The sequence below is a fragment of the Piliocolobus tephrosceles genome, chromosome 1 (assembly GCF_002776525.5).
Source record: "Piliocolobus tephrosceles isolate RC106 chromosome 1, ASM277652v3, whole genome shotgun sequence".
NCBI classification, from domain to species: domain Eukaryota; kingdom Metazoa; phylum Chordata; class Mammalia; order Primates; family Cercopithecidae; genus Piliocolobus; species Piliocolobus tephrosceles.
In genome coordinates this window covers 87,281,194-87,405,476 of record NC_045434.1, presented here as the reverse complement: position 1 = coordinate 87,405,476, position 124,283 = coordinate 87,281,194, and the positions used below count along the sequence as shown (strand labels likewise).

The window sequence follows — 124,283 nt, the reverse complement described above, 5'->3', positions numbered from 1 at the left end:
CACCTCAGCCTCCCAAGTAGCTCAGACTACAGGTGCGTGCACCACCACGTCCAGCTAATTTTTATAGTTTTTGTAGAGACAGGGTTTCACCATGTTGTCAGGCTGGTCTCCAACTCCCAACAAACTTGCCCCCCTCGGGCTCCCAAACTGCTGGAATTACAAGCATGGGCCACTACACCATGGCTGTTGGTTATTTCTAGTCTTTAAATTACCATAAATCCTGCATCAACATCTTACTTCTTTGATATTAGTAGTGTTGAATAGTGACTAAAGGGAGACTCTGGAGTTGAAACCTGGTTTGGCACTGACTGTGTGACTCAGAGAAAGTTTCTTAACCTCTCCGTGATTCCTCCATGTCCCAATCTGTAAATGGACATACTTATACTACCTACTTGATAGGGTTTTGTGAGGATAAAATGAGTTATACATGTAAAGTGTTTAAAACTTTGTTGGCACCAAGAAAAAGTATGTAAGTGTTAGAAAAAATATACATATATAGGCCGGGCGTGGTGGCTCACGCCTGTAATCCTGGCACTTTGTGAGGCGAGGCGGGTGGATTGCCTGAGCTCAGGAGTTTGAGACCAGCCTGGGCAACATCGTGAAACCTTATGTCTACTAAAATACAAAAAATTAGCCAGGCATTGCAGTGTGCACCTGTGACACCCCAGCGTTGGCAACAGATATCTTCTCCCTTGGCTGCTTCAGGCAGAGAAGTAACACTCTTGCCCTTTTCTGACTTTTTAGTAATTCTTGCAGAATGTATCACATTATTTTACATCTTTTTTTTTTTTTTTTTTTTGAGACGGAGTCTGGTACTGTTACCCAGGCTGGAGTGCAGTGGCGCGATCTGGGCTCACTTCAAGCTCCACCTCCCGGGTTCACGCCATTCTCCTGCCTTAGCCTCCCAAGTAGCTGGGACTACAGGCACCTGCCACCACGCCCGGCTAATTGTTTTTCTTTTATATTTTTAGTAGAGACGGGATTTCACCGTGTTAGCCAGGATGGTCTCGATTTTCTGACCTCGTAATCCGCCTGCCTCGGCCTCCCAAATTGCTGGGATTACAGGGGTGAGCCACCCCACCCGGCCTGTTTTATATCTCTTTACATCTCAGTACTTCTTCGTCTTGGCTGTTTGTTCCTTACTGGCAGTGATTTTTTGCAGGTGGCGAGGTGCGGGGTACGGATTCTCGCTCTGTGGTCCAGGCTGGAGTGCAGTGGCACGATGTCAGCTCACGGCAACCTCTGCCTCTTGGGTTCAAGTGATCTTGTCTCAGCCTCCGGAGTAGCTGGGATGAAAGGCGGGGCCCACCACCCCACCGCTGTTTAGCATATAATCAAGAAATCACCATAAAAATGGGCAACCAGCAGCCCTCAGGGTTGTTCTCTCTATGGAGTAGCATTCTTTTATTCCTTTACTTTCCTAATAAACTTGCTTTCACTTTATGGACTGGTCCTAAATTCCTTCTTGCCGAATATCAAATAACCCTCTCTAGGGGTCTAGATCGGGACCCCTTTCCTGTAACACATATTCCAGTGGAATATGTTAGATAATAAAGGCAGAAATTGTAAAAAAATTGAGCTGTAGAGTACAGGTAGTAAGTATTTGGGACCAGTAGAAAGGAGAAGGGTGCTGTGCCAAGTTTTATCAAATGAGCAGTATATTTAAGGAATGCGTTTAACTTATAATGGGGTAAGGAAAAAAGTTGACACTCTCAAGGCTTCTTCAGCTTGGTCCAGGGCTGCAGACCATTCAAGAGAAAATCAAATCAGGCACAGGGCCTCACCAACCCACAAACCAACAATTCAGCTGGTCTCAGCTTATGATACTTATAACCCTGAGGGTACTTGAAGGCAAAAATGAAACATAAACTATCTTATTGGAACATCTATCTTAACTTAGTCCGTTACTTTTATATTAAAAGTAAACACATGTACATACAAAATATTATGTGCCTAATAATTCATTTATTAATATTTTCTTTTGCCTGTTTATTTCTTGTTAGGTAAATTTTAATCTTCTCTTGTCTATCCCCCCATGCTATCTAATGAAATTTCAGTTCTCAGTATTCAAGCTGCACACCCTTATAATTTCTGCTGAAGGACAGTTCAAAAGTTTTAGGAGGAATATTCCCTCTATGTTACAACTCCAGAAAAGCAGAGCTTCTTTTGCACCATAAAGCTGCTTCTGATATAGTGGTGGATTGAGACCTTTCACAGAAATGTCACTCTGGTGTCCAATGTGTGGACTAGGTGAAATTGAACTAACAATTGATCTGAATTCTGTTCTTAAAGATGACTTCTAAGGCAACTATACATCTGATTGTTTTATTCTGAGAAATGATACCTATAGCCATTAGAAGTTTACTCTTCTGAGTGAATGCCCTTTTCTTATTTAAATGAACACATCTATACATTATGGTCAAGAGTGCATACATCATAGAGAAAGTATATTGCAAAGAAATGGGATGCTTGGGTGGGCTGCTTTGGGCTATCATCCAGATTCCATGGGGTAGTGTTCCCTTCTGATGGGAATAGTTGGATGTAGATGTTTGAGAAATACTAGATGGTGTGATTGCATGATGGGAAAACGCTTTTGTGCTTTAAAAATATACTGGCTGGGTACGTGGGGCTCACGCCTGTAACCCAAGCACTTTGGGAGGCTGAGGAGGGTGGATCACCTGAGGTCAGGAGTTTGAGACCAGCCTGACCAATATGGTGAAACCCTGTCTCTACTAAAAATATAAGTAAGCAAGTAAGTAAGTAAGTAAATAAATAAATAAATAAATAAATAAATAAGCAAGCTGGGGGTGTTGGTGTGCGCCTCTAGTCCCAGTTATTCAGGAGGCTGAGACAGGAGAATTGCTTGAACCCAGAAGGCGGAGGTTGCAGTGAGCAGAGATCCCACCACTGCACTCCAGCCTGGGTGACAGAGTGAGACTTTGTCTCAAAAGAAAAAAAAAAAAAAGGTATTCTCTAAGTCTAATGAAATAGAAAGTTTCATCATTACGGTTTCATTCTTTCGCTTTAGAATATTACACAGGCTTTGTTACTTACCCAGGACAAGCCATAATTTCTCTGAGACTCAGTTTTCTTATCTGTAAAGTGAGAAAAGTAATATCTATTTCACAGAGTAGGGATTAAATGATAAAGTGTATGTAGAAGAACTTTAAACACTGAGTAGTACCTGCTGTCTGTAAGGCATTATTACAAAACCACCACAGAGAGCAATAACATTTGTTCACATCAGTTACACTTTTGTACATTTTAGATCTCTCTAGAGGAGGATGCTTTTGCCCATGAGAGACTCTTGAAGATATTAATTAAGCTAACAGATTTCTACATTGTGTTTAGTGTTCAGGAAGTCCCCTTAAAATCACTATTACTTTACTTTTACTTCAGTAGGAAGATAGTTCATAATGACATCATCAAAGTAAGTTTTAAGCTTTTCGGGCCTGCTTTTCTTAGGTTTGAGTTTTTATAGCTTGTAATGGTTTCTAAGTAAAATAAGGATATGATTAAAAGTTTTATATTAACTACTACAACTTTTAACTATCAGTTACTTCTATATAACCATTATGATATTTACTGTTCTGAACAATACATACTTCAAAGCACATGAAATTGAAAAAGCAAAGCATCTTTACTCTCTTCATAGAGAACAGAAAAAAATATTAAACTTTTAAGCATTATAAAACACTTTACTGAATAAAATGTTTGCAAGTCAGCAATTGATGAATAATTTGCTTTGAAACTTTAACTTGTAATCTGGCTAATAAGCACTTATTTACAAACTATTCTACATTGTAAAGGAGAAATGAATATTTCTGGTGTTGTCCTTCTTTGATTTAGAAGTTTATCATCTGCAAGACCTAACTGGTCATTGATGTGAGGATGAGGAAGAGGGAAGCACATCGCAGGCAGAACAGACTAAAGGAAGGCAGAGACTCTAATATCAGGTCAATATAGGTCAGCACACTACCCAGATGAAGTGGCTTTGGCTGGGTTGCGAGGTCAAATAAATACGTTCAATTTTTTCATTCCTTCAATTACATATTTTTTTTGCTAAGCGTTGGTCATCCATGGTACATAATGCATCTAACTTGCTAAGCAAAATGCCAGATGTGAAATAAATGTTAGCTATGGTAGAAGAGCTACAGTAACAGGTAACCTGAAACATAGGCTGATAGCTCATAGAAGGCCATACTTGAATTCTGAGAAAAAAAAATCTGTTAAAATGGGATGCAAAACGCTTTATACATTGCTTTTACAAAAGTTACACCAATTCAAAGGAAACGTTTCAAAAACGACCTGTGAACGATAAAATTACAGAAAAGAATCGGGAAAGGGGGAAATAATAAGGAAAGAAAGATTAGCAGAACAATCTTCCACCCGGTAAATAGGATTGAATTTTAACCAATGAGATAACAAGTTTGAAAATTTCCTTTTCAGGCCCAATCAAGACGAAGCTATGTCTATAAATAAGACTGCCTGGCCTCTCTAGTAACAATGATACAGCATGGCCCGTACAAAGCAGACTGCCCGCAAGTCGACCGGCGGCAAGGCCCCGAGGAAGCAGCTGGCCACCAAAGCTGCCCGCAAGAGCGCGCCGGCCACGGGCGGGGTGAAGAAGCCGCACCGCTACCGGCCCGGCACCGTGGCTCTGCGGGAGATCCGGCGCTACCAGAAGTCTACGGAGTTACTGATTCGCAAGCTGCCCTTCCAGCGGCTGGTACGCGAGATCGCGCAGGACTTTAAGACGGACCTGCGCTTCCAGAGTTCTGCCGTGATGGCGCTGCAGGAGGCCAGCGAGGCCTACCTGGTGGGGCTGTTTGAAGACACGAACCTATGCGCCATCCATGCCAAGCGCGTGACCATCATGCCCAAGGACATCCAGTTGGCCCGCCGCATCCGCGGGGAGCGGGCCTAAGGCATATTTTTAAGTGGTCGATCTAAAGGCTCTTTTCAGAGCCACTGCCGTTTTCATCAAGAGCAGCTGTACCGGCTCTCCATCTGGCGTGCGTCTGCCTTGCGCACCGGTCAGGGGCCAGGGGCACTCGTAGTGGTGGGTGACGTTACAGAGCCCAAAACCCAGCCGCGAGTTGGCTGGCGGTAGACAAAGCCACAGAGGCATGGTCCTTGTGGTTCCGGCCGAGCCTTCCTTTTCACTCTGGTTTAAAGCCAGAGCTCTGGCTCCCAATTCTGTGGGTAAAGTTTTGCATGGCGGCAAGAGACAATGGGAGTTTCGAGATGTGGAAGATCGTGAGTGTAAGGGTGGGGCGAGTCCCTTAAAAATTATAAACCCGTTTCCTGGTTTATTTAAGAAGTGTATACGTTTAATTAAAGCTCAGCATCTTCCTCATTGCATACTACAGGCGGTGCCCAAGCCGGAATAGTAATTTAAGCGGGCGGGAGTAAATACCTGGCGATTTTTAAAAATGTGTGGGCTGAGGTATTTCAAGGAAGAGAACAAAATTTCCACAAAGTATAGAATAAAAATGCAAAAACAAGGGAAGAGTTAACTTGTCTAGCTGGCGTTAAGATTTCTTCCGTATGCAAGTCTGTGATGGAAAGTGAAAACCAAGAAAAAACCCCTAGCCGTTGAAACTATCGCTTCAGCTAGCTTAAAACTGGCTAGTGTGAAATGGACCATTCTGATTGGATAACAAGACTTTTGTTCCAGTGACCACTAAGGAAGCACGACCAGAATCTATTATTTACATAGACTCCACCCCCTCTGACGACACCATTGTAAGTTAACCAATAAAAACGCAGCACTTTGTGAGTCCTCATTTGCATACAAGCTCTATAAGTAGCGCGTAACCAGCCCGTTTTGTGGTAGTCGGGCATTACTTCTTTTAGTCTCTGTTGCATTTTTCGCGCAAAAATGCCGGATCCAGCAAAATCCGCTCCTGCTCCCAAGAAGGGCTCCAAGAAGGCTGTTACGAAAGTGCAGAAGAAGGACGGCAAGAAGCGCAAGCGCAGCCGCAAGGAGAGCTACTCCGTTTACGTGTACAAGGTGCTGAAGCAGGTCCACCCCGACACCGGCATCTCGTCCAAGGCCATGGGCATCATGAACTCCTTCGTCAACGACATCTTCGAGCGCATCGCGGGAGAGGCGTCCCGCCTGGCGCACTACAACAAGCGCTCCACCATCACGTCCCGCGAGATCCAGACGGCCGTGCGCCTGCTGCTGCCCGGCGAGCTGGCCAAGCACGCCGTGTCCGAGGGCACCAAGGCTGTCACCAAGTACACCAGCTCGAAGTAAGGGTGTGCAAGGAAGGGACGCAATAGATCAACCACCTTACCCCAAAGGCTCTTTTCAGAGCCACTTCAGTAATCGAGATAGCAGCTGTAAACACTTGTCAGCGCGTTGGATAGCTTTTGGTCTGATAGGGATTGTGACCATGGTCACGGATGCATTCGGGTTTAGGACTAAGGAGTTTCCTGTAATCCTGTAATGAGTTGGCCCTCAGTCATCCCCGCCTAGTCTTACTGAGTTGCTAGTTACCTGTACTAAGAGATTAGAAAGGTTTGACTATCCTTCTGGGATGTTTTAGAGGGAGGGAGAGAGAGGGACAGAGGGAGGCAGGCGCAGGGTGGTTTCCCACCCCTTCAACCTTTAGCCTGTATCTCCAAAGTAGTTTTCCTTTCCTTTTCTGAAAGTAATGAACGAGATGAGATTTCCCATACAGATGAGAAACCCTCAGTCCAACCTCTTTCTATTTCTTAGTGTTTTAATCTGTTTTCCTTAACCATATACCTACAGGCGTCTGTCACAAACTTTGTCTAATATAGCCATGTGCTTTCGTCCCTTAGCCTTTTTGCAAGTCCTGACTTAGCCATCCTCCCCTAACTTCCATTCCAGTGACTTCAACCAGGGAGATATATTGCCACGGTCCCCACCCCCTGTGGAGTATTTGGCAATATCTATAGATGTTTTGGGTTGTCAGGTGGGGTGCTACAAGTGTCCAATGGGCAGAGGCCGGGAGTGCTAAGCATAAGGCACAGGACAGTCTCGGGGGACAAAGCTACCTAACCTATAATGTCGATCTTTGGCGATTGAGAGACCCCAGCGCCCAAAGACATCCCTAATCTTCAGGATTTAATCCTCATATCAATCAAACTTTTCCTTAACCCTACCAGTCCATGTTTTTGTTCTTGGTGAAAGCTGAGCACTTCACAGGCTGTTTACAGGTCCATCTCCACAGGAAAATACCTCCTCCAGGGCAAGGACCGTGTCTTGGTTCTGTAACAAACTTTCCCAATTATAAGAATCACCTTTGCGCTTGTTAAACCCGCTTCCAGGTGCTTATCCTGAGGTTTTCTGATTCAGCTAGACTGGAGGTGGGATCTGACGAGGTGGTTGGTTTTTAGTGTTCTCAGGAGTGTGGATGTTTTAATAGGTGTTGGGTACTCATGTTAATCGACCTGTGGGTGTGTCACAGTCTTTGTGTCACAGGTGTTCTGAGAAAGGAAACAATTTGAGGATGAGTGGAGGGGAATTTGTGGTGTAGAGAAGGCTGCAGTTAATATGTGGGATGAATTTCTGAAGACCTCTCAGTTCAAAACTTGTATAACTCAAGACTCATCCTGACAAAAGCCAGTGGATGCTTCTTTTGCCAAATAAAATATACCCTTGGTGCAACTGGAAAATCTTAGTTTATAATTAACTTGACAGCCTTTGAAATTAAGCCATTCTTGATAAATCTTGGGGGAATTAACAACTTTGTGCTTAAAATGAAGTTTACTAATAATTTTTATGATGTTGGAGTTCAAATTTACACCCAATTAAAAGTTATATAAAATGTGGTATACATTATTTTTTTCCACTAGAAAATTAAGATTCCCAGTTTAGTCATCTTTTTCTGATCACCAGACAAGAGGTCAGGGAAAGATAACTGAGAATCCAAAATTTCCATTGAAAGAAAAGAAATAATATATAGCACATTTTCTGGTAGGAAAGGTTACTCAATAAGTGAGATGGCCGAAGTGGTCTATTTTCTATACAGTTGGGCCATAAGAGAGTCTATCCAATCTCCTCCTACCTTAGGGTCCTAAAGTCAGGAGTTCATTTTTTCCTATGGATTAGGACCATGCCTTTCAGGGCCTTTTGAAGTTGTTAAAGCATTGTCAACTGGCTCAACTACACAAATACCATCATTTATTACCCATTGACCAAAAGATTAACTTCCAAATCCTCATCCTGAAACTAAAGGCCACCTATTATCTAGCCAAAACTTACCTTCTTCACTTGTTCTCCCAAGTCCTCCAGTTTAGCCTAGATGTTCTACTGTCATGTAAAACATCCTAACTTTCTCTTTTGTGCTTTTGTTACATTGTTCTGAGTTTTAGTACTCAGTCCTCTAGACTACCTGAAACTTATTATCAGTCTGTCAGTTCTTTAAACTCTTGTTCAAATCTCACTCTGAGAAACCTTTTCATCTCATTGTAGTTCACAGGGAAGTCTTTTCTTAAGGCCTCACTCCTTGCACAATGAACAATTGTGTAGCTTTGTAAACTGTAGCCTTATTCCTCAATTTCTTTTTCTTGTTTTTACATTTTCTTGTTTGTCTTCTGTTAGAGACATATGCTTCTTGGTAGTCCACAAAGGCTATCCCAATGCCTACTCTAAAATAGCTTCTCAGTGAAAGTTTGTTGACTGGTTGCCCGGTCAACAGAACACTAGAAAATTGATCTGAGAGTGGTGGGTTCAAATACTCCAGTAAATATTTTTCTCTACCTGTTTTCTAACTTTTTTTCTTCTTTAGCATGGATACTTTTTTTTTTTTTTTTTTTTGAGATGGAGTCTCACTCTGTCGCCCCAGCTGGAGTGCAGCACAGTGGATGATCTCAGCTCACTGCAAGCTCTGCCTCCTGGGTTCACGCCATTCTCCCGCCTCAGCCTCCCGAGTATCTGGGACTACAGGTGCCCACCACCATGCCCGGCTAATTTTGTTTTTGTATTTTTAGTAGAGACGGGGTTTCACCGTGTTAGCCAGGATGGTCTTGATCTCCTGACCACGGTTGTGATCTGCCCACCTCATCCTCCCAAAGTGCTGGGATTACAGGCGTGAGCCACTGCGCCCAGCCAGCATGGATACTCTTGATTATTGCCCTTCATAATTATTGGCCCAGTTGACACAACTGTTACAGATTCAAAAATCTTCAGAATGGTAGAGTACTACACTTGGCATCTTCCCTTGAGCCAATGTATCTACGTAGCCAAAATGATGAGATTCGAGTGGAGGTTTCTCATCATGGTTTGAGGTGCTGGAGAAATGGTCTGCGTTTCCAGTGCCTTGAAAAAGGATGAGAAGAGAGGCGCATTCCAGAAGACAAAAAAGGGATGTAGTATCAGGATAAGGGGCTTTAAATATCAGATCCAGAGAACACTGCACATGTAGAAATGGGCTTGGCCTGGGTCAGGGCATTGAGATTGGTTACATAATCTTTTCAAGGATTGGTGAATGAGTTGGAGTATGTGTAGAAACCTACAAAGATGACAGTTTAATCTTTTGTCATAATTTGTAGACAAATAATGTATTTTAAAACTAGGCACAGTTTCTAAAGCTGTTCTAAAAGTCAATGCAACTGAATTTGGAATTTAAGCATAGGACAACATATGGGAAATAAGTACATGACCTCTGTGGGATAAAGTTAGTTATCAAAGAATGTCAGTGTTCAACAAGGAAGGAACAAGCTTGTTTTGGAGAATTACTAGATATTATGGAAGTTTTTTTTTTTTTTTTTCTACATTTGGTTAACTCTAGCTGAACTGTAACAGATCATATGACTTGGCAAAAATAGAAAACTTGATAAAAATCTTCTAGGTCCCACAATATCAACATGAACAAACTTTCGAAAGTAAAAGTAGGCCGTGTTTTCTCAGCATGTATTATCAAATATACGTTGAACATATAATTTTTGCCCCTCAGCCAGGTTGTAATATTTTCTTTTACTTTACCTCTTTAATAATTTTTTATTTGAATCCATTTTATTTTGAAAAAATAATGAGCTAGAGGATACAAAGATGTAAATAAATCTAAAAGAGAGAATTAAACTGGCATAAAGATAAATACAATTAAAGCAAGATGTGTTATTCCCAAAAGAGGAGTAAGAAGGAAATGTTATATGAATTGAGAGTGAAAGGTTGCCTCTGGTTGGAGAGTTTAGGAAAATTCTGTGAGAACTTACATGGTACCAGCTATTGTGCTAAGTGATGGAGACACAAAGGTATCCATTCCTCAAGTCCATAAGATTCAACTGGAATTTTCTTTGTGACGAGTATATCACATATCCTCTGGAATTTTTTTTTTTTTTAGATTTAGTTTTACCCAATTTTTACTGTAACCTCTTTCACCTTTTTAGTTGTCTGATTTGGGTAGATGGAATTCTCAATCATTCCATTTTTATTCTGTGATTAGAGGTTATTAGTTACCCCTCATCCAGGTTGTAACATTTCCATTTACTTTAATATATCTCTTAAGAAAATTTTTATTTTACTTCAATCGAGATTTTATTTTTTAATATTATATTGAACAGCTTTGGCTATCCCACCCTCCTACCTGCAGAGTGCAAAACAATTTATGCCCATCATATTCAGCTTACAGCATCACAAAACCCTTGGAGCGTTGTTCACCATGGTCGTAGCTTGATTTTCTTGAGGTTGTCTTTTCTTGGGGTGTGATTATTCTTTCATTTCTCTCTCTCTCCCTCTTCTTTTTTTTGAGATGGAGTCTCATTCTGTCACCCAGGCTGGAGTGCAGTGGCACAATCTTGGCTCACTGCATCCTTTGTCTCTCAGGTTCAAGTGATTCTCCTGCCTCAGCCCCCCCGAGTAGCTGGGATTACACATGGCAGCCATCATGCCTAGCTAATTATTATATTTTTGGAGAAGTGGGGTTTCACATTTTGGCCAGGCTGGTTTCGAACTCCCAGTCTCAGGTGATCTGCCTGCCTCTGCCTCCCAAAGTGCTGGGATTATAGGTGTGAACCACCATGCCCGCCCTTTTTTTTTTTTTTCTTCCAGACAGGGTCTTGCTCTGTCACCCAGTCTGGAGTGCAGTGGCATGATTACAGTTCATTGCAGCCTTTACCTCCCAGGCACAGGTGATCATTCCACCTCAGCTTCCTGAGTAGCTGGGACTACAGGTGCATGCCACCATGACTGGCTAATTTTTAGAGTTTTTTGGTAGAGATGGGGTCTCATTATGTTGCCCAGGTTGGTCTTGAACTCCTGGGCTCAAGTGATCCACCTGCCTTGGCTTCCCAAAGTGCTGAGATTATAGACTGGTGTGACTATTAGATGGTGAGTGAATAAGCTTTTTCTTATTTTCCAAATGCAATTTATCAGAAAATCCTCTTGACTCAAAATATGTCCAGCATCTAACCACATCTCACCACCTTCACCACTGTTTCCCTGCTCTAAGCTTCCACATCTCGGATATTTGCAATGGCTTTTTAAATGGCCTCCTTGATTCTGCTCTCTCCCTCCTGTATTTCCCACAAAGCAGCTAGAGTACACTTTTTGAAACGTAAGTCAGATCATATCATTCCCTTACTCCTCCCCAACAGAAAACCCTCCAATGGCTTCAGCATCAAGGCCCATATTCACTTCTCTGACCTCTCTTACCACTCCCTAGTTTGCTCCATTTCATCATAATTTTCTCCTTGTACTTCCTTGAATACATCAAGGCCCTTCTATCTCAGGATGTTTGCACTTGCTATTTCCTCTTCTCAAAAGGCTCTTCCCTAGATACTTGCATGACTGGCTTCCTAATTTATTGTAAGCTTCTGCTGAGAAGTTACCTTACCAACTATCATTGAGGTCTTCCCTGAACATCTTAGGTAAGATAACAAGCCTCCTCCTCTTCTTTCCTCACTTCTTGGTATTTCTTATCTCATAATTTTTTTTTTTTTTTTTTCTGAGATGGAGTCTCACTCTGTTGCCCAGGCTGGAGTGCAGTGGTGCAATCTCAGCTCACTGCAACCTCCACTCCCGAGTAGCTGGGACTACAGGTGTTTGCCACCAGACCTGGATAATTTTTTGTATTTTTAGTAGAGATAGGGTTTCACTGTGTTAGTCAGGATGGTCTCGATCTCCTGACTGTGTGATCCACCCCCCCTTGGCCTCCCAAAGTGCTGGGATTATAGGTGTGAGCCACTGTGCCCGGCCTCTCATAACTTTCTTAATTTTTCTCCATATACCATCTGAATACTAATGTATTTATTTACTTGTTTATTTCTGAATGAGACTGATATCCATAAAAATGATCTTTCCTTGTATACTTTAACTCCCTGCTTTCTGGGTGCATGGCTTCTCAATTAAAGGCTAATTTACCAGCTTCTCTTGCATCTGGGTTTGTCCAAAGTTTGGGGCCAGTGAGATGTGAATGGAAGTTGTATATATTACTTCTAGTTTGTGCCCTAAAAAAGAATATGTATGTGTTGCCCTTGCCCTCTTACCCTCTGCACTGGCTGGGGTGCAGATGTGATGGCAGGAATTGGGGCAACTACTTTGGACCCAGAGGCAGAAGTCCTGTGATGAGGATGGCAGAACTGCTTTGTTAGCCCTGGACTGTTACATTAGAGATAAATAAACTTGTATCTTATTCAAGCCACTGTTTTTAAAGACTTATTTGTTATAATACCTTAGACTATATCTGAGTAATACATCATCTGTCTCCCCTCCTGCCTCCTCAGAATAAGTCCTTTGAAGGTACTTTGTTTCATACACTGCTCTATCCCTATTATGTAGAACTATGTCTGGAATACATTAGGCACTAAATATCTGGGATGAATGATGGATTCAAGAAACAGAAGGAATTGAGTACATGGGAAATGGGGTTGTGTTTATGACAGGTGGAGCTCCAAGAGTTGAATTTAACAAGAAACAATTGAGTTTGTAATCTTTTGCCCTCTAAATTAGGGACAGCACAACACAGAATGAGGATTTGGGTGAAGTTGCAACCACCAAGGTCCACATACCAGTTTAGAAGCCTCAGAGTATAAGTCATTGGGTATTTAAGGACCTTACCTAAGCTAACTCAGAAGCAATATGAAGGGTAGTATTGACATTAACTGCCAGAAATCTCCTAAAACAGTCAAGGGGTTATACATGAGTCACAATTAGAAGGAACCTTGAAGATGGACAATTATAGACCTTTCACTTTATGGAAGACTTGAGACCCAAATAAGAGAGATCCCAGTGGTCCATGAATGTAGCTCTGGTAAGTTGCTGATAATTATTTAAATTATTTCAGGTTCAACATCACTGATTGCTATTACCATTTTCAAGGCTAATATAATCTAATCTGCCTTGGTTCTGCTAAGATCTCCCTGTTTTTTTGTCTTAGTTCTTTTCTGTTTTTTTTTTTTTTTTTTTTTTTTCCCTAGAGGAAAAAAACAATCTACCTATCTGGATGCAGAAGAGGTAGTAAAAATAATACACATAACATAGCTTTCACATGATCACATATCATGCTGAAGGCATCTCAGGCAACTGAGGGTGGAGATCATTTTAGGGTCATAAGTTCAGAGCTGTATCTGCAACATCAACAACAGATATTCTGGCTCTTACCACCTTGCCCATTTCTCCTCTTAGCACTGTAAGAGTAGTTCTTGCTGAGAAGGCACTATCCTGTAGTGGTGATGAACATCAGCTTTGAGTATAGCTTCCCCACATAAGGACTGTATGACCTTGGAAAAGTTTCTTTACTTGTTGTGATCAATAAACTTCCTTACAGCAAATTGATCCTCAAGTTATTCCCCTGTAAAGTGGGAAAAATAGTGGAAACTATCTTCTAGGCTTGATATGAAGATTAAATGAGGTAATATACCCAAAGCACTTAGTACAGTGGCTGAAACATGGTAAATATTTGATCAGTGTTGCTCTTATTATTGTTATGGTGAGGAAGGCACTTGCAAGAGCACTGTTGTGCTTCCAAAGCACATTCCATTTTCCAGCAAGTGGTGCTTTAGTAGATTTCTGGTGACTTGAGAGTGACTTCCCTAAGCATCTTGCATTAAAGAAATAAGACCTGTATTCTAGAAACACCATCCAATAAGGCATTTTCACAATTTACTTGTAGGACCTTTGTTACGTAGAACCTTCAGTGTCTGCTATGTGGCCTATTAGGAAAAGAATAAATTAGGAAACAAAAGACTTTGTGTTACTAGTGTCTGTTACTAGTGCTCTATAAAGGCCGATATAATATTTGGCAAGTACCTTCTTTTTCTATCAGATGATGCTTTTAATACTTCACGTCAATACTTTCAGAAAAAAGTGAAATCATTTCATTAAACACTTCTTTCCTATTTCTGATTTTTGAGCTGAAAGCTCTTAATTTTGAGGATTTAACATAAGAACAAGTCAAGGGAATAGAAATTATCTAGAAAACTATTAGCTAGCATAGAGAAAATAATGTCTTACAGCCAAAAGAAGAATGTGCAAATAATTTGGGAAATGTTTAAACAGAAATTTAAAAGGGGGTTGGTGGAGTTATGTCGATGATTTCTGAGTTAATCATTTCTGCTTGTTAAATTGTTTCCAGCATTTTCTTTCTTTTTTTTGAGACGGAGTCTCGCTCTGTTGCCCGGGCTGGAGTGCAGTGGCCGGATCTCAGCTCACTGCAAGCTCCGCCTCCCGGGTTCACGCCATTCTCCTGCCTCAGCCTCCCGAGTAGCTGGGACTACAGGCGCCCGCCACCTCGCCTGGCTAGTTTTTTGTATTTTTTTTAGTTGAGACGGGGTTTCAGCGGGTTAGCCAGGATGGTCTCGATTTCCTGACCTCATGATCCGCCCGTCTCGGCCTCCCAAAGTGCTGGGATTACAAGCGTGAGCCACCGCGCCTGGCCTGTTTCCAGCATTTTCTAACTGAAGTTACTGTTCTTGCCAACTACTCAGCATCCAACATTTTCGCAAGAAAACAAGGAAGATTTTTTTCTCTTCAAATTACAATCCAAAGAGTGGCAAACAAGGAAGATGAGAGAGTCCGAAGACCTTCAAATTTCTTTTCTTTGGTCAAGAACACAATGGATGACACATTTTAGGTGGTCCTACTAAAAAGAGACACAAGGCTGGGCGCAGTGGCTCAAGCCTGTAATCCTAGCACTTTGGGAGGCCGAGACGGGCGGATCACGAGGTCAGGAAATCGAGAGCATCCTGGCTAATACGGTGAAACCCCGTCTCTACTAAAAAATACAAAAAAAAAAAAGCTAGCCGGGCGACGAGGCGGGCGCCTGTAGTCCCAGCTACTCGGGAGGCTGAGACAGGAGAATGGCGTGAACCCGGGAGGCGGAGCTTGCAGTGAGCTGAGATCCGGCCACTGTACTCCAGCCTGGGCGGCAGAGCAAGACTCCGTCTCAAAAAAAAAAAAAAAAAAAAAAAAAAAAAAAAAAAAAAAAGGGACACAAGAATCTAGAGAGTATCTCACTGTCAACCAATCCAAGGAACTTTGCTTTAGATGGCCAAAGCCAAAAACAGCAAAGTAGAAGAACTACTAGAGCTTTAAGCAGTTCCTTAGTATTTTTCCTTGGCTTATCCAAGCCTGGATACTGGTCCACTTTCCCAAAGATGGTAAAGATGTAATACAGCTTGGGATTGGTTGGATATTGAGAGACAGAGAGAGAGAGAGAGAGATCAATCTAGGTACTGGAGCAGCACTCGGCACTCAGAAGAAGGAACACTTGGAGCAAAAAATGAAAGATACAGATTAGTGACGTGAAGTCAGGAGCAAATGATCTCAGTTGCTTTACATGATCAAAGGGCAATAACTGCAAATTACCAGAGGGTAGGTGGAGATCCATACCACTTTTTAATATTAGTGTTTTTAACACCTAAGAATAGAATATATCTAAAGATAAAGGCTTGATTTCCTCACACCCGCCTTCTCAATGATGTTTTGATTTTGCAAAAGTCTTGGTTTCTAGTTTGTGGGATTAACATTTTTCAATGCATTGAAGGAAAATTCTTTAGGCCAGGAGGGAGTCTAAAACAGACTTCAGCCACAGCACAGATACAACCCTAGGCAAGGGTCATTCAATGTTCTCAAGAAAATTCTAAATTCTAGGATGTGATGGTTAATATTAGGTATAAATTTGATAGGACTAAAGGATACCTAGATAGCTAAGTATTGTTTCTGGGTGTGTCTGTGAGGGTGTTGCCAGAGGAGATTAATATTTGAGTCAGTGGACTGGGAAAGGAAGACTCACCCTCAATGTGGGTTGGCACCATTCAGTTGGCTGCCAGGGTGGCTAGAACAAAGCAGGAGAAAGAAGCGGGCTAAGCTGGCTTGCAGAGTCTTCTGGCTTTCATTTCTCTCCTGTGCTGGATGCCTCCATCCATTCCTCTTGCCTTTGGACATGAGACTCCAGGTTCTTTGGACTCTTGGACTTAACACCAGTGGCTTGCCTGAGGCCACAGACTGAAGTTTGCACTGTGGGCTTCCCCACTCTTGAGGCTTTTGGACTCAGACTGAGCCACTACTGGCTTCTTCCTCAGCTTGCAGAAGGCCCACTGTAGGACTTTGCCTTGTAATCATGTGAGCCAATTCTCCTTAATAAACTCCCTTTAATATATCTATATCTAATCTATTATCATCTATAGATATAGGTATATGTCTCCCCTATTAGTTTTGTCCCTCTGGAGAACTCTAATACAAAGGGTTAAGTCTTAAACTACTTATACTTTCTCTCTGGAACTATATTTCATCTAGTTTGGAATGTTTAGTTACTTAAGACCCATATTATATATGTAGAATAATGAGCAGGAGAAAGGTATGCTGATTAACTTACATATATATATATCAGCCATAGGATTAGTTCCAGCAAAGGAACATACTTGCTTTTTTTGGTATCTTCAATCTTCTCCCTGTTGCATAATGAAAATTTAATGATTTTGCTTATTTAAGTGTCTTTGTAGGAGATTTTTCCTGGATCTTTTTAAGTGTTTGACCTCTGATTTTTATAATTTTTTCACATTAGTATCAAAGAATTAGGTAATGGAAATTATTCTTAAATAACTCCCACCTGCCCCCCTGAAACAGCAAGCATCTATAGAGAAGAAGACAGCTTTAGGATTAGCTGGAGAGTTGACCAAGTAAAACTTGAATTCTGATCCTTAGCCTGGAGAAAAAAGGTAAGAAAATTTTTCATTTGTCTAAGAGAAGTTTATTTCATGGTGTTTATGATTGTGGAGATGTGTCTGTGGGGGAAAGTGGCATATTAGATAAATCTTTCTAGACTGTTATATGCAAATCATTTATAGTGGGGAGGGGGGAATTTGAGTCTCAAAGATAAAAGAGTAGCACAACAGAACTGTGACTATTCTTCCTGGCATGAGGAAATAACATATGAATTACAAGCAGGCATGAGTAATGTAGATTGAGTTGATGGATAGAAATGTGGCCCCTTACAGCACAGAGATGACAAAGTAAATATATTTGGCCCTCCTGGCAGGGTAGAAGTATAATGTGTTCCCAAAATCATCCGGATATGCCATCGTATAGTGTATTAGTAAAGAGTGCAGGCTCCTGAGACGGACCACGTGGTGTGTAACCTGGCTCTGCTCTTTAGGGTGTTTTTAATCTGTGTTTTCTCACCTTAAAACTGGGAATATAGTAATGCTTACTTCATGTTTTTATGAAGGATGATTGCTTAATGTTTCCTACTAATAAACAATTCAATAAATATTAGTTGATGGTTGTAGGGAAGTCCTGTGGAGTGCTCTGCAACTTTCCCGTCTCTAATGCACAGGTGAAAAATAGCTACTGATTCAAGATTGTGTACTGAAGATATGTTGCTTTCTTCTCATATTCTACCCCAAATTCCTAGAAATGATAAAAAACGGACAAAGATGGCAGATGGGGTAACAGTGAAGAGTGCCAAGGAGGACTTCTGCAGAAGACAGGAGTGGACCAAAAAATGATCCACATGTTTTGGAACCAGGAGACAAAAGTTGGTCTTGGGGCAGCTGACAGGATGACAGTTCAGGTACTACAGTAGGAGTATCCACCCGTCTCCTACCTTGGCAACTGAAGTCTTTTTATTTGTTTTCTAGAGACCGGGTTTCGTTCTATTGCCCACGCTGGAGTGCAGTGGCACGATCTCAGCTTACTGCAGCCCCAACCTCCTGGGCTCAAGCTCTCCTCCCACCTCAGCCTCCTGAGTAGTTGGGACCACAGGCATGCACCACCACAACCAGCTAATTTTTGTATTTTTTGTAGAGACAGGGTTTCACCATTTTGCCCAGGCTAGTCTCAAACTCTTGGGCTCAAGGGATCCACCCACCTTGGCCTCCCAAAGTGCTGGGATTACAGGTGTGAATCCGTGCCTGGCTGGTGACTGACATCTTTGATCCCAGCAGTGAGTGCGGTCATTTGGTTCAAGGAGGCAGGAAAATATACCAAGTAACTGGGCGCTCCCACGCCTTGAAAATTTAAAATTTCATTATTGATGTAAAAATTCAACAAGGGATAAATCCAGAACAGGATAGATATAGCCAGGAGAACATAAATAAGCTGAAAGATTGTGCTATTATGAAATATATATTTAGTCTTCAACCCCATTTCCTGACATACAACTCCTAAAATCCTTAGAAACACTAAAGTGATGTCTTTTTGTTTATTAATGAGTTGACTGATGTCTGGCAGCCCCTGGGTAGCTTCAGGATGGGGATTGGTGACCAGAAAGAACAAGGGAGGATTAGAGAGTTTGGACTTTCAGCTCACCTCCAACTTCCTGGAAGGGGAGAGGGGCTGAAGGTTAAGCTGATCACCAATGGCCAATGGTTTAATCAGAGATGCCTATGTAACGGAGCCTCCGTAAAGACCCAAAGGGACAGGGCTTGGAGAGCTTCTGGATAATTGAACATGTAGAGGTTCCTGAAGGGCGGCGCACCCAGTGGGGGTGCATGGAAGCTCCATGCTACTTCCCCCATGTGGGTCACACATATAATCCTGGCACTTTGGGAGGCTGAGCCCTTATGCATCTTTTCATTTGTATTTTTTGTTATAAACTAGTAAACACAAGTGTTTCTCTGAGTTCCAGGAGCTGCTCTAGCAAATTAATCCAATGCAAAGGAGGAAGCCATGGGAATCCCAACCTGGAAATAGTTGGTCAGAAGTTCTGGAGGCCCAGACTTGCAACTGGCATTTGAAGTGGGGGCAGTCTGGTAGACTCAGCCCTCAACCAGTGGGATCTCCTGACAAATAGTGTAAAAATTGAATTGGAGTTATACTCAGCTGGTGTCCACTGCAGAACCGGCTGCTTGCTTGCTGTGTGGAGACCCTTTCCCCACCCACGCCCCTGTCACATTTGGTCAGTCTTCTGTGTTGAGTGTTGTGGTGTGAAAGCACAGGAAACACGTAGTTTGAGTTTCTCCCCCCTCACGATGATCAAGATAAGCCAGAAATTCCTCCACAAAGCCATATAAAAAGATGCATGCAGAAATGAAAGAAAAGTTAAATGATATGAAAAATAGATCAGGATGTTCTAAACTCATCTAGTAGGATGAGGGGTTAGTAGACGAGGGGAGAATTCAGAACATGTAAGAAATAAAATATAGATCTACCAAATAAGATTTGCTGATTGTACACTGCACAATTTCAGGGGATGCCATTTGAATAATAAGATTTGTCAATGTGTAGTGTACAACTTACTATTGTGTAGTATGCAGCCACAGTCATGAGAAAATAAAGGAATAAAAGGAGGATATTTCACAGGATCTAAATGCATATATACATCCTTAGACTGCAAGGTCCTATTAAATTCTGAGCATACAGGGTAAGAAGGACCCTCACCTAGATTCACAGTGACAAAATTTGAGAACAAAGAGAACTTTCTAAACATATTCAGGGAAAATGCTTATGAAGAAATGGAAGTTAAATTTACATCCAACTTCTCATTTGGGCTCCACTGGATATAAGAAGACATGAAGCATTATTTTTTAAAATCTAGGGAAAAGAATTTTGAATTCAATTAAACTATCACTTAAGTGTGGGTGACTTTTCAGAATTCTATTCCAGCAATAATTTTAAAAAGATCATAAGGGAAGATGTGAGATAACAGAAGCAACGGTGGCAATGTATTTGGTAAAAGATATTGCTAAACAAAGTGAATTTAGATTCTAGAGAATTAAAAAGAAAACCTGGAATTCCAATTCCAGGTGATATAGGAGGGAGGTAGGGAGAGCAAGAGTGAAGAGAAAACAAGCTAAGTAAGATTTATGTTATAAATAAATAGGATATAGATACTATTACTGTAGAAGTTAGAAAAATATGGGCTTACGTGGTGGGTCACACATGTAATCCTGGCACTTTGGGAGGCTGAGGCAGGAGGATCACTTGAAGCCAAGAGTTTGAGATCAGCCTGGGCAACAAAACAAGACCCTTGTCTCTATAAAAGTAAAAATATTAGCCAGGCATGGTTACATGCACCTGTAGTCCCAGCTACTTAGGAGGCTGAAGGAGGAGGATTGCTTGAGCCTAGGAAATCGAGGCTGCAATTAGCTATGATTGCACCTTTGCACTCTGGCCTGGGTGACAGAGCAAGTTCCTGTCTCAAAAAAAAAAAAAAAAAAAAAAAAAAGTAAGTTTAAAAATACATTTATATATGGCACTAAAAGGGTATCTCATATTCATAAAGGTAGTGCTCCATTAAGGAATGACCATGAATTATTTGCATTTAACAAGGATACACACACATATGTGCATATAAGTCAACAATCACAGTGATAAGTTTAATACACCTTTCTTAGGAATTGACAGATCCAGTTGACTGAAACTTATTGAGGATATGGAGAATTTGAAGAACATGGTTAATAAGATTAATCATAACTATAATTATGCCTATACTATCTTATATTCAAAATGGGAAAGTTACATTATTTTCAGATTCACATGGAATATTGACAAAAATTGACCATAAGTGAGATGGCAAATTAAATCTCAGGTGTTGAAAAGCTGAAACCATATGGGACCAGGGCATAGTTAACTGATTATAAAACAATAAAATAATCAAACATGCCCTCCTTAAGTTGTGCTCTTAGGAAAAAGCACATGGGTTAAAGTGGATATCAGAATAAAAATTATACACTCTTTAGAAACAACAAGAGCACTATAATTCAACCATACCCTGAGACTTCACAAGCTTTGGTCCCAGTAAGCTAGAATTCAAATCTTAGCCCTATCTTTAAATAACTCATTGAATTGCCATTTCTTATTCCAATTATCTGTCATTCCACTGTGGAATATATTTCATGGCAAATAATATTAAAACCTATGCGAAGCAGTCAGGAGAAAATTCGTAGCTTTAAAATGCATTTAAGAGAAAATAATTGGTGGGCAGATCGCCTTGGACTCCCAATTATTGCCTCAGGAGTTGGAGACCAGCCTGGACAACATGGCAGGACCCTGTGTCTCCAACAGATATAAAAATTAGCTGAATGTGCTGGTGCATGCCTATAGTCCCAGCTACTAGGGAGGCTGAGACAGGAGGATCGTTGAGCCTGGGAGGCGGAGGTTACAGTGAGTTGAGATCATGCCACTGCACTCCAGCCTGAGCAACAGAGAGAGCATTAAGTTTTTAACTCAAACACTAATAAAGGAACACAACAAAAACCTGTGGAAGGTAGAAGGAATAAACTAAGATGAACGCATAGTCAATGAAACAGATCATACCTTCCTATTCCACCAAAATGGAATTTATAAAACCAAAGGCTGTTCTCTGAAAAGAAAATTAGAGTTAATCCTTCCATAAGCTTACTATTGAAAAAGCACATAAGTAATATTAGATATAGAAGATACTAAAGTGATGTGTATTTTTGACATATTTGCAATTGTAGACAAAATGGTGACTTTTCCATAGACATTACCAAAGTTGAGCTAAGAAAAGCAAAATACCTGAATAAAGAATAACTATAAGATAAACAGAAAAAAAATCAGATATACATATCCTTAAAAATAGTACCAAGGCCGGGTGTGGCAGCTCACACCTGTAATCCCAGCACTTTGGGAGAGCAAGGTGGGTGGATCACTTGAGATCAGGAGTTTGAGACCAGCCTAGCCAACATGGTGAAACCTCGTCTCTACTAAAAATACAAAAATTAGTCGGGTGTGGTGGCGTGTGCCTATAATCCCAGCTACTTGGGAGTCTGAGGCAGGAGAATCACTTGAACCCAGGAGGCAGAGGTTGCAGTGAGCTGAGATTGCGCCACTGTACTCCAGCCTGGGTGACACAACAAGACTCTGTCTCTAAAAACAAACAAAAGCAAGCCCAGACAGCGTTACCAAACACTGAGGAGAGAACATTTATATTAAACAAATTGATCAAAATAATAGAATAGTATTAAAAGTCACCTACTGAGTGTGAGGCAATGGCAACAACAGATATTATGAAGGCTAAATGAAATAACCTATGAAAGGTAAATAAGCATTCGGTAAATTAAAATAATAAAGTTGACCATTATGTGCCATGATATAGATTTCACAGTAGAATGAAAGGATAAAATAATTGGGATAATAAATTGCAATTCAAAGAGCTATTTAAGTGCAGGACCAAGATTTCAATTCAGTCATGTCCCGAAATTTTACAATCTTTCATCACAATAAACTAGAATTCAAGGTAGAAAATGATTATTTTCTAAAATAAAGATGGTACTTATAAACCTACGTAAATGCCCATTTCTCCTCTTTGAGGTCTTTTTCTGACCTTCCAGAAGTGGGCCTTGAAGTCACAGCCAGGCTCCAGATGACCGCTGTTTCATGATAGCATACCAGTTCTTCTTCAAAATTAAATTATATTCTCAGAGAACACCACATTTGGGGAATTTAGTTTACTTCTCGAGAATCCCTAACCCAATTATTTCTAGTCTTCCTTAGAGATTTTCTTTCTCCATTAACTCCCATTTTATGTCTGGGAATCTTTTACTTTCACATATGCTCCCTCTCTACAATTTATTCTTTTTTTACCTTCTCTGAGTGTTAAGGAGTAGTATGTACCTAGTGCGATAGGGAGACGAAGGGGAAAGGCAGAAAAATTAGCTTCTTACCCTTTGGAAGTTTTGACCCCACATTTAGAAACAAAACAAGAAGTGGAGAATAGAGGGAGAAGGACAGCAAACAATTTTATTGGTTCCCATTTTCCTGCCAATGTGCATTAACAAAGAAGTCTAAACCTAAAAGACCTTATGCAAGACCAGATTTTCACATTACTAGCTTTGTGTGTGTGTGACATCCTGCTTTCCATTGCCAAGCTTAAGATATATGTGTCTTAAGGTCTTTCAGTTTTTATATTTGGTCTTTCAGTTTTTAGATTTGCATCTAAAAAGCTGAGCATTGGACAAAGACAGAGTGGGGTTTTTAGAAGCGGCCTTACAGAAGCAAAACAAAAGCAGTTAATCATACAGTGACAGGTCATGTAATCTATAGCATAACATAACTTGGGACCTTGCATAGCTGGTGACCCTGTAGTTGCATTGAAAGAAAAAGAAAAACTGGCTAAATACAGACATTTGTAAATAATAATGTTTAAGAAGCCTGGGGAAAGAGTAAGAGTAAAAGAATCTGTCCCTTTTTTTTCCTTCAACCTTGCTCTGGAAGGGAGGGGTGTCTGGAGCCTATTCCTTTGGCCTTGGCTATTGGGACAGCGTTATCTTATCATTGTCCTTGAAGTGAGCTTGCTAGGCAGAGGAAAACTTGTTCTCTTCTTTTAACCCTTGACTTGCCACATTCTGGGCCTTAGCTTTTACTTTCCTTGGAGTGAATAAACGCAGTACTTACTTATTTTTAAAAAAAAATTTCTACCTCAGCTATGAGACTGGTAATAATTAATTTTTTATTATTACTATTTTTTTGAGACAGGGTTTCCCTCTGCCACCCAGGCTGAAGTGCAGTGGTGCGATCTTGGCTTACTGCAGCCTCCACCTCCTGGGCTCAGTTGATCCTCCTACCTCAGCCTCCCAAGTAGCTGGGATTACAGGCATGTGCCACTGGCTAATTTTTGTATTTTTTGTAGAGATAGGGTTTGCCATGTTGCCCAGGCTGGTCTCCAAGCGTCTGCCTGCCTCGGCCTCCCAAAGTTCTAGGATTACAGGCATGAACTACCGCATGTGGCCAATAATTACTTCTGAAGATTCTAACAATACCATTTACAATAACACAAAAATGAAGGACCTAAGAATACATCTAACACATCTAGAGAGAATATTATAATATTGTTGTGAGACATTAACAGTGACATAAATAAATAAATGGAGAGTTCATGGATTGGAAAGTCAATGTTGGAATGATATCAATCCTCCCTAACCCTCTCCCTCCTGCCCCCCACCCCCAAAAGATCTACAGATTTAGTGCAGTTCCACTCCAAATCCAATAGTTTTCTCAGGAGAATTTGACATAGTTGATCTCTCTTTCTTGAGCCATTTTCTTCTCTGTTTTTTCCTCCTACCTCACTGACTACTCCTTATCAGTATCCTCTGCTGTCACCTCTTCTATGCAACCTCTAAAATGTGGCATGTTTCACAGTTCAGGCTTAGACCTTTTTCTATCTGTACTTCCCCCTCACATTGTCCTTTCTAGTCCTCTGACTCTAAATACCACATCTATATGGTGATTGGCAAATTTGTATCTCTAGTCCAGGATTCTTCATCTATCCATTGCTTTTTCAACAGTTACACTTAAATGTCAAATAGGAATCTTAACATGTCCAATATGAAACTTTTGCTTCTTGCTACCATGTTCCCCTGCTCCAACTTGCTTTCTCAATTCTGTCAATGGACTATTTATTGCTTTGGCCCAAAATCTAGGTGTTTTCCCTCCCATTCTTCTCTTTCTCACATTCCCTACATCTAATCAATAAGAAACTTTGTTGACACTTCCTACAAAATATCTTCCAAATGTGACCACTCTCAATAGCTCCACTGTTACCATGTTAGTCCAGGCTGCCACTGCCTCTCACCTAGATTCCTAACTGGTCTCCTTGCTTCTGTTGTCTTCTCTACAGCTTGGGGGATCTGTCTCAACTAAGCCTGGTGGCAGTGAGGACCTCCCAGCCAGCTGTCAGCTATGCCTCCATTCTGTCTGGTTCTCAGGGCTGGAATCGATGGGCAGGTCTAGCTAATCCTTGGCCCTCCTGGGAAAAGATTCCTAAATCCTGAAGGCATTTAGCTAGGAAAGATCCAGAATGGACCAAGCTATTCCTGTTTTACCCCAAACCGGGTTGGTCTGCTTTGGGGATTACTTCTCAAGTTAGGAACCTCTCAGTGTTCTGAAATGGCCCAGACTCTTACAGAAGCTCTTGTGGTCCTAGAATGAATTTAGAGGTCTCCATACCGAGCCTGGAAGGTGAGCAACGACCCCTAACGACCCACAACGACCCACCCTCCCAACCTAAGGCCGGTTCTACTCCGCCTGTCCACTCTGGGGAATTGTGCTTTGACTTGGAAGCCCTCGGATTGAAGGATGGGCCCAAGACCCTCACAGGTGAAGCCTCGGTAGGTCCCAGGGAGAAGAAGGACATTCTTCCACCCCGCGATCCCCCAGAAGTCTGACCCACCCTCCTCCCCGCCAGATGTATCAGATCCCTCCAGGGCCTCATTGTCAGTCCTGTAATCTTTTCATCCGTGATAGGATGGGCCGTGGACCCTTGTGGGTGAAGCTCGGCGGTTTCCCAGTCCATGTGGGTTGGCCCCTGCGGAGCCTGGAGCCTTCTTGCCTGCGGGCTTGCTGATCCCGCCGAGCCAGCTAGCTCCCTTCCTGCTTCTGACGGCGAGGGAACCAGCTGGGAGGTCCTCCGAGCTGGGCGGGGAGGCGGGCGGCCTCTCGCACACCTCACCAGCTCCCTCCCTGCCGCCGCCGCCTCTGGCTGCTCTAGCGCCAGGCCGAGAAGCTGGGACGGCTGCTGGGAACCCAGGGCCGTCCTCCCGCTTCCTGTGATCTATCAGTCCCCCTCTCCGCGGAGGCTCGGCCTGGCGCACCTCAGGCCCGCAGCAGCACCAAGGCTTGGCTGCAGCTGCAACCTCCACAGACGGCAGCTGCAACCTCCACAGACGGCCGCCAGGTGGCGCCGTGCCGGGGCCCGAGAGCAGGCAGGCCAGGGGCGGGGTGGGAGGGACTCAGCTACGCGCCTGGGGAGGCCGCGGGCCCTCGCGACTGCGGAACTTCCATCCTGTCGCCGGATTTTCACATCTGCCGGCCCAGAGGAAACAATGACGTTGGGATTTTGGGAGACTGCCCCTTGACTCGGGCGAATCAGACACGAACGGCCGACCCCTTGCTCTCTTCCATCCGCCTGCCGCCGCTCCTACCCACCGATTCCTAGAGCTCATTTGTCGCTCCTGCAGCCTCCAGGGAATGCAAATAATTTCTCACTGGGTTTTGGTGAGGGCGGAGCTGCGGAGAAGCGCGCGCCCAACAGCTTTCGGCGCAGCTGGGTTCCCGGGCGCCGGCGGCTGCGGCCCTCAGATGGGGGCGGAGGGTGCAATATGCACAGGCGGCCACAGTGTGGCGCAAGCGCCCTGCGGTGAGACACGCTCGGAGCGCGACGCTCCAACCCATCATTTACGGGTTCAAACCAAATAATCTAGAATCAAGTTGCTACATGTGTCATACTCCTCCTGTTTTTTCCCCTAAACTTTTAGTAGAGTCATTTACATAGTTCAGTTTTTATCTCAGCTATGTTACAGAGTGGCAGGAAAATACTTTGTCTCCAAATTACAGCCCAAGTGTGAGCAGCATATCCTGAAGCTGGTTAGTAATCAACCAGAAAATCAGGAAGGTAAAGCAAACCTCTGGAGGCAAGGTCTGGACTCTGATATCGCCGCTTCTACCTACTTGAAGTTTCTCCTTGCAGTGCCGCACTTGGAGATTTGGACTTAATTGTTAAACAAAAAGAACAGTTACATTCTGCCTTCCTACAGGGCAAGGGCCTGGGACTGGCAGCATTTCTGTTGTCTCTAGAAATACAGGGGTTATGAGAAAGCCTCAAAAGAGAGGGCAAGAATAATATATCCATCTGTCATCATAAATTACCCCCTTGTATGCCTAGAACATACATGGGGACATTCTCTTTTAGTAAAGTCAAAGAGAAAAGCCATGAACTAAGTGTCCTGAACACAGAGGCGTGAGCCCTCTCAGTCTCACAGTCCCGTAGGAGTCATTTGTAAGTTTTATTTCCCTCCTTATCGTCTATACTATTCCCTCTTGTCTCCCAGAAATCTGCCCACTCCTGGCTGTGTGTGTGTCTCTTCGTCTCCCTCTCTCTCATTCTGTCTCTTTCTCTATCTTAATCTTCTGTCCATATGCACCCACTCACCTTTTTACCTTGTTCTGAGAAATGAAATACTATTTTTCAAACTATGTAATAGGATTATCAGGCTAGGCTTGATTTGTAAGTTTTTCAAGATTTCTTTAGAGTAGGCCTCACTTAAAGTCATCTCTGATGACCAAATTTCCAAATGTATCCCAGTTGAAGTCAGTTCATTTATTTGCTTTATTTAAGAGTTATATGCCATGAGACACACAGTTCTGGTGTTGTTGAACGTTTGGATGTTTGTGTGCAGTGCTCACCTGGAGGAAGTGGGCAGGGGACGGTCCAGATCGATGGCCACCCACTGAGCTGCTGCTACTTGGCCTCCTCAGGCTCCTTCCAGTGCACGCCTTCCTGCAGCTGTTCTTATTCTTGTTCCTGACACTCCAGCTCTTCTTCTAAATGTCTGTCTTCTTGAAGGCTGGAAGTTGCCTTCTTCTCATGACCAGAATCCAAAGAGATTTCTAAATTCCACTTTTTCTTTCTTTTCAGTTCTTTACGTATTGTCACCCAGAGAACAGTGTTCACTAAAAACATTATTCCCACTACCAGATAGAAAAGGACATGAAGCCAGACAGGAGTTGGTAACTGGAGGCCTGAAACAGAAAAAGACAAAGAGAAGAGATACTATTTAGAGACCAGAGGGGTCTGGCTGAGTTATGTTTGGAGGGGAAGGTTGACTGAGACCTGATGTTGCCTGTCCTCAAGGAGGCACTGGTCATTTTAGGGAGCAGGAAGGAACTGGCAGTAGCTCTAACTGGCTATATGATGTATAGACGGGGACAGGCTCCTTGGAAGAGCTTAATTGCTGGGCCCTGTCAGTGGACTTACTCCCTAGTTCCAGAAACAACTGGTATGTCTATGCCATTTAATACCTGAAATGAATTTGGGTTGAAGATTAACTTTTTTCACCCCCAAGGAGCCTTTGTTCTGGAGCTCGCAATCCCTCTGCCTCAGTTACATAGAGACACTTGGGAAGGTGGTGATTTGCAGTTTACAAAATCAGTGTCTGATAAATCCACCTTGTGAGTTCCTTGAAGCAAAAACTATGCTCAAACGTTTTTATGTCCCCAGACCTATGAAAATAGATAGGAGGAACTTGATAAATTGTTGGTGAGATTGTTGGTGAGGGGGAGGGAGGCAGGGAAGCAGGAAGAGAGAGTGAGAAGGGGGGTTATGGGGTGGAGGGAAGAGTGGGAGGGAGGGGAAAATAAAATAGAGAAGGAGAAGAAAAGGACAGAGGAGAAAACGAAGGAAAGAAATGGAGGACGGAAAGGCAAAGGAAAAAGAAAAAGAAAGGAAAGGAAATTTAATAAAGTTTGCGAGGAGAAGAGTGATGTTCTGAATCAAGGATGGAAAGGTCTGCTCGTGAGCTTTTCCTGAAGAGACTTACCCCTCCTCTTTGGGCCATGAAACCCTTGAACAAACCTCAGTCCCATGGGAGATAAGGGAGTCCCTTCTCCTGTGCTAGTGGCTTCTCATCATTCGCACTCACCAAGCACTTGAAGCTCCAACTCAGGGCTGCGCTTAAGGACATTTCCGTCTTCTGTGGTGGCCTCGCACCAGTATAACCCAGAGTCTTCTCTTCTAGCAGTTAGTATTTGGTATTCAGAGGATGTGTTCCTGCCTCGCAGGGTCTTGCTGCCCATGTAGAAGGAGAAGTAAAGCTGCAAACCAGGCCTCTGCAGAAGCAACTTTGTTTCACAGCTCAGGGTGACCGGATTCCCCTCCAGGAGCGGGGTTGTCACAGATGCGTTCAGCACTGGAGCTGGAAATAGCTCTAAGGAGAAAGTTGATGGGGGACAGGGTTGCCTGTTGAGCATCCAGGTCCTTTTCACAAAAGACACATGCTTTACCCCCTTGGGAAACCTGGCCCTAGAAAATGCGTCCGTAAGGCATTAACCCTTCTTACTTCCAGCAGAGAGCCATTCTTGGGGTGTCCTAATAGACATAATTAGGGTTGCCAGCTTGCTCAGTCCTACCGAGGATGCCTCTAAACCAGTGGTCCCCAACCTTTTTGGCACTAGGGCTGGGTTTTGTGGAAGGCAATTTTTCCACAGCTGGGGGTGGGGTGGGGATGGTTTTGGAAGGAAACTGTTCCACCTCAGATCATCAGGCATGCGCAGTTCACAATAGGGTTCGTGTTTCTATGAGAATCTAATGCCACCACTGATTGGACAGGAGGAGGAGCTCAGGCTGTACTGCTGACCCATGAGGAAGCTCATCTCCTGCTGTGCAGCCCAGTTCCTAACAGGCCACAGACCAGTAAGGGTTGGGAACCCCTGCTCTACATGGTCCATCCTTCCCTGAATGGCTATGTCATCTGGTAGATAACCATGCCCTTCTGGCAGTGGTCAACTAGGAGTGAACCCTGACTCACACATTTGCCATTTCAGTGACTCGTTACTTGTGTTCCTGACTTAGAAAGATAATCTGGAACAATAATTTCTTTCCCACAGGAGTGAACTTCTTTTTTTTCAGACAGAGAAAATTGTTAGTGATTGTATTAGGAGGAAAGGCTGTGAAAGGGTCAGAACAAGGCCATATGCAAACTGCTTAGCTTGCAGAGGCTCAGGAAGAAGTGGCGCCACAGAGGCCGCTTTGTCCCTGAGAGGCAGATGGACAGTATAACCTGTTCCTCATGTTTTCCAGGTTTCTCTTTCTATGGAGCTTTCATGAGATTCCATGGCATTATTTTCTAACTCTCCTGGCTACCTAGAGTGAGTCTCTATTCCTTACAACTAAAATAAGATGGATGAAATGGACCACCATTATGCCCTGACATTGACATCAGCTCTTGTGATTATTGATGGGGGCTGCGGTACACTGGAAAGAGTAATGGACTGGGACCCAGAGACCTCAGTTCTGGTTCCAGCTACTGGTCATGGTGTGGCCTTTAGTAAGGCAGTTGACTTCTCTGGAGCCCAGTTTCTTCGCTTGTAAATGAAAGTGAGGAGTTTAGATTGTTTATGATGGTCCCTCAGGGGGAGGGACTATCAGTTCTATGACTATTCCGATACGATACCTTTCACAGTGACAGACACTCCTGCTGATGTGTAGCGATGCTTTCCCATGCCTGAGCAGTGGTAGGTGCCGCTGTGACTTATGTTGGTTTTCAGAATGGTGAGGTTAGAATTCCGGTAGAAAAACTTAAAGCCTTTGCCATTTTGATAGTAAAGCACATTGTACACCAGCTTATCCTTCCATGCATGACACCTCAAGGCCAGAGGTTCTCCTTCTGTGAAGACTCTGCCGGATACCTGCAGTAGTAGCCAGCCTGAAAAAAGTGAACCCAAAATGTATGTATACAGTGGAGGAGGTACAAGGAGGCCCAAGCTTGGCCCTGTGGGCTTTCTGTTTTTCCTCCTTGCAACATCCAGCCTCACAGCTCTGCTAAATCTCAGGCCTATATCCAGTTCCTCAAATATCTTTAGCTTCGGTGGAAAGAAAAGCAATCTTTACTGGCAACTGTGCACACGGCCCTTTCTTATCTTCCCTTTCCAGATCTCAGAAGTTGATTGAAACAGAAACAGTTCATACCGCATGGTAGACAGAATTCCAAAATGATCCCAATGACTCACTCCCCTGTATAATCCCCTTGAGTGTGGGTGGAACGTATGACTTGCTTCTAGCCAACAGAATATGACAAGGGTGATAAAACGTCACTCTGGGGATTCCTACATTATGTAAGACTCTATCTTAGCAGTCTGGATGGAGAAAGTCTCCTGCTGAACTTGAAGAAGTAAGCTGCCATGCCAAGAGAGGGCCTACGAGAGCATCACAAGTCAAAGGCCTCTAGGAGCTGAGAGTGGCCCCCCACTGACGGGCAGCAAGAAAGTAGAACCTCAGTCCTAGAACCACAAAGAACTGAATTCTGCCAGTGACCTTGTGAGCCTAGAAGAGCTGAAAAAAGAAACACAGCAAAGTCAACACCCTGACTGCAGCCTTGGAAGACCCTCAGCAGAGCACTCAGCTAAGCTGTGATGGGAGTCCTGACCCATGGAAACAGGAAGATCATAAATGTATATTGTTGCAAGCTGCTGAACTTGTTACACAGCAATATAAAACAAATACACTCCAACTCTTGAAAAATTTGTTAATAGGACCACACATCCTAAGACAAACACACAGAAGGGCAAATATCCAGCTATAAACATCCTACTACATTGATATGAATACTCACATATGTAAGATCAATGATACCACTAGCAAAACAAGCTCCAAGTCAATGAGTTCTTCCTTTTGACGTACACCTCTACACATAACCAAAAACGTTTCAACTATTTTTCTTTTCTCCAGAGGCAGTTGGTTTGGCTAAATAAAAATGGGGTTCTTAGGAGACCAAGAAGGAGAAGAGACAATAGTGCTTTTCCCCCCTCCAGAACTTATCTAAGAATGGAAGGCAGGTGTTTCTATGCCATACGTAGCATGAATTTTACAGTCATGGTTACGGATATAATGCTTCCAAATATAATTAATTATCTTCCCTCCCTTATTCCCACCCACAGCCAGGAGGTGCTGAAAGATTGCACTGCCCGAACACTGCCATCTTTGCTTTATATATCCAAAAGAGTAGGAAATGGTATCACATCTCCATCAGAAACTGCCAAACACTAGTAATGGTAGAAAATATTTGAATGACACAATTAATAGGCTTGATTTTGTGGGATGCTCTACTTTAGAAAGAAAATTCATATGCTTTCCAAACACACATGCAATGTTAGAAAAATTAAGTGTGAATTAGGCCACAAAGCAATTTTCAACAAATACTAATGAACTGATACCATATTTAACACAAATTCTTCTTTTTTTTTTTTTTGAGATGGAGTCTAGCTCTGTCGCCCAGGCTGGAGTACAGTGGCCGGATCTCAGCTCACTGCAAGCTCCGCCTCCCGGGTTTACGCCATTCTCCTGCCTCAGCCTCTGGAGTAGCTGGGACTACAGGCACCCGCCACCTCGCCCGGCTAGTTTTTTGTATTTTTTAGTAGAGACGGGGTTTCACCAGGTTAGCCAGGATGGTCTCGATCTCCTGACCTCGTGATCCGCCCATCTCGGCTTCCCAAAGTGCTGGGATTACAGGCTTGAGCCACCGCGCCCGGCCATTTAACACAAATTCTAACCGAAGTGCCATAACATGAGAAATCAATAACAAAAAACCACCCTCCAAAAAACATCTAAATAATTCATGAATAAAATAATGTATAATGGAAATTTATAAATTTTTAAACTTAAATGGTAGTGGGAGTATTGTATATCAAAATTCACGAGATGCAGCTTTTCGCAGACATTACTAATTTCCTACTCAACAATCATTCCCCCATCTTCATGACTTTGGAGTCAGCCATATGATTAGGACTCGGGTCCACCAACCAGCTTCATTTTCTTGGTCTTAGCATATAGTGATTAAATTGAAATGACTCAGAGTCAATGAACTGCAAATGAATTCCCCATGGCTGACTGTGGCAAAACATTTTAAAATAGGGCATAGACAGCACCAACCAAAAATTTTGGTGTATTGTACTGTAGTAAAATTAACAAGTCTCGTTCATTGAAAACAAACAAAACTATAATATGATAGTGAAAAAAAAAGCCACAGAGTGGGAGAAGATATTTAAGACACTTGAAAAAGGACTTATATCCAGAATATATAAATAACTCCTATAAGTCAGTAAGAAAAAGACAGACAATAGAAACATTGTCAAAAAGACCTTACAAAAAAGGATACCCAAATAGGTAATAAACATGTGAAAAATGGTCAATATCATAGTCATTAAGGAAATGCTTAATTTGCATTTGTATATCCAAGAGCGGGAAATTGTAACATACCTCCATCAGAAACTGTCAAACACTAGTAATGGTAGAAAATATTTGAATCATCTTTGAAAAATGTCCACAGCATCACTATTTGTAAGAGGTGAAAACCAGAAACAGCCTGAGTCCCTCAGCAGAACGGGAAAATATGATATATACAGTAATAAGAACAAATGAACTTCAATTTATAACATGTATACAGTTCACAATCATAATGTTGAGAAAAATAAACCAGACACAAAAGAGTACATCCTGTCCCATACAGTAGCCCTTTATATGAAGTTCAAAAATAGGCAAAAAACCTATGGTGCTGGAAGTCAGTGTCAGGGGGTGGACTAGAAATGGGCAAGAAGGAGTTTCTGAGGTGTTGGAAATGTCTAAAATAGATCGGGATGCTGTTTACTTTGCAAAAATTTACCGTGGTGTACATTTATGGCTTGCTGTACATAAGTTACATTTCAATGAAAATTCACATTAAAATGTGATGTAAAAAAGATATGATTTTCAATAAGTCATTGATGTGGGTGTCCTAGAGTCTATGTAGAGGTGAAGAAAACAGTCTCTTCCCCGCCCTAGTCCTTTAGTTGTCACTTGAACCATGAAACACTTCTGCTTGAACTATCCAAAGTGTCTTATTGAAACAGCTCTGTCAGAGGTTGCAGTGAACCAAGATCGCACCACTGCATTCCAGCCTGGGCGACAGTGTGAGACTCTGTCTCAAAAAAAAAAAGGAAACAGCTCTGTCAGCTTCCCTCACCTCTCCATCCTAAGAACTTATTTACAGAGACCTAAGGGACACACAAGAAACATCAAGTCTTCCCTCAGACATTCTCCACATTTCCTTGGCTAAAACACATTTCCTCTAACAGCAACCATGTCTGCATAAAGGTAATTTTGCCTCTAGTGTGGATTAACTTTTGCATTATCACTTTCAAAGAAGTTTAAACTCATTACTTCTGAATAACTAAATAATACATTTGGTTATTTTGTCTTGCATATTGAATGAAGCATTTTTCCCTGAAGATTGCAGTCTCCATCTCTTGATGAATAGAATCTCCTTACAGGTTTAATTGGGTGGTGGGCTTTTCTGCTTCCATTTATTAAAATGTGACAATAAGTCCATGTCCAGATTATCTTACAGATATACTATGAAATGTGCCCCAGGAATGTATGTATAAAGATGATTATTGCAGCAGTGCTTATAAAATCAAAAGAGTGGAAACATCTTAAAAATTTGCTAATAGGCAGAATGGTTAAATTAATTCTGCTACAGCTGTGCAGCAGACATTTTAAAGCAGATTTCGATTAAGTGATAAAAGTAAGATGTAGGACAATACTTAAAAAGTGCTCTACCAACCACAGCTTTAAGACTATGTATATGCGTGTATATATATAGTTTATATATAATAATGCTAATATATATGCATAATATGTATATATATGCATAATATGTGTGTGTATATGTGTGTGTGTATATATATATGCAGTTTTGTTTCTGTGGAAGGTGACTGCAGATGTTCATTATTGCCCATTTGTTTGGATTATTATCATTTACTATGTGCAGGCATACATTTGGAATAATGATACAATCTTAGGGCCTAAGTCTCACTCTAAGCATTCTGCTTACAGCTGGCCCAGCTGAGGCACTGTTGGTACATAGTTTAAGGACCCTGCTATGATGTTTTGAGTATATTGATTTAGTTTCACCTGGTAGGTACCTAGTGCTGAGACCTGCATCAGATAAATTGACACACACACATCTGGTGTCCAGAAAGGAGAGAATGCAGAGGAAGACCTTGCGGTTTCCAGCCCTCCTGGTCCAAGTCATAATTACCTCTGTGGATTTCCAGCTGTATGGGGTCACTTCGCCCTGAGGGACCTCTCTGGCATCTGTATTCACCACTGTCCTTGACACTGGCAGACGTGATTCTGTAGCTGGGGGTCGAGGTCTGAGTGGCTGTGCCATTGAGAAGCCACTGTGTGGAGTTGCTCCCAGGCAGACGGGGCACCTCACACTGTAAGGTTATGGTTTCCTCTAGGAACACGCTGACCCATGGAGGCTGCAACGTGATCGCTGCCTTTGTGGTATCTACTTGGAGGTTACAAGAAGAAAAAGAAAAAGATCAAGTGGAGTAAAGGGGAGGGCTCTGCGTGACTGGTAAGGCTTTTGTGGATAGCACAAGGAAAAAGTACATATTTAGATTTACTTGAAAAATAAGCAAGTGGAAACCTACAAAAGCCAGCCTTTACGAGTGTCCAACTCCTGCTGCAGACACCTCTGTTCATGTTATGAAATCCTCATCTGGGTGTTGGGAATTTGGGGCTGCTGAGGATTAAATTGCTGATGTAGGTTTTCCGGTTGGGAGCAATGAAGCAGGGTTTTAGACTTGGGCAAGCCGAACGGAGCTGTGTTCCTTGTCCTCTGAGCTACACTGTCTCTGAGAGTACAGAGCGGGGCTTCCGCAGCTTGTGCGTTGGAAACAGAGGTTCAAACTCCTCTCTTTGAAGCTTTCAGTATTTGCCTGGCTCTTTCTGAGGAGAAAAACCCACTCTGCTTTCTTGTAAAGGGGACTGGTTTAGGGGATGTTGGGAAACCCAGCAGACTTCTTCAGTGTTTGTGCAATTCTGGCTCTTTCCTGCTGTTATAGATGCATTTAGGCATTTCGTTCAGAGGGAAGAGCTCATTCAGGAAACCCTAGAAAGAAAGCTTACAAAACATGGTTTTTATGAAAATCATGCTCTGAATATGGGAGATTTTACATAATTTATGAATCCTTCTTCTTTCTCTGCTTTCCCTATATGCTCTTCTTCAGGTAAATAGGATCCAACCTTTGGAAGTAGGAAAGTGGCATAGGAGGAGAAGCTGAGTTAGAGGTCACTCACCCACTTGCCCATCAACTGGAACTGCAAGAGATCAGAGAATAAAGATATCAGTTGGTCCAGGGAAAATGATGAGGAAGAGAGAACTGGGGAGACATAATTAATGTAGACTCTGAGGGATCAACTCAGGTCTCTGAGTTTCTATTTCTCTCTTTCAAAATCCAGTACTAACAGAACTGAACAAGCTACAGGTGGTTATCAATGAAACTTTACTGTGGTGTTTCCAGGCTTACTGCTACCTCAGGGTCCCCCTTCCCATCCTTTTGATAAAATAAACTCTAATAAACCATGGAAGCACAGATACAAGTTGTCTCCACACTCATGAGTTCTACCCAAAGTTACCACAGGAAGACAAAACTTTTGACTCCCCACAGCCACAGCCTGTACCCTAACTATCCCCTCTGAGTCCAACTTACCCCAAAGGAGCAGAGCTGTCAAGAACCACATGTTGTCTCCAAGCTGGTGGGAGCAGCGAAATCTGTAACATGCAAGATATTGAAGAGGTTCTGCTGGGGCTCCAGAGCCAAATTAGAAAAGAGGAAGGAAATTGCCTTTTCTGACTGTTCCTTTTCTGGGAAATACATCTTGAATTTTGAAACATGCTTTCCTCATGCTCATACTTCCTAGCGCATCTCTCCCACTTTTGAAGTTCTAATTTTTAGGTTATGAACTCTCAGAATCCAGGGAAAAGGCTAAAGTTGTATTGATATTCCATTCTGATTATTTTTTCCCTCTACCGTTTCTGTTTCTTAGGGTTAGAATATGGCAAAACCTCACTCTTATCATTGGTTCAATGCCTGGCTAATGCCTCCAAACGATCCTTTGGATCCAGAAGTTTCTATATCAGCCTCTATGAGGCCATGGGAAAAGTCACGCATCTACAAGAGCTGCCCTAATGCAAACCAGCCTCTGCTCCTCTGGGGACACAGACAGGATCAATCTCCCATTTTGGTTAAAAAAGTAAACAAACTCTCTTCCTGAAAGACATCATAAATTTGAAGTGTTTATTTTGGCTAAATCCAAGGTAATTAAATGTTTAATGTGGAAGCTATGGAGACGAAAAATAACTCATGACCATGGATAGGAATGTCTTCAAGAAAAGAGTTTTAGAGTACCAGTGGTGAGCTCTGTGCCACCAAACTGAGGTGGCTCCTGAGACAGAGTTGTAACCCTACAAAAAGATTTTTAGGTATTGTGGTAAGAGAGAAAGAGAGCTAAACAGAAACTAGGATGAATTCAATGAGTGCAGAGAGACTGGCAATCTCACTGGCAGAGAATGAAAAATGACAAATCATGCTGTAGATTGACGTACTGGCCCCAGCTTTTCACCACTCCCTGAATCTACACTCTCTCCACAGCCTCCTGAGGGTACCTCTCTGACTCTTGACTGTGGCTCATCATGCAACTTTCACTGGCCAGCGAAATGTGAATGGAAACGACATGGTGCTAATTTCAAACTTAGCACTTAGGAAGCTTCACACATTATCTCTCATCCTCTTGTTCTCCTGTGACTGCTGACACAAGAACCTTTTTTAGCTAGTCAACCACAGTGCAAAACAGAGCTGTCCTAAACATTGTGGTTTGAGGCGGAACTGCCTCACCTGCCTTGCAACAGTGAGAACTAAACGCTTACCATTATATGCCACTGAGATTTTAAGATTGCTATACGAGCAAGAGCTGACTGACACAAATGAAAAGCAAGGAAGAAAGGCCAGGAAGAACTCAGGGTGTTCTGAAGAGATGAGAGAAGTCTCAGTTTGTCAAAATTTATATTCAAAGCCTATATTTATAACTATTTTACTATTTTGTCTCCAAAGTTTCCACTGTATGCATGTCCCATAATTTATTTCACCAACTTCTCTTCATGAACATGTAGGTTATTTCTAATTTTTTACTGTATGACCAGTAAAAAATATTGCTTACTACCGTAAGTAGTCTTGTGCCTACCTTTAAACATTTGACTTATTGTTTCCTTAGGACACATTCCTAGAATCAGTAGCGCTTACTCAAAGGAAATGTGCATTTTTTCCTTTGGGTAAGATGCTGTCAGATTGTCTATGATCATTATCCTCATCACTGCATAAATTTTAGAGTGCTTATTACATGCCAGATAAATATGCTTGATACATATTTTTTTATTTAAGCCTCACAGTAATCTATGAGTAGACGTTATTATCTCCATTTTATAAATAATGAATCTAGTGAAAGAGGAGATCGGTAATTTGTCCAAGGTTGTAAAAAGTAGAAGCAGGATTCAAAATTAGACAGTTTGATTTCCCTTACATACTGACTGATGGAGTATGACAGTGCTCACCCCATGCCTTGCGATTTCTGCTTTGTAGTAAAATAGCTACTTCTTTGAAAAATAAGTGAAATCATTTCATTGATTAGGATAACATGAGGGAATTAGGATTGTTATATAAGAGAATGTAAGATCTATAGCCAGGAAGGATAAAATACTTTCTTTCTAATAAGTATCTGTTGTTTCCAAATGTTGAGGAAATAGCCATTGATGTAGGTTTAAATTCATGTAAGAACAGCTAGAAAAATGGGGCAAACATAGTAACAAACGCAGACAGAGTAGTCTTCTAGTATTTGATAGACAATGAAAATCATGATGCTCTGTTCTCACTTATAAGTGGGAGCTGAACGATGAGAAGACATGGACACATGGTGGGGGAAAAACACACACTGCGGCCAGTCAGGTGGGGTTGGGGGAAGGAGAGTGTCAGGAAGAACGGCTAATAAATACTGGGCTTAATACCTAGGTGATGGGTTGATCTGTGCAGCAAATCACTATGGCACACGTTTATCTATGTAATAAACCTGCACATCCTGCACATGTACCCCGGAACTTAAAATAAAAATTCATGGAAAAAAATCATGATGCTCAGGAGAACCATTAGGAGAATGTACATCTATATATGACATTTGTATTTCCATATATTAATACTTTTGTTTTTTTTGAGGCGGAATCTCGCTCTGTCACCCAGGCTGGAGTGCAGTGGCACGATCTTGGCTCACTGCAACCTCCACCCCCCAGGTTCAAGCGATTCTCCTGCCTCAGCCTCCCCAGTAGATGGGACCACAGGTGCATGCCACCACGCCCAGCTAATTTTTATATTTTCAGTAGAGACAGGATTTTACCATGTTGGCCAGGATAGTCTCAATCTCTTGACTTTGTGATCTCCCTGCCTCAGCCTCCCAAAGTGCTGGGATTACAGGCATGAGCCCCTGTGCCTGGCCACTGATACTTTTATAATACCATTATACTCATAGACTTCATTCTTTTAAAATCACTTTACAAATACAATTTTCTCAAAGGTAGATGCAAAATCTTATTTGCCAATTTTAAGAAAAATTGCTCTCTTGTCTACTACAGAAAATGATTTATGAACAATTATTTGATATGTTTTTTAAAAGATAGGATGGACTGGGTGCAGTGGCTCACGCCTGTAATCCCAACATTTTGGGAGGCCAAGGTGTGTGGATTGCTTGAGCCCAGGAATTTGAAACTGACTTGGGTAATATAGTGAGATCCCGTCTCTACTAAAAATAAAAAGAATTAGCTGGGCATGGTAGTTCATGCCTATGGTCCCAGCTACTTGGGAGGCTGAGGCAGGAGGATTGCTTGAGTCTGGGAAGTTAAGGCTGCAGTGCACTGTGATTGTGTCACTGCACTCTAGCCTGAGTGACAGAGCAAGACCCTGTCTCAAAAGCAAACAAATAAATGCTAAGATAATTTAAATCTCATAAATAATTGACCAATAATTTATTTTATTTTCATCTCTTTATGAGTAAAAAACAGTAATGCTTTATTTCCTACTCAATTCCTTCTCTGATGATCATGTGTTTTAGAAACTATTCAAATGTATCTGCTAAATTTTAAGTAAAGAATTGCTTCTAAGTAATTGTCTATAGCACAATTTTGCTTAATATGTTTTGTATACTGTTGTAACAGCTCTCGGACAGGTGAAATATATAACTTTTATGTAGTTGCTAATGCTTGAGGTGTTTTTCAAAGATTCACATAAAGTTTACTCGATGTTTTTCTTCAACTGCCATTCATTATAAACAGTCCCCCAGTGGTTCAATTTTAAGTTTCCATTAGGAACTCATTAATTTTTTATTCTTAGTTATTCTTACTACTCAATCTTTTATTTTCAAAAATTCTCATCTGTGATTTTATAGGGACGTTTACAGTTAATTTCTGGAGATATTAAAATTTATCTTTTATAAGTTGTTTCAATTTGGGATGACCTTGTCCATTTCCTCTTCCCCTGATTCACCTTTTTGTGTTGTCATGAATATGTCTAACATTCATGAATATGTCTATTTTCCTATGTGCCCTTGAGATTCTTTCCTAAGCTTTTAAGGGATCAACTCGTTATAAATCTCAGTCTGTTTGCTTTTGCATATGCAGTTTTCATCTTTCCCCAGATAGCAAGGTCACTCCATTTTGATTTTGTTCCCGTATCACAGCAGCAAGCGGAGAAGGATGGGAAAAGGGTTAAAACATTTATGTAGCTTGTGTTCCTAAAAATAGCTATCATCTGAAATGGAAAAACTCTTCACATGCGCTCCTTCCCCAGCTTTTAACTGCCTGATAATGTGAGTCAGGTGCAGACACTGCAGCGCTATTCTGAAAGACCGTCATTTAGTACATAAGTGTGACAGACTACAGTGGCTTGTTAGATCATAAAGTATGAAAGCTCATGATCTTCCCTGTCCCCTAACCCAGCACCACTTTTCCTTGACCATCTTGGCGTGTCCGAAAAGCATCTTCAGAGTCATGGTGACAGGGACAGGGGGGAATTGGCGGAGATGGAGCGCTCTAGGTAGAAGAGATAGAAGTGTCAGAAAGGTACATGAGGTAAGAGGTTGGCCACAGACTCTTCCTACTTCTTTGCCCTTGTCCTGCCCCAGGGCTCTTCACTTTCTTTTAGAACTTAAAAAAGTCGACTAATATTTTACGCAAATGAAAAAATGTGTAATATATATGTGTATATGGTTAATGATGCAAAATAAGAAAATGAACATTTATCAACCCACAACCCAAACTAACAACTAGAATATTATTAATGACATACCAGATTTCCAGCCAAGATGGAGTAGCAGAGACTGGATTTATCTTCTCACCTGAAACAAAATTAAACTAAACAAAAGAACAAAGTACATGAAACAATGTTTTTTTGAAACTGTGGACATCAGGCAACAAAAGACAGTCATCTCTGAGAGATAGGGAAGAAAAAAGATGAACCCTGCAATTGCCTCACCTACTGAATTGAGAGGGTCTCCAGGCTGTGGTACAGGGAGGGGAACTCAGGCAGATCCCAGTGGAGTCCCAGAATTGAGGAGACAGAGCTGAGTCTGGAGAGACCAAGGTGGCTAGAGAGCTCGTGGATCAAAGAAATGGAAATGAAAAAGCTACACACAGAGAGAATTCCAGAGATCTGCTGAGGGTCCCCACCAAGTACTCAGCAGAGTAGTAATCAGTGTGTTGATCTAGAAGGAAGAGGCTGAAGCACAAGATATAATTTAAAGAGTTTACTTGAGCCAAAGTGAAGACAGTTGCCCAGGACACACTTCCAAGTTAACTCAGGGAGTGCTCAGTCAGCCTTTGCTACAAGCAGGTTTTTAAAGGCAAAGATAAGAAGGAGTGGGTGGATACAAAGTTCTTTGATAGAAATTTTCATTGGCTTACAGAGATGACATTGATTAGTTATTGGCTATACATTGTTGAACTGTAGGGTATGAGTTATGGTGTCCAGCATATGGCATTTTATGGCTGCTTGGCATCAGTTAGTCTGGAGCCCATATAGCAAGTGGCTTTGTGAGATAATTATTTAGCTCAAGGGGGAGTGATGTGACTGCAGTTTCATTCCAATGCCTCTCTGAGCCTGATAATTTAAAGGAGCTCACATTCCTCAGTTAAAAGGTTTCTTCCTCTTCTTCTTTTTTTTTTTTTTTTTTTTATTTCACAAGTGCATGTATGTGAAAAAACTACCCCAGGAAAGAACCACTTGAAAGTATTAGCTAGAACAGTACCCTACACTCACACAGGGCTGGAAATAGTGCCAGTTCCCCAAAAAGGAGAGCACAATTCACAAGACATGTGATAGAGAACCCAGAAGGGACTTACCTCAGTAAAGACAGGGAAAATAGAAAAAGACTAAAATCCGGCCAGGCGCGGTGGCTCAAGCCTGTAATCCCAGCACTTTGGGAGGCCGAGACGGGTGGATCACGAGGTCAGGAGATCAAGACCATCCTGATCTACACGGTGAAACCCCGTCTCTACTAAAAAATACAAAAAACTAGCCGGGCGAGATGGCGGGCGCCTGTAGTCCCAGCTACTCAGGAGGCTGAGGCAGGAGAATGGCGTGAACCCGGGAGGCGGAGCTTACAGCTTACAGTGAGCCGAGATCGCGCCACTGCACTCCAGCCTGGGCGACAGAGCTAGACTCCGTCTCAAAAAAAAAAAAAAAAAAGAAAAGAAAAGAAAAGAAAAGAAAAAGACTAAAATGCAACTTCTAGAGATGAAAACCGGTATGCTGGATGGGATTAAGAGCACATTAGATCACAGAAAAAAAGATTAATGAATGCAAAGACAGAGCAATAAAAACAATCCAAAATGAAACAGAGGGTTAAAAAGAAAATGAGAAGAGCATGGGTGAGGTGTGGGACAACTTCAAGTGGCCTAATACATGTGTAATTGTGAAAGGAGGGGCCAGCTGGGCTTCCTGGGTCAAATAGGGGCTCAGAAAGCTGTACAACTCACTCATTTCCTGCATCAGAACTTACTTTCGTCCTGAATGAATAATATTAAAGAATATACGCTTAAAATATTCCTAACACCAGGATTTGTGCATGTGTTTTCTTCCCCAAAAAAGCTATAAACAGCAAAAATTTTGCTGTAAGCTTCCCCGTGTCCTCTCTGCCTCTCTCCCTTCCCCCTCCCCCAAAACTCAAAGGAATATTAAATGCCCATTTTTCTATGACCAGCGAACCTTATCTATGCTCCCAATTCCAATTCCTCGTAAACATACTTTATAAAGTCCTGTAAGATCCTGTTTCCTTTGCCATGCCGCTGCAAGGTCATAAAATAAATAAAACCTAAGTTACAATTCTGGTTTTCCTCAAAATCTAAGACATGTCACAAAATGATTTACTGCCTTTGTTTCTCGCTCTGGTAACATCTTCCCTCTACACGTATTTCCCGCCTTAAAGAGTTTAAAAAGCAACTGCGTAATCGAACTCTGACTACCTGCTCGAAATCCCTTCCACGCTGTAAAAGTTTTGTACTGTCACTCCGCTCAATAAAGCCTACACCTTTTCTTCTCTTGGTCTGTGTCTCCATCGCCACGGGCAGCCGCCACACCAATTCTTTGACGTGGCTAAGGCAAAAACCTTTAGCGTTACAATTGGAGTCCTTGAAAAAAGAGGAAGGTGGATATGTCAGAGGCGTTTGAACCAGAGCAACTCCACCTTGAATAGGGGCTGGGTGAAATAAGGCTGAGACCTACTGGGCCGCATTCCCAGGAAGTTAAGGCATTCTTAGTCACAGGATGAGATAGGAGGTCAGCATAAGGAACAGGTCACAAAGACCTTGCTGATAAAAGGATATGATAAAGAAGTTGGCCAAAACCCATTAAAACCAAGATGGTGATGAAAGTGACCTTTGATCGTCCTTACTGCTCATTTTATGCTAATTATAATCCATTAGCATGTTAAAAGACACTCCCACCAGCACCATGACAGTTTACAAATTCCATGGCAACATCAGGAAATTACACTGTATGGTCTAAAAAGGGGAGGAACTGTCAGTTCCTGGAATTGCCCACCCTTTCCTGGAAAGGAATAATAATCCACCCCTTGTTTAGCATATAATCAAGAAATAACCACAAAAATAGCCAACCAGTAACCCTTGGGGCTGCTCTGCCTATGAAGTAGTCATTCTTTATTTCTTTACTTTCTTAAATAAACTTGCTTTCACTTTACTCTATGGACTCACTCCAAATTCTTCCTTGCATGAGATCCAAGAACCCTCTCATGGAGTCTGAATTGGGACCCCTTTCTGGTAACAGATAGAAAAAATATTTGAACAAAGAATGACCAAAAAATTTTCAAACTTGGTGAAAACTTATAGGAGACAGGAATGTGCCACCCTAAAATATGACTTTTTGGCATAAGGATTATTTTGAGCTGATTATTTTGAGAAACAGCAGACACAGGAGAATTCTAAAAACACAGAAGTTACCTTTCTGTAAGAGAAATTTACATTTTTAAAAGAAATCTCCGTTTGTTAGGCTGTCTCCCTCTCTGTGCTGGGAAAAGAAGGAGGACTAAATCACAAAAGGCTCTTATCCATGGAGAAGCACCAATTTAAATCTGCATAATAAACCTTACTCTTATTTGATTTTCCTGAACACTTTCCCATAGCTTGCTTTCCCAACACCCTTCTTTCTTTCTTTTAGTTGAAGGTGCTACATAAGCCAAAATTCTAGGTCACCTCTTTGGGAGTTACTCATTTTTCCCTGATTATCTGTTTTTCTCTTGTTAATCTGTCTTTTGTTATAAAAGTCCCAGCTGAGAACTCAGAAGGGTAGAATAAAAATTATTTTTTCTCCCCACACCCTAAATTTATAAATCCAAGATTCTCAATGAACCCCAAGCACAAAAACAAATAAAAATACCCCCCAAACAACAAAAACTGAAGAAAACAGCATAAGGATTTAATAATCAAATTACTGAAAATTAATGATGAAGAGAAAATCTCAAAAGTGATCAGAGATGAAAAGACATGCTACACACAGAGGAACAAATGAAACATAGATTTCTTGTTGGAAATAATGCAGGTAAGAAGACAATGTAGCAACAACATCTTTAAAAGGTACTGAAAGAAAAAGAAGGTGTTATAAATGTATAAATTTTTAATTTTATAAGATAATGCCATGTTAATTTCTATATGGCTATACTACTTTGCCCTGCCATTAATAGGATATAAGGATTTCTATGTCACTAAATCCCTTGTCAACACTTAGTATTTGTCAACAAAAAAGTCAAACTCTGTAAAATATTTGAAGAGATTTATCTTGAGCCAAATATGAGTGACCAATGGCCTGTGACACAGCCCTCAGGAGATCCTGAGTACATGTACTCAAGGTGGTCAGGATGCAGCTTGGTTTTATACATTTTACAGAGACATAAGGCATCAGTCAATGCATGTAAAATGTACATTGGTTCAGTTTGGAAAGGCAGGACAACTGGAAGTAGCAGGCAGGGGTGGGGTGGCTTCCAAGTCATAGGCAGATTCAAAGATTTTCTGATTGGCAATTGGTTATTATCAATAGAAAGGAATGTCTGGCTTGTGATGAGGGGTTGTGGAGACCAAGGTTTTATCATTCAGATGAAGCCTCCAGGTATCCAGGCAGCAGACTTCCGAGAGAACAGATTGTAAATTTTTTTAATCAGATTTAAAGAATCTGTTCTATCAGGAACTCCAAAAGGGAGGAGGGTATGATGAGGCATGTTCAGCTCCCTCTTCCCATTATGGCCTGAACTAGCTTTTCAGGTTAACTTTGGAATGCCCTTGGCCAAGAGGAGGGGTCCATTCAGATGCTTGGGGGACCTTAAAATTTTATTTTTGGTTTATATGTTGTAAGAAGACATCTTAGTCCCCATCTCCATTTTTGTAGTTATAAAATAGTACTCTATGGTAGTCTTAATTTGGATTTCCCTGATTACTAATGAGATTGAGTCCTTTTTCATCTGTTACCATTTACGTAGTCTCTTCCATGAAATATCTGTTTGTGGCTTTTATTTTGTTCATTGTGTGTACTTTTGTCTATTTCTTATTGGTTTATAAATGTTTAAAAATTTAGCCTGATACAAACCCTCATGGCTTACTTCTGTTGAAATTATTTTTTTCCTGATTGGCAGCTCATCTCCTGACTTTCTTTATGTTGTCTTTTCATGTACAAAAGTTCTTAATTTTGATGTGGTTTACTTTGTCAGTATTTTATTTTACTATTAATATTTTTGTCTTGCTTATGAAATCTTTGCCGATTCCAAAGTATTTTCTTCTAGAGGTATTAAAGTTTTGCCTTTTACATTTAAGCCTTAAATCCATGTCTGTAGGTGATGTGAGGCAAGTATCTAATTTCTTTTTTTTCCCCATATGTATAACCAGTTGTCTCAGTACCATTTAAAAAACCTAATCATCCTCTTTTTGATATGAACTGACAATTCTGTCACAAAGTTACATATATATATGTGTTTCTCTTTCTAGAGCTTAGGCTATTTCACCAGCAATTTGCTTATCTTTGTCTCAATACCACATTGTCTTAATACTATAGCTTTATAATACATCCTTATATATGGTAGTGCACATCTCCTTATTCATCTCAGGATTTTCATAGTTATTCTTGGATTTTTGCTCATTAATGTATACATTGAATCAAGTTGTCAGATTTCTTAGTATTTGTTGGGATTTAGATCAGATTTACATTGAATATGTTTATTTTTGACATAATGGAAATGCAGCTGATTAAGGGAGCATTGATTTTTATATCCAGATACCTTACTTAAGTAGCTATTTAGTAAGATAGCTATTTGCATGAAAATCTTACACTTTGGGGGATCAGGAGGAGCATGTGCAGTGGTCCTATTCCTTGAAAAAATATTTTTTTTGAGATAGGGTCTTGCTTTGTCTCTCAGGCTGGAGTGCAGTGGCATGATCATGGCTCACTGCAGCCTTGACCTCCCATGCTCAAGTGATCGTCCCACCTTAGCCTCCTGAGTGGCTGGAACTACATGCATGCAAGACCACGCTCGGGTAATTTTTATATTTTTTGTAGAGTCAAGGGTAATTTTTATATTTTTTGTAGAGTCAAGGTCTTCTTATATTGCCCAGGCTGGCATTGAACTCTTGAGCTCAAATGATCCTCTTGCCTTGGCCTCCCAAAGTGCTGGGATTACAGGTATGAGCCACCAAGCCTGGCCTGAAAGGTTTTGCACAATGATTTTGTTTCTTAGGGTTTTATCCAGTCTGTAAGGATAAGACTGATCCTTACTCATAGTCTTGTTCTTTGTCACCACAACTTAGTTTCTCTTCCTCCAGTCACCTCTAGGTTGATTCTTAGCAGGAAGTGAAAACAAGACTTATTGGAAAGACAGAGTAACAAAGAGAAAGAGAGAGACAGAGAGAGAATGTGTGTGTGTGTGTGTGTGTTTTCCATCCATCTCAACAAGCCTGGAACACTCCAACATTTCAACATTTTATTTAGATGATAACATCTTACCGTTGTCTCAATTTTGTACATCAGATATAGCTACAAGAGGTCAAGTTACTTCCTCAGGGTCAAAAAATTAGTAAATGGTACAGTGAGACACAAACTAGCTCCATGTCTAGTTCTGTACAGTAGTGATATAAGAATTATAAGGTTTAACAGAAACAGAATTATTGCTAATTGTCGCTGAATATGCTTCCCTCTACCCTGTAACTCAGCAATCTTCTCTTAGGCAATTAACAGCTTTATCATGTGAAAGAGGAAGAGGCTAAAATTCAGTCAAAATCAGGTCCTCTTTGCGGAAAAGTATTCCTGTGCAGTAGGTATGTAGAAAGAGAGTCAAGAAATAAAGCATTGTTGACTGGGCGCAGTGGTTCACGCCTGTAATCTCAGCACTTTGGGAGGCCGAGGTGGGTGGATCAGGAGGTCAGAAGTTCAAGACCAGCCAATAAGGTGAAACTCCGTCTCTACTAAAAGAAATACAAAAATTAGCCAGGCGTGGTGGTGTGTGCCTGTAGTCCTAGCTACTCAGTAGGCTGAGGCAGGAGAATTGCTTGAACCCGGGAGGCAGAGGTTACAGTGAGCTGAGATTGTGCCACTGCACTGTAGCCTGGGCAGCAGAGCAAGACTCTGTCTCACATATGCACAAAAAGAAATAAAGCATTGCTGGGCCTGGTGGCTCATGCCTATGATCCCAGCTACTTGGGAGGCTGAGGCAGGAGGACCACTTGTGCCCAGGAGTTTGAGGCTATAGTGAGCCATGATTGCACCAATGCATTCCAGCCCGGTGACAGAGTGAGACTCTGTTTCTAAATAAATAAGTAAATAAATAAATAAAAATAAAGCATTATATCCTCACAGTGGCTTAGCATTTGGTAGGAGTAGCAGATGTTGTACATCTTCTGACTTTTCAGAGGGTGAGTACAGGCTTCTTGTAGTCAAAAGGGACAAGGGGAGACCATTCTCCTTACAACTGTAATTTACAATACTAGGGTAGATAAAGACAATAAAGACCCTGTTCAAGATACTGTTAGCATTCCAGACTGGATCCTCTGGCCTCCCTTCTTCTCACCTGACTCTATGAAGATGTTGTAATATAGGGTTAATGCACAGTTTGTGTCAAGGTTTTCTTTTGAACATTATCCTAGAAAAAGGGGGATAGCGATGTTTGTGCCCACTGCTGAGTCACAGAGGCTTGAATCGAATCCCTTAGCAGCAGCCTAAGTAAACGATGGCAAATGCTACCCCAGGAAGGACTGAGGTGCTTTCTAAGTTACAACTAGATTCTTTCCCATTCTACTACTCCTAGATCCAAGTCTTGGCTCTTTCACTTTAGAGACATCCTGTTTCCTATATGGCAGTCTTCAGTGCTGTCTCTGCCGTTTCAGGAACCATATATGACCTTTGATGCTGCTGGGGCTCAGAAAACAATATCCTAAAATATGGCACTTTAACATGCTGAACTAAAGAAGCAGCCTCAAAGTATCTCTCTCTGACCTCTCCCCATCCTTACCCACACCTCACCACCATCCTCTTACTTTCCTGAAGCACCAGCAGGGACTCTCTATGGAACTTCCTTACCTGACTAAGAAAGATTCTTTCCAAAAGAATTGCTGGGCACAGTGGCTAATGTCTGTAATCCTAGCACTTTGGGAGGCTGAGGCACTTGAGACCAGGAGTTCGAGACCAGCCTAGCCAACATGGTGAAATCCCATCTCTATTAGAAATACAAAAAATTAGCTGATTGTGATGGCATGCATCTGTACTCCCAGCTACTCAGGAGGCTGAGGCAGGAGAATTGCTTAAACATGGGAGGTGGAGGTTGCAGTGAGCTGAGATCATGCCACTGCACTCCAGCCTGGGTGACACAGCAAGACTCCATCTCAAAAAATAAAATAAAATAAAATAAAAATGAAATTAAATGAAATAAAATAAAATAAAAATGCAATTGTCTTAAAACTCTCTCCCTGGGAATCTTATCAAATAACCACAAAAGATGAACTACAAAGGAAGAAACTAGGAATCCTTACCTTGCCCTGACAGACTTTTCATGTATTCCTCCAAGTGCAGCTCAGAGAGAGTATCTGAGAGGCTTTATCTGCATAATAAAACAACCTTTGTTCACAGTAAAGTTCTGTTCTTCACCTTCTGGCCACTGACCCCAGAGCTCAGAGGAACTTCGTCCCAGATCACTATTCTTTAGGTTCATTCATTCCCCCTGAAAACTACTTACTGCTGCACCCTTCATCTCCTCTTTCTCTGTGAGGAAGGGTATATAACCATTTAGACCTTGCTGGGTTGTTGGGTAATCATCCTCCTTTAATTTCCCTGAGCTATACATGTTAAATACATTTTGTATGGCTTTTTCTCCTATTAATTTGACTATAGTCCATTTTCAAAAAACTTTCAGAGAGTAGAAGGGAAAGCTTTTTCTTGGTCCCTACAATGACAAATTCAACAGATGAGACTAGAAGTCTGGGAGTGCAAGGACTTCCTGGGATCATATCATTGTTTTCCCTGCTTTGATTGGGAATACTGTCTTACTAGTGCAGATCGATGGCAGTTGGTTCAGTTCAGAAAGTCACATGTGGAAAGGCAATTTCCTGTGTGTCAGATTTGTGGGACCTTCACCTCCCCAAACCAGGGAGTTTAAGGGTGATTTCTCTTTCATTCGCATATATAAGTCATACTCTCTAAAACATCTCCTTTCTCATTTTAGTGATTTCCAAGCTATCTCTTTAGTCAAATGGACTTATTTCTGTTAAATTACAAATAATTGCTGCTAGGATGAATCCTGACTGAAAGAGTAATCAGTAATTCTCTTCCTGTCCATCCTCCATCAGATTTAGATAAAAATTCAATGATGATTTTAAATCTCTGTGGGTTGGTTAGGAAAGGTGGGAGAAGATGACAGAGAGATGATGGAAAGGGAATTTAGGTAATGTTGCTTTATTTACTCATGTATTTCCTTATTCCCTTAGTCAACTCAGTTTCATAAATTACTTCAGGATCTTGTTCAGGAAGACCTTTTGATTTGTTTTCAGCCTACTCTAATTACTCCTTGTCTATGTTACTGTTCCTGTTTGTACAGGGCTCATACTACCTTATCACGTGTTCCTGCTTTTTCATTTCTTTCTTTGTATTTTTTTTTTTTTTTTTTTTTTTTTTGAGATAGAGTCTTACTCTGTCACCCAGGCTGGAGTGCAGTGGTGTGATCTCAGTTCATGGCAACCTCCACCTCCCAGGTTCAGGGGATCCTCTGCCTCAGCCTCCCAAGTAGCTGTGATTACAGGCCTGTGCCACCACACTGGGCTAATTTTCATATTTTTAATAGAGATGGGGTTTCATCACATTGACCAGGCTAGTCTCAAACTCCTGACCTCAAGTGATCCGTCTGCTTTGGCCTCTCAAAGTTCTGGATTACAGGTATGAGCCATCAAACCTAGCCCATGTGTTCTTTTTTATAGTCTATTCATTATATACATGATATATTTACTTCCCCAATTGTGGTGTAAGCATTTTTAGAGGATGCTTACACCACAATTGGAGAAGTAAATATATCACGTTCCTATTCTATTTGTATATTTCCTTACAAAGACATTCAGATAATATATGCTTGATAATGAATACATAAATAAACATATAACTGATTAGCATCTTCTCTTCCCTCAGTCTTTGTGTATCCTGAAGACAGCTTATATGCAAAATTAGAAGTATGGAAGTTACTAGAGTCTTTCCTGGCAGTTTCTGGATCTGTGTGTCTTGTACACAAACATTTGCTTAATGACTTTAATTTATGTTTGAAAATCTTACAACTAACTGAATATATGTGAAGTGAAGAAAAAGTTTTTCTTATTCTAAAGAGAAAAATTAACCCAAGATACCCAATAGATAGAAAACATATAGATTAAACAAACTAAATTTATGTAAATGATAAATAAAAATAAATACAGTTTTCACATATGAATTTTTACTGTATTCATCAAAGGAGGAAGAGAAGACTTGGTTGTAGGTGATGGTCAATGGAAGAGGACTGGGAAGGGATTATTCTTTCAGAGTCAGTGAAGATTCAGTGCCAGACCAGCATTCAATATCAAATTTTATGTGATTAATAATTTCCTTTACCTTAAGGCTTTGACCAAATAAAAGTTAAACACCAAAAGGCTTTATAGAACATTGAAATGGTGAACATGTACAGCAGATTGAACAATCATAGAAGATGCAACCCTCTCATTCACTTTGCATGGCAAGTGTATGAAAAACAGTATTTTGGGTTCATCTTAATATGTCATTGATTTGGTTTGGCTGTGTCCTCACCCAAATCACATCTTGAATTATAGCTTCCATAATCCCCACGTGTCATGGGGAGGGACCCACTGGGAAGCAGTTGAATCATGGGGCCAGTTACCTTCATGCTGTTCTCATGACAGTGAGTTCTCACAAGGTCTGATGATATTATAAGGGACTTTACCCCTACTTCACTCTGTACTTCTTCTTGCTGCTGCCATGTGAAGAAGGATGTGTTTGCTTCCCATTCCACCATGACTGTAAGTTTCCTGGGGTGTCCCCACCCATGCAGAACTGTGAGTCAATTAAACCTCTTTCCTTTATAAATTACCCAGTCTCAGGTATGCCTTTATTAGCACTGTGAGAATGGACTAATAAAGTAAATTGGCAGTGGGTAGTGGGGCACTGCTGTAAACATACCTGAAAATGTCGAAGCAACTTTGGAACTGGGTAACAGGCAGAGGTTGAAACAGTTTGGAGGGCTCAGAAAAAGACAGGAGGATGTGGGAATCTTTGGAACTTCCTAGAGACTTGTTGAATGGCTTTGACCAAAATGCTGATAGTGATATGGACAATAAAGTCCAGGCTGAGGTGGTCTCAGATGGAAATGGTAATTAGTTGGGAACTGGAGGAAAGATCTCTTGTTATGCTTTAGCAAAGAGACTGGCAGCATTTTATCCCTGCTCTAGAGATCTGTGGAATTCTGAACTTGAGAGAGATGATTTAGGGTATCTGGTAGAAGAAATTTCTAAGCAGCAAAGTGTTCAAGAGGTGACAGAGCTCACTATCATGAGAACAGCATGGGGGAACCACCCCCAAGATTCAATTACTTCCCACTGGGTCCCTCCCATTATGTGGGGTTTATGGGAACTACAATTCAAAGCATGATTTGGGTGGGGACACAGCAAAACCATATCATTCTGCCCCAGCCCCTCCCAAATCTCATGTCCTCACATTTCAAAACAAATTTTCCATAAAAGTTTGGAAAATTTGCAGCCTATGTGGTAGAAAAGAAAAACCCGTTTTCTGGGGAGACATTCAAGCTGGCTGCAGAAATTTGCATAAGTAATGAGGAACCAAATGTTAATCGCCAAGACAATGGGAAAAAGGTCTTCAGGGCATGTCAGAGACTTCCCTGCTGTGTACAGCCTAGGAACTTGGTGCCCTGTGTCCCAGCCACTCCAACCATGCTACAAGGGACCAAGGTACAGCTTGAGTCATGACTTCAGAAGGTGCAAGCCCCAAGCCTTGGCAGCTTTCACATGGTGTTGGTCCTGCAGGTGTGCAGAGGACAAGAACTGAGGTTTGGGAACCTCCACCTAGATTTCAGAGAATGTGCGGAAATGCCTGGATGTCCAGGCAGAGGTGTGCTGCAAGGACAGAGCCCTCATGAAGAACCTCTGCTAGGGCAGTGCAGAAGGGATATGTGGGGTTGGAGCCCCCACACAGAGTCCCCATGGGACACTTCCTAGTAAAACTATGAGAAGAGGGCCACCATCCTCTAGACCCCAAGGTAGTAGAACCACTGACAGCTTGCACCATGCACCTGGAAAAGACTCAGACACTCATTGCCAGCTGTGAAAGCTGCTAGGAAGGGGGCTGTACCTTGCAAAGTCACAGGGGCGGAGCTGCCCAACATCATGGGAGCCCACCTCTTGCATCAGTGTGATCTGGATTTGAGACATGGAGTCAAAGGATATTATTTTGGAGCTTAAAGATTTAATTACTGCCCTATTGCGCTTCGTACTTGCCTGGGGCCTGTAACTCCTTTATTTTTGCCAATGTATCCCATTTAAAATGGCTTTATTTACCCAATGCCTGTACCCTCATTGTATCTAGGAAGTGACTAACTTGGGATTTTACAAGCTTATAGACAGAAGGGACTCGCCTTTGGATGAGATTTTGGACTTGGACTTTTGAGTTAATGATGGAATGAGTTAAAACTTGGGGGGACTGTTGGGAAGATATGACTGTGTTTTGAAATGTGAGGACATGAGATTTGGGAGGGGCTGGGGCAGAATGATATGGTTTTGCTGTGTCCCCACCCAAATCATGCTTTGAATTGTAGTTCCCATAAACCCTACATAATGGGAAGGACTCAGTGGGAGGTAATTGAATCTTGGGGGTGGTTCCCCCATGCTGTTCTCATGATAGTGAGTTCTCATGAGATCTGACGGTTTTATAAGGGGCTTTTCCCCGCTTTTGCTCTCTACTTCTCCTTGCTGCTGCCATGTGAAGAGGGATGTGTTTGCATCTCCTTCTGTCACTATTGTAAGTTTCCTGAGGGCTCCCCAGCCACGCTGAACTGTGAGTTAATTAAGTCTCTTTTCTTTATAAATTACCTAGTCTCAGGTATGTCTTTATTAGCAGTGTGAGAACAGACTAATACAGTCATGCAATTCGAAGTTGTTTCACACAATATTCTCTGACTACAAATGGTCATTGGTGATTAGTACTGTGTGTCATTCATGGTCTAAAAGGAAAATGGCCTGGGCATGGTGGCTCATGCCTGTAATCTCAACACTTTGAGATGCCAAAATGGGAGGATCACTTGAATCTAGTAATTTAAGATTAGCCTGGGAAAAACAGTGAGACACTGTGTCTAAAAAAAATAAACATTAGCTGGGCATGGTGGCACACTTACTTGAGCCCAGGAGTTTAAGGCTTCAGTGAGCTATGATTGCACCACTGCACTTGAGTCTGGGTGACAGAACAAGACCCTGTCTCAAAAAAATTAAAATAAATAAAATTAAATTAAATTAACAGTATACCAGAGGGAATTTAATACAAGGAATGAAACAGGTATTGGAGGTCTAAGAAGCCAAAATGGGGAGCTGATATAACACAGAGATAGTAAGTGTAGAAAGCAAAGCAGTGATCAACCCTAGGGTTGTAGAAACAAAGGTAAAAGGGTTGGGATGTTAGAACTCAGTAAGTTGGATGAAGGATCACACATAACTGGGAGACTGGCTTCTGAGAAGGAGGTTGCTGGTGCCCCTAGAACTCAGAGGAAGTACCTAGTGTAGCGGGGACTCAGACCTCTGAATAAAAGGTGTCCACTGGGTGATTGATGCTCATGCCTTTGAAAGGGGGCCACGAGACTGGCTCTGAGATTGTAAAAAAAGAAAAGAAATGAAACTGGAAACAACAACCACTCTCAGAGTAAAAAATTATGGCTGGGATGATGCTAATAGAAACAAGACACAAAATAGGAAGCAGCAAGACCTATATCCCTCCTCCAGCCTTTCAGTCTCCTTTTAACACCCCTTATTGACAGAAACCAATAAATCCAGCAAGCCAAAAAAGATGTGGTTTGCAGAGTCCTCACCTTAGCATCAAAAAGCAGATTACAGAGGATGGGCGCCTCTTTGGCCACTTCCCTACACACTCATTCATACACATCCTTCTGTATAATGTCTGCTTGAAACTATGATGTCAAAATATAATTTCTTATAGCATGTTTATTTATTTTGGGGTGACAAATCATTACAATAAAAAAAGGAGTTGTCCAAATAGTGACATAACTTTTTAATAGCCATTATGGCAAAAAGTTATTAATTGAACAGTCATTACGTGAGGTTATCAGGAACTACAAATCGACACTCATTATGATCATAATGTAAAGAAACTTCACAGGAAATCATATCTATCCACCATTCATGAATAGAGGAAGTCTGAGACCTAACAACAGGAACTGGTCCAAAGGGGTAATCTGGAGCTGTATCTTTTTAAAGACGAAACACCCTTCTCCAGGCTTAACAGAGCTTGAAGTGTGAGAACCAGGAAAAGAGGAGTCAATCTCTGGGACCTTAGCTAATATCTACTTTCATGGACACCCCTACAGTCTAACTTTCATTCATCCATTTAACTATTATATATTGAGTACATAAAATATTCTAGGCACTAGAGATACAGTGGTGAATGAGATTTAATCCATGCTCTGATGGAACTGACTCTTTTTCTTTTTCCTCGCCCAGGTTGGAGTGCAGTGGTGCGATCTTGGCTTATTGCAACCTCTGCCTCCCGGGTTAAGCGATTATTGTGTCTCAGTCTCCTCCATAGCTGGGATCACAGGTGTGCATTACCATGCCCAGCTGAGTTTTTTATTTCTAGTAGGGATGGGGTTTCACCATGTTGGCCAGGCTGGTCTCAAACTCCTGGCCTCAAGTGATCCATTCACCTGGGCCTTCCAAAGTGCTGGGATTATAGGCGTGAGCTACTGTGCCCAGCCAGTATTAACTCGTTAGTGGGTGATTACAACAATTAACAGGTAAAAAGTAAATATATAAAGCTTAAATAAAGATATCAAGAAGTAGTAGGTACTACAAAAGAAAATAAACAGAAAAATGAACAGAGAATAGAAATTTAAACTAACCAGTGATAAGGGAGATGCAAGTCAAGACAATTAAAAGTCTTTTTCACTTCCCAAATTGGGAAAAGTATAAATTATTGATAATAGCACCTTGTAAAGAATGAAATAAAATGGATATTTTCATACATTGTCAATAGGAGTAAACTGGCAAAGCATTTCAGGGGGACATTACTTAGTAGTATAGAAACAAATTTGAATTTTGCACATTAGGTTAATATATTAAGTTGAATCATATGGAATTGCCAATATTTGACAAACTTTGGCCTAAAACATGAACTTGAAAATAGATCAAATGAAATTATCCACACTGAAACACTAAAAGAAAAAAGTAAAATGTTTTCAAAATTTCAAGAATAGGGAAGAGGGAACTGAACTAAACCACAGTTTATTTTTCTTTCTGGTAGCTCCAAAATGAAAGAGGCTGTCTGTTATCTACTGGTTAGATAAAGTAAGAATTTCCCTTCTACATAGATGATGAGGGGATGTGTCAAATAATTTCAGTTGCTCCTTTTATCTGGTTTTCTATCTCCTGAGAGAGCATCCTTCCTTTTCTGATTCTCAACCCATGTACATAACTCATCTGAGGGATCTTTACAAGCTTGTAAGTCATAGACTTGACTGTTTCTTTTCAATGTTCAAGTATTTTATTTTGTGTGATATCTCTGGAGTTTACTTGCCACCTAAAAATTGAGAATGTGGTCCCAAGCCATCATTTCTGGATATCATTTGAAGAAGGAAATGTGACAACCATTCAAATAGGAAACAATGACAATGACCATTCCCAGAGTCAACATCAGATAATGCATGCACCTGTTGCATGGGCTTTATGACGGTCAGGGGTAACAGAAATCAGGCTTCTTGGGTCCCCTCAGTCTAAGATGTCATTCCAGTTGGAAAGGATCCCCAAATCATTACACTGTAGAGTCACAACCACAAAGACATCTCTAGGATAAAAAGTGGTGGAGAATTTCTCTACACTTCCTTAAAGTCCTGAGTAAGTCTCATCCTGTCCTTTTGAGTTTGAGTCACTTTGGCAGCAGAGTCACTTTCCTGTGCTCACTCAGATTCTTTTATTTAAATCCATATTCCTTTCACTTGAAGGTTCTTGATGGAAACTGAAGCCCTTTGTTTATTAATTCCGTATGACCTGTTCTTTCATGGGTAGTTAAAAATTTCAAGGACACTGAAAAATACCAGAATACCAAAGAGTGTGCTGTCAGTTGTAGAGGAAAGTAGGCTATGCCAGCTGATTCAGATAGTTAAAGTTGGCTTTGACAGTTCTATGGTAACATTCTTGATTTCCATTTGTGAAAATTTTAGCCCAATTTCTGGCCAATATACACAAATGTATTTCTCTATTAGACTATGAAGAAAAATAATAAATGTTTAATTTTATATGATGTGGCTTGATTCTCTTTTACAAAGTAAAATCTGAGCATGTATGAGATTACCAGCTGGGGGTTGTTAGATTTTGAGACTGGAGTTTTTGATCTTGTGGCTTAGAACCAATTGGTCACTGGATGACTTAAGAGGGAAAAGAAAAATTCTGCATTGCTAATAAAATACGTATTTGTAGTGACCTGACAGTTTCACAGTGGGGAGACTGATTTGTGCTCCAGCTCATGGCCTCATCAACTTAGTTTCAGTCAGAGCCATAGCAGTAAAATATGACTTTATTTTTTTTTAAGCATTTAGTATATTTTAAAAGTTGATCGGCCGGGCGCGGTGGCTCACGCCTATGATCCCAGCACTTTGGGAGGCCGAGGCGGGCGGATCATGAGGTCAGGAGATGGAGATCATCCTCGCTAAGACGGTGAAACCCCGTCTCCACTAAAAATACAAAAAATTAGCCGGGCGTGGTGGCGGGCGCCTGTAGTCCCAGGTACTTGGGAGGCTGAGGCAGGAGAATGGCGTGAACCTGGGAGGAAGAGCTTGCAGTGAGCCGAGATTGTGCCACTGCACTCCAGCCTGGGTGACAGAGCGAGACTCCATCTCAAAAAAAAAAAAAAAAAAAAAAAGTTGATAACACATTTCTGGTAACAGTAACTGAGCTATTTAGATAAAATATAGAAAACAAATATTCCTAAAAGCATCAAGATGATGATTAACACTGAAGAATTATGAGGCCTGAAGTAAAGGAAAAACTGGAACCCAGAGCCATAAGCAAGCAGATAAATAATTTTTTAGCTAAGGGCATTTCTTGACCTGCATATTAGGTTTTGACAGCCTTCTGTGACTAATGGGACAGACCAGAGTCTTCCCAAGTTGGGGAGTTTACCAGGAGAATAATCCTACAGTGAGATAGGATCTTAAATTTCTATAATCTTGGGATGAAAATGAGCTACAAAAGAAACATCCCTTATGTTACGCAGTTTAAGTTCAGAGCATCTTTCACATCTTTTACTTGATTAAAGGTGGTTCTGGGCTGGAAGTGCCCCCAGGTGCTGGGCAAGAAAGCTTTTGTCGTAGATTTCAAATTATTCCAAAAATATTTTTCCAAATACAAGATGTGGCACATACTCAAAAATAATAATGAACACAAAGAAACTAAACCAGGTGTGAAAACCAGCAGACACATCAGGCAGTTGAAATCAAGCCCCCAAATATTAGATATATTAGAAAGACTGCAAAACAATGATGCCTGCATTATTCATGAAACAAAAATTTGGAAGAATTCTGCCCACTCGGATGTTTTCTTAGCTTCAGCTTAACATTCAGGCTCACAAGAATCTCAGAGGCCATACTTGGCACCAGTCTAATCAGAAAGACATAGGATAAGAACTATAGCTTGCTAGCAGGACTGCATCAGGCATGATATTTCTATAGGAGCAGTCTCTGCAGCAGCAGTCCACACAGTAACTAGGAGATAGTCTCTTGGCTCTCCACCCCTCACTCTCTACTTGGGCACAGCCAAGGTGCATGTGGCACCATCCTGGAGCCATTATCTCTTGTAATAATTTAATGGAGCAGTTTCCAATGCCCATGCCAGGTGTATGCAAGTTATAGGAGTCACTGCATTCAGAGAAGCTCGAAGCCTGGCTTCTTCCAGATACTTAGTTTTCCCAGTCCAAGCGTAGTCCATCATTTAGGAGTCTTTTTTATGATATGCAGTGTTTGCTTAGTAAAATAGTTGACATTTTGTCATTAGAAGGCTCTAGGTGGTCAGAGCTAGAAAGTTAATTAAAGGTCAAATTATCATGCAGAAGTAGAAAAGGGTTTTGTTAACAATTTACACACCAATTGGAAACAAAAAAAAAAATGACAGAATAGATTTAGAGAGAGACAAATGAAATTCAGAAAAAAAAAACATTAAGAGCTCAATGGAAGAGTTTAACAGGAGAGCAGTCATGGGTGAAAAGAGAACTAGTAAAGTGGGAGATGGGGAAGAAGAAAAAAATTCAGAATATATAACAAGGAGAAAAAATAATATTTAATACACAAACACAAAAATATAACAAATAGAGTGAGAAGGTATTTTATTTTTAGTTAGAGGCTCAAAAGTAGAAGAGAGAGAAAATAGAGGCAATAACTGAATAGGTAATATTTGAGAGTTTTCCAGACAAAGTGAAACTCAAAAGTCAACAGATTCTAGAAGGTCTAACAATCAAACAAGATAAATAAAGGGAACTCCGTACCTAAAGACAGAATGGTAAAACTGCAGACAATAAAAAAAAAACAAAGACAAAAATAGTAAAGACAAAAAACAGGAAAGAAAGGAAGATTATGTTCAAATAAGCAGCAGCTAGATAATTGCCTGCCTTCTGAAAAGCAATAATCAAATGCAAATATCTTTAATATGCTGAAAGAAAATAACTGCCTCCTGAATTACATACTTAGTAAAAATAATCTCTAATAATTAAAGCAAAACAAAGACACGTTCAAAGAAAAATAGCTGAAACAGTTTTTCACAAGCAGACCAACACAAAAGGAAATTCTAAAGGATGTTTCTCAAGTAGAAGGACCATGATTACATATGGAAATTCAGAGACATGGCAGAAATAAAGAGCAAGATAGCAGCACATATGTTGTAAATCTAAATTAACATTAACTACATAAAATATGTCTAGTCTTCTGGGGTTTAAAAATATTAATACTTAGACCTAATAAATGAGAACAGCATATATATAGAGTGAGATTAAACGAAATAAAAGTATTCCAACATCCATATATTGTCCGGGATGAGGATAAGGGTATCAACTATTACTATGTTTAATAAATTAAGGATTAGCTGGACATGGTGGCTCACAACTGTAATCCCAGCACTTTGGGAGGCCGAGGTGGGTGGATCATGAGGTCAAGAGATGGAGACCATCCTGGCCAACACAGTGAAACCCCATCTCTACTAAAAAAATACAAAAATTAGCTATGCCTGTAGTCCCAGCTACTCTGTAGGCTGAGGCAGGAGAATCGCTTGAACCCAAGAGGCAGAGGTTGCTGTGAGCCAAGATGGAGGTACTGCACTCCAGCTTGGAGACAGAGTGAAGCTCTGTCTCAAAAAAAAAAAAAAATAAGGATTAAGATTGTAATTTTTAAAGTAACTGCAAAAGAATAGAAGCAACTTAAATACAATTAAAAATATATAAGGAAAAAAGTGAAGCAAAGTATATAAAAAAGTAAAAAGATATACTGTTATAATAGTTAAAAATAACCAATCCAAAACAGACAAGAAAAGAAATAGAAACAGAATAAGGAGAATAAATAGAAAAAGATAAAGATGGTAGATGTAAAATTAATATATATCAACAATTACATTAAATGTAAGTGGACCAAATTATCCAGTAAAAAAAATCCTGAATTATTGCTAGACTGGATTTTAAAATTAACTATATGCTGTATTTAGGAGTTGTATCTAAACCAGAAAGTGAGAGAAATGTTGGAAATGAAAGGTGAGAAAAGGAGCTTGATTGAAAACATTAACAAAAAGGTGGCTACCCTAAGGCAAAAAAGCATGACATCAGAATATACCTCTTAGAGAATATAGCCATTCCTTTCTAAATACTTCTTGTGCTGACTGGTTATCATAGGTAACAATATATGTTAATCTCTCTGCATTTGTCTAAATGCTAATGGAGTTAGTTCTTTGCAGTTGTAAAAGAGTAATGATCAGTCTTGTAATCATTATAATACTATTATTTGTCTGTTTAGACAAAGAGCTTTGGTATTTTCTTCTTTACTCTCCAACTATAAAGCTATGATAAACTAATAAATCTTTAAATATTACTTATCTTTAAAAGTTTTGCATAAGTGATTACTGTCATGTTATTTAGTGCAGTGATTTATTTTCATCCTTACTTCCTAATCTCCAAGCATTGCCAGGTACTTGAGCTTTTCCAATGTACATACATCAAAGCCAGCACAAGTCCAGAATCCACTGCCTCTGAGAGCTGATCCATGGGAATTCTTTTCCTAACATCCCCTTGGTCTCTAGGACTCTAATGACCAAAGGAAAGGGGATTGCTGTTGCTTGGCTACTATGTTGGTAGATATGATTTAAGGCTACAGTTATGTCCAGATTTACACTGTAGAAAGGTGACTCTGGATACAGTGTGGCAAATGGGTCGGAATAGACAAGACTGGCTGTAGAGAGGCCAGTTTTTGATCTGCTTATGTTAATGGAGGTGATGGATGGACCAGCGTAGTAGCAAAGTGGGAATGAGTCTGTAGAGAGTCCAATAAATTTAAATACTGCTATTCTTTGGAAATAAATTGTTGTGTTGGGAGACTGGGAGTGTTTAAAGAAGATGTCAACATCTGATTTGAGCAGCAGGATGCATAGCAGCGAGGGTAAGTGTCTAGGCAGGGGTAGAAGCAGGTTTTAGTGATCTGTTGAAACACCCAGGACAGTACACTACTCTTTGGGAGATGCTGGCTTGGGGCTGATCACTGAGTTTTGAGATAGAGGGGGGTACATGATGCTGACAGGGAACTCACTGGTGTGTTGAGTTTTAGCATCTGTGACTCTGAGATGCATATGAGGCCTCTTGTAAATTTTGGAGTTGAGAGTAGAAAGTACAGGTCTGTATTTTAGAAAAAGATTTGGGAATAAATGTAGCTCTGGTTGACATAGACAATATGTGAAGGTTTGTTGGCAAGAGCTAGTATGTGTCTTGGGTGTTGGGCAGAGAACAGATAGAACCAAAGCTCTTCCAGGTCAGTGTGAAGGGTGATTTCCTTGTTGGGTTCAAGTTTATGATTCAATCTGGACCTAGCTTGGCTTCTCAACTAGAGAAGAAGCATGATTCCATGTCACATACAACTCCTGTCTTTGAAAAAGTCATAATGACTCCCAGACCCAACATGTGGGGCAAACTCTCCAGATTTTTCTCTCTCTCTTTTTTTTTTTTTTTCCATTTAACATCTTTATGAGCAGATTTTTCTCTTCAGTTTAATCTTTCTAGGGAAAATTGGGGAAAGAAATATCTCTATTATTTGAACTTCATCAAAAGATCAATATGTTAATATTTCAGCCATTGCTATGTCTTTAAACCAGCTATTACACGAAAGTGTATTAACTGAGGAAACTGAATTCTCCCAAACAATGAAACATTGACTGCAAGCATTATTAATCTTTTGATATCATATATTCCTTCAAATATTTTATATATTTTAGAAAGCAGACAAATAATAGTATTATAATGATTACAAGACTGATCATTACTCTTTTACAACTGCAAAGAACTAACTCCATTAGCATTACCTTGATTCTGGCCTTTCATTTCCTCTTTCTTCATCTTCTTTTTTTGCCTGATATTCTGGTATAACATATTTCCTCTTTCTTCTAATTCTAATTCTGATTCTGCTTCTTATTTCTTCCCTAGATTAAAATTTTACTTACCTATGCTACCAGTTAGTGCTCCCTTCTCAGAGTCACTGAAGCAACAGTTTGAGGTTGAGGTCCTAAATTGAAGATTTAGGATCAGAAACAAGGAACCTGGATGAATTTCTGATTCATTTTTATATAGGAGTCTGTTATGCAGTTGGAAAGAGCTTTTTGTGGAATTAGAGTTTGAGCAGACAAATTCTGTTTGTCTATTTTAATATTTATAATTTTGTCTGGTAAAAGTCTTCTATAAAAACCTTGGTTCTGGATGTCTTTGTTAGCTTTTAGTCAATATTGTAAAAAGCTTCTTTTGGAACAATTTCTGTCTTTTTCAGTATTGTATTTCAATTGTTCCTCCAGGACCACACATAGGAGCTGGATTGGTGGTCCAGTGGTAGACTTCTCACCAGGAGACCCTGGTTCAATTCCTGGCCAATGCAACAAGTTTTGTTCTTCACTTCTCTATATTCTTTATACTTCTGCCCTACACAGGCTATCCCATGTTTAAGGGCCTTGGTTGTAGAGGCTTTTGACTGATGACAATGGTAACCCAAGTGATGGCCAATGGCTGAAGCATAAGATGTTCAGGAAATGATCTAATGATCTAGTGACCTTGCAATTAGAGTCAAAAGCCATTCCTGTAATCCCAGCACTTTGGGAGGTCAAGGCAGGTGGATCACCTGAAGTCAGGAGTTCAAGACCGGCCTGGCCAACATGATGAAACCCAGTCTCTACTAAAAATACAAAAATTTACCAGGCATAGTGGTGCACACCTGGAACTACTTAGCATAGTTTATCTTTGACAGTGGCAAGTGTTTCTGGCAGTTCGATACAGTTTTGAATATTGGTATGTAAAACTTTTATTACTTTCATCTATTCTCCAGTCAGATCCCTGGAATCCCGAAGAACCATCACATCCCTGATTCGCATGCTAGACCTTGGGCTGACTACTGGGTCATGCCTCACTATGGAGCAAGGGTCAAGAAGTGAAGTCCTGGAAGGAGAGAAGCTGTGGGGAGGAGCAGTCACCTTGGTGGTGTCAGGTGTCAGCAGCCCAAGAAAAGGGGAGGCATGTGGGGAGGAATCCGTGTGGAGATGAGGGGAGTGGCGGAGTCGTGGCTTTGGGCATAGGTGGCAAGTGGACCCTCAGGCCTGTACCCTGGACACCATGAACAGAATTAGTTAACGTTGTCACCTACCATGGCCTCCACGTGTTCTGTGAGCCCATTCGCTTTCCAAAGGGATTCCTAGCAATGTGTGTCAACAGGTGTTGACCTGACTTTTTTTTTTTTTTTTTTTTTCTTTTGAGATGGAGCAGTGCAACAGTGGCTTGGTCTCAACTCACTTCAACTTCCACCTCTCAGGTTCAAATCCTTACTTGGCAATACTGTGTTGAGGCCATTGAAACTGTCCCTATAAACTTTATAAAATTAATCAGGGAAGAAGGGAAGTGGAGAAACAAAAATAAATAAGCTTGCTGCACATTTGCATTACTCTGGAGGGCAGCCTGCTCTTGGACCTGCTTCCTCACAGTTCTTTGGTGCTCGTAGTGCTAGAATCAGGCAAGCCCTAGATTATAGTTCTCCTGAACTGTTCTATAGATAACAACCTGAACATTATGAAATGTTAAGTTTTCCGTTAGAGATATTCTTTCAGATCCTGTGTACCAGTGAAACTACTGATGTCAGCTGGTCTGAAGGACCCCACTGAGGAACTGACTCAGAATGCAGTTTCCACATCCTAATGATTTCATCCCCCTTCCCCTGACCAATCAACAACCTTAATATTCCAACCCCTCACCCTCCACAATCCCCTTAAAAGCCCTAAGGCAGAAGTTCTTGAGGAGATGGATTTGAGAGTCTACTTGTATCTCTCCCCTTGGCTGCCCTGTGATCATTAAATTCTTTGTTGCAAACTGCTCTCTCAGCATATTGGTCTATTACCGCACAGTGGGCATATGAATCTACTGCTTCTATAACACCAGAGTTGTTTTCTACTTTAACTATTTTGGGAATCTCTGTATTTGTTGAATAAATATTGTAATGCGATATACAATTTCTTGTTTTTGTTTTTTGCTTTTTGTTTTCTGTTCTCTAAAGAGGAATCAGGCTTTCAGGCAAACGATCTAGGAGACTTGATTTATAAAAATGAAAATGACAGATTACTTACATGATGAGGCACATTGAAAGGTCCCATCAAGTGGCAGCAAAAATTAAACCAGGATGATCAACTTCAAGACAATATCCTAGTAAAATTATTAGATTTTAAAGATAAAACATACTCGGGTCTCCAGGCATCACTGTGGAATAAATTACAAAAGCAACTGAATTAGATGGGCACTAACATACAAGGCAAGGTAACAGTGAAGCATCAATTTCAAAAAACATATATATAGAAAGCGCAGTGTGGCTGGGCTGCCCCAACCCCCAGCAGTGGGGTAGGATGGCACTAAAGTGAATCCAGAATGAATTAACCAACTTGCAGAGGGATCCTCCTGCCCAGTGCTCCACGGGGCCTCTGGCTGATAATTAATGACAGTCCTTGCCAAGGAGGTGTTTTCTTCCTGACCATCCACTTTCCTATGGATTACCTGTTCAAGCCCCCAAAGGTTGCTTTCACAATCAAAATTTATCACCCCAGTATCAATAGCAATGGCAGCATCTGCTTCGACATCCTATGGTCTCAGTGGTCTCTAGCATTGACTGTGTCAAAATTTCTCTTGTCCATCTGCTCACTGCCCTGCATCCCCAACCTCAATGACCCTCTAGTTCTAGAGATAGCCCACACCTACAAGGCCGACAGAGAGAAGTACAACAGACTAGCAAGACAGTGGACAGAAAAATATGCTATGTAAGTGCCTAGGCGGTTTTATGGAAGACATCATCCAAGAGAGGCTAGCAGACAGGTCTTCCCTTGAAATTCTGGGCTGTAGGCTGGGCCATTCAAAGCGTTGTCTGTTCTTCAAACAAATTGATATAGGAGTTAAAAAGAAATTATTTAGGCACTAGGGTAAGGAAGTCCTCGGTAAGGTTTCCCTTTTAATGAAAAGGAGCCCCCAAATAATTTCTTTTCTAACAAAGAGCAGCCTGTAAAATCGAGCTGCAGACATAGATAAGCAAGCTGGAAGCTTGCACAGGTGAATACTGGCAGCCGTGCCAATAGGACAAGGCTACCTGGGGGCTAGGCATGTTCAACATGGTGGCTCCATCTTCCCTTTTCCTTTGTAACCACGTGTACAGTAAGGAGCAAACAACATGGCACAGGTCAAGTAGAAAACACATTTGCATAATAAGAAGATTAGGGCAGGGTGGCCAGCTTCTTCCAGCACTAAGTAAATGTCACATCTGGTCCAACCAATCTTTGGGTCCTATGTAAATCAGACACTGCCTCCTCAAGCCAGCCTATAAAACCCTGCGCACTTCACCACAAAACCAGAAGTTCCAGTCTGGCAACCCTCTCTCTCAGGAGAGACAGCTATTTTCCTTTCTCTTTCTTTTGCCTATTAAACCTCCACTCCTAAACCCACTTCTTGTGTGTCCACATCCTCAATTCCCTTGGTATGAGGCAATGAACCTTGGATATTTACCCCAGACAATGATGCCACTTCAAAATGTTGGTCACCCACTCTCTGCAGCTGCAGCATGTTGGTGCCATTCTCAACAATTATGGCTTTGACTATGCCACATTTTTGATGCCAAATCAGCACCCATAGTTGTTATGATCTGCAGCCTTCCTGGTGACACTGGAATCTCTCTCTCTGCCCCAGTTTATCTGCTGGTCTTTTGGGGAGCTAGGCCCTGCACCTCTCTCCAACCCAGCCTCAAATGGTGCCACTGCTCACAAAAGTACCACACCAGGTCTTCAGCCTGGTCCCTCACCACATACCCTTTGCCTTTTAGAACTCAGTGCCATCCTGGGTAACCAGGGCAAAGCAGGATTTCCTCACACCCTGTCTGCTGCACAACAACAGCCTGAGGAAGCTCAGCTCATGCTGGAGGGAGTTGGGAACAGTGTCACTGGAAGTAAAGGCCTTGACCTGCAGCTTCCACCAGTCTTATTCTCCATTTGCCACATGCTGGCATTTCCCCCCTAAAACAAAGAAGCAGCAAGTGGAAAATGTTAAGATATAAAGCACATAACACCCCATAAGACATGACTATGTTTTTAGAAGCAAGAGGAAAATTATGAAACCTCTAGAGGTTTGGGTTATATTTTTCCATATGATGAGGATTTTCACCACCCCTGCTCCTCCCACTAGGAGCCTACACTAAGTTCAAGTGTGAACCATTCACAGATTAGAACACAAGGAGGGAGAGAGACTCCTTGGGAGGATCATGAGGTCAGGAGATCAAGACATCCTGGCTAACATGGTGAAACCCCATCTCTACTGAAAATACAAAAATTTAGCCAGGGGTGGTAGTGGGTGCCTGTAGTCCCAGCTACTTGGGAGGCTGAGGCAGGAGAATGGCATGGACCTGGGAGGCGGAGCTTGCAGTGAGCCGAGATCGTGCCACTGCACTCCAGCCTGGGTGACAGAGCGAGACTCTGTCTCAAAAAATGAAATAAAATAAAATAAAATGCAATTTACTCATTAAAAACAAGAAAGTGAAAATTAAGTATATTATATCCAACGAAGCTCTCTTCAAGGTTCAAGGTACAAGTTACAAGGAATAGCTTTGCTTAAACTTCTCATAGGCAAGGCTCAACCAAACTATGACTCAAACCTTGACCAAATGCCCTCCTGGGCCATGGGAAGATAGGTAGTCTTCTGAGGCATTATCGTAAGACTCTTTCTGACTCATCTCTTGTGGGGGCCTCCTTGTCTTGCAACAGGCTACCAGCAGGCAGTTTCTCACCCGTTTCTGATAAGGCATGGAAATTTCCATCTTGCCTCAATTCCCTCAGTGGTACAACTACAGACTATAACTGCCTAGCTGCAATATAAAATTGGCCCCTTCTTGACAGAGCAACCCACCACTTGGGTTGTCATCTAGTAACCCCAGTTTGGTGTCATGCTGTGGAATTATGGATATGGGGAGCTGACAACATACTAATCTTTCTTATGCATAGATATCCCCTATTACTTATGCTGTGTGTGTAAGTCCATGTGTGAGCCATTCACAGATTTGATGCCCAACATGGGACCAGTAAGGTCACAATGCCTTCTAGGAGAAAAAACAGAAAGAACTGCCTGGGGCCAGGTTAGCAGGCTTGAGAAGGGCATCCAGGATTTGATAGCAGATATTCTCTCTCAAGTAGTAGGTGTGAGAGGAGAGGAACAGTCCTCCTACTGTCTTATGTGTTAGTGAATATTTGGAGGCTGAGCATTGACAAGGAGGACTTGAAACCAGCCACCCAAATGGCGTTTTTTGTTGTTTAAAATTCATTGAAACTGAATGGACAGGCTGGGCATGGTGGCTCATGTCTGTAATCCCAGCACTTTGGGAGGCCGAGGCAGGCGGATCACCTGAGGTCAGGAGTTCGAGACCAGCTTGGCCAACATGGTTAAACCTCGTCTCTACTAAAAATAGAAAAATTAGCCAGGCATGGTGGTAGGAGCCTATAATCTCAGTTACTCAGGAGGCTGAGGCAGGAGAATCGCTTGAACCCAGAAAGTGGAGGTTGTAGTGAGCTGAGATCGCACCACTGCACTGCAGCCTGGGCAACTCCATCTCAGAAAAAGGAAAAAACAAACAAACAAACAAAAACCCAAAAACCTGAATGGACAGCCTCTTAAAACCATAAGCAATTGCAGAGTTGTGCTTCCTGTTGTGTGCCTGCTCTCTTTGTGCTCCTAATTCTTCTCTTCCCCTCAACCTGACTCAGGTACTTTAAGGAAAGAAGTCTTTCTACTGCTTCTTGATGGCTGGTCACACCTCCCTGCACTCCTTGAGCTCTCAGTCAAGGCAGTAAGATGTTCTCCTGGCAGGTGCTGTTGTAACTAAAGCGCATGTGTTAAACTTCTTGGTATATGTTCCTGCAGAGTGTGAGTTCAACTGACAGAGTTTGGGTAAAACTTTCAGTAAAGGGGGAAAAAAAAGTTAAAGTTATGAGTGAAGCCTCTGAGCCAATTCAATGTATAGTTGTGAAAATGTGTCCTTGAGATTGATGAGTTATATGCTTCTACAATGAATGGTCTTAAACTGTTAGAGGAGATTCTTCTGTTCAGAGTACCATCGTGAGTAAAAAAGGGCTAATGGGGCAAAAATCCCTTAACATTTGCCACCAATGAATGGGTCAGAATTTAGCCTGAGTGCCTGTAGCCTCTGATGTCTAAGTTTCACCGTATAAATAATGTCCTGTTGGTTGGCAAGCCAAAATTTTAAAACTCAACTTCTCTGACTGCAGTGTTATCACATCTCTGCTAGTAGGAGTGACTGATAAACCCCACCAAAATCAATAGCTTGCTTGCCAAGTAAAGGTTCTTGGGACTATGCCAGTGAATTCACAATGTTCAGTTCCTCTGGCGGCCAAAAGGAAGACAAAAAACTAAAAGCTACTGCCTCTCACAAAGTAAAAGACTCGATTTCTGATACAGAAGCCACGATTGCATGTCAGATTTGTAACTCCTGCCAAAGTTTGGCCTGTTTGTTTTGGAGAAAGTATTATTGCTTCACTGCTTTCTGGCTTCCATACTTTTTGATAAGAAACCTATGTTATGGTTAGAATTAGAAAATTACAGAAATAATACTCAATAATAACCTTCATTTCCTTTAACTTGAACTCTCCAAAATAAACAGTACTTATAATTTGTTGTATATAATTTCAAAAATGGTGGAATCAGAGTACTAACTGACAGTGTCTGGCCAGAGGACCAAAGAATTGCCAAATCTCATTCTGCCAATAACCTAGGTTCTCTGGTGGATGTGGGGACTACTATAAAAGATATATACATAGATAAAACTGACAAGGTATAGATAATCACAATTTACGGCAGGGCTTGTGCCACAGTGGAGGGAATTCCAGTAAACCGTATCAGAGGATAAGGCTCAGCTCAAGGCCTTAGGGCTTTTTCTTCTGTCTAAGCATAAAATAACCTTTATCAAACTTCTCCAAATGAATCTGATGACTGCAAGTTCTGAGAAGAGAGAACCAGAAAGAAGTCACATGGAGTGGGAATTGAAGGTTAGAAGCTCCCCTTAACACCAGCCAAGTTACCAGTTTTGATGCTCTGGTAGAAAAGGGGCAGTAATAGCCACACCCCTTTGTACAATATACTAAGTCCACAAATAGTAACAAACGAGCTCAGTACCTGTCCTGGTACGTGAAGAATAAGAAGAGAAAACCTAACCTGAGTCTAGGTTTCCTCTTTGTTATTAAGGATTGGGGGAGAAAGAGAGGAGAGAATTTGCCTGCCTTTTTTACATAATTATTTCATTCCAATTTTCTGATGTCACTCCAAGTAATGCTAAGGGAGAAGTTTATTAGGCAAGTCCTTCAAAAGGCTATTTGCTTCCCATTTTCACTCCTTTCATGTATCATGCTGGCCCAGGAAATGGACAAGTTAGTTGGCCAATGAAATGCCATTTTAATATTACAGCATAGATATCTGAAGTATGTGACACCACACCATAAATTCAGTTATCCTAGTGCTACACTATCTGAGAGGTTACCAATGCCTTCCCATTATCTTTAATTTACCTTTTGAAATCACATATGGTTATATACATATATACACACACACACACGTATACGTATACACATGTATACGTGTGTGTATATATAGTAACATGTATTACCACACAGTTGAATGTAACTCTTCAGGTAGTGTTATACAGTGGGCAACATATTGACAGCATAAGCCAACTAAATCAAATGTGAATAATGTAAGATGTGAAACATTATTTTATTATAATTTATTATTAAATTATTATTAAATTTTTTTGAGACAAAGATTTATAGGGAAATTGATGATCCAATAAAGAGACTTTCCTCCACTAGTGTCTTTTTCAAAGTAAAGTGGCCATCAAAATGAAATTAAGTTATGAAAATTTAAATCAAATTTAAATTTCATCAAAATAAAAATTAAATTATTAAATTATGAACACAAGCCCTCTCTGGTTTTGAAAAATCTGCTTTGGTTTCAACCAGCCTTAGGTCTTTAGGCGCCCTTGCCTTTATTACTGGTGACTATTTGCTCTGCCAGCACACCCAAAGATGGGTTTTGGGACCCTTCTCTGCACCAGGTGTCCCAAGGGCCTAAAGTCTCAAGCATACCCATGAGACTATCCAAGGAACAGCACCACATTCACAAAATTTAGACCCAGTGAGAACACTGAGTAAAAAGTCCAGGCTTACATTTTTATTACATTTATTAAATTATTTTTCTATTGTGTCCAATCTTACCTGGAAGAAAAGGATAGATGCCAAAACAGGAGAGAACAGAGAGACTATTGAATTCAAGTTTGCTGAAATTCTGGGAAGTTCTTCCAGCTTTGCCATCTCTTGCAGATTTATAGTCTAAGGGGAAACTGACTATGAAGAAATCCTTTGATGATAAATATAGCTTAACATTATGTCTAAAAGATTGATACTTTCTAGCGTTGGTTTTAAATGCTGGGGAAAAGATACAGTGTCACACACTTTGGGGCATGTAATTGGTGCTTATATGTTGGTGGACTGTATACATCGGAATCTTAAATTCACACTAAATTTCACTTAGCAGTTCCACTATTTGGAGTTTATCCTAGATAAATAGCTTAGATTTTAGGATCGAAATTAACTCCATTTCTCCAGTAGCCTTGGAATAATTGAGCCACAGCGGTGGTACATGGCAAACACAGGAAAGAACAATACCACACAGTGAGGCCAAGACCCCGTACCCTGATTCGGAATCAACTCGTCTCGGCGGTGAAAGCGTCAAACTTTAGCCAGTAGACTACCAGGAAACTACAACGCACGTGTTTTTTTTTTTTTTTTTTTCCTCTCCTTCAATTGTTTCAGCAGAAATTATGCTGACATTGACCTCTAGAAAGCTCCATCTACCCTTCCTGGCGCCATCTGCCCATCCAAGGAATAGTCCCAAAAGGCCGTCCTCTCCCTGCTTTCTCCAAATTGCGAGCCCACACGCGACGTGTCCAGCCAGTGGCGCTCTCCTTCCCGTCCAGCCAGTGGCGCTCTCCTTTCCGTTCAGCCAGTGGCGCTCTCAGAAGACCTGCCAGGTCTACAAGTCCTGGAGCGAGTTGCGACCTGGAGCGAGTTGCAGCGTCGCGGCCGCACGGCAGTGCGTGGAGAGACGGTCGCGGGTTGTCGGGGCCGGAGCGCACGAGGTTCCCGGGAGGAGGGTGGAGCGGGGAGGCGCCCGGGGTGAGACCGTGGCACCCTCAATATCATAAAGGAGTCAGACTCCTGCATTCCCGACATCATAAACGACTCAGACGGATGCGGAAACCGAGACGGCCTGGATGGAAACCTCTTTCAAGGAAGACCCCAGAGCCCTGAACGGAATTCCGGATATTTTCTCTACAACGTACTACACATGCCTTTTCCCACGTTAGTTAATGGCAACTCCACCCTCCACACGTTCAGGCCAAAAACTCGACGAAGGTCTTTCTCTCATGACCCACATCCGATTAGTTAGGAAATCATGTTTCTTTTTTTGGTTGATTTTTTCATCTTACTTCCCTCCCTCCATTCCTTCTTTCCTTCCTTCTTCCTTTTTTCCTAAACAAGCTAACATAAGATCATGTTTCTTTTCAGGTTAATTGCAGATTTTGATCCCCACAACTATTCTCTTTCTTGGTCTCTGAATTTTGGCAAACGACAAGCAAGGCACAGAGATAGCTTCAATTCGCTACCAGACGTTAGGGTTTTAGGCTGCCGTTAGAGTGTGGCCCTGCAGGTCCAAATCGGCCTCTCTAGGACTGTCTTCTCGGAGACCAGCGGCAGGACCCGGCCCCTCTCCGCTCGGCTTCTCTCGCCGGGTCCGCAACCCTGCACCTCTTTCCTGTAACCTACAGGAAGCTCGGCGGGGGACCAGGCATTCAATTGGCCAGGAGTTCTCGAGGCGCAGGTGCGGGTGTGCGGGGACGCGCGTGGTGAGTTTGCAGTTCCTGCCGGCTCCAGCAACGTCTCGGGTCAGTTCGAACTCCGAAGGCGCCAAGGCAGAGAGAGACCGGTAGGCGAAGGGCAGCCGCACTCTTGCGCCCTGTTTCAGCCCTCTAGTCTCTGTTGAGTGGAGTTTCCATCTCTAGTCTCAGCCAAAGCAGGCACGGCGGACAACCTTGGCCTGGCAATCAGTGAGTATGCAGTCCCTTCTCCGTCCCGTCGGGCACTTGAACTTGTGCCGTTGGATTGTTTCTCCCCAAGTTTTCTATGAATTCCAAGGATGCAACTGATAACTATTTAAAAACTGCCCTTATTTGAAGAAAGAATACTTTAAAGTCTTAGCAAAGGAAATGTTCTAGATGGGTTTTAAGTCGAGGACTTTCAAGGGTGAGAAGAAAACAAAAATCACTAAATCAGGGAACACAAATACTGTTGAGAATGTCTCACACACACACCAACTACACACTTCAAGCAGGTAGGTTGTACACTTAGGTTGGGCCCATCCTATTTTAAGTGGATTGTTGGTGGACTTTAACCTGAGTCTAGAATGAATATTTTAATTTTGTTTTTAATTTAAATACACATTCCAAAGAATATGCAGAAAGCGTATAAAGCCCACCTTATACCATTTTAACAAAAACGGCAAAAGAGATAATATGTGAATGACAGCCTCATAAAATGATCTTTAAGTACTGTTTGTTTCCACTAAAGTTTTTCTTCCTACACAGAACAGAAATTGCAAACCAAACGTTGAACTTCATGCTACTAAGTAACAGGAAAAAAAAAATTCTGTGGCAAAAAACAAAACAAAACAAAACAAAAAAAAACACCTTGAAAATGAACTTTTTTTTCAAGGAAAATCTAAATTCATTGCTGAATGTTGCAGACATTTTACCTCTAGATCACCTCTAGATCAACTCTTAAGGTAACTGGAGATTTATTTTCTCTTTCAACAGAGGATCTTTGGCTAAGGGGTCAACCATTATTTATGAGTGCATGTGTCCTCTAGTGAAATGAGGGATATTAAGTGACAGCATGTCTTGATTTTCATGGTGGCACCACAGGATGTACACATTTCAGGTTTATTGAGTTGTCAAACCTGGAAGACTTACTATTAAGCTATTTATTACTATAAACAAAACAGTGTGAACATGGCGTATATTGATAAATGAAACTGAAGTGAGACACCTAAAACAGATCCTTGTTATATGCCCAGATGATTTTTTTTTTTCAAAAAGGCGCTAAAGCAGTACAATGGGGAAGAAGAGTCATTTGAGCAAATAGTGCTGGACCAACTAGATATCTCCTAGTGAGGAAAAAAATCTCAATCCCTACCTCACAACATACACAAAAGCTAATTTGAGTTTGATCACAGAACAAACCATGCAATCTATAAAGTTTTAAAAGAAAATGCATGAAAATGCTATTATGACTTGGCAGAAAGCAAAGATTTTCTAAATATTACACAGAGAAATAAGTAAAACAGAAAAATGATAAATTAGACTTTATGGATATGAAATGTCTTTTCATCCAAAGACACCATTAAGTAAATGAAAAGGCAAGCCATGGACTAGGAGAAAATATTCACAAAGCATATTTAACCAAGAACCCATATCCAGAGTATATAATTAGCTCTGGCAATTCAGTATTAGAAATGGAAACACTCATTTTAAAAAATGGGCAAAAGCTTAAACAGACATTTCAGACAGGAAAATATACTAGTGGCCAGGCAGTTCATAAAAAGGGAACTCAAGATCATTAGTTGTGAGAGAAGTAAACTTAAACAAGATTGAGATACCACTCTACCATTTTAGCATGGCAAAATTATAAAGCCAGAAAACACCAAATCTTGGTGAAGATGTGGAAAACCTAGAACTCATACATTTTTAGAGGGAATGTAACATGTTATAATCACTTTGGTTTGACAGTCTCCTATAAATTTAAACATAAACATCTTTTTTTCCCTAGCAATTCTTCATCTAGATATTCTTCAAAGAGGCTTTAAAACATATGTACACACACACACACACACACACACACACACACAAATTATAACAGGAACGTTCATAGCAGCTTTATTCACAATACCCAAAACTACAAACAACCTAAATGTCTATTATCAGGACACTGGTAAATAAACTGTGGTATATTCATTCAATGGAATACTATTCAGCAATAAAAAGGAATGAACATCTGATATACTCAACAATGTGAATAAAACTCAGAGACATTATCAAGAAAGAAAGAACTGGACATAACAGTGGGCATTCTCCATGAATCCATCTACAGGAATTCTTAGAAGCAAAACTAATTTAAGATGCAAAACATCAGCACAGTGGCTTTCAAAAATAATGCAGAGGAAAATGACAATGAGGAAGATCATTCTGCTTGATTATTAATTAATCGTCAACCATATCCAGACACAGCTAACACTGGCAAAATGAAGTAGACTACTTTTTTCTTTTCTTTCTTTTCTTTTTTTTTTTTTTGAGATGGAGTTTTGCTTTGTTGCCCAGGCTGGAGTGCAGTGGTGCAATCTCACCTCATTACAACCTCCAACTCCTGGGTTCAAGCAATTCTCCTGCCTCAGCTTCCTGAGTAGCTGAGATTACAGGTGCCTGCCACCATGCCCAGCTAATTTTGGTATTTTTAGTAGAGATGGGATTTCACCGTGTTGGCCAGGCTGATCTTGAACTCCTGACCTCAAGTGATCTGCCTGCTTTGGCCTCCCAAAGTGCTGGGATTATAGGCATGAGTCACCACGCCTGGCCTAAGACTACTCTTATTAGCCCCATTTTACAGAAGAAAGAATGGAGGCACATAAAGTTTAAGTTATTTATCCAAGGCCACACAGGGGCAGAACTAGATGTACAAACCAGAATACAGGTGTGGTTTGAGCACAGATCAGACCCAGTCTTTCTTCTTCTTGTGCTCTAATATCTTGAGCACAGATTAGACCAGGTCTTTCTTCTCCTCAGTTTTAGGTCGTTCTGGTTTTCTCACCTTGTAGGGGAGAGAAAGGAGAGAGAAGAAGGGAGAAGGCAAGAGAGGGAGGGAGTGAGGGGTGGAAGCACAAGGATCTATGGCCGTCAAAGAGCACAGCAGGAAACTACTGTAAATGTTGTTACATCAAGGGTTATACAAGTTTCTGGGAGACTGAACTGTTGGTCTGCAAGTTGTGGATTTTATAGTGGTTAAGCATTGTGCTGAGATCAGAAAATGAAATTAAGAAGAATTATAGATTTAAAAATAAAAATAAAAACACGTTTCTGGAAGAAAATGCAGGAAAATATATGCACAATTGTAGGGTAGGAAAGGTGTCTTAGAGGTCACAAAAAAATAAGAAAATTGGATTTCATCAAAATTAAAAACTGCTACTCATCAAAAAATTACCACAAGAAAGAAGGCAAGCCTTCTTAAGACTGGGAGAAGATATTTGCAGTATGCTTATTTGAAAAATAACTCAGATATTGAATATTTAGAGAGAACTTTTAGACATTAATAATAAAAGCCAAGCTATTTAAAAATGAGCAAAATACATGAATAGACTTTCTTCACACATACAAAATTTCTAAATGGCCAAAAGACATAAGAAAAAATGTTCAAAATCATTACTCATTAGGGAAACACAAATTAAAACTTCAGTGATGAGCTACCTTTATGCACTGCTATGGTCTGAATGTTTGTGTGTCTGCATCCCCCCACCAAATTTATTTGTGGAACTCCTAATCCCCAAGTTGGTGGTAATAGGAGGTTTAGGCCCTTGGAAGCTGATCAGATCATGAGGACTCTGCCTTCATGCATAGGATTAGTATCTTTATAAAAGAGGCTGAAGGGAGCTTTTTTGCCCTTCCACCATGTGAGGACACATGGAGAAGGCACAGCCTATGAATCAGAGAGTGAGCCCTCATCAGACACAAAATCTGCTGGCACCTTGAACTTGGACTTATTTCCCAGCCTCCAGAACTGTGAGTAATAAATTTCTGTTGTTTGTAAGCTATTCAGTTTAAGGTATTTTAACAGCTTGAATGGAAGAATCTTGAAAGACAAGAAGTACTGACAAGAATGTGGCGTAACTATACTCTCATTGCTGATGAGAAGGTAAAATAGCACAACCATTTTGGACAACTGTTTGGCAGTTTATAATAGAGTTAAATTTAGACCTACTCCATGACCTAGCCACTCCACTTCAAAGTATAAAGAAACTCAAGAAAAATGAGTGCACATGTCTACAAAAAGAATCATACTAGAATATGGCAGCTTTGCTCATGAGAACCAGAATAGGAAATAACCCAGTCAACCACACAGAAATAATTGTCATTAATAACACCAAAATAATATACTGAAAACATGGATGCATATCAAAAACATTATGCCGCATGAAATTAGAAGTCAGACACAAAAATATATATTCATTTATGTGAATTTCAGAAACAGTCAACATTCATCTGTGAAGATAGAAATCAGAATGGTTTGCCTAAGTGAAAGGAAGGTAGGTGGGAATCTAAAGGAGGTTATTGACCTTTCTGGGCTGATGGAAATTTTCTATAACTTGATCTAGGTGATGGTTACATTTCTATGTCCTTAAGATTTGTGCATTTTACTCTATGTGAATTATACTTCAATAATGTACTATTAGCTCCCCTCTCCCCACCAAAAAATGGGGTGGGGGAGGTGGAGGATGGCATCTAGTTTAGGTTCTATTACATTTATTGGGTTTTACATTATCAGATTTTATTGTAAAATACCCTTTTGAATGAGAACGCATACAGAGCTCATTGTCATTGCATCTAATAAGGCCTTACTGACCTTTGAAATATCTCAGCCAGAAAAATGGTTACCACACCATTACATCAGTTGAAGCTACAGACAAGGCTCCTGGAGAGTCAGGGCTCTTTACCTTTTGAGATGGTTCCTGCACATGCTCAGACACACGGACCCTTCTAACCTTCCCCAAAGACTCTGCCCTAGGTCAGTGCACTGTGGGGGTTTCCTTCTCTTGTCCTGACTGCATTGCAGGGAGACACTACCCTACTCTCTGACCACAGCTACTGGGTGCAGTTGGTAAGGGGATTTAAAAAGTGAAACTGTAACACATACCAAATCTTGCCAAGAAGGAAGCCAGATGCTACTGTGGCTCCAATTCCAGCCAAGGTTGCATCAGCCACAACGAAGACTGCTAACTGTTATACCATCATGGTGCATCATAAACCTGGGGTTGCCAGTGTGCTGTTTTAATATTTTTGATGCAAACATATCCACAATATTTCCTGTTTTGTTCTTGGATAGCTACAAGTTCTTGTGTTTTTTTCTCTTTCATGTCCTTTTTCTATTTCTTCCCATTCAAATACATGACAAAAACAATTCTCATCTCTCAGGACCCAGCCTTTGCCTCTGCACAAGTCTCCTGGGAGGTCTCATTGTCCCTGCTGTTTCCCTCTTCATGTCTCCTTTGGTCCCTGCCCCTTTCCTGATCTTGCCCACTGACCCACAGACCCCTTAGATCTCAGTTCTGTTGAGAGCCAGGAGCTGCAGCAGCACAGATGGTGCACTCTAGGCCCCTTTGTGGCCTACCCCATGGGACACTGCATACTTGGAAATCTGTTGACCAGAACAAAGCCTTTAAAAAAAACTCCCCACTTTGAAAAAAACCTTTCATTTATTTTCCACTCTCAGAATTCTTCAAAGGACTAAAAGCTTAAAGATGACAAAGTGTGAAAATGAAGGCCAGTCAAATGAAAAAAGCAATGGTTATTTATTCTGACACTAGGGCATCAGCTAACGGCACTTGCATTTTGGCAGAGCTTAGAAGGCAGGCAGAGCAGTGGGACAGCTTTATAGCTGAGGAAAGGGAAGGCTTCAGGTGTGCCCTGAGTGGAGGCTGTTGGTGTGGGGAAGCTGCCAGGGGGCTACCTAGAAGGGGGACATCCTGTGTGCTTGGTTAGGGGTGCATATTTGGCTTTCCCTGGTTTGTCCTAAGTTGCAAGTGGGAAGATAAATTAGGGAAAGTGTCAGTTACTAACCAAGCTCCGGCCATTTGGAGCCGATTGTTATGGAAGTTATTGTTTGTTACTCCAGATAACTGCCTGGCTCCCTGTGAGTCTGACTTATATAAATAGCAGGCTGGCTTCACCTGTTGTTTATTTGTAGACAAGGAAGTTGATTTCCTGGACAGGTGGCCCCAGGTAGTGGATCAGAGTTCTATTTTTATGTATAGTCCGGCCACTGTCAGATTGTATATTCAGTCTCTCAAACGTATTATTAATTCAACTAGTTTTAATTGAGCACCCTGGGCATTTCAACTTCCCTGGGGCCCAAGTCGCTCTAACAGGAGTGGTGGTCCTGACGTCTCCGGAGGCGCTGGCTTCTGAGTTAGGTGAGGGGACAAGGCGGGGCGCAGGGCGTTTCGGAATCACCCAGCGCACAGGTTTCAAACTTGACAAACAAGTGGATTCGTCGCTCTGACTGCTCCGGCTTTCTGAGGCTTTGGAGATTACCCAGTCATTTTGCAAAAGGCACATGGTGTTAGCTAGCGTTTAGTGACAGCTTACCCTCTTTTAGAATGAAAGCAGAAGCTTATTCGTGTCTCTGTGGCGCAATTGGTTAGCGCGTTTGGCTGTTAACCAAAAGGTTGGTGGTTCGACCCCACCCAGAGGCGTCTGCAACCTTTTATAACTCCCAAGGTGGTCTGCTCCCTTGAAGACTACATACCTCACTTCCTCTCCTGTCATCTAGTGGCTGCTTCTCATCCTCCAAGAAGGTCTCTGCCTGGGAAGAAATGTAATTGGAGGGTACAGAAGTTCCTTGGACCAGGGAACAAGAGAAACTGTGTGTGATCTGTTCAGGGGTTCTGGGTGAAATCTTGTTTCTCTTTGTCTGTGCCCTTGGGCTGTTGATAAGCTATTTGTACCTCAATATTTTTTCAACTGTAATATGAGGATGGTAATAATACCTCATTTGCAGGATGTGCCTAGATTTAATAATTGCTCGATCAATAATGTTATCAGTAGAACCAAGATTATTATTGCCGTGTGCATTATTTTTGATGAAGGCATTTCTTCTTTTGTTTATTCCATCATCTAATCCTTCACATGTTGTTTTTGAAAATAAGTTGGTTCCATGATTTTCCTGTAATCTTATCTACTCAGGAGGCTGAGGCACAAGAATCACTTGAACCTGGGAAGCAGGGTTGCAGTGAGCCAAGATCACGCCACTGTACTCCAGCCTGGGCCACAGAGCGAGACTCCATCTAACACGCACATACATACATGTGCGTAAAATCTATTGCTATTTGCACACAGATTTCTATAGGGTAGAGTCCTGAAAGTGCAATTGCTGTATCATAGTGGTTATAGCACACATTTTTTATTTTAATTAATAAGCCCTGTAAATTTGCCTTCTGTAGAAGTGGTACCAATTTATATTCCAATTTATTTTTTCAACTCAGAGAATCCTTTTCTTCAAACTCTTGGTAGCACAATAAACTTTTCTATACATCTGTCTGATAAATAAAGGGGCCCGGCGCTGTGGCTCACACCTGTAATCCCAGCACTTTGGGAGGCCAAGGTGGGCGGATCACCTGAGGTCAGGAGTTCCAGACCAGCCTGGCCAACATAGCAAAGCCCCATCTCTACTAAAAACACAAAAAGTAGCCGGGTGTGGTGGCCTGTGCCTGTAATCTTATCTACTCAGGAGGCTGAGGCACAAGAATCACTTGAACCTGGGAAGCAGGGTTGCAGTGAGCCAAGATCATGCCACTGTACTCCAGCCTGGGCCACAGAGCAAGACTCCATCTCATACGCACAGACATACAAAATAAAATAAAAAATTAAAGGAGTGTTGCCCTCCTGACTTAACTAAGGGGAGGTACAACAGGTGACATGACGGATATTGAGCAGTAGGGTATCTCCCCATCTCTTCAGCTAAACATTCAAGATATTTTGTATAGCTATAATTTGTTTCTGTGGTGACCGGTCTGGAGAAGACCAGGCTAGAGGCACTTTTTTTTTTTTTTTTTTTTTTGAGACGGAGTCTCGCTGTCTCCCAGGCTGGAGTGCAGTGGCCGGATCTCAGCTCACTGCAAGCTCCGCCTCCTGGGTTTACGCCATTCTCCCGCCTCAGCCTCCCGAGAAGCTGGGACTATAGGCGCCCTCCACTTCACCCTGCTAATTTTTTGTATTTTTAAGTAGAGACAGGGTTTCACCGGGTTAGCCAGGAAGGTCTCGATCTCCTGACCTCGTGATTCGCCCGTCTCGGCCTCCCAAAGTGCTGGGATTACAGGCTTGAGCCACCGCGGCCGTAATAGCTTTGTGCCAAGCAGCTTTCACAAGGGAAGAAAAACGTTATTGGTTTCTGATATTTATTACTCCACTCTTTTCCTCTGTAAATGGCAAGGGTGAATTAGTATGCTATCTATATTAGTCAAAGTTCTCCAGAGAAACAGAATCATCTATTATCTATTTTTGTTGATTTATTTTAAGGAATTTGGTCACATGATTGTGAAAGTTCAAGGCAGGCAGGCTGGAGACCCAGGGAAGAGTTGTTATGTGAGTCCTAAGATATTCTGTTGGTAGAATTTTCTCTTCTTCCAGGAAGGTCAATCTCATTCCATTCAGGCCTTCACCTGATTGGATGAGGTCCACCCACATGACATAGGGCAACCTGCTCTACTCAAAGTCTACTAATGTAAATGTTACTCTCATTCAAAAGACCCTTTCTCAGAAACCTCTGAAATCATATTTGACCACATACCTGGGCACTGTGGTCTAGTCAAGTTAACACATAAAATTAACCATCACACTGTCTCTATATTATTCCTTGACAGTTTTTCTTTTTTCCTGCTATTTCCACAAAGATTTGCCCACGTGAGACATATCATCACAGCTAATAGAATCCTGCACCTTACGAGCATTCCATGCAGACCTGTAATCTCAGAGTTATTGGCATATGTTCCCTCAGTTCATCTGTTGAATCTTATGAGCAGAAATTGAGCTATTTGACTTTTAGACACTAAATGTAATTCTTAGACAAGTATTTTTTCTCTCTCCCATTTGTACATTGTCAACTATTTTTCCCATCAGTGATCAATATGGAATTCTGTTTTTGATTTTATGAAATGAACACCTGGGGATAGTGGTTAACAGGAATACATTTTCTGTTAGGTGGTAGCTGACAGCTTATCTAGTCTGTGAGTCTTTTTGGATTGGCTATTTGTTTGTCTTGAGGTTCTTAGTATTTCCTAGTATTTGAGTCTGCAGTGTTGGGAAGTGGTTCACATCTTATCTATCTAATACTAGATAAAATCCTGTGAGTCCAACAGGTGTCAATATCTGCAAAAGTGGAACATCTTTTGATCTACTATTGAGTCACATTTGATCCACAGGATGATCTCCATATACAATAATTTTCCCTTAGGAATTCTGACTTCAATATATTGCTCTAGCTAAAGGGGATCTTGGAACAGAAAGAAAACTGAATTTCTGGCATCCAATATTCTACTTTCTTAGACTAAAGTTCCTAAACCCTATACCCATTAATTTCCCATTCTTCCCTCCCTAGCCCCTGGCACAACCACCATTCTATTTCCTGTCTCTAATGAATTTAACTACTCTAGGTACTTCATATAAGTAGAATTATATGGTATTTTTCCTTTTGTGACTGGTTTATTTCACTTAGCATAATGTCTTCAAGTTCATCTATGTTGTAGCATGTGTCCGAATTTCTTTTCTTTTTTAAGGCTGAATAATATTCCATTGCATGTATTTGCCACATTTTGTTTATTCATTTACCTGTTGTTGGACACTGGGGTTGTTTCCATTCTTTAGCTATTGTAATACTGCTATTAATGTAGGTGAACAAATATCTCTTTGAGTCCTTGCTTTCAGTTCTTTTGAGTAAATATTCAGAAGTAAAATTGTTGGATCATGTGATATTATTTTTAATATTTTGAGGAACCACCATATGGTTTTCCACAGTAGCTGTATCATTTTAGTAGGTTGGTGCAAAACTAATTGCGATTTTTGCCATTAAAAGTAATGACAAAAACCACAGTTACTTTTGCACCAACCTAATACATTCCCAACAACAGTGCACAGGGGTTTCAATTTTTCCACATCTTCACCAACACTGGTAATTTTCTTTCCTTCTTTTTAAAATAATAGCCATCTTGTAGGTCTTACTTTCAATTTCCATTTTCTCCTCGAAATCTTGCATACTGAGCAAGAAGGAGGGAATGTGTATCTTAGTGAGATCTTCTTAGTTCCCACCAAGCCTAATGGCTCAGAGCAAGGGTCTGGATGAGTCCTGGCTCTCACTCTCATAGAGATGATGGGACCCTTGGAAAGGTAAGCTCAGTCTTTCAGTGCAATGTTCTCATCTGCAACAAGGGGTTATAATAATCAACACTATCAACTGGGCGCGGTGGCTCAGCCTGTAATCCCAGCACTTTGGGAGGCCAAGGTAGGCAGATCACCTGAGATCAGGAGTTTGAGACCAGCCTGGCCGACATGGTCAAATCCTGTCTCTACTAAAAATACAATAATTAGCTGGGCAGGGTGGTGGGGCCTGTGATCCAGCTGTTCGGGAGGCTGAGGTAGGAGAATCGCTTGAACCCGGGAGGCAGAGATTGCAGTGAGCCGAGATCATGCCACTACACTCCAGCCTGGGTGACAGAGAGAGACTCCATCTCAAACAACAGCAACAACAACAACAACAACAACAACCAAACAAAAAAATCAACACTATCTTGTAGGGTTGTTACGTGGACTAAATAAGTTACTATACAGTAAAGCACTTAGGAACCATGCCAGTCATATGATAATGCTCTTGAAACAGTTATTATTATTATGTCTTTGTTTTCATTTCTAACTGCACCAGTGAGAACTTTCAACATTCCCTAAAATAAATTAGAAATGTTCAATGGTTTAGTTGACCTCTTCTCCCCACGTTAATGGCCAGGTGTGTCTGAAAAACTGGTTACTTGAAGGATCTACTCAAAGTGCAGACATAGAATTCTATAGGAGGATTCTATCCCCTACAGGATCTCTGTTAGTGCACCAGGGGACTGGATTCAACCTTATCAAATTCTTGGACCTTGGGCAGGCATGATTGTTTAGTTCATGGTAGACAATCTTTTGCACTTGATTCTAGCAAGAGCCTTTAATACCCATTCAGACTTACCTAAGTATTACAAGAAAAATGCAAGTATGTACCTACCAGTGGCCTCTTCTCTCTCTCTTTTTTTTTGTTTTCTTCAGAAATCAAGGTAGGAAAATTTGATTTACCTGGAATTTGTAGAAGATTTCCTCTTTCAGTTACGATAGAGTTTTGTAGCAAACCAGCACCCCCTTTGAAAAGAAGTAGATAAAATCTTGTTTAAAGGAATATTGTTTGAAGTCTTTGAAAAGCTAGGACCCACAGGGCCAGCTACAGAAAGGGGGTGGAGAGAGAGAGAGAGAGAGAGAAGATCACTGGAATTAAACAATTTTTTCCCCTCAGGCCATTTGCTAGTTCTTGGCAAGGGACAAGAGGTTGAGAAGCTGGGGAGAAGGCAGTGGTTAAGAATTAGAGAAAACAGCAGCACTTTAAGTAACCTCATGGGGGTGGGGAATGGGTAGACATGTGGAGCTGTCCTGGTATTCTGACTTGAAAAGCCAAGATTCTAGAGTGAATTGAGATGTGAACTGAACATTTGGTAAAGGTTTTCCCCTCAAGGTATTTGTGAATTCAGCTCTGTGCTGGTGAGAGGCTAGCAGAGAGTGGCTGAAAGCAGTTTTCATTGGTAAGGATGCAAAGGAGACAGAAATTAAAATTCAGTACCTTCCAAAAAAATGGTGCCTCTCAGATTGGAAGCCCTAGAAGTCTATAGCCTAGGAATGTGGGCAAACCAGATATAGACTAAGCCTTCCCATGAGTGCAAGCAAAGGTGGGTGGGATGGGAGTCTGGAAGGTAAAAATTGACCTCATATTAAATGAAACCCCTACACATTGCTACTGCAAGGGAAAAGAAGCAAGTATCGCATTCAGATATATTATTTATTATGTATTAAAAGGTAATACAACACGATGCTAAATTTATTAGTCATACTTAGACGATCATTCTCCAGTTGTAGTCACTATACTCTTGAAAGAATGTAGGAAGTGAAAACCTGGAGAGTTCCTAAAAAGGAACAGTAAGAATCAGTAGAAGTTAAAAAAAATTTATTAAGGAAAAGCCACAAGAATTGTTTTTATTGAAATTGTCTGCTGAGAAAATGTTTTGATGTTTTCAAGGAGAGGTATACTTAGGTTATTTTGCTGTGGTTAGAAATTGGTTGACAATATAAGCAAAAGGGTACACAAACATTAGAGCCGGCTGTTGAGGGGTGGCCTCCACTGATATAGAGACCTCCAGGGTGAAACAGGCAGCCTTGCATTGAGTGTGGCTATCAGAAGGCAGGGCTTCCTTGGGTTCTGTAGCTACTTCCACATTCTAATTCTGTGATTGTGACTCAAGAGCTGGCAACCTGAGTCTTCTCCATAGCATTATTGTTGTTGTCCCAGTGACATGGGATTTGAGCTCTGGCATCTCAAAATGTATTCCTGCCTTTATGACTCTCAAAACTTGTGGAAGCAAAAATGCTTCCTGACCTCTGAAGGGATATTCCCTGGGAACTTTATAAGAACCTTATCTCAACTATAAGAAACAAAAATACTTATCCCTTAGCTCAGTTTAAACCCCATTTGTTATCATTCATTTATTTCATCATTTGCCTGTTTTTTCTAAACACTTGTGGGACCTCCACATCCTCCTCATAACAGCACACCCCCCCTGCCCCCACTCCCCGCACTTGCTGCATCTTTCCTTTACCCAGTGGATTGTTGGGTCCTCATGGCTGAGGAAGTTGTAGACTTCAGTCTTTACTTCCTGATAGGCTCTGCTTTTGAGATTCTATCTTCCTACAGGATCTTCACTAATAATCCAACCTCTGTAAGCCATAATTTTGTTTCAATTCTTTAGGTAGCTTTGGAGAAAAGCCTGGCCATTGTGGAGACGTAGACATCTTTCTTCTCTGTCCTTCCTTTGAAAGACGGCTGTAAGAGAACTCTTCATGAGAAAATGTCCCAGCTGAAGGCTCAGCCCTCAGAGAAGAAGGGACCTGCTGAGAAGGAAGTGAATGAGCAGAAGCCTCAGCCTGAGGAAGCAGAATTCTCCTCTGTATCCTGCAGTGGGTAAGAGACTTCCCACTATCAGCATTAAGTCATAGATCGTCAGAGTAGCTTTCAGGGCCTGCAGCCAGCCTCCATATCTTAATTGTAGGACTTTCTCTTAACTCCTTCCTGGAAATTTCTTTAGAGAAAAATCTATTAAAGTTTTATTAGTAATGACTTTATATTATTCAGAGAAATTTGGTTTTATTCTAACTAACATTGCATGTATTCAACAAATATATGGTCTTCATGGTTACCTGAGCTGGAAATCTTCCAGTCACATGAGTGGTCTCTCTTCTGGATCCCCAGGAGCATGTAGGAATCTCCTGTTTCTTCATATGTTACTCTGGTGAATGCTGAACCATCCCAGTTCCCGAGGAGGTAGATTTATACAGTGGCCCCTCCATTCTACTCCATCCTCTATGGAAGCTCAGGTCCTGGCTTCTGGAATGGCAATTTTGATAAGCTCAATTTTAAAAATAAGCTTGCAGAATTGTCAAATAGAGGCCCGTTGGCTAGATTTGTCAGTTAGTTTTTAATGGCCATTTTCCTATAGTTTTTTGAAAGCATTTAAATAATATGGGGTTAATCCATTACGCCTTTGCCTGTGAGCACCAGTTACTGAAACACTAAGTTACTGAAACCACTAATTTGCCTAAGTGGTTGGTGCACAGCTTTGGAAGTGATTCAAATCCTGCTTCATGCTCCATTAGGTCACTGCCCAATATATTCCACTTAAATTTCACTGACCCAGAGAATAATGTTAGTTAGAGGTAAAATAACTCTAGGCCAGGCGCAGTGGCTCACGCCTGTAATCTCAGTGCTTTGGGAGGCTGAGGTGGGTGGATCACTTGAGGTCAGGAGTTGGAGACAGCCTGGCCAATATGGTGAAATCCCGTCTCTACTAAAAATACAAAAATTAGCTGGGCATGGTGGTGGGCTCCTGTAATCCCAGCTACTCAGAAGGCTGAGGCAGAAGAATTGCTTGAACCCGAGAGGCGGAGATTGCAGTGAGCCAAGATCGCACCACTGCACTCCAGCCTGGATGACAGGGCGAGATTCCATCTCAAACAAAACAAAACAAAACACCCAAAAAACTCTAGAGTCAGTTAGTCTCATTTCATCATTTTAGAATGAGAACACTTAGGCCCTAAGAGATAGTCATTTGATCAAAGTTGCATAATAGCCTCTGGCAGAGATAACATTAGAATCCTGTGCTCTCGCAAAGCCTACACTACACCTACTTTATCAAATATATTTTTAAAAATTATACTTCTGTGATCATTCTTTTTTTAATAGACTTTTTAAGAACAGTTTTAAGTTCACAGCAAAATTGAGTGGAAAGTAACAGAGAGTTTCCATATGCCCCCTACCCATGCACAGACACAGCCTCCCTCACTATCAACATCTTGCCCCTGAGTGATAACATTTGTTACAATGGATGAACCTGTGTTAACTCATCATCACCCAAAGTCCACAGTTTACAGTGGGGTTCATTCTTGGTGGTGTATATTCTATAGGTTTTGACACAAGTATAAATGTATAATGGCACGTATCCACTATTATAATGAATGACTACTCTCTGCTCTAAAAATCCTCCGTGCTCTGCCTATTCGTTCTCCTTTTCGCCCTAACACCTGGCAACCACTGATCTTTTTACTGTCTCCACTGTTTTACCTATTCCATAGTGTCATATAGTCAGAGTCATACAGTATGTAGCTTTTTTAGATTGGCTTCTTTCACTTAGTAATACACACTTAAGGTTCTTTCATGTCTTTTCATGGCTTCATAACTCATTTCCTTTTAGTACCAAATAATATTCCATTGACTGCATGTAACAAAATGAATCCGTTCACCTACTGAAGGACATCTTGGTTGCTTCCAAGTTTTTGCAGTTATGAATAAAGCTGCTATAAACATCATGTGCAGGTTTTCGTGTGAAGTTAAGTTTTTCACCTCATTTGGGTAAATACTAAGGAGCAGATTGCTAGGTCATTTGGTAAGAGTGTGTTTAGTTTCACAAGAAAATGCCAAACTGTCTTCCAAAGTGGCTGTACTATTTTGCCTTCCCATCAGAAATGAATGAAAATACCTGTTGTTCCACATCCTTACCAGCATTTGGTGTTATCAGTGTTCTGGATTTTGCCATTCTAATAGGTGTAGAGTGGTATCTCGTTATTTTAATTTGCATTTCCCTAATGACATATGATGTTGAGCATCCTTTCATATTCTTATTTACCGTCATCTTTGGTGAGGTGTCTGTTCAGGGTTTTTTGCTCATTTTTAATGGTGTTGTTCATTTTCTTATTGTTGAGTTTAAGAGTTCTTTGTGTATTTGGGATAACAGTCCTTTACCAGGTATGTCTTTTGCAAATATTTTCTCCCAGTGTGTTGTCTTCTCATTCTCTTGATGTGTCTTTTGCAGAGCAGAAGTTTTTAATTTTAATGAAGTCCAGATTATCAATTATTTCTTTTATGGATCATGCCTTTTGTGTTATATCTGAAAAGTAATCACATAACTGGGCTCAGTGGCTCACACCTATAATCACAGGCTTTGGAAGGCTGAAGCAAGAGGATCACTTGAGCCCAAGAGTTTGGCTGCAGTGAGCCATAATCACACCATGATCACACCATGGTGTGATTATGCTGCAGTGAGCCATGATCATGCCTTCCAACAAATAAATAAAATAATGTATTTATTTAGAGACTGTCTCTAAATTAAAATTGTATTGCATTGAATCTTTAGATCAATAAATAAAATAAATAAAAAGTCATTACCAAACACAAGGTCATCTAGATTTTCTGCTGTTGTTATCTTTTAGGGGTTTTTAATCATTTTGTGTTTTACATTTAAGCCTATGATCCATTTTGAGTAAGTTTTCATGAAGAATGTGAAGTCTGTGTCTAGATTCACTTTTTTTGCATGTGGATGTCCAGTTGTTCCAGCACGATTTGTTGAAAATACCATCTTTTGTCCATTGTATGGCCCTTGTCCCTTTGTCAAAGATCAATCTGCTATATTTTGGAGCCTTCTGGAATCTCTGTTCTGTTCCACTGACTTATTTGTCTATTCTTTCACAAATCTCATACAGTCCTGATTACTGTAGTTTTACAGTAAGTCTTGAAGCCAGGTCAAATCAGCCCTCTGTTCCTTTTCAATATTGTGTTGGCCATTCTGGGTCTTTTGCCTCTCTATCTAAACCTTAGCATCTATTAGTTGATATTCATAAAATTTATTTGCTGAGATTTTGATTGGTATTGCATTGAATCTTTAGATCAAGTTGGGAAGAACTGACGTCTTGACAATATTTAGTCTTCCTGTTCATGAACACGGAATATCTCTCTGTGTATTTGGTGCTTCTTTGATCTTAATAGAGTTTTGTAGTTTTCCTCATACAGATCTTGTACATGTTTTGTTAGATTTTACCATGACATAATCACTTACTAGTTTCAGGAGATTTTTGTTGACAACTCTTTCATATTTTCTTTCTTTTCTTTCTTTTTTTTTTTGAATCAGTGTCTCACTTTGTCGCTCAGGGTGGAGTGCAGAGTGGCATGATCTCAGCTCACTGCAACCTCCGCTTCCTGGGTTCAAGCACTTCTCCTGCCTCAGCCTCCCAAGTAGCTGGATTACAAGCGCATGCCACCACCCCCAGCTAATTTTTGTATTTTTAGTAAAGATAGGGTTTCACCATGTTGGAGATTTTGTATAATATATAGATAACTGCATCATGTGTGAACAAAGACAGTTTTAGTTCATCTTTTCTAATCTATATACCATTTATTTCCTTTGCTTATCTTACTGCATTAGCTAGGATTTCCAGTATGACGTTGAAAAGGAGTGGTAAGAGGGGAAATCCTTGCCTTATTGTTGATGTTAGTGAGAAAGCTTCTAGTTTCTAGTATGACATTAGTGTAGAGTTTCTATAGATGTTCTTTATCAAATTGAGGAAGTTCTCCTCTATCCCCACTTTGTTGAGAGTTTTTATGATGAATGAGTGTTGAATTTTGTCAAATGTTTTTTCTTCATCTATGAATATGATCATGTGATTTTTCTTTTTTAGCAAGTGGCAGGGAAAATGACAATCTTAGAAGGGATCTTTCACATAAAGATTGTTTTCATTTTCTTCATTCCTTTTACCATATTCAGGACACTAAACATATGCTAGAATTCAGTGTGTGGCCTCCTTTGGTGATACTCTCAAGTCCCTTCTCCTAAATTGCTATAACCTATCAGTTATTCCTATCCAACTTTACTTCTTTTTTTCTACTTTAGGAAGTATCATTCCTTGATTCAGGATCAGGCTCGAGAGTTAACCCATCTACGGCAGAAGATGAAGCTTGGGAGAGTAGCCTCTGCGCTTCTCACCCAGCATGTCAAGAACACAGTAAAGGCCTTTGAGGAGCTACTCCACAGCAATAACATTGACCACTATATGGAGCAGCACTTCCGCGAGCAGCTGGCCAAAGGAAGCCAGCTGGCAGAGACCCTTGCCAGAAAATTCAGCACTGGTAAGTTGGCTGCAGAGCTTAGGAAGATTTTCAGTCTTTCCCAAGGTCCTAAGTTCACAGGATCCCACCCCCATTCACAAGTCACTTTTCAACTGGTGTCCTGCTTTGTAATTACCACCTTAAGACCATGACAGAGTCAGGACTGGCTGGTGAGGAGCTCCAAGAAGAAGAGTTGAGGATGCCATGATGACCACCAGCACCTGCATCCCTCATGGAATATGACTGTGAGGGCGGGAGGCATCCCCGGGGATGATGGTATTTATCTGAAACAAATTGGCAGAAAGACAGAAGGAACAAGGGCAGCTGAACTGTGAAGGGCCCTGAACTGGGAATCCAAAGACCCTACCTCTAGCTTATATGTGTTCCTTACTAGCTCTGGACAGGTTAATATTTATTTTGATTTCTGTTTCTCTACCTAAAAAAATTAAGTCAAATAATACCAGTTCTTGAATGTTGCATGATTGTTCTAGGGATTAAATAAGTAACATTAATCAGCGCACTTCAAAAAAATGATAAAGAATCATGTTGACTTTGGCATGGTTTAGGCGCTGTGTGTACTAGTACAAGGTGTTGAGATAATTAGCTGTTTCAGGAGCTTTTTACATGAAATTTCTCCCTGAGGACCCAAGGGCACATAGTAGCAGAAGGCGAGTTCACTGTGCTGTCTCCTCATGGTAGGTGGGACAGGGATGTCTATCATCTTGGAGAAGGGAGAAGGTTCTGCATGAAATCTATGGTGGAACACACAACCAGGCATTTGGGTGCTGGCCTTGTGCCAGAACTTGGAGGCTTTGACAGGAGTGGTCCAAAGGGCAGCTGGATACGTGTCCCATGATCTGTGGGAATAAAGACATTTTTAGCTTTTTGCTGTGACTCAGGGCAAAGCAAGTGGAGATGATGACCTTCATGGTGGGCTCAGGAAAGCCTGCCAGGCAAGCTCTCTAAAAACTCAACCCAAGATCTGGGAAAATTCAGACTATCCTGGAATCAAGGCAAGCATCAGGTAGTTAGGTCTCTGGTCCCAGATAGAACTCCATGTTTTTTTGCAGTGTGGGAAATGAGACCCGCTTAAAGCATGACTGGTCCTTTTGAATTTTGTTCTCAGATGACTGTACAAGTAAGAAGAATCAAGTAGGACAGGTGCCTTCGACTCTCAGGTAACTCCAAATTTTCAGGGGCTAACGAAGATGTAATCTGGTGAAAGATCTAGAAGCAAGAGCCAGAAGTTCAAAGAAATAGTAGCATACATGGCCAGTAAAAAACAAATAGCTTATTTATTCATTAAACCATTATGTATCCTTAGTGATAAGGCAGTCTCATTTTTAAAATTTTTTAAAAAATGTATTATTCTTTTATTTTCACCAATTAATTCACCAGTTTAGTAATATAGAGCTGCTCTAACCTATCTGGGTCTTAGGAGTCTTCTGAACCTCCAGGGATCACCTCTGGTTTCCCTTATTTAAAGACCAGAGTAAGATTATATCTGATTTCTTCAAGGGTGACCCAAGGAGTGCTGGAAGATGTTAAACAGCTACAAATTTTCCTTGCAAACAAAAGTTTATACTGTGTCTCTATACTTAAGGAAGGCGATCTAGAAACTGCAAGACACCAGTGAGGCTACATTGCCCGGGGAATCCGTTTTAAACGGCCTACAGCAAATATTATTTAAAAAATTGTGTTCACAGAGTGAGTTGAACTTTTTTTTCTTTTTACATTTTTAAAACTTTATTTTTGAGATGAGGTCTTGCTCTGTTGCTCAGGCTGGAATGCAGTGGCACAGTCACTGCTCACTGCATCCTTGACCTCCTGGGCTCAAGTGATCCTCCTCAGCCTCCTGAGTAGCTGGGACTACAGGTGCACACCACTACACCCAGTTCATTTTTTATTTTTATTTTTTGTAGAGAGAGGGTCTCTACTATGTTTCTCAATTTGGTCTTGAATTCCTGGGCTCAAGCAATTCTCCTGCCTTGGCCTCCCAGATTGCTGGGATTACAGGCATGCGCCACCATGCTCATACCTGGAGTTGAACTCTTATGGGCCTCTGGGTGTCTTGTGAAGGAAGCATGAGTGTTATTTAAAGGGCCCGTTAAGGCTTCTCTTTTCCTCAGGATGTTTGCAGCCAATGCACTGGACAACTGCTGCTCTCCCTGCCCCCTGCCTTCTCTCCATACTCTATCCCTAAACAGAGATGAATTGTTTGGCTTCTCTGCAGGAATGATCCTCTTGACCTCCCCTTTACTTCTCTTGTGAGCCTCCAGGTTAGTACAGCTGTGGCATTAGGTGGCCTTTATTTTTTCTTCCTTCTTACCCCACTAGTATCTTGAGGAAGATGCATAATATGAGTAAAGTGACAGAAGTCCTAGAGACCAAGCAGGATGCCCGGTCCCAGACTCAGCCCCAGATCTGGCGCAACAACCACACCCGGTCTGCCCCACATCACTCCCTGAGCAGCACGTCTCCACAGCTTGACAAGCAGGAAGTGCGTCCTTCAGTGACTGTAGTCAGTGAGTACCCACATGGCTCCAGTTTTTTGGTGCTCACACATTATCTAGGCCAAGAGGTGGCATCTTTGCAGCCGGGCCCTGTAGATCCACCACAATGTACCTAGTCGGACATAGCTCTGGGACTCAGTGCTGAGCATAAGCCCCAAGGGTTTCAGATAGCTTTTCTCCATTCCCAGTCTCACAAGTCATCAGTCACTAGATCCTCTCTGGCACATACATGGTGTTGGACTTGGGGGGCATGAGTTGGGAAGGGGAGAAAGGGGGCAAATAGTTCCTCTTCACTGCACACAATTATGTCATCTTTCAAACTAGCGACATGAGTGTTGCTAACATTGTGTACCTGATCCTGGAATCCTTGGGGTAAACAGGCACAGTTCCTATTTTTTGTTTACCACTAAAATCACCTTTATCATTTGTGAATTTACAGATCCCATCCATCATCCTAATAAGTTTGCTATAACACCCTCTAAACCATCAGTAAATGGGGACATGCTGAGAGGTTCAAGCTGAGTATATCACCAACCAGCCTAGCATGTCCCTCCTGAGAATTTCCCTGAAAGGGTCCTTGGGGTAGCCTTGGTAGAGATGGGAAGAGGAGATTAAGTTTTTTTCTCCTGCTCAGTTTTCCCTTTAATTTTCCTCCTGAGAAAAGTGTTTGAAGTTTTAGGCCAGTATGAATCAAATCCTAATATGGACAATACCAGGAAATTATTTTTAGTCCCTGGCTGTAGCTGATGTTTTTTCTAAAGTGACTATTTTAGGTAATGAATGAGCCATAATGGTTTTTTGTTGTTATTGTTGTTGTTGTTGTTTTTGAGACAGAGTTTTGCTGTTGTCGCCCAGGCTAGAGTGCAGTGGCGCGATCTCAGGTCACTGCAACCTCTGCCTCCTGCGTTCAAGTGGTTCTCCGGCCTCAGCCTCCCAAGTAGCTGGGATAACAGGTGCTTGATACCACACCCAGTTAATTTTTATATTTTTAGTAGAGACGGGGGTTTGACCATGTTGGCCGGGCTGGTCTTGAACTCCTGACCTCAGGTGATCCAACTGCCTCAGCCCCCCAAAGTGCTGGGCTTACAGGCATGAGCCACCATGCCCAGGCCGTAATGGGTTTTGATCTGGTACTATTCCCGTTTCTCATTTCACAATGAGGAGCAAAGCAGCAAAGTGTTTCCTCTAAGATTATAGCAGCCAAGGAAAGACAGGAACTTCTCATTGATTGAGCACCTATTATGCTCACAATATTGACCACTATACATATATTGCCTCATTTAATTGACACAGTGATCCCCTCAAGTAGGTAGTGGTGTTCTGCTTTTCTAGTGGAGGACACTGCGGCTCAGCAAAGTTAAGGAACTTACTGAAGACAAAGCAGCTTGGGGTAACGTACACTTTGAGACTACCTGACTCGAAGCTCAGGTTCTGAGTATTTCACTCTGCAGCCTGAGAAGTCAAGGGCTGCATACAGAGGGTGCTCACTCCTCAGCACCTCTTTTGCTAGGCTTCTGGAGCCAGTATTTTTCTCATTTCACTTTTTCTGCTCTGTGTACCCAGCACAGAGTTCTGGCCTCTGAAGATGGGACAAGACTTTATACATATTACACTTCTATCTAAGAATTTGTAAATAGATGAGCCCCCCCGATGTGTACATCACCTATTCCAAGGGGCCAATGGGACCTTTACGTGCATCCTTGATTCAGTTGCCCAGAGGCACTTGTTTCAACCTCAGCACTGCCCCGAGAGGTGGCAGAAGGGCAAGCCCACGTTTCCCTTACCTGCAGTCCCTGCCACCACCTGGAGTGAGGTGTGGCCTCTGGAGTGATGCATCTAGAGAGCACCAGCCTTACTTTTTGCTGCGAATATCTTTCCTGAGGGAGATTGAAGCCCTTCTCTTTCCCATTTGAAGTCACTGTCCTTTCAGAGGGGCAATTGTTTATCACCACTTCCTCTTTGCTTTTTGAACCAGAATTTCTAGAACAGTCAACCTGTGGTGCACTGACATGACAACCACACTGTGAGGCTAAATTTCCCTCACAAAAGTCTAGTCTCTGTTGCTTTCCATCTGCAGTGTAGAGCATGTTCCCCGCGTGGTATGGCCGGGGAATGTGAAAACACTGATCACTGTTACTGATAAAACTTAGAACTTCCTATGGCCATGGGTGAGAGTAAACTGATTTTCTGAGATAAAGGAGGTTTGAAAGGGGGTGGGAATCACATTTTGATTGAGTTCCTACTTTAAGTCAGGCATTGTATTAAAGACTTAACATAGTTGTCCTTACTCTTTATTTCACAGTGATTCTAATTAGTATCTGATATTTTATCAACTGGAGAAGGAGAGACCTACTGGATACTGATTTAAATTTACAGTTCCTAAAAGAACATGATGTTTTGAGGGCAAACAGAAACCTCACTCCCACCTGCTCAGAGGAGCAACTTGTCTATTCTTTAGCCCTTGATAATAATCCTTGAAAGGGGAAAGACTCAAACTTTTCTCTGAATTATGGCCCTGCCACCCCAGCTGGGTTTTTTCTCTCAAAGGGAGACAGTAATGAAGGCCTCAGAGGATCTGGCCATGTGGTCATGGCATCACTGAGCTGTAAGATGCCATGTGTTTTCTGATTCTACAGTCCCCTATGCAACAGTACACTAGCTGTTCTTTGGATAGGAGCCAGACAATGTGAGCTCTACATAAGAATTATTTTTGCAGTGTCAAAAGCCATTCTAGGTAGAATCCAAATCACCACTTGCCTTAGACAGACACCCACTCAGCTTCACTACAGGTCCAGAGTCAGCCGAGGCCAGAATGAGAACCACCAGGAGTGGAAGCAACACTGTCTAGGTTCTCTGCACATTGTCCAGAAGTGGAGGCCGTTTTCCCCTCCTCCTCCAACAGCCTCAATGTAAAACAATCCCAGGAAGGAGTAGCTGGTGTGTTTCTGGCAAGGGCATAGAATGTTGAATAAATAGTCACCGGTTTACAGACCAACAAAATGCTTCACCCCTCACTGTCTGAACTCCTAGAACTGGGTGTGAGTCCTGCTATTAGAAGAAACATTTCTGAAGTACCTCCCCAGGATCATTCTAGCGTTGGGAATCATAAAGGGAGCTAGGAGAGGGGCCCTACATTTTTCCTGTGTGTGCGCTGTGATGCTCAGATATCACATCTAACCACTACTGCTTATGTCATAGGCTGAGAAATACCAGTGACTTTAGAGTGAAATGGGGAGTCCTTGGAAAATCAATCTGATGACATCTGCCTTAGCCTTCATTCCATGGATTGCTTTATTAGTTTCCGAGGGCTTCCAACACAAAGAAACACAAACTGGGCATCTTAAAACAAATGTATTCTTTCACAGTTCTGGAGGTGAAAACGTCTGAAATCAGGGTGTCAGCAGGGCCATGCTCCTTCTGAAGGCTCCAGGGAAGGATCCTTCCTTGCCTCTTCCTAGCTTCTGGTGGTTTCTGGGAGTGTTCCCCTGGCTTGTAGACACATCACCCCAATCTCTGCCTCTGTTGTTACATGGTCTTCTTCTCTATGTGTCTCTTTATCTCTGTGTCTCCTCTCTTCTCATAAGGACATCAGTCATGTTGGATTTAAGACATACCCCCAATTCAGTATCATCTCATCTTAGCTTATTACATGTGCAAAAACCCCATTTACAAATAAGATCACATTTGGAAGTTCCAAGTGAACTGAATAAATTCATTCACTGAATTTTTGGAAGACGCTATTCAGCTCACTATAATTACCTTTAAAACACTCATTTATGACTTCCCTGTTGGTTTCTCACTCACATTCCTTTCTGGACAGATGCCAGCGCTGCCACTTCTGCTGATTCAGCTGCTTTGCCCAGCAACCAAGGAGCCAGGTCTGCTCAGCCCTTCCATCCTTCGAGTGGCACTGGCCAGCTGAGCAGGACACTAGAACACGGTAGCAGTGGCCCATGGGAAGAGATGAGGCCTCAAAAAATGAATGCATCTGGAGACCTAGCCTCCTTCTCCTGTTTGTACCAGCCCAACTCCGAAACCTCTGGTAAAACACAAACGTGCACTTGGTGAAATCAAGCCCATTGATGGGAATGACACATTCCTTTCCTGGCCAGAGGATTTTTTGATTCCTCTGTTAGAACTTGGCTCATAAAAAATGATGGGACAATATGTGGATAAGCCAGACAGTGAGAACCAGCTCAGTGCTGGTTCTTTGTAAGTGCCTTCTCCTAGTCATCCTACCTAGGAACTCACTTTGGGCTGGAGAGTAGGAGAAGTCAGGGACATTGTGAGGTCCTCTACAAGGAGCATAAGTTACCTCACATTTAAATGCTGCCTTCTCTCTGTACTACAACCTTCTTAAGCCTAGATTAAGACTGCCCTGGAATGCTAAGCTCAGATTCCATGGGGAAGGTCTTCCTTAGGTCAAGAGCTACTGTAGGATGGAAAACTATTTCTACAGAGTCACCCACCCCTACACACTCTTTCTACTCTCTCACACACACCATGCATACAACCACGAGCCAATCCTGCCCCCATAAACATTGCTTTTGGATTTGGAGCCAAGCATCCTGGCACCCAGCAGCTAGGAGTACAGTTATTTAGAGGAATGGCTTGAAGTAGCTCCATTTCTGTGTCCCGGGTAATATAACAATAAGACATTTTAAATTCTCAGAGAAGGCCGGGAGCGGTGGCTCACGCCTGTAATCCTAGCACTTTGGGAGGCCGAGGCGGGCGGATCACGAGGTCAGGAGATGGAGACCATCCTGGCGAACACGGTGAAACCCCGTCTCTACTGAAAATACAAAAAAATTAGCCGGGCGTGGTGGCGGGCGCCTGTAGCTAATGATGACCCTTATTCCCACACTCTTCTAGGGAGGCTGAGGCAGGAGAATGGCGTGAACCCGGGAGGCGGTGGAGCTTGCCGTGAGCAGAGATCGCGCCACTGCACTCCAGCCTGGGCGACAGAGCGAGACTCTGTCTCAAAAAAAATAAAAAAATAAAAGATAAATAAATTCTCAGAGAAAAACTTGACCCTACGCAAAATCTCCCAGTGGGTGAAGCCTATTCTCAGCCTCCTCCCTCTGTGCATCTTTTTCCTTCCTTGGAGATTGTTCCCTTCTCTCCTGTTCCCCCTTCAGATCCTGACACCTCCCCAGGCTCTTTCATGTTCCTTTTTGCCAAAACTGGTTAAAGGAGAACATTCACTATTACTCATTATTCACAGCCTGGTTTAATTTCATATGCACTTACCTTGGTCTTTCTCTCTGTGAGTGAGTGAATCTCAAAGGCTGTTGAGTCGGGATCAACATGGGGGAGAGGGATGAGATGGAGAGGGAGATTCTCTGGATTGTTATCCATGCCCAGGAGGTAGATAGCCTTTTCCATTACTAGGCCAGTTCTGCCTAGAGACCTTTAGTAGTTTCTCACCCTGTGTCCATCTCCCTTAGATGTACTTGGTGGTCTCTGTCTGGGAGGAGGCCTGTGGTGTTTCTTCACAGGGGCCACCTTGTGATTGAAAGCCCAGGAGCTTTAACTAAAGTTGCCTGATGCTTCCCGAATACCAAGGAGAGAGGAAGAAGCTGACAGAAGGATAGAGATAGGTAGGGATCTTGCAGACAGATGCCAGGCAGGCCCCACAGCTGCCCAGGGATGATCACGCTTCCCCACCTCCTACCTCTCCTATGTCTTGGTGGTTTGCAGTAGCGGCTGACCTGCTGGAAAAGGATCTTGCTGAGATCCAGAAACTGCGCCAACGCCTGGAGGAGTCCGTCAGCCTCAATGACCGCCTGAGGGAGAGGCTGGAGCATGTGCTCAGCAATGGTGACCAACGAAAAGGTAGAAAGGCAGAAAGTTTATGTTTCTGTCCACATCTAGGGAGTCTCAAAAGGGCATACAGCTTCTTGGGGCAGAGTTTTACAGGTGTAAAGCACATTGGTGTGCATGATTTCACTTGTTCACTGTACAATCAGCCCAGATAGGGAAGCAGGAAGGGTGCTATTGCTCCCAGCGAGTGGTTTGCCCCAAACAGGGCTAGGTCTCATTCTCAGGACTATCTGAAGTGATGTCATTCTTATATGTCCTTATACTGCCTGGTGCTGTTCTTGGGCTTGTGGCTCGACTGGCGACTGGTAGCACCAAGGTTTCCATGGTGCCAACTTCAGCAGAATGAGAGCAACATTCCACCTTTATGCCATTACTACATGCCTTGGATATCACCTGCCTCTTCTCTTGTGCTAATGACCCTTATTCCCACACTCTTCAGCCTGGATGCTCTCACTTGGAGACCAATTCTTCCACACCCCTTCTTCTCTCATATTAAGGCCAGAAGAATGATGACCTACAACGTCATAACCAAAGCCAATTAGGGAGAAAGACCCTGGTCCATACCTGAAGCCCTTGCATGTGAGAGTGTGTGGCCTACTGTGGTGTGCCCAGCAAAACCTGAGCCTGAGCCATCCTGCACTGTTATCCCAGTGCGTGAGGACACCAGGTTTTCTGATTGGCTGAGACTAAAATTTTAATGGGTGCAGGAAAGTACATCTTTGAAAGTATCTGCTACCTAAAGTTGCGACTTGTCTGGGTTGTTTTTATTCCCTGTGAAGTATCTACCTCCATCTTCCATGGGTAGGACCTGTAGTCCACACCCTAGTTCTGCAACAGAAAAAGGGCTCAGGGAAGCAAACTGGAGTTTTCAGGCTTCCAAAAGGAAAAAAATCAAAGATGAAGTCATTTCCATATTTCTTCTTTTCTGCAGCAATGCCCAGTTGTAGAAGCAGAGATAAGTGGGCAGCACAAAAATTGACCAGATCCACACAGCCTAAAACTATCATAGCTTATTCCCAATCTAGATAAGGCTGCTTCTTACAAGATCCCACCTACATGTTCACAGACTCCTGGCTCCAGGAGTAAATAGTTCTGGAAAATCTACATGTCACGTTTAAGTTCCTTTCCCAATCTTTGCAGATAATCAGAGAGTCACTAGCTGTCAACTAGAAAGCAGCTTGGTGTCTCTCTTCCTGTCTTTCCCACTTTCACCTGGGTATGGAATAGGAGAGAAGAAATATAAGTTTTTGTTTGGTACAATCAGTGAATTCCCTAATCCCTCCAGACTTCATTGCAGCCCTGCCTCTCCCTCCCTAGGTACTGCACAGTCCACTGTAGCCCCTCGTTCATATACTCAGAGTCACTCTTCCAGCTGTGGCGAGGACATCCTGTGACATGATGCCTAGAGGGTCTAGAAGAATGTTCTCCAGAACTTTTCCAGCCCTGTCCAACAGAATTCTTGGGTGGGAACTTGGAGGCATTGGATATTATCATTAAATGAAGAGATCAAATTAATAAATTATTTTTTAAAGTAGTGTTTATATTTTATTTATTGAACACCTATAAAGAGTAAAATTTGTTTAGAAAAGAATAAAACCAGAATGGTCTGAAATTTGTGGAAAAGGTTAAAGGAGAAATGAGTTTTCTTTATTAGCTATCTCTGTTTCAGAAGACTAGAACGGGAATTTCACTGCTGTGGGAAGGTAAGAAATATTAATAGATTGTGAGGATGTAGAATTCCTTGACTTCCATTACATGCTTAGAAAGAACAGAAAAACTGTCACATGTGAAAGGATTGCAGGATAAAATCTGAATGTTTTAAAATGAGGACAACTTACCATACCAGGTGAGCTTCATTCAAGAGAATGACAGAACCTGCTTCTCAATATGAATAAACATTAAGAAGTCGTGAAGAGCACAGTTGCCTTATGCCTGGAATATAGCCATTCTGACTACTGTGAGATATCTCACTGTAGTTTTAATTTGCATTTCTCTGATCATTAGTGATGTTGTGCATTTTTTCATATGTTTGTTGACTGCTTGTATGTCTTTTTTTGATAAGTGTCTACCCATGTCCTTTGCCCATTTTTAAAATAGGGTTATTTGGTTTTCTCTTGTTGATTTAAGTTCCTTATAGAGTCTGGATATTAGTCCTTTGTCAGATGCATAGTTTTCAAATATTTTCTCCCATTCTGTAGGTTGACTGTTTACTCTGTTGATTATTTCTTTTGCAGTGCAGAAGCATTTTACATTTAAGTCCCATTTGTCAATTTTCATTTTTGTTGCATTTGCTTTTGAGGTCTTAGTCATAGGCCAATGTCGAGAAGAGATTTTCCTAGGTTTTCTTCTAGCATTTTTATGGTTTGACATCCTATATTTAAGTCTGTAAACCATCTTGAATTAATTTTTGTATATGGTGGGAGATGAGGGTCCAGTTTTATTCTTGTGCATTTGGCTAGCCAGTTTTCCCAGCAACATTTATTGAATAGAGTATCATTTTCCCCATTGTTTATTTTTGTCAACTTAGTTAAAGATCAGTTGGCTGTAGGTGTGTGACTTTATTTCTTGGTTCTCTATTCTTATCCAGTGATTCATGTGTCTATTTTTGTACCAGTACCATGCTGTTTTTGTTGCTATAGCCTTGTAGTATAGTTTGAAGTTAGGTAATGTGATGCCTCTGGATTTGTTTTTTTTTTTTTTTTTTTTTTTTTTGGTTTCCTTAACCTTTCGGGCTCTTTTTTGGTTCCCTGGGGGATTTTTTTTTTTTTTTTTTTTTGAGACAGGGTCTCACTCTGCCACCCAGGCTAGAGTGTAGTGGCATAAGCTTGGCTCACTGCAACCTCTGCCTCTGGGTTCAAGTGATTGTCCCACCTCAGTCTCTTGAAGTAGCTGGGCCTATAGGTGTGTGCCAGGACGCCTGCCGATTTTTGTGTGTTTTGGTAGAGACGAGGTTTCACCATATTGGCCAGGCTGCCCTCAAACTCCTGACCTCAAGTGATCCTCTTGCCTCAGCCTCCCAAAGTGCTGGGATTACAGGTGTGAGCCACCATGTCCAGCCACATAAGAATTTTATAATGTTTTTTCTAATTCTGTAAAAAATGACATTGGTAACTTGATAGGAATTGCGTTGAATCTTTAGATTGCTTTGCACAGAATGCTCATTTTAACGATATTGATTCTTCCAGTCCACAAGCATGGAATGTTTTCCCATTTGTTTGTGTTGTCTATTATTTCTTTCATCAGTGTTTTGTAGTTCTCTCAGTACAGATCTTTGACCTCCTTGGTTAAATATATTCCTACGTCTTTTGTTTATTGTGTGTGTGTGTGTGTGTGTGTGGCTATTGTAAATGGGATTAAGTTCTTGATTTGGCTCTCAGCTCGAGCATTTTTAGTGTATAGAAATGCTACTGATTTTTGTATGCTGATGTTGTAACCTGAAACTTTACTGAACTTGTTTATCAAGTCTAGGAGTATTTTGGAGGAATCTTTAGCAGTTTCTAGATACAGGATCATGTCTTTGGTGAACAGAGATAATTTGACTTCCCCTTTTCCTATTTGGATGGCTTTTATTTCTCCTGACTGATTGCTGTGGCCAGGATTTCCAGCACTGTGTTGAATAGGAATGGTGAGAGTGGACATCTTTGTCTTGTTCCAGTTATTAGGGGCAATGCTTCCAACTTTTGCCTATTCAGTATGATGCTGGCTATGGGTTTGTCATAGATGGCTCTTATTATTTGGAGTTATGTTCCTTTGATGCCTGGTGTGTTGAAGGTGTGTATCATGCAAGGGATGTAAGATTTTACTGAATGCTTTTTATGCATCTATTGGGATAATCATATGGTTTTTTAAAAATTCTGTTTATGCAGTGAATAGCATCTTTTTTTTTTTTTTGCATCTGTTGAACCATCTTTGCATCCTAGGCATAAAGCCCACTTGATCATGATGAATTATCTTTTTGATGTGTTGCTGGATTCAGTTTGCTAGTATTTTGTTGAGAATTTTTGCATCTATGTTCATCAGGGATATTGGCCTGTAGTTTTCTTTTTTTATTGTGCCCCTGCCAGATTTTTGTATCAGGATGATAGTGGTTTCATAGAATGAGTTAGGAATCCCTCATCCTCAATTTTTTGGAACAGTTTTAGTAAGATTGGTACCAGCTCTTCTTTGTGTGTCTGGTAGAATTCGGTTGTAAAATTCTGTCTGGTCCAGGGCTCTTTCAGATTAGTAGAACTTTCATTACTGATTCAATTACATAACTCATTATTGGTCTGTTCAGGATTTCAGTTTCTTCCTGGTTCAATCTTAAGAAGTTGTGTGCTTCCAGGAATTTAACTATTTCTTCTAGGTTTTGTAGTTTGTGTATATAGAGATGCTCATAGTAGTCGCTGAGGATCTTTTGTATTTCTGTGGTATGAGTTATAATGTCACCTTTGTAATTTCTGATTGCGCTTATTTGGATCTTTTTCTTTTCTGGTTAATCTAGCTAGTGGTCTATCAATCATTCAAATAACCAACTTTTCATTTCATTGATCCTTTGTGGTTTTTTTTTTTTTGGTCTCTGTTTCATTTCGTTCTGCTCTGATCTTAGTTATTTCTTTCCTTCTCCTAGCTTTGGATTTTGTTTCTTCTTCTTTTTCTAGTTCTGTAGGTGTGGTATTATGTTGTTAATTTGAGATCTTTCTAGCTTTTCAAGGTAGGTATTGAGTGCTATAAACTTTCCTCTTAACACTGCTTTTGCTGTATTCCAGAGTTTTTGACACATTGTGTCTCTACTTTCATTTGTTTCAATTTTTTTTATTTCTGCCTTAATTTTATTGTTTACCCAAAAATGATTCTGTTGTTTAGTTTCCATGTATTTGTGTGGTTTTGAGAGTTCCTCTTGGCATTGATTTCTCTTTTTATTTACTGTTGTCTGAGAAGATACTTGATATAATTTCATTTAAAAAAATTTATTGAGACTTGCTTTATGACTATGTGGTCAATCTTAGAGAATGTTCTGTGCACAGAAGAGAAGAATGTATATTCTGTGGTTGTTGGATAGAGTATTCTGTAGACATCTATTAGGTTCATTTGGTCAAGAGTCCAATTTAAGTCCAAAGTTTCTTTATTAGGTGATCTGTCTAGTGCTGTCAGTGGGATGTTGAAGTCCTCCACTATTATAGTATGGCTATTTATTTGCTTAGGTGTAGTAGTATTTGTTTTATAAATTTGGGTGCTTCAGTGTTAGGTGCATATATATTTAGGATAGTTAAATCTTCTTGTTGAATTGAATGCTTTCTGATTACATAATGCCCTTCTTTGTCTTTTTTTTTTTGTTTTTAACTGTTGTTGGTTTAGTCTGTTTTACTAAATACAAGAATAGCAACTCCTGATCTTTTTTGTTTTCCATTTGCATAGCAGATCTCTCTCCATCCCTTTACTTTGAGCCTCTGGGTGCTATAACATGTAAGATAGGTCTCTCTTAAAGGCCACAGAAAGTTTGATTTTTTTTTTTCCAATTTGCCACCTTATGCCTTTTTTTTTTTTTTTAATGGAGTCTCACTCTGTCACCTAGGCTGAGTTCAGTGGTGCGATCTTGGCTCACTGCAGCCTCTGCTTCCTGGGTTCAAGTGATTCTCCTGCCTCAGCTTCCCAAGTAGCTGGCATTACAGGCACCCACCACCACGCCCAGCTAATTTTTGTATTTTAGTGGAGATGAAGTTTCACCATGTTGGCCAGGCTGGTTTCGAACTCCTGACCTCAAGTGATCTGCCCGCCTTGGCCTCCCAAAGTGCTGAGATTACAGGTGTGAGCCATCATGCCTGGACTACTCTATGCCTGTTAAGTGGAGCTTTTAGGCCATCTACATTCAAGGTTAATATTCATGTGTGAGGTGTTATTTTTGTCATAGTGTTAAGCTAGTTGCTTTGTAGACCCAATTATGTACTGTTTTATAGGGTCTATGAGCTTTGTAATTACATGTGCTTTTATGGTAGCAAGTACCATCCATGTTTAGAACTCCTTTGAACATTTATTACAGAGCCTGTCTGGTGTTAATGAATTCCCTTAGCATTTCTCTGTCTGGGAAAAACTATTTCTCCTTCATTTATGAAGCTTAGTTTGGCAGAGTATGAAACTTTGACAGGCACTTTTTTTTTCTTTTAGGTGGCTAAAAATAGGCCCCAGTCTCTTCTGACTTGTAAGATTTTGGTTGAGAAGTTTGCTGTTAGTTTGATGGGATTTCCTTTAGAGATAATTTGGTCCTTTTCTTCAGCTGCCTTTAAGATTTTTTTCTTTCACATTGATCTTGGAAAGCCTGATGACTGCATGCTTTGCAATGGTTATCTTGTGTAGTATGTTGCAGAAGTTGTCTGAATCTTGTATCTGAGTATCAATCTCTCTAGTAAGACTAGGAAAATTCTTTCCTGAATTATTCCTTCAAATATGTTTTCCAGGTTGCTTACTTTTTCTTCTTCTCTCTCCGGAATGCCAATAAGTCATAGGTTTGATCGCTTTACATAACCTCATAATTCTCAAAAGCTTTGTTCATTTTTAAAAACTATTTTTTCTTTATTTTTGTCTGACTAGGTGAATTTGAAAGACCAAACTTCAAGCTCTGAAATTCATTCTTCTGCTTGTGTAGTCTATTGTTAAAGCTTTCAATGTGTTTTGAAATTCCTTTAGTGAATTTTTCAATTATAGAAGCTGTATTTGTTTTTTTCTTAATATAGTTTTCTTGTCTTTCATATTCTGTATTGTTTTTCTGGTTTCTTTGCATTGGACTTCAACTTTTTCTTGGATCTCATTAAGTTTCCTTGCAATACGTATTTGGAATTCTTATCTGTCATTTCTGACATTTCAGTCTGGCTAGGATCCATTGCTAGGAACTAGTACAATCCTTTGGAAGTGTGTAAATACTCTGGGTACACTGGAGTTCTTGCACTGATTCCTTCTCATCTGAGGAAGCTGTTGCTTCTTATTTTTGAATTTGGTATTGTTTGGATGAAGATTTTTAATTTTTTTTATTCTTTTTTTTTTTTTCCTTGATGCTATGACTGTGGTATGTGTTGTGTATGACTGGCTTCATTTCTGGGTGCTTTCGGGGGGCCCTATCTCTGTATGTGTTTCTTGGTTGTAGGTAGCTTCTGAGCAGTAGCTTTCTCAGATGCTGCTTGTTGTGGTGATATACTGGAAGTAAAAGCTAACACACTAACCCCTGTTGGGGGCTGAGGGTAGGGAATTCTCAGGAAGCTTATCTCATGGACTAGCACTAAGCCCTTCGGGTAGCAGGGTTTTTTTATTCAGTGGTCCAGTTTAGGATGCAGTCCAGTAGATGGTGCTTAAGAGTAAGGGCGGGTAGGTAGGCTGGTGTCCAATGGAAAAACTTGCCCTGACAGGATGGTGGCAAGAGATCATGTTGGGGTGTGCTGAGGCCTCAGGGGAAGGGGCAGAGGTGCACTAGCTCCTCCTCCTGAGTAGGCAAGAATGTGATCAGCTTCCCTATCATGCCCCTGTCACAGAACTCATAACCTCCATTTTATAAAGACTTTGTCCTTTGGTTCCTGGCTGTGGTGCAGCTGAAGTCTATGGATATGCCACTCTGACAGCTACCACTAAAATGGGGTTTAGGGCAGAGTCTCCTTCCCGAGTCCAGGGCAGGCAACTCCATGATCTGTCCTCCATTGCCAGGGCACTGCAGCTTTGTATAGGGAGGGAGAATTGGGCCCATCCTTCCTGAAAGCCCAAGCAGCACAGGCTCACTTTCAGCCTGGGTGGTGCCACCATGAATAACATAAATAGTGTTCTGTCCTAGTGCACACTCACTGGGTCCTGGAGAAAAGAACCACCGCTAGCTACATCTGCAGCCATACAGGGGATAGGGGAGAGATGATCCCTGCTTTTCCACGCCCGTTCCTGGATGTCAATGCTGCCCGCTTCTGCGATTGGTGCCATGCCAGTGTTTTCTTTGTCCCTTGGAGGGCTTTGGGACAGTGAGCAAACAACTGTTCTGATAAACGCAATTTAACCCGCGACCCTTAGCTCGCTCAGGTCGTGGGGTTGGGCCGCCTTTGCGCTTTTCCTTTGAATCTGCCCTTCTTCTGGGTTTGTTCTCTCGAGCCAGGGGAAGGACTGAGTCACCTCTCTTTGGCTCTTCTTGCCTTATCAGAAACCTCACACTCCGTCCTTTTCCAGAGAAGCTTCAGAGAGTGCTTTGCTGGGTTTGCTGGCGCCCGGCAGGGTGCAAGTATGTGGGGATGCGCTCTGTGAGTCTGTGTTTCCTCCGCTGTGACGGCGCTTCCCGCTCCTGTAGGAAAAGGCAATGCCCCTTTTGTCTTGTCCATGTGGTGGTCCAAAGGGTCCAGACGCGACAGAAAGGCGGCGAATCCTTTCAGAGTGGGCAGGGGAGGAGATGGAATATGGGAATGGGGCGGTAGAGGGGTGGGATTTCATGAAATTTCCTGATTTAAGGCTATCATGAAGTAGGCCTCTTTGGGAGCTCGGCTCTCCAGTCGCTGGTAAGGGTAACATCCCACCAGTCTCTGGTGATGTTCAGTCGCGTCCCCCGACTGCATTTGGAGCCAAAGGCAGAACGAGGCCGGCGCTGCGGCCTGGCGTCCAGTGACCTAGCGGTCTGCATATTCCTCAGGGTGGAAGCACTTGGACTTCAGATGTGAAGGCAATGCGGTCACTACTGCAGTAAGAAAAGCAACTAGGGGAAATGGCACCTTCTTCTCCAAACTTTTTTTGAGACACTCTCGCTCTGTCGTCCAGGCTGGAGTGCAGTGGCGCGATCTCGGATTCGTAAACTATAGTAGAAATAGCAGATCTAAGATTTTCATGATTACATTTTGCCTCTTTTTGCACGTGGGTGGTTTCCGTAGTGTAGTGGTTATCACGTTCGCCTCACACGCGAAAGGTCCCCGGTTCGAAACCGGGCGGAAACAGGTTTCTTTTTGCCTTTAAATTTAGTGAGTTTACTCGAGGTTGGAAAACAGAAAAGTTGTTGAACCTATGACTTACATTTTAGACCTCATCAATCTAGACAGATTGTCGACCAGGCTACAATTTCCACTGATCCGCCAGTAAGAGTACATTACAGCAGGCCTACTTAATGTTAGCTTTGGTTCCAGAAATTCCTTAGGGTTCTCTTCACTCCCTTCTATCGCCTGAATTTTCACAGGCTGACACTGAAACTGGATGACATCTTAGTGCATTTCCTAAGGGTCCTGCTTGGCTTCGCTTTACTCTGATTCAGTTGCAGATCTGGCTGATTTGAGAGACAACGAAACAAAACATTTTTTAAAAAGTTTCTAAATCTGCATCTGGAACTCGTAGAGTCAATATTCCGAAATCACACGAATTATGTATATACATTTGCATGCATACCCCTTCCCCAAATAATCCTCAGCAAACCGGTAAGTGTCCAAACTACTCTCCGGAGGCTTAGGTAATCAGCAATTTAGTAAATATAATTCCTAATGTGTAGTGTACACATCCTGTATTGCCCACCTTTCTATATTGCTTTGTCTCCGAGCGCCCTCAATTTTGCCTAAATGGGTTCCAGGGCATAGCCACCGACTCTCGCTTTGCCTTCTGGCCTCGAGGCAGTGCGCTTCAGCACCATTGCGCCAGGTCAGGCTGCTGAGAACAGCTAAGTGGCCAGCACTAGTGCAGCTGGAGGCCAAGGCCCAGAATCTTCAGGAGTCTGCACTTTACCCAGGCGAAAAGCCCAAGGGCTCTCCTCACAGCTTCCCAACATCCCTCTACAAATTTTTTAAAATATTAGATTTATTAACCTGTAGAGGTGGAGAGAATCAAAGAAATCACAAGATATCTCTGAGGGAAAAAGGAGAGCACCAGGAGTAAATCACTTAAGAGTATTGAATCAGCAAACCAAGGATAGGAAAATGGAATGGATAGGATGACTGCAGGGGATGGTACTGAAGTGGATGCTAACCACTACTTACTATTAATCGGTTGAGCCAAGCACACTAATAGGGACATAACCAAAATACTTAATAGGGCACTCTTTTACCCACCATGTGTTTTATAGTATAATTGCTAAATGATGTATTACCCTACTGGTTCTATGAAGCTTCCGGAGCCAAGGAGCCAGAGCATGAGAGCATAAAAATCCTGTCAATTGAAGCCTTGGGCTCTGCACTGCTAAGGCTGGCCCAGAGGCTGGATTGCAAATGCAAGTGCTAGTGTAATGGAATGGATGTTTGTGTTCCCTTCAAATTATATATTGAAGTCTTAACTCCCAATGTGAAAGTATTTTGGAGGTAGGGCCTTTGGGAAGTAATCAGGCTTAGATGAGGTCATGACCATAGGATCTCCATGATGAGATCAGTGTCATTATAAGAAACAGAAGAAAGACCAAAGTGCTCTCTCTCTCTCCACCATGAGAGGACAGAAGGAGAAGGTAGCAGTCTGCAAGCCAGGGAGAGAGCCCTCACCAGGGAACCAAATCAGCTGGCAGTTTGATCTTGGACTTCTCAGCCTCTCAAACTGTGAGAAAGAAATTCCTCATGTTTAAGCCATCCAGTCTGTGGTATTTTGTTATGGAAGCCTGAGTTAAGATAGCTGGTTCACCGGGGAATCCACTGGCATGAACCTGTGAAAAGTTTATGACATGTCAAGTAGTTTGCTGCTCCTGGATTTGAGTATTGGCAAGAACTATTAGGATGATGAGCACAGAGGGAAGAAGCGTACAGAGAATAAGGTATTAATCATTGTATCATTGTACTGAAGAAATAAAGGGACATTACATGGTTTTAGGCTGAAGTTATGTGCAGATTTAAGCTGTGGAAGGGTCACTTAGCATACAGTGTGGCAAATGAGTGGTGCGTACTACACTGGCTGTAGGGAGTCCAGTTTTGTTTGTTTGTTTTTGTTTCTGTTTTTTGAGACGGAGTCTTGCTCTTTCATCAGGCTGGAGTGCAATGGTGTGATCTTGGTTCACTGCAACCTTTGCCTCCCAGGTTCTGGTAATTCTTCTGCCTCAGCCTCCCAAGTAGCTGTGAATACAGGTGGGTGCCCCCACGCCCAGCTAATTTTCGTGTTTTTTTTTTTTTTTTTTTAGTTTTAGTAGAGATGAGGTTTCACTGTGTTAGTCAGGATGGTCTCAATCTCCTGACCTCGTGATCTGCCTGCCTTGGCCTCCCAAAGTGCTGGGGTTATAAGCGTGAGCCATTGCACCTGGCCAGGAGTCCAGTTTTTTTGTCTGCTTATGTTAATGGATGCAAGAGCTGATAGATGGAAAAGTGTGGTAATAAAGTGGCAGTAAGCTTGTGGAGTATCCAATAAACCTAAACACTATTTTTTTGAATTGGACTGAAGTTGTTGTGTTGTGAAAACGAGAGTTTATCCAAAGAAAGATCTGGCTTGGCAAATAAGATGGATGGTGGCGAGGATAAGTGTGCTAGGCAGGGCTAGAAACAGGTTTTAGTGATCATTGAAACACCCAGGACAGTGCACTACTCTTTGGGAGATGCTGTACTTGGGTCTGATCATTGAGTTTTGAGATAGAAGGTGGTACATGATGCTGACAGGGAACTCACTGGTGTGTTGAGTTTTAGCATCTGTGACTCTGAGATGCATATGAGGCCTTTGTAAATTTAGAAGTTGAGAGTAGACAGTACAGGTTTGTATTTTAGAAGGAGATTTGGGAATACATGTAGCTCTGGTTGATATAGATAATATGTTAAGGTTTGTTGGCCAGAGCTGATATGTGTCTTGGGTGTTGGGCAAAGAACAGAGAACAGTCAAAGCTCTTCTAGGTCAATGTAAAGGGTGATTTCCTTGTTGGGCTCAAGTTTATGACTCAGCCTGGACCTAGCTTGGCCTCTCAGCTAGAGAAGAAGCATGATTCCATGTCACACACAGCTTCTGTCTTTGAAAAAGTCATAATGACTCCCAGACCCAACATATGGGACAAACTCTGGATTTTTCTCTTCAGATTAATCTCTCCAGGGAAAATTGAGGAAAGAAATCTCTCTACTATTTGAACTTCATCAAAAGACTAATATGTTAATATTTTGACTGTCAGTATTTCCTTAAACTAGTCTACTCCTTACATAGCTAATACATCAAAGCATATTAACTTAGGAAATTGGATTCTCCGTAAAATGAAATATTGACTGCAAGCATTATTAATCTTTTTATGTCACATTTCCTTCAAGTGCTTTATACATCTTCAAGCAGACAAATAACAGTATTATAATGATTACAAGACCAATCATTACTCTTACCAAAAAAACAGCGACAAAAGACTCAGTATACCAACCTTTGTTTCTTCATTATCTCTACCTTGATTCTGTCCTTTTATTTCCTCTTTCCTCTAATTCTAATTTTGCTTCTGCTTCTTATTTCCTCCCTGGATTAGAACTTTACCTACCTAAACTACCAGTTAGGTTACCTTCTCAGAACCACTAAGGCAGCAGTTTGAGGTTGACAATTGAAGATTTAGGATTAGAGAAAAGAAACATGAATGAATTTCTGATGTTTTATTATAAAGGTTTGTAATGCAGGTAGAAAGACCTTTTTCAGAGTTAAGAGTTTGATGCCACAAATGAGCTATTTTGGTATTTATAACTTTGTTTAGTAAAAGTTTCCTATAAAAACATTTGGTTTGGATGTCTTTGTTAGCTTTTAGTCGACTCTTGAAAAAGCCGCTTGCAAGTTTCTAAGTCTTCCTGGATACTCTTTTCAGCTATCTTCCAGGAAGCCGGTATAGGGAGGCGTTGGTGATTCAATGGTAGAATTCTCACCTTCCATAGATGCTCTTACAGGGAGGCATTGGTGGTTCAGTGGTAGAATTCTCGCCTCCCACGCGGGAGACCCGGGTTCGATTCCCGGCCAATGCAGGAGGTTTTTGCTCTTCTCTACGCTTCTTTACCCTGAATCTCCCAGAAGGAGAGGAGCCGCAGGCGGGTTAGTCACCTCAGAGGTCCAAGAGGCCTCCACGGCCCAAAGAAAGGGGAGGTGTGTGGGGAAGAATCTGCGTAGAGATGAGGGGAGCAGCGGAGACTGGTCCTTGCGCAGGGTTGGCCAGCGGACCCTCCGGGCTGTACCCCAGAAATCGTGAACAGAATTTGCTAAAACCGTCAGCCACCTTGGCCTCCGCGTGTTTTGTGGGCCCATCGGTGTTCCGCGAGGGATTCCGTGTGTCTGGCAATGTGCATCAACAGGTATTGGCCTCAAATTTGGCCAGATACGGTGGCTCACACCTGTAATCCCAGAACTTTGTGAGGCCGAGGCGGATGGATAGCTTGAGGACAAGAGTTCAAGACCAGCCTGGCTAACATGGTGAACTACTGAAAATACAAAAATTAGCCGAATGTGGTGGCATGCACCTGCTATTCCAGCTACCTGGGAAGCTAACGCAGAAGAATCGCTTGAACCCGGGAGGCGGAGGTTGCAGTGAGCCACTGCACTCCAGAAAGTCCGTCAAAAATAAAAATAAAAAATAAAAAATAAAAGGAGTGAAAGAAGGCAGAGGTGTTGATGGGACAATGAGACTTCCCAGGAGGCTTGTTGTAGAGGCAGGGGCCGGATCCCAAGAGATGAGATTTTTTTTTTCTAATTATGTAGCAGAATGGAGAGAGAGAAACGGAGAAGCGCATGAAAGAGAGAAAAGCACGAAAATCTTCAGACGTTCAAGAATAAAGCAGAGAAAATAGTATGAGTGTTTTTACATAAAAAAGATACGAAGTACAATGGTTGTCAGCAGGCCTTGTGGTCGTGTAGTGGTTAATACTTGTAGTTGTGGTTCCCACAACCTGGGTTCAAATCTGAGTCACAGCAGTGTTTTCTATGTGGCGATTGTAGCTAATAGACCTGTCCTTTGCTTTGCCTTTAATCCTAGCAGCCTCCAGAGAGCAGAGTAAACCGCTGGCCTGGAAGGGCTCCAGCTTCTGGAATTTAGCCCGCTGTGCATAAACTAGGGGGTGGCCTGACCAAAAGGAAAACCTGGACATGCCCTTTGTCTCACAATTGAGCAGAAAAAATTCCCATAGGTGAAGATGCCGCCTCTCAAGAGCCCTTTGTCTGTAGCTTCCACTAATGAAATGATGTGGTTATAGTATTTTCTGGTAGAGAAAACGGCTGTATCAGTGGGATTTTTAAAAACACAAAACGAGAACAAGCTTTTAATGAGTTTACAATAAAATCTAAACTACTTGTCATGATCTACACCGGCTTGCCTCCATTCTGCATCCGCTAATTTTTATGAGAACAGTAAATTACTACTATTGTTATTATTTTTGAGATGTAGTCTTGTTCTGCCACCCGGGCTGGAGTGCAATGGCTCAATCTCGGCTCACTGCAACCTCTGTCTCCCAGGTTCAAGCAATGCAAATAGTAAATAAACTACAGTTCACATAAAGTGCACAAATTTTTAGTGCAATTTGTTTAATTTTGATAAATGTAATCACTACCCAGCTCAAGTTATAGAAAATTGTCATCATCTGAGAAAGGCCTGTTAGAGCCCCTTTCCAGGCAATTCCCACCCTGTGTCCTCTTAGTTAATCACCATTCTGATGTCTATTCCCATAGGTTACAATTGCCTGTTCTTAAAGTCTCATGAGTGAATGGACATATCTTTTGTATCTGGCGTTTTTTCTGCAGTTATGCTCATTATACTTACGAGATACATCCACGTAGTTTCATAGATCACTTCTCAATTGGGGTGTTACTGAATTCTTGTAATGAATATTCTTGTAACAGTCTTTTTGTGCACTTGAAATTCATGGAAGTACTTCAATTGCTGGGTCATGACCTGAGTATAAGTTTAACATTAGTACAAATTGCCAGTCTTCTAGAATGTTTTTTCACCAGCAGTGACAGTTGAAGTGGCACCAAATTCTAGTCAGCATTTGGTGTACTAACTTTGTTAAATGTAACTGTGCTCTCAGACCAGTCTGGCCAACATGGCAACACCCTATCTCTATTAAAAATACAAAAATTTGCCGGGCATGGTGGCGTGCACCCGTAGTCCCAGCTACTCAGGAGGTGGAGGTTGCAGAGGGCCAAGATCGCACCGTTGCACTCCAGCTTGGGTGACAGAGTGAGACCCTGTCTCAGAAAAAAAATAATAGTAATAAAATAAAATACCCATACACTGGTGAGTGGTTAGTGGTGTCTCCGTGTGGAATTAATTTGTACTTGCCTAATGAGCAATACTATGAAGCATATTTTCTTATGGCTTCCAGCATATAAGAAGTTCTCCTTTGCAAAGGCCTATTCGAATATTTTGCCTGATTTTATTTGGCTTAGCTCTATATTAGTGATTTGCGAAAGTTCTCTTATATATTCAGGAAATCAGTCATTTTTCAAATAAATATATTGCAAAGGACTTTTCCCAGTGACTTGACTGACAACTGAAAGCTGTCAACTGAAAAAATCACACAATTTATAAATTTAGAAAGGAGATTTTATTTTTTATAAAGGGTTACAGCCTGAAAGGCAGCCATTCTGCCAGACTGGGAGGCATACCCTGCTGCTGAAACCTGAAAAATAGGTTTCCAGGGAGGGGAAGGGAGAATAGTGATTTATGTTGATCTAGTTGGCCACATACATTCAACAGGGAATAGGAGGAGCTCTGAATATTCGTGAAGGGATCCTGCTGCATGCATGCTGAGTAAACATGCCTGTCATATGCAACCCATGTTCACTTTGGGGTGGAGACAACATTTAAATACATTATAGTTAGGCCTTATGCTTCAAAACGTGAAGCAGGGACACAAAGGCAATCAAGTGCACAGCCTCTGTAAACTGTCCAGAACCAGTTCACAGTCAGTGGTCTCTTATCAGGAGAAAGTTACTGAAATCAGTCTCTTGTCCAATCAAAGCTGTAGTTATGGCTTGTGTAGGGAGGGCTCAGCCGGTTTATGGTAATGGGTGAGCTGCAAGTGCTTCAGCATTGCTTATCTCAAGGCCAGTGCTTACTTAGCTAGAGAAAAAAAGAAGAAGAAAAAAAAACAACTGGCAGTTAGAACATAGTTTATTTTTTAAGTTGAGGGGTGCATGACTTAACCTTGCCTGGCATGGCCTTAGGTCTTGTCTATAATATAGTATCTTACTACAGTAAGGAGTCTGTTCTGTCAGGCTTATGATCTCTGTTTTAACAATAATGCTGGTCAGTCATGTCTAAACTACAAAAGGGAGAGAGAATAAGGACAGGTGTCTGACCTTCCAAATACCGGTCAGGAACTCAGTATTTAAGACTTCTCTGGGATCTCCTTGGCCAAGATGGTGTCTGTCCAGTTGGTTGGATGGCTTTGGATTTTAATTTTAGTTCTCAAAGCATTTAATTTGATGAAATTTTTTCTTTATTTTTAAAGCCTGTTATGTTCTATAAGAAATCTTTCTACTCAGGATAGTGAATATATTTTCTTAATTTTATCTCTCTATGAGTTCCACAGTTTTACTTTTAATTTTTAAAATGATGACATCTAAAATTCTACTCCTAACCAAGGCATTCTTGGGGGTTACCAAAGACAACTCCAAAAATCTTCCATAAATGGTCAAAGAACTTACTGGGATCCTGGGCTGCAGGGCACAGTGACTTTAGTGCACCTCTGCTTTTAAGACTATTCAGAAATTGCCTTTGTGAACCCATCAGGCTGTTTAAAAATCAGCAGCTTAGGCCTTGCTTGCAACATGCAGTTATGCAGCAGCTGTTTTCTGGATCTGGTGAATGCCTACATGCATACGCCCCCGGGAATTTTCTAAATTTGATCTCTCATGGTACTTCAAGTGGCTTAGTTGTCTCTTTCTTTTGCCTGCTGCCACACACATACCACCAAATCCTGCACTCCAAGCTTCTCCTTCTGCAGCCTGGACTCCCAACCTCCAGTTAGACAATCCACATCTTCCCACAGCTGCCTCAGGATCCTCCAGGCTACTGTGCCTCCTGCAGCAACCAGGCCAGGGGATATCTGGATTCCTATTACACTTCTGAGGAAGGTGGTTAGGGGGCGTGGAGGATGTGTGTGGGAGAGGTTGAGGTTGAGGGCAGGAGTATACTGTGGTCTTCTGTCTTCTACCTCATTGGCCCAGGTGCTGCTCTCCCTCCGGTTGTCTGCTTTCAGCCCTGTGTGGGAAATCAGGTCTGTGCCCTGATCTTCCTGACTCTCATTTTGTGAGTAACCTGAACGGATGAGCCATCACTCTTGTCCCACACATTCTGTCCAAAACGTGCCCTCCTCTCTACTTGCTCGGGGGCCTACCCACTGAGCTGTGGCACTCAGGCTGGGATGCCACCCAGTACAGAGGCTCTGCAGCTGTGCAGGGGTCTGACTGTTCCACGCCAGCAGGATACAGGCCACAGGGCATGCTGTGGTGGAAAAGCATTCAGAGGTGTGGGCTGAAGGCCTCTCTTTCCACAGCCCCTTTGAAGACCCCATGGAAGTAGGCACCCCTTTGAGGAACAAGGTGGCCCAAGACCAAGCTTCACATGAAGGCGCTTGGGTCCCAGCAGGTCCTGTCTGTGCCTTGTATAGCGGACCACTTCACGCATCTTACCCGGTTTCCCCTCCTCCACTACCCAAGCTCCACCTCGACCCCCTTGCTCAGCTATCCTTAGGACAGCAAGATCCCCAGCCCTTGGAAAAGCCCCAACTCCAGTGCTTGGGGAGGGAGTTGGGTTCAGGTCGTCTAACCACAGAAGAACACAGAACCTGAGGCAGGAGGGAATCCCTTCCCTTGCTGGGTCTCTTGGCACAGCCCATCCAGGGGTCTGGGTCAGGGTCCAGGTATCCTCTACCCTCCTTGAGGACTTGAGTTTTCAGGCCCCTCGGGGTTGGTCAACATGGAGTCTTTCCCACTGTTCGTCTGGGAACTGTAGGAATATCCCATGGGGCCCTCTCTTACTCATTAGAGACACCCAGGAAATACTCCAGCAGAAACTGGGTGCAGTGTACCGGACCACAGTAATAATTACAGGGTGTGGAGGTCGGATACATTTTGTGACTACTTTCTCTCTGTCTGTGGCTTGCTTGCCTTTTCACTGTCTTAGTGGTATCTTTTGATGAGAAAGTATGGCTAATGTTGATGAAGTCTAATTTATCATGTCTTTCATATAGATAGATATATTTTCTGTGTCCTACGTGTTGGTAGGCTAATCTTTGCCTACCAACAAGTCACAAAGTATCCTTGAAAATCTTTGCCTACCAACAAGTCACAAAGTATGCTTGAAATGCTTTATGTCTATAATACGCCTCAAGTTACTTTCGTGTGTAGAAAGTAACTTGAGGGAGTTATAACATCATTGGGAGAATAACATCATTGGCCTCCCCTACCTCCATATGAAAGTCCATTAATTGAAATGGTTTATTTTCCTCTATTGAACTGCTTTCATTGAAAACCCATTTATTGACCGTATAGCTATGGATCAGTTTCAGATCTCTTAACTCAGTCTGTTTATCTATTTGTCACTCCTGATGCCTTATCTATAATAGCTTATGGTCAGCCTTAAAGTCAGATAGTACAAGTCTTTGTTCTTTTTCACACATTGCAATAAATTTTGAAATAGGTATTAACTCATAAAACCATCACACACATCAGAACATGCTGTCACTTCATCCCTTTCTGATACGGTTTGGCTGTGCCCTAATCGAAATCTGAACTTGAATTGTATCTCCCAGAATCCCCATGTGTTGTGGGAGGGACCTAGGAGGAGGTAATTGAATGGTGGGGGTGGGTCTTTCCCGTGCTCTTCTCCTCATAGTGAATAAGTCTCACTATCTGATGGGTTTTTCAGGGGTTTCTGCTTTTGCTTCTTCCTCATTTTCTCTTGCTGCTGCCGTGTAAGAAGTGCCTTTTGCCTCCCACTATGATTCTGAGGCATCCCAAGCCATGTGGAAATGTAAGTCCAATTAAACCTCTTTTTCTTCCCAGACTCTGGCATGTTTTTGTCAGCAGCTTGAAAAAGGACTAATACACTCTCATTTCAGAGTCGGATACATGCTTTCACTCACTAGACTGGTTGCTGACTTGTGACGGAAGATTCTCTATTGTACCCTCTGGGGACAATACATCTCCAGTTGTCTGCGGGGAGGATGAACATGCAAAAAATCCACAACACTCAGCACAGAGTCTGGATTTAGTCCCATTAGTCTGAATGGGACTAATGCCCTTATAAAAGGGACCCCGGGGAGCTCTCGCCCTCTTTCTGCCCCGGAGGATACAATGAGGAGGCGGCAGTCTACAACCAGAAAAAAGAAAGTCCCTCACCATAACTCTACCATGTTGGCACCTTGATCTCAGACTTCCAACCTCCAGAACTGTGAGAAGTAAATTTCTGCTGTGAATTAGAAAGCCACCCAGTTTATGGTACGTTGTTATAGAAACCCGAACTAAGAGATGGAATCCCATGGAGGGTCTCTAATTTGCTAAGCTGGTCATCAGGTGGCATGTTGTAAGTTAGAAACAGGAAGAGCTGACATTTTGTGCATATGAAAGAAGATAGTGGACAGGCCCATTGCCGTCGGCTTTGTCCGCCTCGACAAACTGGAGACGGAAACTCGATTCACCCTCTTCAGCCACGGGAGGACCGGGAGGACCTCCAGAAGAGGTTAGGTCGACTTCATGGTAACTTTAAATCCTGAAACCTCACAGGATTTTTCTTGTCTTCACTTTGATCTCTCTTCCGCCTACCCGACACGACAGGACTCGCCGCCTTTCTTTCAAGTCAGCAAGGGATCCCTTCCGGACAGGACCGAAGTGAGCAGCTGGTTTCCCCTACGCTTCCTTCCGGGCCTGGGCGTCTCGAGAGCTCAGGCTGACCTGAGACCTAACTCCCGGCGAGTGGGACCAGCAGGAGCCTGGAAGAGTGCGCGCAGCGGGGTGGAGGTTGGGCGCTGGGGTTTGCGAACCGCAGTCAAACCCTCTTCTTCCCTGCGCACCGCGCACCTGCCCCCGGGGGTGCTGAAGGAAGTGGCCCATAAAACTTCTCTGCAACCGAAAGAAGCCTGAAGGTCCAGGAGGGGCGAGAGGAGACTCGTCGAGCGAACCCAGCCCTCTGCCTGGCTGGCCCTGGGCAACAGGCTCGGAAGAGGCCGATTTGGAGGACCTAAAGGTTTCGAATCTCATGATGTCAAGATGTTAAAGCCTAAATCCTAAGTTCTGACTGTGAGGGGGAGCGACGGTGTCTCCAGCTGGATCGATCCTTGAGCCTTCACCTGGAGAGTCCTCTGCACAAGTTCAGAGAGCAGGACAACTGCGCACCAGTGGTTCTCAACAGGGGGCAGCTTCGCCCTCACACGCCTGTCCCATCCCCGCTGGGACACTAGGCCACGACTGGGGGAAGCGGGAGGGAGAATGTTAACCCCCTGGCATGTATCTAGTCAGCGGAGGCGATGGATGCTGCTAAGCACCTTACAATTCACCGCGGGGGGGGGGGGGCTCCCCCACCCCGAAGTAGCAATTCTGCGGAGGTGGAGAAACTCGCTTGTAGATCAATGCCCACGCACTTGGCCGATGGTAAATCGCGAGTTGGTGACCAATTGGATTTTGGATCTGAGGAAAAAACTCCAGCGTCAGAGGGAACCCTCGAAGTTTTGCCCGGAGCAAACGGAAGGGTGGCGTTGCCATCGCCTAAAATGGGAAAATGGCAGGTGTCACAGGTTGCAGGCGAAGGACGGAGACCAGTTGAGGGCCCCGGAGCCTTCCTGGAAAGAGTTTCCCATCCAGCCCGTTTCGGTTTCCGCATCCGTCTGATTTCTTATGATGTTGAGGGTGCCGGGATCTGGGTCCTTTATGATGCAGAGGGTATCCCCGTCTCACACCGGGCCCCTCCCCGCTCCCGCCTCCTCCTGGCAACCTGGTGCGCGACTCCAGACCTGGCGACCCGCGACCGTCTCATTTGCTGCCGCCTAGCAAAGGCACATCTCTAGGCCAGTGGTGAGCTGCGGCCGGGTCGCTGCAACTCGCTCCAGGACTCGGGACTCGTGGCCTTGGTGTCCCTGGCGGAGCCCTCGGTGTGTCGCCTGCAGACTCTTTGTTTTGAAGAAAGTAGGGAGGGAATGGCCTTGTGAGAGGACTCCAGGAGCAAAGAGCGACCCTTACAAGGCCCACGTCCTCCCAAAGCACAGGGGAACTGTCGCCTCAGACCGAAGAAGGAAGAGAAAGCAGTCACTCGCATCTCCCTGGTGGTCTAGTGGCTAGGATTCGGCGCTTTCACCGCCGCGGCCCGGGTTCGATTCCCGGTCAGGGAATTGTTTTGCATTGGGCGCACTCCCACAGGAATCCTTCTTTACTACGCTGTCAGCCTGCATGCTCCAAAGGCCAGATGCAGAACAGTCTCCGCAGCGAGGGGCAAACCCCAGCGAAGGAGGGCAAGTCCTGGTGGACCACCTCTCACCTTTATCTCCCTGTCTGTCATCCCCTGAAGAGGCTTTAGAGAACGCCTGAGCGTCTGGCTCAGGTGTACACAGCCGTGCAGAGGTGCCAGCCCCTGTGAAGTTGTACCCAATAAGGCCATCCTCTTTGCCGTCGCTGTCCCGGAGGCACCTGTCGGGCTGAGCTGTGAATAAGAGAGAGGCCAAACCAAGTCCTGTTGTTTGTGCCTACCCTGGACATGGGCAAGGGCCAGTCAGCTGAGCCTCCTCACCTCCCTTCGCAGCTAACTTGCTCGTTAGGCCGTCGGAAGAGGTGACTGGAGGCGATGCCCGCGAAGTTGGGAGTTGGGTGAGCGGCAGGTGAGGTCCTCGAGGGCGGTCCAGTATGCTGATTGAGCGGCAGAGGGAGGCGATGTTCCCTGAGCCAACAAAGACAGCAGGTGGAGTAGGCACAAATGGAAAACTGTTACCGGTGCCCTAAGCGGAATGCAGGTGTAAAAATCAGCACTAGGACGTGGAAGCGATGGTACCACAGTCAAATCCCACAATGTCTATACTCTACTGAGCACTTGCCCACGCCCCCCATTTTCCATTCAGTACTCCCAAGGGGGTTTCGGAAGAACCCGGCGTCCACTGTAAGCTCAGGGGAGAGCGGGAGCCAGGGAGGTGAAGTGCACAGACTGGGCAGAGGCGGCAGGCAGAACCTTGGGGGTGACAGGGCGCCGTGGCTGCGGGGCGGGAGCCGCTTCTGAAAGGCGGCCTGGGTTGTCGTGTGGGTGACTGTCGGTGGAATCTTTGGCGGAGAGTGGTTTGGAAGAATGGCGAGGGGTGGCAGTGGGTAGGGTGGTGACCCTGAGCGTCCGGCCAGGGCGAGGAGGCTGTGCTATCCCTGCAGGGCCTGCGCTCATTCCCACTTACCTGGCGGAGTAGAGACCGTGGTCACGAAGGGGGTTCTCCCAGAGTGAAGCTTCTTCATCGCACTCTAGAGTTGCTGATCCCTGTGATTTCCTCAATGTGAGAAATGGTGTTTGTGCTAGAAGACGGTTGCCCTCTTTACCTAACATAACGGAGTTCAAGACTGACATCACCTCACGCCTACCCAAAAACGCTTACGTGGCTTCCTCCTCTCTCTTTTCTGTCCTAAAGTCGCCTCATCCTCACACCCCCTCATTTTTTTTCTTCCACACTCGAGAGTGTCTCGCTTTCTCATTAAAAGCTCCACCAAATATTTGAAATATCTCAACCAGAAAGACTCCAATAAATACATTATTTCATTCGTGGAAGCTACAGACCAGCTAGGTTGAGAGTTGCTTGATATTTTCTGCTCAATGGTGAGGCATAGAGAACTTCGAAGGCGTTGCTTGTGTGCTGTTGGGTCTCCTTCTTTTCCCCAGACAGTATGGCGCTGTGGGGCCGGCGGTAAACCCTGCTTTCTGACTTTCTGGCTGCAGATAAAGGCCGCAACTGGTGCAGGAATGAAAAGCAAACCAAAAGATACACGGGTTCGCCCCAGTGGGTCCAAGATAAAGTCTGACTATACCGGGATTCGGATTAGAATAGACGTTGCTGCAGGCACAAGGCAGGGTACTAACCACTATAGAATCCCAACTGCCCATCGTTTTGCTTCCCCACCCCTCTTATTTATGTATGCATTTTCTTGAGAGACAGAATTTTGCTTTGTCGCCCAGGCTGGAGGGCACTGGCGCGATCTCGGCTCACTGCTACTTCCGCCTCTCAGGTTCAAGCGATTCTGCTGCCTCAGCCTCCCGAGTAGCTGGGACTACAAGCCTGTGCCACCACACTCGGCTAATTTTTGTATTTTTAGTAGAGACAGGCTTTCACTATGTTGGCTGGTCTCGAACTCCTTACTTCAAGTGAGTAATCCACCCACCTCGTCCTCCCAAAGTGTTGGGATTACAGACGTGAGCCACCGCGCCTGGTCCCCCGAAATTTTTTTTTTTAATGTAAAAACATTTATGCGATTTTTACTTCTTTACTCCTGGGCAGCTACAGGTTCTTGTGATTTTCTCTCTCGTCTTCTCCTCTCCATTCTGATACATCTCCCATCTTCTCTGCATCCAGCCGGTGCCCTCTGCAGGGGCATCCTGGGCTGTCCCATTGTCTCGTCCTGGTCTCCCCTGTTCACCTTTTCCCTTTTGACTCCCCTGCCTCTTTCCCGCTCCCGCCCCACCGACTCCATCTACTGAAGCCGAGTTGAGTGAGGGGAGAGCAAGCGGAGCAGATGATTGCCTGAAGGCCGCGCAAAAAACAGAAAGAGCTACCAGGAGAACCGTCGGGGCGTTCAGCTTCCCTTGGGCCTTACTAGGCTCAGGCTGGGGTCGCAGATCCAGGCATTTCCAGATGCACTGGCTTCTGAAGTAGGCGAGGGTCAGCGCAGGGTGAAGGCCATTCCACCGCCCTTCTGGTTTCAGAGTCATGCAATGCACGCGTTTCTAACGTGCAACAACACGATTAGTCGACTCAGCCTCTCCGGTTTTCCGAAGTTTTGTAGTCTGCACACTTGTCCTGCAGAAAGGAAATGGCAACCCCTAGAGTTTAGTGATTGCTTAATCTATGTTGAGATAAAAATGATCAGCCGAGGTTGTCTCTGTGGCGCAATCGGTTAGCGCGTTCGGCTGTTAACCGGAAAGTTGGTGGTTCGAGCCCACCCAGAGACGTGCTTTTAAATGTTGGTAGTCGTGGTCAGGCGCGGTGGCTCACGATGATTAATCCCAACAGTTTGAGAGGCCGACATAGTGGAAGCCTCGCCTGAGCTAAGTTCAAGACCAGTGAGAATCCCATCTCATTAAAAAAAAAAAAAAAAATTGCAGTTGTTTCTCCTCAGGCCTATGACTGTATTTAAAAGTGAGAGACTGTTCCCTTGTGTCTTGTGCATCCCATAAAGACACAAAGCAGAAGGTCCCTCTCCAAGTCTCCTAGAAAATAAGATCCCTCCAGAACAAACTAGGTTGTATGTATGGGAACCTGAAAGTATACGAAGAAAGAAACTTCAAAAATTCTGCCTTGCTTTCCACAAAAATTAACCCATCACAGTCTGCCTTCAAGTGGTATCATACCTCTTCACATTACTCCTCTCTGCCTTTATGCTATTGTAATGCATTTTACTTTACACGTGTTATAAACCTTACAATCCATCTTTACTACTTTTATTTAAAGAGTCAGATGTGTTTTTGGGTTTTTGTTGTTGTTGTTGTTTTTAAGACTAGTCTCGCTCTATCGGACAGGCTGGAGTGCAGTGGCACAATCTTGGCTCACTGCAACCTCTGCTTCCCGGGTTCAAGCGATTCTCCTGACTCAGACTCCTGAGTAGCAGAGATTACAGGCGTGAGCCACCACACCTGACTAATTTTTGTAATTTTAGTAGAGAGGGGGGTTCACCATATTGGCCAAGCTGGTCTCAAACTCCTGACTTCAAGTGATCCGCCTGCCTCGGCCTCCCAAAGTGCTGGGATTACAGGCATGAGCCACCATGCCTGGCTAAATAGTCAGATGTTAAAATTATATATTTGCCTATGTAGATGTCATTTCTAGTGTTTTTTCTTTTCTTTCTTTTCTTTCTTTTTTTTTTTTTTTGTACATCCAGATTTTCATCCAGTGTCAGTTTCATTCTACCTGAAGGACTCCCTTAATTTTTTGTTTTGTAGTGCAGGCTGGTGGCAGTGAATTTTCAGCTTTTGTAGAATTTCACATTGACATTTTCCCCTCTGTGCTTTTAAGATGTTGCTCCACTGCCTTCTCACTTGAATGACTTCCAATGATATAATCTTTCTGGTTTTTGTAAGTACTATGACTTTTTCTTCTGATTTTGAGTTTTTTTTTTCAATAAATTTGATCAATTCATTTATGAAGTGCCTACTAGATATGGTTTTCTTCAGGTTTCTTGTGCTTGGGGTTTATTCACCTCCTTGGATCAGTAGGTTAACAATTTTCACTATGATTGAAAAATGTCATTGTTTCTTTCTTTCTTTTTTTTTTTTTTTGAGACGGAGTCTCGCTCTGTCGCCCAGGCTGGAGTGCAGTGGCCGGATCTCAGCTCACTGCAAGATCCGCCTCCCGGGTTTACGCCATTCTCCTGCCTCAGCCTCCCGAGTAGCTGGGACTATAGGCGCCCACCACC

The 124,283-nt window shown here is 42.1% G+C and overlaps 5 protein-coding genes, 5 non-coding genes and 4 pseudogenes across 12 annotated transcripts; 11 read left to right on the top strand and 3 right to left on the bottom strand.

The window, feature by feature from the left end:
- The first annotated feature begins 4,510 nt into the window (after positions 1–4,510).
- On the top strand, positions 4,511–4,973 carry LOC111543591 (histone H3). Its single transcript, XM_023213560.2, has one exon. It carries the CDS (start codon positions 4,517–4,519, stop codon positions 4,925–4,927), a length of 411 nt encoding a protein of 136 aa, XP_023069328.1. The 5' UTR covers positions 4,511–4,516; the 3' UTR covers positions 4,928–4,973.
- Positions 4,974–5,840: 867 nt separating this feature from the next.
- Positions 5,841–37,916, top strand: LOC111543592 (histone H2B type 2-F). 2 transcript variants are annotated; one of them, XM_031935970.1, is made up of 3 exons: positions 5,841–6,261; positions 30,807–31,324; positions 35,927–37,916. In XM_031935970.1, exons 1-2 carry the CDS (start codon positions 5,885–5,887, stop codon positions 30,850–30,852), a joined length of 423 nt encoding a protein of 140 aa, XP_031791830.1. In that variant the 5' UTR covers positions 5,841–5,884; the 3' UTR covers positions 30,853–31,324; positions 35,927–37,916. The 2 variants fall into 2 exon arrangements, with proteins under 2 accessions (XP_031791830.1, XP_023069329.1); XM_023213561.3 differs by lacking the exon at positions 30,807–31,324.
- Positions 25,444–26,591, top strand: LOC111543590. The gene is made up of 2 exons (XM_031935969.1): positions 25,444–25,488; positions 25,625–26,591. Exon 2 carries the CDS (start codon positions 25,672–25,674, stop codon positions 26,233–26,235), a length of 564 nt encoding a protein of 187 aa, XP_031791829.1. The 5' UTR covers positions 25,444–25,488; positions 25,625–25,671; the 3' UTR covers positions 26,236–26,591.
- Positions 26,596–36,544, bottom strand: FCGR1A (Fc fragment of IgG receptor Ia). 2 transcript variants are annotated; one of them, XM_023213557.1, is made up of 6 exons: positions 36,410–36,544; positions 35,997–36,017; positions 34,948–35,202; positions 30,328–30,579; positions 28,798–29,082; positions 26,596–27,898 (listed from the first exon to the last, which is right to left on the bottom strand). In XM_023213557.1, the coding sequence occupies exons 1-6, from the start codon at positions 36,438–36,440 to the stop codon at positions 27,669–27,671; spliced, it is 1,074 nt and encodes a 357-aa protein (XP_023069325.1). In that variant the 5' UTR covers positions 36,441–36,544; the 3' UTR covers positions 26,596–27,668. The 2 variants fall into 2 exon arrangements, with proteins under 2 accessions (XP_023069325.1, XP_023069324.1); XM_023213556.2 differs by having other exon boundaries at positions 34,948–35,205; positions 36,410–36,537.
- A 27,286-nt stretch (positions 37,917–65,202) lies between the features above and the next one.
- On the top strand, positions 65,203–65,614 carry LOC111543587 (annotated as a pseudogene).
- A 13,777-nt stretch (positions 65,615–79,391) lies between these two features.
- TRNAN-GUU lies at positions 79,392–79,465 on the top strand. The gene has a single exon. It is a non-coding gene; the product is annotated as a tRNA-Asn (tRNA).
- A 28,208-nt stretch (positions 79,466–107,673) lies between these two features.
- TRNAV-CAC lies at positions 107,674–107,746 on the top strand. Its single transcript has one exon. It is a non-coding gene; the product is annotated as a tRNA-Val (tRNA).
- Positions 107,747–111,599: 3,853 nt separating this feature from the next.
- Positions 111,600–111,670, top strand: TRNAG-CCC. The gene has a single exon. It is a non-coding gene; the product is annotated as a tRNA-Gly (tRNA).
- Positions 111,671–115,567: 3,897 nt separating this feature from the next.
- On the bottom strand, positions 115,568–116,212 carry LOC111543928 (annotated as a pseudogene).
- A 3,073-nt stretch (positions 116,213–119,285) lies between these two features.
- Positions 119,286–120,218, top strand: LOC111543973 (annotated as a pseudogene).
- Positions 119,951–120,022, top strand: TRNAE-UUC. The gene has a single exon. It is a non-coding gene; the product is annotated as a tRNA-Glu (tRNA).
- On the bottom strand, positions 119,960–122,677 carry LOC111543974. The gene is made up of 2 exons (XM_023214374.3): positions 122,428–122,677; positions 119,960–120,622 (listed from the first exon to the last, which is right to left on the bottom strand). The coding sequence occupies exons 1-2, from the start codon at positions 122,581–122,583 to the stop codon at positions 120,374–120,376; spliced, it is 405 nt and encodes a 134-aa protein (XP_023070142.1). The 5' UTR covers positions 122,584–122,677; the 3' UTR covers positions 119,960–120,373.
- Positions 121,056–121,199, top strand: LOC111544018 (annotated as a pseudogene).
- Positions 122,678–122,749: 72 nt separating the features above from the next.
- On the top strand, positions 122,750–122,823 carry TRNAN-GUU. Its single transcript has one exon. It is a non-coding gene; the product is annotated as a tRNA-Asn (tRNA).
- Positions 122,824–124,283: the final 1,460 nt, after the last annotated feature.

Bases quoted from the DNA above. Each gene is read 5' to 3' on its own strand.
- LOC111543590 (XM_031935969.1), top strand. From the start codon at position 25,672: ATGTGGGTTGGCCCCTGCGGAGCCTGGAGCCTTCTTGCCTGCGGGCTT.
- FCGR1A (XM_023213556.2), bottom strand. From the start codon at position 36,440: ATGTGGTTCTTGACAGCTCTGCTCCTTTGGG. The intron at 36,018-36,409 runs GTAAGTTGGACT...GATCTCTTGCAG, and splicing joins GACAGCTCTGCTCCTTTGGG to TTCCAGTTGATGGGCAAGTG. The intron at 35,206-35,996 runs GTGAGTGACCTC...GTAACCTCCAAG, and splicing joins TCCAGTTGATGGGCAAGTGG to TAGATACCACAAAGGCAGCG.
- LOC111543974 (XM_023214374.3), bottom strand. From the start codon at position 122,583: ATGACTCTGAAACCAGAAGGGCGGTGGAATGGCCTTCACCCTGCGCTG. The intron at 120,623-122,427 runs GTAGCTCTTTCT...CATTCCGCTTAG, and splicing joins ACGCCCCGACGGTTCTCCTG to GGCACCGGTAACAGTTTTCC.
- LOC111543591 (XM_023213560.2), top strand. From the start codon at position 4,517: ATGGCCCGTACAAAGCAGACTGCCCGCAAGTCGACCGGCGGCAAGGCC.
- LOC111543592 (XM_031935970.1), top strand. From the start codon at position 5,885: ATGCCGGATCCAGCAAAATCCGCTCCTGCTCCCAAGAAGGGCTCCAAG. The intron at 6,262-30,806 runs GTAAGGGTGTGC...TTCCCTTTCCAG, and splicing joins ACCAAGTACACCAGCTCGAA to ATCTCAGAAGTTGATTGAAA.